Source organism: Rhinatrema bivittatum, chromosome 6 (assembly GCF_901001135.1).
Source record: "Rhinatrema bivittatum chromosome 6, aRhiBiv1.1, whole genome shotgun sequence".
Lineage (NCBI taxonomy): Eukaryota > Metazoa > Chordata > Amphibia > Gymnophiona > Rhinatrematidae > Rhinatrema > Rhinatrema bivittatum.
Window position 1 is genome coordinate 323,238,253 of NC_042620.1, and position 139,489 is coordinate 323,377,741.

The 139,489-nt window shown below is 44.2% G+C and overlaps 2 protein-coding genes across 5 annotated transcripts; one reads left to right on the forward strand and one right to left on the reverse strand.

Moving 5' to 3' along the window:
• Positions 1–30,870: 30,870 nt before the first annotated feature.
• On the reverse strand, positions 30,871–56,323 carry FAM199X (family with sequence similarity 199, X-linked). Of its 2 annotated transcripts, none has more exons than XM_029607585.1 (6): positions 55,853–56,323; positions 50,859–51,078; positions 41,009–41,158; positions 39,217–39,378; positions 36,893–37,147; positions 30,871–33,433 (listed from the first exon to the last, which is right to left on the reverse strand). In XM_029607585.1, the coding sequence occupies exons 1-6, from the start codon at positions 56,017–56,019 to the stop codon at positions 33,260–33,262; spliced, it is 1,128 nt and encodes a 375-aa protein (XP_029463445.1). In that variant the 5' UTR covers positions 56,020–56,323; the 3' UTR covers positions 30,871–33,259. The 2 variants fall into 2 exon arrangements, with proteins under 2 accessions (XP_029463445.1, XP_029463446.1); XM_029607586.1 differs by lacking the exon at positions 55,853–56,323 and adding an exon at positions 54,970–55,112.
• Positions 56,324–56,524: 201 nt separating this feature from the next.
• On the forward strand, positions 56,525–115,861 carry COMMD5 (COMM domain containing 5). Of its 3 annotated transcripts, none has more exons than XM_029607588.1 (7): positions 56,525–56,915; positions 61,016–61,176; positions 69,970–69,998; positions 91,067–91,117; positions 92,447–92,542; positions 101,962–102,105; positions 115,590–115,861. In XM_029607588.1, exons 1-6 carry the CDS (start codon positions 56,783–56,785, stop codon positions 102,062–102,064), a joined length of 573 nt encoding a protein of 190 aa, XP_029463448.1. In that variant the 5' UTR covers positions 56,525–56,782; the 3' UTR covers positions 102,065–102,105; positions 115,590–115,861. The 3 variants fall into 3 exon arrangements, with proteins under 3 accessions (XP_029463448.1, XP_029463449.1, XP_029463447.1); XM_029607587.1 differs by having other exon boundaries at positions 56,538–56,915; positions 102,030–102,105; XM_029607589.1 differs by lacking the exon at positions 92,447–92,542 and having other exon boundaries at positions 56,531–56,915; positions 102,030–102,105.
• The last annotated feature ends 23,628 nt before the right edge of the window (positions 115,862–139,489 follow it).

The window sequence follows — 139,489 nt, forward strand, 5'->3', positions numbered from 1 at the left end:
CATTTCTTGACTAGCTTTTGAGAGATAATATTCCCTTCCTCAGGTCAGAATAGAATGAGTGAAAGACGACTACCAGAAAATTATATAAAATATAAGACCAGACTCCATACAGGAAGCTAAACTAAAAACCTAAGGGGCATTCTGTGCTAGCATATTTGCAGCATTTTGATTTGCTTCCTTTAAAAGATGAACAAATGATTTTGTTTATAACAACTCCATTTTGTAGGGGGTGTTTTTCACTTCTTTGTTCACCATCGTCCCTTATTTTCCCCACCCCCAACTCTCTTTTCCAGGTTATTACAGCGACAAGATCCAATCAAGTTAATATGCAATGAATGTTTGATCTGGAGGAGAAAATATTTAAGCCTTAAAACTGGGATGTATTCAGAAAAAGATGGCACTAATTTGAATAAATCAAGTTAAAATTACAGTTTAGACTGCATACTGTCCTTTAAAGGGACAAAAAAAAAAAGAAAGTTTTACATTTAGACAAAGCAAACAGAAATGGTCCCTGTTCATCTGCCCTTCATCTCTTCACACGAAATAAAGTTGACATTGGCGCTGAAGGAAAAGAGATTGGTATTTAACTACTTGAAGAAATTCACATTGCCACAGTGTCTTCTAAATTGCTGTAATTACGTGCGCCAGATGAGTTGCTATTAACAACTGTAAGAACTTGGAATGCCGGTCTGAACTGCAGCCGAGGGAGGGTAAGGTGAAGGAGGAAGAGGGTGAATGGTCATTATACTCAGTACTTGATGGCTTGAAATAGCAATAAAGAAGAATGATTGCCGTCTCAGAAAAGGAACTTTATTTTGTTACAAGGAATGAATTGTCCATTGCAAGGATGGCATTAGGAGACTTTACCTGGAGTATTTCTCTGTGTACGACTTATTTGTGTAACATTAGTAGACATATTTTGCCCTGTACAGATGCTCATATACAAGAGAAAATTGGTCTTGTTGGAGACTGCAGTCTTTGCTATACAAAAGGTCCTCTCTCTGTATGGGATATGTTGGTCCAGTCAAAGCTACGAGTCCAGTTATATTATATTAAAGTTCATGCAAGTGGTGCATTTTATGGCACAAGGGACATTGCCTCATAATGTTTGGGTGAGCGAGCACAATGCTAAGCTGCTCTGAGGTTTCTGTCTATGGCAGATTATTGTATTTGATAAAATCTCGAATTATGATAGGCGAGTCGGCTGTAATCCTGCTCATGTCCAGGTCGCAACCCGCCTAGGGAAAGTCCTCTTTGCCATGAATGCACCCCTAAACTATCCTGGTTCTGACTTTTGATGATGTGGAGGTTAAATAATAATAATATTCCACGCTCCCAAAACACCAACAAAGCTTGCAGAGCCTCATGGGAGTTTAACCTTCTCTCTCATGGCATTTCTGAAATCTGGGACAGAAGTTACAAATTTAATGACCTAGTCATCATCAAGGTCTGCAAAATTGCTTGTGTCCCTCTCTGTATGCCAAGCTCCAAAACTGACTATCCGGTCAAAGAGGGTGAGCCCCTCCTAAAATCACATTCACATCACGGAAGCAGCTTCACATTTCCGTCACATTGTCCTAATGCTAAAGAATGCCTCCTGATTAGCTTCCCATCTCCATAGTCCCAGATCCCTGTGCCCCAACCATCAAATTATATATCTGTTAGATACTTTTTGAACTGCTTTACCAGTCCATTTCAGCTTGTATGTATTTTTATGTACAAGTATCCTAAAACCAGAGGATCTGATTACAAAAATCGAAATAATAAAATAACTAAACAGGAAAAATTGTAATACCTTTCGTTCAAGAATTTTCCAGTTTAGCTGCTTTCTTCAGATTTTTTTGCCCTCTGATTTTTGGATCAGCCAAACTGAAGGAGCCCAAAAACGTTCTGGCTCCAGCTCTGACTTTCTAGGCCACTGAGCTGCTCTGGTTTTCAGGGTAACCAAACCATGCAAATTAATCTGATCCTTAGAACCAGTGTATGAAAAACGCTTCTCATCCATATTCATTGTGGATATCTTGAAAGCCAGACCTGTTCCTTAAGAAATAACAAATGAAGAATCGGATTAGACGTGGATTATTTTTATTGGGCACTCAAAGGTCATAATTCACTAACTTGTTTTTGGCCCTCTAGAAGGTGAATTGATTAAAAAAAAAATCTAAATTAAGGGAAGTATTTGAACAATAGGAACCCTTTGACATATTTCACCATAATAGGAGGTTCCTAGGCCTGAATGGATGACGTCATTGGAGATTCTGAAGTACTAGAAACATTTTGATTGGTAGTAGTTAAGGACAAGTGTTTCTTTCCAGGTATTTAATACACTGGTGTTCTTAAGCTCTCAGAAGGATGATATTGCTGATGGAAATGAGGAACAGTTCTTCCCGTTTCTGAGTGCTTTGTCCCTGCTGCCGTTTCTCATGACTTCAGCTCTTCGGATGCCGATGACAGCCCTCACACTGAAGTGGATTTGAGGGGAAATATAAAAGTTTCATTACTGTTCTCTTTCAATTGCATCATCTTTTACACCGCAAAACATTGAAAATTACACAACTTTGGACTATAGATTGATGACTAAAACGTTCTAAGAAGCAGCAGTGTTTTACACTACACACACACATACACACACACACACACACACACACCAAATGCACTTATTTCTGCTCCAGGTTCAAGCAGGTCCAGGCTAGAGGACCACTACAGTTCCACAGCTCCCATTACTCCCTTTGTGTCTAATTTTACAGAAGCATGGAAGATGTCAATAGAAAAGACCACTCTTTCACCATCTGAGGAAAAAATCAGAAGACTAGCTGAACAAATCCTCATCTTTCGGTCTGGCAAAGTGAGCCAGTTTCAAATTGTGATCTGGATTTGTTTTCCGATGCTGTGGGAGTAATTGGTTTTGGGGTCTATTGTCAGGGATCTTGATGCGCCGCTGCCTGGCCTGTGGAATAGGTTTTGGCTGGATCCATTAAGAATACTACATTTCTGGAACTATTTCCTATTGTGGTTGCCTTGGTTATTTGGAGTGACAGATTACAGAATAAAAAGGTAATATTCTGGTGTAATATTCTGGTGTGATAATTTGGGAGTAGTGCAGGTCATAAATAAGTTATCAGCTAAGTGTGGGTTGGTGGCTGATTTATTAAGGGAATTTGTTTTCTGTTGCTTGCAGTTTAATGTCGCAGCTTCTGTGAGGCATGTTCTGAGCGTTGATAACAGAATCGCTGATTATCTCATTCAAAATGGGATCTATTTCGAAAGCTGGCACCGGATATAGATCCAACATGAGCGGTGATTCCCAATTGCTTTTGGTGGTATGGAATCCCGAGGCATGGAAGTTGTTGAGGGCATCTGTGGTGGCATCAACGTGGACCTCATACAGCAGTTTTTGTTTGTTCATAGTTGGTCTTGGGGGCTGGTATTGGAAGAATTGATATTGGATTACATTACTGATGCTAAAGGAAGGGAGGTTGTCTAGGTCTTCGGTGGCAGCCATATTTCGGGTTTGTCATTTTTTTATTAAGGCTCATGGTTGGGGTAATCTGGCTGATAGTTGTATTGTCAAGCGTTTGATGGCCAGCTAGTTGAGGCGTATGGTTCCTGTGGTTGATGGTAGATTGCTCAACACTCACAATCTGTTTACTGCAAATGTGGGAGTTTTTGCCAAAGCTTTGTTTTTTGTTTTATGAGACTTGTTTGTTTAGGGCTGCTTTTGTTTTGGCATTTTTGGGGCATTTAGGGTTGTTGAATTGGTTGACCAGATGGGGAATTGTGAAGATCACTCAGGTTTAAGGGCTGAACATGTGTTTTTGGAAGGGAACAAAGTGCATCTGAAAATCCATCATTGCAAGAGTGATCAGACTGGGAAGAGTTCTTGGCTTGTCTTGTCGGTAGTGGTAGGGTTGCTGACCTGTCCAACTGGCAATGTTCAAACACACTTGGAATTGCATCCAGTGTGTGTGTGTTGGGGGGGGGGGTGAGAGTGCGTTGGTTTAGACGCCACAGGATGAGCTAGAATTAGCAGTTGTCGTCTATCTAATCTTTATTAATCAAGTGGGCATCTCCTGCTGTGCTGCCGATTCATCTTGGGGGGAATGATTTGGGCACCTGGTCATCGCCAATTATTGGATGCAGTCAGGAAAGACTTATCTATCCTGATATCATAGATGCCTGCCACGGTAATGTGTTAGATATCATTCCAAGGCCGGTGTGTATGGATCAGAGGATTTGGGGTCACAGTCAGGCAAAAGTGAATCGTATTCAAGGTGATCAGCCTGCTTGGTCCTGGGATGTTTGTAAGGAGTTGTATGGTAAGGACAGAGTGCATCTCTCCAAGGTGGAGCATGATTTCTTTAATAATGATATTCAAGAGGCCTTGGAATGTGCTCTGCATTTGGAAATCTAGGCTGTATCTTTATTTGGTGGGGGGGGGGGGGGCTTGGTAGGTTCACCTACCTCGCCCCTGTGGTAGAATTACTCGAGCCATTGTGGTGCTGGGGGTATTGTTGAAGGATCCACTAGGTGGCTGGATTCTATGACACTGAGAACTTCCAGTAATTGCGTGTGATTGGGTTCAGTCACATGGTGGGGACTCCTTGCTGGACTGTGGTGGGGGTGCCAATGAGCGGCAGTTGGCTGCTGGTGTTTACAGGCCGGGCGTCCTGGGGGAGGCTATGTCTTGCTGGAGTGAGGCAGATGTACACTGAGGTTGAGGCACAGGTGAATTATTGTTTTATTAATAAGGCTGTGGCCTTTGATATTTACAATCGGTTATTTGGTATGTTCATTTCATTTGATGTATTTTGTGAAAGGGGCCAGAGTGAGGGAGGCCTAGAGTCCTGGTTGCCCATATTATACACATTCATTTTGACATATCATCAACTGAAACACAGAAATATCTGGTGTCCAATGTAACAACAGGGATATCTCAATATACACAGTAAGGGGTAGATTTTCAGAGCCCTGCTCGCCTAAATCCGCCCAAAACCGGGCGGATTTAGGCGAGCAGGGACCTGCGCGCCGGGAAGCCTATTTTACATAGGCCTCCCGGCGCGCGCAGAGCCCCGGGACTCGCGTAAGTCCCGGGGTTCTCGGAGGGGGGCGTGTCGGGGGCGTGTCGGGGGGGGGGCGGGCCCGGTCGTCGCGGCGTTCCGGGGGCGTGTCGGCAGCGTTTTGGGGGCGGGTACGGGGGCGTGGCTACGGCCCGGGGGCGTGGCCGCGCCCTCCGTACCCGCCCCCAGGTCGCGGCCCGGCGCGCAGCAGGCCCGCTGGCGCGCGGGGATTTACGTCTCCCTCCGGGAGGCGTAAATCCCCCGACAAAGGTAAGGGGGGGGTGTAGACAGGGCCGGGTGGGTGGGTGAGGTAGGGGAAGGGAGGGTAAGGTGAGGGGAGGGCAAAGGAAAGTTCCCTCCGAGGCCGCTCCGATTTCGGAGCAGCCTTGGAGGGAACGGGGGGAGGCAGCGCGGCTCGGCGCGCGCAGGCTATACAAAATCGATAGCCTTGCGCGCGCCGATCCAGGATTTTAGTGGATACGCGCGGCTCCGCGCGTATCTACTAAAATCCAGCGTACTTTTGCTTGAGTCTGATGCGCAAGCAAAAGTAGGCTGATCACGCTTCTTTTAAAATCTACCCCTAAATATCTGCTCTCTCGCATATCTGTATTAGCATACATACCCTGACAACAACCTAGAGCACTGCATAATACTAGGATGCACAGGCATTTACCTAGCACACAAGTTATTGCACATATTTTTTATTTATTTTTATTTATTTATTTGTGTTTTTCTATACCGGCATTCACGGGAGTACGTATCATGTCGGTTTACATAAAACAAGGGGTGATCAATACATTATAACATACATAACTAAAACATAAGAGTATACATTACAGGAGTATAAACAAGTGCACGGAAGAGAAAGTTACAATAAAACAGGGGTTATTCTAACTGGGATTAGAGTTAAAGGAAAGATAAACAAGTTTAACAAGAAGAAAAACATTGTAGTGATTGGTTTGTAGTGTCTGATTCAGTTTAGAAGAGAATGTTCAATTAAATAATTGTTCTTTTAAATAAATATTTTATTTGATAGAAAATGTTCAGTATTGCTGTATTTGATTTTGCTGCAATTGATGGAAGTGAATCCTTAAGGGTCTGGAAATGCTTTCATGAACAGCCATGTTTTCAGTCTCTTTCTGAAGGTTAGGAGACATGGTTCCTGTCTTAATTCTAAGGGGATTGAGTTCCATAGTGGGGGACCTGCTGTGGAGAAGGCCCGATCTCTCAATGTTATATGTTGGGTGGTATTGTTGTGTGGTACCTGTAGATATTCTCTATAAGCTTCTCTGATGGGTCTGTTGGAGGAGTGTTTTTTGAGAGCTATTTGTAGATGGAGTGGAGCCAGTCCATGGATATTCTTGTAGATTGTGGTGAGGGACTTATGAATTATTCTATAATGGATTGGTAACCAGTGAAGGTCTTTGAGGACAGTGTAATGTGATCTCTTCTCCTTTTGTTTGTTAGTATTCTTGCTGCCGTGTTCTGTATCAATTGGAGAGGTTTAGTATGTGCTGATGGGAGGCCTAGAAGAATCGAGTTGCAGTAATCAATTTTCGCAAATATTATTGCTTGGAGCACTGTTCTATAGTCATGGAAGTGAAATAGGGGTTTTATTCTTTTTAATACGTGCAGTTTGTGGAAGCAGTCTTTGGTTGTTTGGTTGATAAATGATTTTAAATTTAACCGGTTGTCTATGGAAACTCCTAAATCTCTTACTTTTGAGGTTTGCAAGTTGGCTGGAGGGTTTGAAGTGATTTTGCAATTGTCTGGAGAGATTAGAATGAATTCGCTTTTTGATTGGTTTAGAATTAAATTTAAGCTGGATAAGAGATCGTTGATTTCATGAGAACAATTTTCCCAAAGTTCTAGAGCTTTAGTGATGGATTCTTTAATGGGGATCACAATCTGGACATCGTCGGCAAATATGAAGTGTTTAAGGTTCAATTTGTTTAGCAATTGGCAAAGCGGGAGAAGGTATAAGTTGAAAAGTGTCGGTGAGAAGGAGGAACCCTGAGGAACTCCTTGCGAAGATGGGTATCTGGGGGATTCTTTGTTGTGAATTTTAACCTTGAAACCTCTGTTTTCTAAGAATGTCTTGAACCATGTTAGTGCTGATCCTGCAATACCGATGTTCGCCAGTTGTTTTAGTAATATGGCGTGGTTGACAGTATCGAACGCTGCAGATAGGTCCAATAAAATCAGCAGGAAGGCCTGTCCTTTGTCTAGGCCCAATATAATGTAGTCAGTCAGTGAAATGAGAAGGGATTCGGTGCTTGATGCCTTTCTGAAACCCTTCTTCATCCCTTCTTCATCCCCCCCCCCCCCCCAAAAAACAAACCAAACACACACACATATATATACAATACTGGTGAGAAATGTGTTGGCTAGATTTTCTGGGGTCGGACATAAAATCCATACATTACAGCAGAGATCCTCTCTGACTGTGTCTGGTCATAATCCTTGGGATGTATTTCCCCTTAATAGGTGTGAGTAAATGAGTCCTATAACATTTGAGCCTGTGTAGTGCTGTGAGGGAAGTGTAAAGTCTTGTAAGCAATGCTTCATTCTTAATATATGAATGTGGATGATTATGAGAATCCCCTCCCATCCTGGTTACTAGTCCCATTGCTGTTGAAGGCTGAGGATAGCACTGTTTTGTGAAGATGACGACCTTTCCTTCCCTAATCCTTTACTTTTCCTGTGATAGGCTGATCTCTATAACACAGCTCTGAGCTAGCTGGGCACTGTCCCATAGGCTGAGTGGAGTTGAAAGGTAGGCTTCAGAGTTCTATACATTCCCTTCAGAAAGTCTTATAAGTAATTCTTCATTCTGAAGAGATTGTTCTTTCTTTCTGTGCAATGCTGGCTAGGCCAAGTGTAAAAATGGGATAAGACATCGTATTAACCCTTTATTTTAGTTTTGCATACATGATTCTCACAAGGAATGACGGTGTATAAAACACTCAAATAAACATGAGTCTTCCCTAAATCCTGTATTGCTTCTATAACGACTGTATTTTTTCTAAGAGAAATAATAGATTTCCATTTTTCTCTTTCACCACTGAATCCTATGCCACAGCGGCATATTTAAATGAGGCTGCAATGGTTGAAGCAAAGGCAAGCATTCTTGACTTCTTGTCCTGTGTTCCAGCTGGCATCACCGGACGCGCATGCACACTGAGCTCTCCTTGTTGCTGACATTAGGAGAGTGACTACATATCTCAGGAAAAGGCTAATGAGGATTATGCATACTATAATTAGTGATAATATATTACTTAAAATGGGTGCTAACCTGCAAATCCACTACCATTCCCAAAATATACAGAGCCTCTGAGCCATGTTTTTTTTAAATTTATAACATAACTGTAAGAGGTTATCATCCCACATCAGAAGTATTCTTTGTCTAGAAGACTGATGCTTAGCTCTTACACTCCCACACTGTGGAATTCATCCCCTATCCATTTGAAAATTGCTTAGAAAGGTTGATAATGCTGTATAAAATTTTTTCAAATATGTAAATATCCATCTAAATGAATCTCTTTTCCATAAGGAGATATAAAATCATATCAAGCGATTTGTTGCAAGCAGCAGCCACTAAAGTATTTTTTTGATCTTGCATCGCCTAACCAAGGCTGTGGACACTGACATGATTAGAATAAACCTAGGAAAATATTTTTATAATGTCATTTAATAATTTGCAATTTTTTTGTGCAAAGCACACATCACAATTCCATTATCAAAAAAGGCACTTTATAAACTCAGATGAATTCAATGAAATGCAGGGATAAACATGGTAGAGAGAGATAGAGCTAAGGAAGACTACCCTAAATATCTCAATAGATGGCAATTAAATCCCCAGAAATGAGTGGACTATTAAATAACTCCTTATCTGACCCAGGTCTTATTTTGAGTGGGTTGAATGGTTGCTGATTCCAAAGTAAAGCATAAAAAAAAAGTAGGCAGATTTTCCCTATGTCTCCTCGCTTTGAGGAAAATCCTGGCACAACACCACAGAATAACATTAGTCCCAGGATTAACATTGCCAGCATAAGAAAAATAAACTAAAAAAAAGCACCAAGCTCTGGGGTAGCCAAGTCTGGTACCCCCTGCACCCAAGAACCGCAGCTCTGGAAACCTCTGGCCCAGGTCCCCTCAGTCAGAAAACCCCTGCCTGAGCCTCTCTGCCCCAGAACCTGCATGGCTTAGAGATGAGTAGTTGGAGGAAACTGCTGGTTCTCTGGTGCCCAGGAAGGTGGTCTCTGGTTCAGGGATCCCAAGCCAGAACAGAGAGCCTCCAATTTTGTAGAATAAAAGCAGTAACTTTTTATCTTTACTCTAATTTTTAGTCAACCGTCTGATGTAAACAGACATGCTAAGCTTAAGGCATCTTTTAATTCCCATTATAGTGCACTTTTTATCTTAGCGTGTGATTTTAAAACTCCACCAGCTGCAGCTAATAAAAACAAGCTAATGCATGAGTAAAGAAAATGCATGCTAAACTTTAGTGTGCATTTTTTTACTCACAATTTTATATCAGGTTCTTTATTTACTGATAAAACAATGTCAAAGAAAAACATATCTTCACCTCCATTTGCAAATCTCTGTTCATACTTATTCTAAGAAACTTTTTTTTGTTTACTGTCCTTTAGCAAAAAGTATCACAAATCCAGGGTTTTGTAACAGTACTGTTTAGGAATATCTCAGTCCCACAATGCCATTGGCAACAAAGCAATCCTCTGAATGAACGCAAGATAAATGGCGTTAATGCCACTAAGCAAACATGACATTTTTGTTGTACTGTGATCACAGATGAGTCATCAAGTAAGATGATTAATCACAAATCAATGTTACCAGGCTCATTTAGAGACTCTTCTCTCCTGGCATAACAGTTAGAAGCTCTAAATTTATAAGCTAATGGGTTTATTCTAGCTGCATCAGTCTTGTTATTGGACTTAAGCATCAGAATATGCAGGAAATTTGAGTGCAATTAGGCTAAAGTGATGACCCCTTTATATGCATTTTGGCACTTTTTTTATCTGCTAGTGTATTGAACAAATATAGAAGTGAATTCATGCATTACAGAGAAATTATAGCTAATGCAATGCCAAGAAAAACAGCAGACGTATTCCAGAATTTTAATACATATGTCAATAAGATGTTAAGAGACAGCGGTTACACTCATTTTATCGGTCGGTAAATGGGCTCACACTAAGATGTTTGTCTCCTGCTTCTTTAGTTCGATGATAAACATTGGGAACTTCAAACAATTTTTATGATCTAAATCATTCTGAAAGGAAGTGCCTGGATTTGCAAAGTGCAGATGGCGTGCACATTATTTACTGCTATTGCATAAATTAACTGAAATTATTTTATGCTTGACGCATCTTGTGAAAGCATAAACACAAGATTAAGGTAACGTCTGTCTGTCTGTATGACTGCAACAGATAGGCTGCAGTGGGATGGGGAATCAGATTTTCTTCGGTCAGATATTTGTGGAATTCTTGCGTTGACAGAAACCTTAGGAGGGAGATACGTTTGTTGGACCAACCTAAAAAGGCACATACACAATCCCAACTTCAGCTGTTATGTGCTAGTGTCTTTTTATGTGCCTTCAGTAAAAGGTATCCTATTAGATTAAGGTTGGAGAGAACAGGAGAGATTTGTAACCAACATAAAAACATAAGAAGCTGGAATACTGGGTCAGACCGAGAGTCCATCAAGCCCAGCAATCTGTTTCCAGCAGTAGCCAATCCAGCTCACAAGTACCTGGCAAGTACCCAAACCTTAAATAGATCCCATGCTATTAATGCCAGCAACAAGCAGTGGCTATTCCTTAAGTCAACTTGATTAATAGCAGTTTATGGACTTATCCAGGAACTTGTCCAAACCTTTTTTAAACCCAGCTAAGCTAACCGCCTTAACCACATTCTTTGGCAATGAATTCCAGAGTTTAATTGTGCATTGAGTGAAAAAGAATTTTCTCTGATTTGTTTTAAATGTGCTTCATGAAGTACCCTGAAAGAATAAACAACTGGTTCATATTTACCTTTTCTAGACCTCTCTTGATTTTGTAGACCTCCATCATATCCCCAATGTCTCTTTTCCAAGCTCAATAGCCTTAACCTCTTTAGCCTTTCATTATAGGGGAACTGATCCATCCCCTTTATCATTTTGGTCACCCTTCTCTGTACCTTCTCCCATGCATCTAATATTTGTTTTGAGATATGGTGACCAGAATTGAACACAGTACTCAAGGTGCAGGCCCACCCTACAGAGGCATTATGACATTCTCTGGTTTATTCACCATTCCCTTCCTAATAATTCCTAACATTCTGTTTGCTTTTTTGACCACCACAGCACACTGAACCAACAATTTCAATGTAATAACTATGTTGCCCAGAACTCTTTTTGGGTGGTAACTCCAAACGTTGTGTAACTACAGCATGGATTATTTTTGCCTATATACATCACCTTGCACTTGTCCACATTAAGCCATTTGGATGCTCAATCTTCTAGTCTCACAAGGTCCTCCTGCAATTTATCACTATCTGCTTGTGGTTTAACTACACTAAATAATTTTGTGTCATTTTCAAATTTGATCACCTCACTTGTCATTCCCCTTTCCAGATCATTTATAAATATATTAAAAAGCCTCAGTCCAAGTACAGAGCGCTGAGGCAGGTTTACCCTTCTCCACTGAGAAAACGAACCATGTAATGCTACTGTTTCCTATCTTTTAACCAGTTTGCAATTCACAAAAGTATATTGTCTCCTATCCCATGACTTTTTAATTTTCTTAGAAGCATCTGATGAGGGACTTTGTCACACACCTTCTGAAAATCCAAATACACTACCTGTACTGGCTGACCTTTATCCACATTTATTATCCCTTCAAAAAAATGTAGCAAATTTGAGAAGCAAGACTTCCCTCAGGAAAATCCATGCTGACTGTGTTCCATTAAACCATATGTTCTGTAATTTAGTTCTTTATAATTGTTTCCATGATTTTTCCTGACACTGAAGTTAGGATCATCAGTCAGTTTCATGGATCACCTCTGGAGCCCTTTTTATATATCAGGGTTACATTGGCCACCCTTCAGTCTTCAGGTACAATGAATGATTTTAATGATAGGTTACAAATTACTAGTAATAGATCTGAAATTTAATTTTTTTTAGTTCTTTTAGAACCCTATGGTGTATACCATCCGCTCCAGGTGATTTACTACTCTTCACTTTATCAATCTGGCTTACTGCATCTTCTAGGTTCCCATGATTTGGTTCAGTTCATCTGATTCATCACTCTTGAAAACCATCTCCAGAATGGTGGCTCCCCAACATCTTCATTTGTAAACACTGAAGCAAAGAATTAATTTAGTCTTTCAATGATGGCCTTATTTTCCTTAAGTTCTCCTTTAACCCTTCATTATCTAACAGTCCAACCAGCTCCCTGCTTCACATATATTTAAAAAAGGTTTTATTATGAGTTTTTGCCTCTACAGCCAGCTTCTTTTCAAATTCTCTCTTAGCCTCTCTTATCAGTGCTTTTTCCTATTTTCTTCAAATGGATCCTTCTTCCAAATTTTGAAAGAAGTTTTTTTGGCTAAAATAGCCTCTTTCACTTTGCTTTTTATCCAAGCTGACAGTCATTTGGTCTTCCTTCCATATTTCTTAATGCGTGGAATATATCTAGACTGTGCTTCTAAGATTGTTAAAAAATACTATGTCCATACCTGTTATACAAGCTTAACCTTTGTAGCTACACCTTTCATTTTTTTCTCTCATTCTCATTTTATCAAAGACTCCCTTTGGAAAGTTTAGTGCTAGAAATGTAGATTTAATGACTTGTAGAGGGACAAAAGTAATTCACATTTGATCATGTTACCTCTCTCACCAAATCTTGCATTTCACTGAGAATTTAAGCTAAAATAACTCCCTCTCTTGTTGGTTGCTGAACCAATTGCTCCATGAAGCAGTCATTTATTCCATCCAGGAAATTTACCTCTCTAGCATGTCCTAATGTTACATTTATCCAATCAAGATTGGGGTAATTGAAATCTTACATTATTAACCAATTTGACAATGCAGTAGATTTTCTTATTTCTCTTAGCATTTCATTGCTAAGATGGCCAGATGGACAGAAGTATACTCCTATCACTATATTCTTCCCCAACACACATGGGATTTCTACCCATAAAGATTCTACTTTGCATTTAGTCTCCTGCAGGATTTTTATCCTGTTGGACTCTATGACATCCCTAACATAAAGCGCCATCCTGCCAAGTTAATCCACCCTATCATTGTGGTATAATTTGTACCCTAGCACTGTCCTATTGGCTATCCTCCTTCCACTATGTCTCTGACTTATGTCTGTCTCATCCTTTATTATTATACACTCTAACTCTCCCATCTTACTTCTTAGACTTCTGGCATTTGCATATAGACATTTAAAAGTGTTTTTAACAATTTAACAACCTGCTTTTCAGTTGACAGGCATAATTTGGAATCTTTTAACTCAGATGGTTCTTTATGTATAGGCACATGGACTACTTTGCTTTTATTGGAACCTCTCTGTTGGGATACCCTAACTCTCCTGTTTCATTAGTATCCTTAGAAGATATCGCCTTCCAAACTATGCGCTGCTGAGTGGCTGGCTGTTTTCACCCATGTTCTAGTTTAAAAGCTGTTCTATCACCTTTTTAAAGGTTAGCACCAGCAGCCTGGTTCCACTCTGGTTAAAGTAGAGCCTGTCTTTTTGGAAAAGATTACCCTTTCCCCAAAAGGTTGATCAGTTCCTTACAAAATTGAATCCTTCTTCCCTGCACCATCATCTCATCTATGCATTGACACTCTAGAATTCTGCCTGCTTCTGAGGACCTGCTACAGTGGATGTTCTGCATTTCAGCTTTTTACCCAAGAGCCTAAATTTGGCTTCCAGAATCTCCCTCCTATACTCACTTTACCAGACCGGTGATACAGGATGTGGGAAAAGCTCTAGAGATAAATCTAAAATTTCATTGTGCATGCAAACCACAGGCAGCTTCCTAGAGCAGCTAAATCAAACATTGAAAATAAATTGGCCAAGCTTATCCATGAGAGTTCTTTGAAATGGCCTGATGCTCTTCCCTTAGCCCTTAGAGAAATATGCCAAATCATAAACATGACTTACGCCACATGAAGTCTTCAAGGGACAACCCATGCCAAAACTATCTGTTGACATATACTTTGCTCAAGATGAACTGATTCTACATTTTGTCTCCCAGCTGCATTAACAGGTAGGAAGACATTCAACCTAGAGATTTTGTTTACTTAAAGATATTTTAGCAAAAGAACTGTGTGCAGCCTAGGTGGAAAGGTCCTTATCAAGTACATTCAGCTTTATTTATTTATTTAAAAACTCTTCTATACCATCGTTAAGTTGGAGAACCATCACAACGGTTTACATATAGGCACGATAACAACTATGAGTGGTATAGATTACAACTTGAGTATGTGCCGACATAGTTCGGTAACAATATAGTGCAATAAGCTAAAAGTTTAAGTGAGCTAATCAATTTGGTATGACAGTTTCTCAACGGTATAAAATTAACATTACTATGAGTTTGTTTGGTGCGTCCAACTTAATCAATTGTTTTTCTCCTTCACTTTGTCTTTATCAAAGGCTTGTTTATAGAGCCAGGTTTTCAGGTTAGATTTGAAGATTTTCAGATTTCTCTGGAGCCTTAATTCGAGAGGCATGGTGTTCCAAATTACGGGGCCAGCCAGTGATAGTGCTTTTTCCCTAACTTGAGTGAGCCGTGCTGTTTTGACTGAGGGGACAGTTAGTAGGGCCTTATTTGCAGATCTTAGGTTTCTGTGAGGGACGTGTACGGACAGAGCTGTGTTAAGCCAGTCGGCTTTTCCTCATGTATTAGCTTATGGATTATACATAGAACTTTGTATTACAATTGCCAAGACAATCACTGGGTGCACACCAGCCATGGCAAAAAAGGCCTATGAATCAGAACCAGTGATTCTCATTGACGGAAATGAGGCACACCCAGACCCTACATAGCAGAAGAATCCGGAGCATCTAGTCCTCACTAGTTCCCTGACAGAGCCAGGTGTCCCCTGGAGTTAGGATGTGGTGATTCATATTACTGTGCCTGGTTCTATTACCCCTGATTCTCCTGCCTTTGGAAAGCCCTGGTCAGAGTGTGGTCTTGTCTAACTAACCCAATCTATCAGGTGGGGCCTTAATCTCACCCACTGCTAGATTTGTACCCAACTTTTTATGACATCTCATCTTTCCTTCCCTAATCCATGGGGAACTTTCTATAAGCGACCTGCTGGACTGCAACATCCAAAACCTGTTCCTCTTGAACCAATCATCGTGGCTGAAATTTTAAAGACTGTTGAATGGTGCTTCATCCCATTATATGCTACTCACTCTCCTTCAATTTTGTCAAACTTCTTTGGTAACTATCCATTCTGTCTTTACACTGTCTATGGTTACCTAAATGGAGGCTATATACTCTTTGATGGATAGATTAAGAATCCTACCTTTCATAAATTTTACTTGCCCAGAAAGAACTATCCCAATTATCTGTTTATGCCCAATACAACCATGACTTACGAGAACTGTACCATACCAGTTAACATACGCTTCAGCCCCTTTGTTCTGAGCAAGGACCCTTGGATCGAAGGAGAGTGAATCTACCCTTGAGGAGGAACCCCCCTAATCCCTACCTTCGGCAGACGAGGCTGGAGAGAAGCAGAGACCCTGCTGGAACTTCACCAGTACCAACCCCCATTCCCCTTAGGTTGAGCCCTCGGGTATCGTGGCCAGCTGCACTTAAGCGGGGTCTCTGTGGTTGATGTCCAGGCACAGATCAAAGCAAGCAGTGATAATTGTGGTCAGTCCAAGTGAAGGTCAAGACAGGTGTCAGTATGAAGAGCAGGATGAATCAGAAACTCAGGCAACCATCAGTACCTCAGAAACTACAGGAGACTTAGGAACCACAAGAAAACCAGGAACCACAGCAATCTCAGGAACAAAAGAAAACTCAGGATGCCCAGCAGTACAAGAAAAGCCAGGCATTGGGAAAAAGTCATTGCCAAGGCACTAGTAAAGTGCAGGGACTATCCTTATATAGACCCTGCACTGTGATGTCAAAGAATAGGGCTGCAAGGATAGAAGTTACTGGCCCTTTAAATTTGAAGTAAACAAAGCGCACGCCTAAAGAGCTATGATGACAGCGGTGTTGAGAAACCCCAGCGAAGACAGCAGAGCCCCGACTGCACGAACTCCTCCGTCCGCGCAGCGACCCGACCCTGGACGTGAAGCCCAACAGCAGAGCTCCGACTGCATGCACTGCTCCTGCGTGCACAGCAACGGCTGCGCCGCAGTCAGGCCCAGGCCCCAGATGCAACATCGAAGCCGAGGTAAGCGGAGTCAGACGTCGAGCAGTGCGTCCACCCCGCACAACACCTTTTCATCCTTTTTAGATCTCTGGGCCCGAATGAGTCATCCATCAATTTCTTTCAAACCTAGGGCCTCATTTTCTAAAGTATCGCAGGCCTACGATACTTTAGGTAATGAGGGGCGGGCCTGCGCTAGCTGGCAGCAATCGCACCATCGCGGTGTGATCGCTGCCGGTTTCTTACCCAATAACGCCACCATAGAAGGTGTAGCTATTGGGTGCGAACTCGGACGCGAAAAGGGCCTTACCTTTTCGTCATCCGTGGCATCTTCGCGGAGTTGGCCCCGGTGACGCCCCGACTCCTCCTCTTCTGGGGCCGACTCCACCCCCATTTTGGTATCGCACGCGATAAGGGACTTTTCGCATGCGAAACGTCCCTTATCGCGTGCGAGCCACTTGGAAAATAAGGCCCCAAGAGAGAAAGGGCGAATCGGATATGGAGCAAAAGTGATGTATCCTAGAGTACAAAAAGGTTGGACAACTCAATGGCAATATCCTGGTGTCTTCTATGTGACTGGAAATATAGCCTATAAAAACAATGTATGCTAATATGACCTCACACTTCACTTTTTGTTATGTCCTTCCCAGAATCACTGTTCATCCTGTTGAGAAACACCAAACTTAACTCCTTGCCTTCCTGATATTCCTGAAGTACAATGGTTGCAATGGCACCATTCACAGACATTTAGGTTTCTTGTCAACTAGAATGCATCAAAAGGAACGAGTTGTTGGGTCTAGAGCAGTGGTTCTCAACCCTGTCCTGGGGACCCCCCCAGCCAGTCGGGTTTTCATGATATCCACAATGAATATGCATGAGAGAAAATTTGCATACACTGCCTCCATAACATGCAAATTTTCTCTCATGCATATTCATTTTGGATATCATGAAAACCCGACTGGCTGGGGGGGTCCCCAGGACAGGGTTGAGAACCACTGGTCTAGAGGGAATCTATGATTAAGATCCCAATTGTATTGAAATACTGAGGCTGACAAAGTCAGGACTACGCAGTTAGAAATAAAGCTTTAAGTTCCTCTTTCTTCTATATAATTAAATAATGCAGAAACTGCTAAAGGCTGGACATATGGTTTTATTAATTTTATATACCATCATATCGGATGAGCCTTCACAATGGTTTACAATCGTGTTCAGCAAGAAAATACATTGGATACAATAAATAGTGATAACAGCTAAAAAAAAAAAAACTACAAAAGAGAAAGATAGTCCTTAATATAGCTGTTAATGATATGATAGAGGGTTATGAAACAAACACATAGAAATATGTAACCAGTTATAACCAGTAGTGGTTTGCTGCTTAAAAGACCATTAGGATTGCATAAGGTTAGCTGCACCTGTGATTAATTAATTAATATTAATAAGCAAAGTACCACAATTCCGCTTTCCCTTACTCTATCAGCACAATAATGCAGTTCCTCTTTTTCTAGAGAAATATAAAAAAAATTAATAAGAGTACCGGAGATGACATTTTGTTGGACAATTCTCAATGCCTTGCCTTGTATGTAAGCAAGCAGAAGTAAGAAAGTATACTTAAGTTTGAATTGTAAGTGGGAAGTCAAGCTGTGCTACCTTTTTCTTGGCAGCGAGCCTCTGTGTGCACACATCTTGAATAAAGGGAAGTGATTTGACCATTATGAGATGGACTGTCTGATTTGAATCTTTTCACAGTCTTATCAGGGGAAACAGGGACCTCACATCGTAACTCGATTACGTCACTTCCTATGTCGTTGGTGCTCACATATACAACAGCCAGCTCCTCTCCAGCACAGTCTAAAATATAACTCCTAGAATGCCACAGTAACGTGCAGGAAATTTCAAATCAAGAATACTGACAATTCTATATAATTTCAACTTAACGAGCCCCTATCGTTTCAACTTTGGATTTTCTCAGATTTTATTTCTTGTTTTCGGTTTTAAAATATTTTCTCACACATACATATTCTTGAAATAGAAGGTGTCTGCTTCTGAACATTATCTCATAGCCCCTGTTCTTAGAAATATCAATATCCATATTCAAAGCAATTTGGTTGGCAATTGCAAAAATTAAAATCATCAGAAAAGGAAAGTGAGACCTTGGCTTTTTTCCAGTAGAGTAACCTGGGGTGATTGTTGTTTTAAGTATCTTGTAGATTAAGGATGCGCTAAGGAGGCTTGGTAGGTGTTATCAGCAATGGGAAGGATTATTACTTCCATAGCCAAACTGCTCTGTGCTTTAGTGGTTGGCTGATCTGGATTGTATTGATTCAACCTTTGTGAACAGAGTATCTTTATGAATGTTTTCACATTTTTTTCTCTATTGTTTATTTTCCTTGTAATTGCTGATGTGGTTTTGTGCATTTGTTGGCCCTTTTGTTTATTGATTTGAAATTCCTCTCAAAATAGTGAGTGCTAATTTAGCTCCTGCTACACATTTATCCAGTTGCCATATACCCTAAAGACCCAATTTTAAAAGGGCTGTGCACGTAAATTTCAGGGGTTACGCGCTTAAGTGCCGGGCCTGCTGAAAGGAGTGGCCCTGGGGGCATGGTCTGGGTGCCGCAGAGCAGGGGGTGAGTCGGGACAGTGACAGTAGCTGCTGTCCCGGGGAAGCATGCGCCAGCAGCCAGCTGGCATGCGGAAGATACCGCTCCTCTGGAGCAGAAGTAAGTATTAAATTAGGAGCTAGGTAGGGTTAGGCTAGGGGTGGACTGGAAGGGAACTGGGGAAGACCTACTTGCGTCGCTGCATGTACTTTATAAAATCCCCACCCCCCACCCCCATGAGTCACAGTCCACCCACACATACATGCACATAGAACCGTGAGCAAATGGATGGGCACGGCTTTCAAAATCCAGCCTTTAGGACATGAATTCTACATCATGTTTGCTTAGAATTAACTTTTTTTTTTTTTTGCCAACCTAAGAGCCATCCCGAAGGAACCTCGTGCTGCACAGACAAAACAGCTGCTTGCATTCTGAAGATACAGACAGCAGCACCCTCTCTTATTCTCCAAGTTTGGATAAAAAGAGAAAGCAGAAGATTTAGCGAGTTTATTCATCTTTATTCCTTCCAGTTAATTGTTGACAAGTCAGAGTGCCTCATTTCTACTTGCATGCTCAAGGAGGAGTATACAATGCAAGAACCTATACAATTCCTACTTCACAGCACTAAAGTGAGAAATCTGAATAATGAAAAAAAAAAAAAAGTCTGAACTTTATCTGTCCAAACTACAACGCTGCATGGTGAAAAGAGGCCCTCTAGCGGTAGAAGGTAAAATAGCAGTAGATAGACAGTACACAAGAACTGTCAAAAAGCAGAGCATTACCCCGCCCTGCTCCAGCCTCAAAAAAGCAGAGTTAAAAAAAAAACTTGCATATTTTTGGCAGATCTATTAGCATGACCAAAAACATTATATAAATCGGTCAAGAGTCAAGGCCCACGCCACAAAACTGACCATTCCTGAGCTCCAATGAGAAAAAGCATTATTTATTTATTTTATTTAATATCTATTTCTATACCGGACTTCACGAATGGAATTCACATCAGGCCGGTTTACATGGAACTTAGTGGATTAACAAGTGTAACCAAACAAGAAGGCTGAAACAAACAAAGTTACAAGGGCATTGAACTTGGGGGCTAAAGTAGCCAGGAAGAAAGGTAGAGCAGAATTAGCAACAAATAAATAATATAAAACGGGTTATGAGATTAGTAATTATCTCATTCCTTGGGCTGAGTCCGAAGTGTCATTTTGACTAGGGGAAGGCTTAGAGGAAAAGCCACGTCTTCAGTTTTCTTCGAAAGGTATGAAGGCAAGGTTCCAGTCTTAGGTCAGTCGGAAGTCTGTTCCATAGGACAGGGCCTGCTGTGGAGAAGGAAAGTTCTTTGGTGGTTTTTTTTTTTTTTTTGCAAGCCATGGCAAAAAGAGACTGGGCAGACAAAGAACAGTCCTATGTGGAGAACCAAATCAGAATAGATGTACTTTTTCCCTGCTGGAAACCCAGATAACCACACCTACACACTTCTGAGCAGAATATTTAAAATGCCCACACCTCATGTGATGCTCAATTCCCACTTTTCTGAGATTTTTATTGATCTTTCGCAGCAAAGTGGTCTCATATGGTTAGCAACGAACAGCGATTAAAATGCACGTCCCAGCTGACAGCGTGGATCTTGTACAACTGCGCGATTGATTGCATTAAAAGCGAGCAGTCACAATTTTGATTTAGAGATTTACGGACCTTCTTAGTTTATCTGCTATTAGCCTTGCTGGTTTTGTATTTTTTTTTTTATTCGCAGCAAATGCACCTTTGACATCAGATCTTCTTTTCCCTGCAGATTACCATCTTTGTGTTCCTGTGGGATAAAAGTGCTGTCCTGTGGCTATGGGGAGTTCATGCATATCTGTGTTTTGGCTCCACTAGGCAGCCTCCTGCAGCACAAGGGGACCAGGGCCTGCGTGATGGAGGGTCAGTGTTGTGAACTAGTCAACGCTAGGCAAGCAGCACGGGACTTATTCAGTTGTAGCAGCTAAGGGTAGCTGCCAAGTAATATCTGCAAGTGGTATCTATCGTTGCTGGAGTGGCCTCAGCTCAAAACTGTAGTAGGTTATACTGTTTAACCTATCACTATTTAATCTCTATGCAATGGAAAACTTTATCTCAGGATCCCTTTTCTGTAGACATAGGTTGACATGGTGTTGGACATATGCACAATGTCACTGTATTAGGTTAGCTAGCACTGAATTATTTTGAGCTACTAGGGCTTCCATGCTGCTCTGTATGTGTATTTGCTGCTTCCTGTTTTTGTGTGAGTTGAGCTGTTGGGTGTTTACAGTTAATTTTTACCTGGTTAATAAAAGCAGTTCTGTTTTACTGCTCTTCCAATGAGAAATATTCCTGGTTTTTCTTTAGAAAGCAAAGTCCACTGTACTAAAATTCTAACAAAAAATGGGTTGAGATCCAGGCAATGCAAAAGAAGATAAAGAGAAAGCCAAAATAGATAAAGATATCCCAAAACCAAAGCAGAATGAGATAAGCTCCCAAAATACGAGGGAAAAAAATGGCAATGAGAAAGCCAGGTTAGCAAGCTGCAGCGAGAAATCCATAGAAATGATTTTTGGGGGGCATTACAGAGATAATTTATTAAACAGCAACCTATATAAAAAAAAGATATTCTATGACCAAACTAAAAGTCGAACTAAGATGTCTTAAAATGCTAAAAATCATATTTAAACGCTTAATTCCAGCAATTATCAAACCTGGAGATTTAATAAGATACTTCTAAAAACTAGGACTTTGGACAGTCCTAGAATCTAATTCATTTAATATAAAAATTACACAGGAAATAAAAATTGCTGAAAGAAAAAAAAAAAAAAGATCAGGATACTATGAACACAACTATCCAGACATTAAGCACTTCACAAGCAAGTCATGCTATTAACCAGACAATGGCAAAAGGCATCTGGAAATGTTTAGAACAAGCAAATATAGGATGTAGCCTTGAAAAACCTGAACCATAAAACAAATACTGTCAAGTGTGAATAAGAAGTCTGCTATTACATACATGTGACATGTGGAATCATTAGTTCAACAACTCTGAACCTTAGTACAGCAATGCTGAAACCGGTCTTCATCCCATCCAACTGGGTTTTTAGGATATCCCTAATGAATATGCATGAGAAATATTTGATGCATAAGAGGTAATGCATGCAAATAAATTCCCTGCATATTTATTAGAGAGATCCTGAAAATCTGACTGACTGGGGGGGGGGGGCCCAAGGATTGGTTTGAGCACCTCTGCCTTAGCAGATACAACAGAGGTGGCAGAAGTTGCATCAAAAGCAAATCGAAGTCTCCCTCGCCCAAACAATGGAGCAGCCCCAGAAGTTTTGATATGTGCACCACGTCACAGCTGATGTAAGGAAAAGTTCATCATGCCACCAGACAAAAAGGATTCTCCAGATACTGAATCAACATAGAATACAGACAGTCTGGAAAAATGTCACAGAAAATAAAATGTTAAAATTTGGATATTTTGTAAGGGATTACTATTGTACACACAAAGGAAATAAAAACCCTCAAAATTCAAAAGGGACTAAATATTTTTCAAGCAATGAAAGATGAAAAATAAAAATTAGAGCAAAAATAACCAGTCATCTAATGAGACCACCATTGGATCCATCAAGAAGCAATATGCATTCTATGTCAAAACAAGCCACATAGATCAAGAGACAAATGACAACAAAAAAGCATTTTCAGTAGATTCTGGCCTCAAGTCATTTAACGGGACAGCGTGAATTACTCAATAACTGAACAGCAGTAGAAGACCGAGCTGTAACAGCAGATGGCACGTCCAAGGAAGAATAGGAAATATTCAAGACATAAAAAGACAGCTGCAGGAATACTTGCTGAGTTCTGAAGAAGTTAACTGAAATTATAAGGAAAAAAATAAAAAAAATAATGGAGAAATTACTTACCTGATAATTTCGTTTTCCTTAGTGTAGACAGATGGACTCAGGCCCAATGTGTATTGTGTGCTTCTGCTAGCAGATGGGAGACTGAGTCAGATTTCAAGCTGACGTCATTCTGGGTACATATACCCCTGCACTGATCTCACTTCCTCAGTATCCTCCTCGAAAAGCCATTGTGGATATATATTTTGCATAACTTGGTTATACTTATTAACTTGATTAAATGATTCAACTGAGTTCAAAAAATGGAGGCCGCCAGTGCACTCAACTAAGTCAATGCCGACACCAGACTAACTGTTGGTGTCGAAGTAAGGGTAGGCAACGGCTTATCCGTATTTGTTTGGTCTCAAGGTTCGTTTTCCCAGGTCCTCTTTCTCTGGGGGCAGCCGTGTGCGGGATGCTGAGTCCATCTGTCTACACTAAGGAAAACGAAATTATCAGCGTGTAGCCAGATGGACTCAGGACCAATAGGATGTACAAAAGCTACTCCCTCACAGGGCGGGAGGCTGCCCCTGGACCACTTAGTACTGCGCTTGCGAAGGCTGCACCTTCTCGGCCCTGAACATCCAGGCGGTAAAACCTGGAGATGGTGTGTATGGAGGACCACATTGCTGCCTGACAGATCTCGGTGGGCGATAGCACTTTGGTCTCTGCCCTAGATACTGCTTGGGCCCTAGTAGAATGTGCCTTAACCTGCAGTGGTAAGGGCTTCCCTGCCTCTGTGTAGGCTGCCTTGATTACTTCCTTGATCCAGCGGGCTATGGTTGCCTGCGAGGCCACTTCTTGTTTCTTCCCACTGTTAAGGACGAACAAGCGATCCGTTTTGTGCATCGGTTCCGATCTTTCCAAGTATCGCACTAGGATTCTACCGACATTAGGTGGCGAAGAAGGTGTGAGTCTTTATAGTCGTTATGCTCATCGGGAGATGGCTTGGTTCAGGTGAAAATCAGAAACCACTTTCAGTAGGAAGGAGGGAATGGTGCGCAGCTGTATGGTTCCAGGAGAGAACCTAAGGAAGGGTTCCCGGCAGGATAGTGCCAGTAGTTCGGAGATACGTCGAGCTGAACATATTACCACCAGGAATACAGTCTTCAATGTTAAGAGGCATAGTGACAGACTGCGTGTTGGTCTGAAGGAAGCCCCCGCTAAGAGGTCTAATACCAGATTGAGGTTCCAAAGAGGCACCGGCCACTTTAGGGGTGGCTGAAGTTGCTTGACCCCTTTTTGGAAACAGGTCAAAACCAGATGAGCTACTAGATGGCTACCATTCACTTCGGCTCTGAAGCAGGAAAGGGCGGCTACTTGGACCTTGAGTGAGTTGAGAGACAGCCCTTTCATCATACCGCCCTGTAGGAACTCCAGGATCATGGGAATTTTGGCTGTCCACAGGTGAGACCTGCGGACTTCGCACCAGGCTTCGAATATTCTCCAGATCCTTATGAATGCCAGGGATGTGGAGAACTTGCAAGATCGGAGCAGCGTGTCAATCATAGGTTTCGAATAACCGCGCTCCTTCAGGCGAGACTCCTCAAGGGCCAGACCGAAAGAGATAATGGAGATGGATCTTCGTGAAGAATTGGGCCCTGCTGGAGAACGTTCCTGTGTGGAGGTAGGCACAGAGGACTCCCGGCAAGGAATCTTTGCATGTCTGCGTACCATGGGCATCTTGGCCAATCCAGGGCCACTAGTAGAACTAGTCCCCTGTGGTGTTCTACCTTGCGGATGGCCCTTGCAGCAGTGGCCATGGGGGGGGGGGGGGGAAGGTGTACAGTAAGACTTCCTCTGGCCAAGTTTGGACGAGGGCATCAATCCCTTGGGAGTGTGGCTCTCATCTGCGGCTGAAGAACCTGGGACTTGGGCCCTGAGGTAGGTGGCCCAAAGATCCACGGCTGGTAGGTCCCCGCGTTTCACTATCAACTGGAAGGCTGTGGTTGACAGCGTCCATTCCCCTAGGTCCAGGCTCTCTCTGCTGAGAAAATCTGCTGAGACCTTGTCTTTTCCTGCGATGTGTGAGGCCGAGATCCCTTGTAGGTTTATCTCTGCCCATGCCCTGAGAGGATCTATCTCCAGAGACACCTGCTGGTTCCTGGTTCCTCCCTGGCGGTTGATGTCAGCCACAGTTGTGGCGTCTGACATTACTCAAGTCGCTTTGTCTCGGAGTCTGTGGCTGAACCTCAGACAAGCTAGTCTGACTGCTCAAGCTTACAGGCAGTTTATGTTCCATCCCACCTCTTCCTTGCTCCATTGTCCCTAGGCCGTCAGTTCCTGACAGTGGGCTCCCCACCATCGCAGGTTCACATCTGTGGTGAGAAAGATCCAGTTCGGTGGGGATAGGTTTACTCCTCTGCTTTGGTGGGCTTCCTGTAGCCTCTATTGAAGCTGAGAACATACCTCTGATGGAAGTTGGAGGTGAATTGAGTAGTCCTGGGATAGTGGGTTCCATCGTGAGAGCAAGGATCGCTGGAGGGGTCGCATGTGGGCCCTTGCCCATGGAACGATTCCCAGGGTTGATACCATGAGGCCTAGGGCTTGAAGATAGTCCCATACTCTGGGGTGCGCATTGGTCATTAAACAGTATTTGTTCCAGAGTTGTTTGCTCCTCTCGAGAGAAGAAAGCAGGAACGTGCCCACCAGTGCACAGCAGGAAGCAATCTGCAGTGTCATTGCTGTTCGAAGGCCTGCTTAAGTATGGATTGCAATCTTCTGTCCTGAGTGCCCCTTTTATGCAGCCCCTCCCTCTACAGGAATAGTTGTTTGCTTTGAGACAGCGTAGACCATGGCGTCCACTTTTGGAAAGCACAAGCGTTCCTTGGCCGCTGGTTCAAGGGTATAAGGTTTCCAAGGCCCGATTTCCCTTAAAGCTGGCATCACACTCCAGGTCAACCAGTTCCTGGATGGCTTCCATCATTGGGAAGTAGCATTGGGCTTTACGGACATCAGGATGGGGTTATTTGGTTCCACCATAGGGTCCGTGCCTGGAATACCCAGAGTCTTCAGAGTCTGGGAAACAAGGGCTGGTAATTCATCCTTGTGGAAGAAACGAAGCATGGTTTGGTTTGGTTTCAGGCCTGGAGGGATTTCTTCTTCTTCCAGAGAGCATCATCTGAGGTGCCCGGGAAATTCTTAGTTAGGCGAGGCATTCGAGTAAGGCCGGATTTTGTGCTTCTGGCAGGGATTGAGCCTGTGTTGCAGCCGGGGCTGATAGAACCTGTACAAAGGCTTGCAAGCCCTTGGAAAAATTCTGACCAGGGTCCTTGTTAATCCCAGGGGGAGTCAGAGTAGGGGCCCTTGAGGTGCCCTCCTGTGGAGGAGTCCTCTCGGAGTTGCATAGGTCCAGGGAGCTATCTAATGTAGTAGCTCCAGACCCGGCTTTGGTCCCCCCTGGGCTTCTTCAAGAGGCTGACACAGGCAGGCCTCTAGTTCAGGCTGCACAGCTCTTATGTGGCAGGCTGTGCAAAGAAAGTGCCTTCTGGCCTTCTTAGACACCAGTGCAATTTAATCTATATCTAGGTGCACAAGTTTCACTGCATGCGAGAATTTGTGCACAGCTGTAGTTATGCACAGGGAGTGTGCGCACGGCTAACTTGTGCCCATGGTCCAGTTGTGCGTGCGGCTCAATTGTGCGTACCGCTGTGCGTGCAGCTATGCTAGTGACGCTATGGGATGCGCACAAGTTATGCGCATCGGCCGCCGGAATGTCCTGCGCGTACCGCCAGGAAGGGAAGATGGTGCAGACGACCGCTGCATGCAAGATGGCGCCCCCCCCCTAAGGGTCTCCACGTGCGAGGACTCTTGCACCGGATCGGGGCCTAGCCTAACCGAGGTTGCTCAACCCGATCGGTGCTCCTTTTCAACTCGCTGGAAGCAGAGTCGGTACGGCAATCCGAGCTCTGGAGACCAGAGACCTGAATTTAAAGTTTTCTTCTTACCTGGTCTCAGCGCTTACCACATGTGCATTGGTCTCCAGCTGCGGGGGGAGAGGGTTTTACCTTCACTGCCGTGCTTGGATGTGCACCCACTGCCTTTCAGCCACTCTCGGGGCTAAGTCCACACCGTGACCCAGGCTCACCTCTGAGGGATATTGGAAATCACCTCAGGAATTCTCGACTGGGGGATTGACCCTTAGGTTTCGCAGCAGGAGAGCGGGGCTCGATCTTCTTAAAGGTAAATTTGTTTCTTCTTTGCTGTAAATGTTAACACTATTCTAGTATGTGGTATAGTGTCCGCATCTGCTAGGAGACGGAGCGATACTGAGGAAGTGATGTCAGTGCAGGGGTATATGTACCCAGGATGACGTCAGCTTGAAATCTGACTCAGTCTCCCATCTGCTAGCAGAAGAGCACAATACCCATTGGTCCTGAGTCCATCTGTCTACACGCTAGGAAACTGAAATTATAATCCAGAGACTGAATCCAAGCTATGCCGATAGGCCCAAAACCTTCAGCCAAGTGTAAACAATATATGTCACTATGACATATTCGTCTTAGTCCCTAAGAATGTTTTAAACTCGGGATTGTTCATACATAGTCCACAAACATAGTTGCTGTGGTTATGAATGTACATCATATATTTGCCACTTTGTAGCAGACTCAAGACACAATATGAAGGAATAACTATATCTTGGTTCATGGGAAGCTTGGTGAAAGCTAAGCAGCTGAAAACAGCTAAATTAGGCTTTGTAGTCATCATTTTAGCAGATAAAAAAAATGCACTTAGATGAGGAGATTTGAGAATGGAGGAAAAGAAAAACTTGTAGCAAGAGCAGCGTTCGTCTTTCTTTGCTAAATGTTTGGGGCCTGACAGCATAATTTAGCCTGGATTCCATACTTGCTTGCTTTCTTTTTGTGTGAGTTGGAGTTGCTGGCTGCTCACAGCTCCGTTTTGTCTTATTAATAAAAGCAGTGCTGTTTTACTACTCTTGCAAAAAGGAAAGCTCCCTCACTTGTTTATTTGCTTTCTATGGCATTCTCCTATCTAAACAAACTCCGTTGTGCCACAAATCTCTTACACAACTCGCCAAAGGAGCACCAAAATACACTGGACAGATAGCTGGACAGCACTGTCTCCAGTTCTGGTGTACAAGATCTTAATTCACTGCTTATTACAATATTACTATGAGAGCCAGACGACAAACTGTCCTAGGGTGAACCAGGCAAAGTTAAAGAGATGCTCATGGAAGTAAGGAAGCCCAGGATCTGTATACGTGCTGCTACTGTTTAGGCTCAGACACATCACTGTCACACTTTCATCATCAAAAGTAGGCAAGATCGTGTCTTCCAAACTCTTGTGACGTGCCAGGATTCTAAACAGAAGTGTAGGAACCCGGAGTCTAGCATTAGCAATGCTTTCTGATGAGCACTGCGGTGCAAACAGTGCCTCGATGGGATACAACCCGGCAGCGGTAGAGAAGGCAGAGATGTTGCTGTGAGCATGCTGCTATGAGACTCCGTTCAAAGTCACTGCAGGGGCGGAAATCCATCTAGTAAGGAAAAGCAAACCCTGCTGTTTGCCACTTCCCTATGATAAGAGGCAAAATGTGTGCACTCTTCCACCTCTGAAACTTGTGATGGTGCCATGAAACACATTTTCAAGCTGCTGGAGGGAAGAATATTTATAGCAATTTCTCTCCCTTCCCACCCCAAACACAAGGAAGCAGGATTTCAGAACCCAAATCGGAATGTGTTGTTCGAAGTTTTCAAGCTGGAAACGAGGCACTACACGTTTAAATCCTTGCTGCTCAGCTAGTTCTTCCTGAATGGGACTTGGAAATACAGTGGGGCTCAGATGTCACCTTGCACATCCCTTGTGATAGGACTGTCGTTGGGGGATCACAGCCGTATCTGGGAAATTTTAGACAGACATAGCAAATTCCTTGGCTATTTTTTTAAAGGAAAATTCTCTAAAAATGGAGCAGATACTTACCACCACCTGATAGGGGTTGAAAGGGCAATGCGAATAAAATGCTAAATATCTAAACACAGATGGGTAGTCACTCTTCTTCAAATGGAGATGAAGCAGACTCCAGAAGAAAAGAAATCTTGTATATAATGTGATCGTCATCATATTCCCCCTATAGGGTTCACACGCAATGACTCAGACATTAGAGATGCTCAAGCGACCCAGAGAAGTGCCACAAGTAATTTAAACTTCAATGTATTTATTGAATTACCACTGTATTTATACTTATTTCATACAAGATCTCTTAAATAGCTTCAACGAGTGTTCATAATTAAAGCATTTTTCTTCCAAAAAAAAAAAATGTACTACTAATAATCTCTAGCAGTTCAGAGAAGTATAACGCAGAAAACGCAGGCTTACAAACACTCTGTGTATTGAATGTGGACCCCAGAAAAGTCCCTGCTTAGTACTTTACTCTTCAGTACTACTGCTCAATATTAATCTTCCCACCACGTCTGTATCTACTGTAAAATATTAACAGCCTTACAGTAGGAAACCTTTCCACATAGAAAAGTACAATTAAATAATGTACATATATACAGAGCATACACACAGAGGCCAGCCTGTCATTTTTTTGTTTCCTTACATACAAACCCTTCTGGTACAGCAGCTTTGCTAATTGTCTGCTTGCCTTAAAACAGGTCAGCATTCTTGCTAAGCCTTTCGTAATATGTTCACAAACGTATTTTTTTCTATCACACCTACTGAATGCTGCTTTGTGCACTCCCAGGCATGAAGAACTCAAGCAGACCTCCAATTCCAGAAAAACAGGGAGGCAGTGCATATAAATGTGCATCTCATGCTTCTTTCTCTGTGGCGATCCCAGCAAAGAAGCTGGGAGAGTCTCCAAGGCCCAAGTTTGAGAGCCACCAACCTAGAACTAGTAAGTTGATGGCACCAATGCTGCTGCCACGCTGCCGTCAGCCGGGATTCTGACCATGAGTGCAGCTTTGGGGTATTCATCCCACAGGTCTGCCCGCACCGAAGCTCCAATAAGCATGGATTTCAATGTACTGCAAAAATAGTGAAAAAGGTGACCGGTTTTGCACCGAATCATACGGGAAAAAGCTTTACGTTTTTTGCATCAAAGAGTTGTACTGCCAAGCAGAAAAACAAATTGCTAAGTGGCATTTCCATCTCTCCTCCCTAATTCCTCCTCCTCGCCCACAAAAATAAAGCAGAGGAGAAGGTTAAAATGTCCAAGCTTGCAGAAATGAACCAAGATAACCACCGTACAGTGTGGAGATATATGAACGTCGCATGAAGAGAAATACTTTAAGCAGGTGCCAGCTCAGCTGCAGCCATATCAATGCAGTTCCAACCAAATCAAGGGGGCATTTTTCCCACCGAGCAGAACACTGCAGAGCTCTCCGTGTGTCTCCCAAAGGATTTTAAACCTGGGGAGGAGAGGGAGATCCTACAGTACTGTTAAGTGGCTTGTACAGATGACAATAACGCTAAACAAGTCCAGTCAGACAGGAAACCTGACAAAGCATAGAAGAGGTAGAAGAAACGTTCCCTAATGGGTAACCTAAGATACAGTATTAGTATCCATTGATTTGAGTTGCTTTACTGAAGACTTGTAGTTTCTCCACTGCCTTTCCTCACAGGGGGGCTGCAAAAGCAGGACATGATGAGACAAGCCACCTGCACAGAGCACTGCACACGCCAGGGAGCAGAGGCCACAAACTGCTCTGGGAGCAGTAGAGTCTAAGGGTGAAAACAAGAGTGGGATCTAAGGATGATCTCAAGGTGGCCAAACATGTGGACAAGGCAATGGCAAATGTCAGACATAATCCAGATTGAAAAAGGGAGAAAACAAAAACATGATAATGCCTCTGGACAGGTCTGGTGAGACCTCACTTGGGATACTGTGTACATTTCTGGAGACTGCACCTTCAAAAGGATATAAACAGGATGGAGTCGGTCCAGAGGGCGGCTACTAAAATGGTCAGTGGTCTCCACTGTGAAGGCTATTGGGAAAGATAAACATATAAACTCTAGAGGAAAGGTGAGATATGATAGACATTTAAATACCTAGCAGTACCCATGCAAGGGAGGTGGGGCTCTTCCAACGAAAAGGAGGCTCTGGAACGAGGGGTCATGCGATGAGGATAAAAGGGGGTAGACTGAGGAGTAATCTCTCTCTTTACAGAAAGGGTGGTGGATGCCTGGAATAGCCTTCCAGTGAATGTGGTAGAGAGAAAAACGGTATCTGAATTCACGACAGCATGGGACAAGCACAGGGGATCTCCAAGAGAGCGGTAGGGATTGTAGAGCTGAACAGATTGGATGGGCTTTATGGTCTTTTTCTGTAGTTACATTTCTCTATTTTCAGGATGCGTGCAATATATCTTCAGATATATTTACACACATTTAGCCCAAGAATAGTGCTAATTTGTAGGTTATAGGTTTGGAAGAGACTCCAGAGACTTAGATTTTGTTACAGGGGAAAGCAGGCCAGCATTAAGATGTTTTAACCTAAATCAGGGCTGATCTAAAAATAACATTCTATTGTGGTTTATAGTTTGGTATATTAGAAGTTTGTTCTTTAATTGTTACACTAGAGGGCAATGCTATCCATATGGTACAGACTACTGCACAGGAAATACATTCCTTAAACAGAACCAAACTGGCACCATCAATAAAATATCATTCAATAAAGAAACCTAAATACTAGTGGAACAACTCAAAAGCAGATAATAATGCAGTTCTGCATTATTGCATCAGGTCTAGGCGGGCTAGATGGGCTTTGCAGTCCTTATCTGGTTCTGTGGCCACCTCCAAACCCTAACTTGGCCAAACATTAAGGCAGTCATAAGCTACATGTGCACGCAAGTTTCTGTATGATTTACAAAGTTGGTTACCACCACTGGAGACCCAATGTATTTCCCACCAAAGCAGCTGCAAGAAAGCATAGATGAGGGCCTTAAAAAAAAAAAAAAAAGGTGATATAGGGAGTTTCAAAATTGCAAAAAAACAAAAAAAAAACCAGAGTTGAAGAAATAGATTTCACCAATAAAGCACAAAGGGGTGTTATACTGTGCAACATGGGGATGGCAAGGATAGGCACTCAAACTAGCCCTGTAAGCTGACAAAAGCGTCAAGGCCATCGCCCCCTCACTTGAAAGAGTTTCCTGCCCGTGTCTATCAATGTTTCTGCTGGACTTGTCTTGCCAGTCCCACTGTTTCAGGGAGACTTTGAAATCATTCAGAACTGCCAAAGCCAGCTTGAAGCGGGCCTGGGTGAATACTTTCATTGCTGGATTTAGTTAAAGAGGCACTTTAGCCTAGCTGACTTGGACTAGCGAGACCATAAAGCTGCTCCCTGGTGCACAGCTCTAGGTCTAGACGTATGCACTCACAAAGAAAATCACTTTCAAAAGTAAAACCTATTTTCTCCTAAATCTGGGCTTTGGTAGGTGATAAAAATATTCTTCTGTCCTCACCGACTAGGCCCTGCCTATCAGGGGGCCTTGCCCTCCCGCTAAGGCCTCCAGGTAGGCAGAGTAGCAGGTTACCCGGCAACCACAGGTGTGACATCAGAAAGAAAGCCTCAAGATTTAATAGGAACTAATTTTACTTGTATTTCATCAATTCAATTTATATATGTCCGAGAATCTTCTCTGTCCCCAAGGTCTGTGTTTCAATCTAGCTACTCCATCTAAGATGGAAGGGTCTCTTTAAAGCATAGCCAAAAAAAAGGAACAGCAGAACGTACTACGTTACTGCTACTGCTCCCAGTCCAGCAAGAGATGTTCTGGGAAAGGCCAGGCGCTCCAACTAGCCTTGCAAGCGCTGACAGAAGTACCAAGACCTTTGCCCCTCACTTCTGTTTGACAACTAGAAAACATTTCCTGCCCATATGTATTCCTTTTCAAATTACGGATAAACAGTTTTGATTTTTCCTTATACAGTTACAATGATGATTTTTCTCTGTCAATAAAGAAATGAAAAATAATACAAACAGACCTGTCCATGGATCAGGTCACAGTGCAAGAAAGTGCAATCCAGGTTGACTATGGAAGGGGTTGTGCTCTGGGAGGAGGATCGTGGTGATCAACCAGTAGTGCTAAGGGCGTGTACTGGAGGAGGAGGTGCCCCCTTCCATCCCGAGCCTGGTGAAGGCCTTTTGAGCTGCCTGGACACACTTGTCAGAGAAGGGGAAGCAGCCGCAGAGAGACTGCTGACGGCACAGAAACGGGAGGAAAAAATTAAAGAAAAACCCCCATCAAATGGAACAAGATGGCGTGCAGGTCTTCAACGAGCATCCTAACCAAAACTAAAGCTTAGCAAGAACACTGCTGAATTCACCCTGTCACATCAACACGTCCACATCAGCCCCTTCAGGGTCCTCCTCCGTCACTTTCAAGGACAGCACTTCCTCATTCAGGAACAAGCCGCTCAGTCTCTCCTTGCGTGCCTGTCTCTGCTCCTTCAGCTGTCTCTTCCGCAAGGCTTTCTGCTGTAGCTTCCGCTGCTTGGAACGCTTCTGTCATAGTGGAGACAAATAATGGCACAAATTAATTCTAGCACGTATCCCGCACCACTCCCGATGCGCCGGGGATAAGCTACCATCGATGCAGCACACCCCATCCTCTGCCTTCTGAAATTATATGCTGTTAAAGCTAAACGTTTAGATTTAGGGACAGCCATAAGACACCCCCCACCCGCAGAGTCCTTCCACAAAGGGCAAAGAATTTTCTCCTAGCTGCTGATCTCCTCAGAGTTTGCAACTGCCAATTTTAAACAGAGTTGGGGAAAAATAAAGCACAGGACATCAAGACTGCTTTTTGAGGCCTAGAAAAAGCAAGTATCAGTGGCTAATCATTTATCTGCCCCTCACACAGAGTGTTAGAATGGCAGAATGAAACATCACCAGATGTAACTTAAGCATTTACAGTTGTAATCATAAATGTACATACCCCTGGGCAGAATCTGTAATGGAGAAATTACTTACCTGATAATTTTGTTTTCCTTAGTGTAGACAGATGGACTCAGGACCAATGGGTATTGTGCTCTTCTGCTAGCAGATGGGAGACGGAGTCAGATTTCAAATCTGACTTCTTCCTGGGTACATATACACCTGCACTGGCCTCACTTCCTCAATATTGTCTTCGAAAAACCAATGTGGTTATATCGTTTGCTTAAGTAACTTGCTTAAACTTGATTAAAACTTGACTGGTTCAACTGATTTCCCAACTGGAGATCGCCAGTGAACTCAACCGATTAACGCCAACACCGGATAACTGTGGGTGTCTTGAACTAGGGGAAGGCCGTGGCTTACCCGTATTTGTTTAGTGTCGAGGTTTGCCATCCAAGTTTCTCCCTTTTCCGGGGCAGCCGTGGGCGGGATGCTGAGTCCATCTGTCTACACTAAGGAAAAAAAAATTATCAGGTAATTTCTCCATTTCCTAGCGTGCAGCCAGATGGACTCAGGGCAAATGGGATGTCAAAAGCTACTCCCGAACAGGGTGGGAGGCTGCCGGTGGCCCACTTAGTACTGCCCTTGCGAGAGCTGTGTCCTCCCTGGCCTGAACATCTAGGCAGTAGAACCTGGAGAAGGTATGTATGGAGGACCATGTCGCCGCCCAACAGATCTCTGCTGGCGACAGCAGCTTGGTTTCCACCCAGGAGACTGCCTGGGCTCTCGTAGAATGAGCGTTAACCTGTAGAGGTAAGGACTTTCCTGCCTCTATGTAGGCTGCCTTGATTACTTATTTGATCCAGCGGGCTATGGTTGCCCGCGATGCCACTTCCCCTTGTTTCTTCCCGCTGTGAAGAACTAACAGATGATCTGTTTTGCGCACAGGTTCTGATCTTTCTAGGTATCGGACCAGAAGTCTGAAGACATTCAAATGGCGAAGAAGGCATGAGTCTTCAGAGTCCTTATGATCATCTGGAGATGGTAGCGAGATGGTTTGGTTCATGTGAAACTGGGAAACCACTTTTCGTAAGGAGGGGACAGTGCGCAGTTGTATGGTTCCAGATGTGAACCTAAGGAACGGTTCCCGACAGGATAGTGCCTGAAGTTCGGAGAAGCGATGAGCTGAACATATTGCCACCAAGAACGCAGTCTTTAAAGTTAAGAGGTGTAGTGACAGACCGCATGTTGGTCTTAAGGAGATCCCAGCTAGGAAGTCTAGTACTAGATTGAGGTTCCATAGAGGCACCGGCCACTTTAGGGGTGGTCGGAGTTGTTTAACCCCTTTCAGAAAGCGGGATACATCTGGATGAGTTGATAGTCTGATACCATCCACTTCGGCTCTGAAGCAGGTTAGTGCGGCAACTTGGACTTTGAGGGAGTTGAGTGACAACCCCTTCTTCATCCCATCCTGCAGGAATTCCAGGAGCATGGGAATTTTGGCTGTCCCGCAGTCCTCACACCAGGCTTTGAATACTCTCCAGATCCGTATATAAAAGACAGGGATGTGGAGAACTTGCGTGCACGGAGCAGGGTGTCAATCACGACCTTCGAGTAACCGCGCTTCTTCAGGCTAGTCCTCTCAAGGACCAGACCGTAAGCGAGAATCGAGACGGATCTTCGTGGAGGATCGGGCCCTGCTGGAGAAGGTCCCTGTGTGAAGGTAGGCACAGAGGGTTCCCCGCAAGTAGTCTTCGCATGTCTGCGTACCATGGTCATCTTGGCCAGCCCGGGGAGACTAGTAGAACTAGCTCAATTGCGTGTGCCATGTGCAAAAGTTGTGCGCACGTTTCAGTTTGTGCGTGTCGCTGTGTACGCAGCTATGCGTGCGAGAATATTGGCCACCCAGCCTGCCCCGTGCCTACCGCCGGTCGAGGAGGGAGTATGGCACCAACGACCCCGCTCGCAACATGGCGCCCCCCCCCCAAGGGTCTCGTGTGTGGACCCTTGCACCGGATCGGGGCTAAGCCCAAGTCAAGCTGCTCAACCCAATTGGTGTCCCTTTAACCCTCACCAGAAGAAACGATCGGTATGGCAAACCGAGCTCTGGAGACCGGAGACCTCAGTTACAATATTTTTACCTTACCTGGTTTCGGCGCTTACCGGTTGCGTGCCAGGCGGTCTCCAGCTGCGGGGGGAGAGGGCAATACCTTCACCGCCACGCTCGATTCTGCATCCGCAACCTATCAGCCACCCTGGGGGCTAAGTCCATGCCGGGAACCGGCTGCCGGACCCAGGCTCACCTCCGAGGGATCTCGGAAATCACCTCAGGAATTCGACTGGGGGAGGGACCCTTAGGTTTCTTCTTTGCTGTAAATGTTAACACTATTCTTGTGTGTGGTGTAGTGTCCGCATCTGCTTAGGAGACGGAGCGATACTGAGGAAGTGATGTCAGTGCAGGAGTATATGTACCCAGGATGACGTCAGCTTGAAATCTGAGTCGTCTCCCATCTGCTAGCAGAAGAGCACATAACCCATTGGTCCCAAGTCCATCTGGCTACACGCTAGGAAAGATGTGGACACCTATCCTTCATTGCCATCTCAACCTGTGTGTATCCACTTGAGTGTATATTATCAGCCCAAACATTCAAGGGAATGCAAAGTCTTGAACAGGACCATTTTATTATTTCCCTTATTGCTATGGTTTGTTTAATGATTGCGCTATTCTGTGATGCACAAGTTTAATTTGAAAAACATTAAAAATAAGAGACGTGTTTTGTCTGATCACTCATGATTTCTTAAAATGCTACACATCTTACAAATTCTGCCAGGGGTATGTAAACTTATAAGAACAACTGTTTTATTAATCTAAGCTAGCAAGCTTCTCGCTCCTGTTTTAAGGAGGAACATGCAGCGGAGCCACAGAACAGGATGAAAATCCATGCCATAAAAAAGAACAAATACTATATACGTGTAACATGCATAGATGCATGCAATGCCTACCACTCAACAGGATTCTGATCAGCAGAAGTAAAACACTCATCTAACGTGCTCCCCACAGATCAGGGAGTGGGCGGGTGCGTTTACCTTTGAATCCCGGATCCTCTCCGCGGCACTGGCAGACAGGTTGCTGTCGCTGTGGGCTCGGCTCATGTTGGCGCTGGAGTTGGAGGCAGAGTTGCCAGCGCTGGAGCCGTTGCTGCTGCTCGCCGTGCTGACCATGCTGGCGCTGCTGCTGGCGCCACTCACTCCACTGGCGCTCGCACAGCTGTGGCCGCTTCTTTTCCAGCTGTCACGAGTGGGCCGTGAACGCGGACCGTGCTCCCTGATGTAATTTCTCACCTGAGGATTGGGGGGGGGGGGGGGGCAGGGAAATACAAAAAAAAAAATAAAAAATCACAAGATAAAACAAACAGCGGCAGCTTCACTGCAAAGCATGTTGCGCCAAGTCCTTGGCAGAGAAAAAAAATCTGCCGGGTGCTCTGCAAACAGTTTTATGGGAAGGAATGGCAATGTTTTAACCATCTGTTTTACTGCTTGGGTAGTTGCTCAGTTACAATGACACATCCCCCCCCCCCAAAAAAAAAAAAAACTAAACTAAAATTCTACAATAAAAATTTAGAAAATTACCAAATTTTTGACACAAACTGGAATTAGTCCCTTTTGTGCACTATAAACCTCTTCATAACCACCTCACCACTCACTACGGCAGTCTTACTGTACAGCAAGGCTTTCATAAAAAAGTGTCAATCGCAGGATGCACGCCCACAGTTTGTGCAACTAGTCCTCTAAAGAGACAGTTCATGTTACAAATGCTAAAATTCTCTCCTCCCTATCCTCCTCGCTCCCTCTGCCCAGAACCTCCTCACATGCACAGAGGATCCCACTGTTAAACAGGTAAGGATTCTGCACATGACACACGGTACATCTTGAAGAGGTACTGCCGTTCCGTACTACCACTGAATTCCATGTGCAGCTGGCTTTGACTTTACAAATGAGAGGGGGGCGGGGGGAAGTGGGTAAAACATTAGCTGGGGAAAAAATGACAGCATTACCAAAATACTAGAGAGCTAGAAAAGTCACAAGCCTGTAATAAACACAAACAGGAAAGCAGGCATTATCTTACAAAGGGCCTGATAATACTGAATGATTTTTCCTATTTTCAAGTCTATGGGAAAAGCGCTTAGAACATCTATAATATTCATCTGTAATATTAAGCAATGTTGGCTGGAACCATGCAGACATAACATATACTCGGTGTTTAGTTTTCAGGTGTTATACTGCTAGAGGCAGCCTAAAAATTTCAATGTACCATTTTCAAGAAAATCCAGTTAATTTGGAATTGGATACTGGGAACTTAAGGAGAGATTGTCTTCTTTTGCCATTAAAGAAAAATGCCGTACTATTCATTTTGCTCAATTTCAAGCAGGCGGCCACTAGAGGGGGCTCTAGAGGTTACAGAAACCAGAAAGGAAATAATGTCATTCTTGGGCAAAGGTTACTGGGAGGTGTAGTTCAAGGGAGTCTGATTTGGTAAACCAGATGAAAGTAATTAGGGAAACTGGGGAACAGAGAAAAAAAAAACCCAGACATGGCAGAGAAGCAGAAAGGCTAATACAGATGTCATCAGAAAGCCAGAGTCTGCACAAAAGCAAGAGCCTACACACTGGTTGGGGAATCTCCATTTTATGTCCATGGCAGCTAGCTGCAGGGGGTTTAAATGCTCAGGCTCTAGGCAAAGAGGTTGTTTTTATTTTTGCCGATTGGAGCTATGCTAGCTTGTATTTAAAGCCTCACATGTCTGACTGGAATGCCTTGGTGACTTAAGCCACTGAACTGGATTGTGATCTGTTAACAATGGACCACAGAGGGGAAATAAAACCATGCCTGTGTGTCACACCTCATATCGAGGAAAGAGAAAAAATTAAATCCCCACCCCCAAAGAGCTTAATGAGGACAGCACTACCTCACAGCCCCATATACAGAAAAAAAGGCCACTTAAAACGCCATAAGGTATAAAGTCCGAACCCAGAGCTGGCTGCAAAGCCAAGATGGAGGCTGTAGGGAATGCGTGGTCCTCGGGTAGCAGGAGAAGAGCGCGGAAATCAGCAGACAATGTTGGAAATGCTGATTTTACACTCAGACACAGAAAGTGCTGTGTGGGAGCAGCTTTGTGCCACTCATCCCTTCTGAGGCCCACTGAGTGCTCTGCACTTCCAAGCTCATTGCTGAGAGAGTGGCATTGGGGCGGTTTGAGGGAGCAGAAGTGAATGTAACTGCTCACTACATTCAGGAGTACCTTGGCTCCCATTATAGAGAAAAATACAAAAAGACACGCACATACACAGAGCAAAGCCATAAAATCTTTTTATCTCCAGAAAAAAAAAAAAAAGTGCCACTTTTTAACCCACCTGTTTTAATTTTTCATCTGTCAGACAATTCAGTTCAATGATGAACTCGCTGTCTGTAGGAGAGATCTGAGCGGTGGGATCGATGATTTTAATGATGTCAAGCTGCTCGCGGAGACCCATCTCTGTACTGACTTTCCGACTCAGGTATTCGATATATTCAACCTAAAATGTGAAAAGGCAATGCATTACAAACCCACTCCCCGTGGATGAGCCATCAAGGGTCAGAGCAGACACTCTGTGCCAAAATGTGAGGCAGGCCAGGCTCGGAAACTTTTACATTAGAAAATAGATGCTACTTTCCACAGGAACAGTCTAAGTTCATTGTGGTCCGAAAGGAAATTGCTCCTTTTTATTTGATTTACATTTTAATAGAGCAGTGGTTCCCAACCCTGTCCTGGGGACCCCCCCCCAAGCAAGTTGGGTTTTCAGGATATCCACAATAAATATGCATGGGAGAAAATGTGCATGCACTGCCTCCATAACATGCAAATTTCCTCTCATGCATATTCATGAAAATCCGACTGGCTGGGAACCACTGTAATAGAGAGTTATGTACGAGGAAAGCAGGGGCACTCCCATTGGGAGTGCCCCTGCTGTCTTGGTCCCCACTGGGACCAAGAATCTCTGACTCTTGGTCCCCACTGGGGACCAAGAGTCAGAGATTCTTTAATTGGAGCCCTAGCACTGTCACATAAGAACATAAGAAATGGCCATGCTGGGTCAGACCAAGAGTCCATCAAGCCCAGCATCCTGTTTCCAACAGAGGCCAAACCAGGCCACAAGAATCTGGCAAGTACCCAAACACCAAGAAGATCCCATGCTACTGATGCAATTAATAGCAGAGGCCATTCCCTAAGGCAACTTGATTAATAGCCATTAATGGACTTCTCCTCCAAGAACTTATCCAAACCTTTTTTGAACCCAGCTACACTAACTGCACTAACCACATTCTCTGGCAACAAATTCCAGAGCTTTATTGTGCGTTGAGTGAAAAAGAATTTTCTTCGATTAGTCTTAAATGTGCTACTTTCTAACTTCATGGAGTGCCCCCTAGTCCTTCTATTATCCGAAAGAGTAAATAACCGATTCACATCTACTCGTTCAAGACCTCAAATGATTTGAAAGACCTCTATCATATCCCCCCTCAGCCGTCACCACTAACTCCTAACTCTGACCTTGCACAAGGTTACATTAAGCCTCTGTGCCTTAGTTTGCTCAGCTACTACTGGCACCAATAGCAATAAATGTTTCCCCTTCATTCCCATTTCCCCACCCCCTTCAATTAGAAGCTGTCATGAGGCATCTAAGCACAGACGGGGATTGGAATAAGACCCACTTCAGGTTTGGGTGCTGCGACTGCCTGGCGTCTGTCTGAAAGAAAAGCTTTAAAGAATAACAAACAGGGAGGGCATTGACAAGAGCAAATCATAATTTTAAGCTCAGATGGCAGGTTTATCCTGAGCTAAGGAATTCTATACTTTCTGTTTAGAAGTCCCAGGCTAACAGGGACTCCCTACCAGGCAAATGCACAAAATGATTGACAGAAGAGTCCCAGCCATTCCCATGTACTGTTCCCTCTAAGCTGTGCGTGTAGTACACACATGAAATCCCCCTGTTATTTGCATTATACTGGCACATAGTGCACAAATTTGAACACGGCTTCTAAAAGGTTACACAAAAGAAAATTGTTGCACACGTAGCCTTTCAAAAATTAGAGGGAATGATGTCCGTAATCCCCTTGCCTCCCTATCTCCAATGAATTTCACAAAACTGAGTGCAAAGCCCCCATTACCTGTTCATCATTGGTCATCGCGCTCCATGGGAGCTCATCCAGGTTTCTGTGCTTGCTTTTCTTTTTTGACAGCAGAGAAGGGGAGCTGGGAATGCTGGGGATGACATCGGAAAGCACATCGCTGCTGCTGGCAATATCGCTGCTGGGCAACTAGTCCAGGTACAGGGGAAAAAGAAGAAAATAAAAAGAGATACATGGGTGAAACCAAATCAGCAACATTAACAGCAGTCTACGAGAACCTGACCTGCGTTACACAGAACGAATCCGACCTTCAAGCTGGTATCGGCTATCACAAGCCACAGGCTTTATCCGGCACTAACTTGTCCATTGGTTCCGCTCACAAACACACAAAGCAGACTCATGTGCTGCTTGTGGTAGTGCAACCTGGCAAGCTGAAATGCTGCTTTGCTTTTGTCCTCTAAATAGGCAATCAGTGGAATGTAGGGCCTAGCGGTGAGTGCACAGAGCCACGTATTCCCTGGGCCATCAGGCGTCCACTGCTGCTCCTGGGCAGAGATGTGAACTTTCCCAAGCTTTGATTTACCCATGAAAAAAAATGTTACACTTCTAAAAATTGTTTAACAAAATTCATTAGTACAATGAGTCGATGCCAATGTAATATTAAGCAAGTTCAGTAAGTTCAAGCTTTGAATTTGTTTCAGTACAACATTTAAAAACATAAGAACACAAGAAATTGCCATGCTGGGTCAGATCAGGGGGTCCATCAAGCCCAGCATCGCGTTTCCAACAGCACATTAAACTCCATTATTGAGTCCTGCCCCTCCTATCTCCTCCCCCCAATATTTCAGTTTAAATACTGGTTTGGAAGTTTTTACAGTAAAGACAACGCATTCAACACCTGGAAAAGAAAGGCTTTGAACCCTAGCAGTGCTAGCGAGAAGCACCCCCTAGCAGCCAACCAGTGATAATAGTACTAGTGTGCACACCAAGGATCTCACTACAAAGACAGAGCAGGAAAGAGTTAAGACACAGACACAAATAAAAGAGAAAAGAATACATAGACAGGCCCTTCTTTGTGGGATGCATTACCCTTAGAGCTTAGGGATACTGTTGACTACAAGTGCTTTAGGAAAATGTTGAAAGCTCACTACATTCAGTTGGCTTTTCCCTGAATTAATGTGCTGTTTTAACTTGCTGATGATGTTGTAATATGTTTTATTTAGCCATTATGACAATTGTATTTATATTATTGTTTACGTCTTGCTGTAAACTGTCTAGCATGGTTTCTCTGTTATAGGTGGAATACAAAAACAAATAAAACATATATAGATCAAATACCATGTTAAATCAGATCGCAAATCTATTTAGGGAATCAAAACAATTCGCCAGCAACATTTTCTGAAAACAAATTTTATGCAAATAAGGAAAAAAATTGCAATGGAAAACATCTCAGTTCCTGAACCAGGAGCACCCCGTCTGCATGAACCTTTCCTGTGCTGGCCAGAGGAGCTGCAGCTTCAGCCAAAACTGGTGTCAAGAGGAGAAGGCACACTTGTGGTTACTCCGAGACGCTCAGAGGAGCCATTTCTGGGAAACTGGCAACTAAGTGCTCAGAAGCAGATGCTCAAAAACTCTCTAGAGTGATTATAGCAGTGTGCCTCCGAAATTAGGCTCAGCTCCCCCACAAAAAAAGCATTACAGAACCCAAACGGTCACCAAAGCTGAGCAGGAATGAACTTTTAACTGGAGGGAGGGCTTCCAATGATCGGACAGACAGTCATGAGACATTTTGTGCCAATGTCTAACTACAGAAGTCTGGGGGAAGAGCTTAACGCAGCGCCTCTGGCTAGCAAACCCAACTCTAGTGTCATTCATACATCACATAGGAAAATAAGTCTAGTATGAAGTGGTTTTTTTAAGTAATGGAGAAATTACTTACCTGAATTTCGTTTTCCTTAGTGTAGACAGATGGACTCAGGACCAATGTGTATAGTGTACTCCTGATAGCAGTTGGGAGACGGAGTCAGATTTCAAGCTGACGTCAGCCTACATATACCTGTGCAGGCAGCTCTGCTCTTCAGTATTCTCCTCGAAAAGCAATTGTGGAAATATGTGTGTTTTAATAACTTGATTAACTTAATTAACTAGGACTGGTTCAACTAATTTCAAATTGGAGATTGCCAGTGCACTCAACCGAAAAAACGCCGACACCCAGTAACTATGGGTATCTTGAACTAGGGGTAATACCTGGTTTATCCGTGCTTATCTTGCTCTCGGGGATTGTCCCCCCAAGGTTTTCCCGATTGTGGGGCAGCCGTGGGCTGGATGCAGAGTCCATCTGTCTACACTAAGGAAAACGAAATTATCAGGTAATTAATTTTCCATTTCCTAGTGTGTAGCAGATGGACTCAGGACCAATGGGATGTACAAAAGCTACTCCCGAACCGGGTGGGAGGCTGCCCATGGCCCACTTAGTTCTGCCCTTGCAAATGATGTGTCCTCCCGGGCCTGGACATCCAGGCGGTAGAACCTGGAGGAGGTATGTATGGAGGACCACGTCACCGTCCGACAGATATCGGCAGGTGACAGCATCTTGGTTTCTGCCCAGGACACTGCCTGGGCCTTGTAGAATGGGCCTTGATTTGTAGAGGCAGAAGCTTCCCTGCCTCTACGTAGGCCACCTTGATTACTTCTTTGATCCAGCAGGCTATGGTTCCCCACGAGGCTGCTTCCCCTTGTTTCTGCCTGCTGCAGACGAATAGGTGGTCCGTCTTTCGTACGGATTCCAATCTTTCCAGGTATCGGACTAGGAGTCTGCCGACGTTTAGGTGGCGAAGACAGCGTGAGTCTTCCAAGTCCTTATGTTCGTCTGGAGATGGTAGAGATATGGTTTGGTTTAGATGAAATTGAGAAACCACCTTCGAAAGAAAGGAGGGAACTGTGCATAGTTGTATGGATCCCGGTGTGAACCTGAGGAACAGTTCTTGACAGGATAGGGCTTGAAGCTCAGAGATGCGATGGGCTGAACATATTGCCACTAGGAATGCAGTCTTCAAGGTCAGTAGCCGTAGTGACAGACCACGAGTAGGTCTGAAGGAAGCTCCCGCTAGGAAGTCTAGTACCAGATTGAGGTTCCATAGGGGCACCGGCCACTTTAAGGTTGGTCAGATTTGTTTGACCCCTCTCAGGAAGTGGGAAACATCTGGATGGTTTGGTAGACTGATGCCATCCACTTTGGCTCTGAAGCAGGCCAGCGCAGCCACGTGAACCTTGAGGGACAACCCCTTCTTCAAGCCATCCTGCAGAAATTCCAGAATCATGGGGGAATTTGACCGACCATGGAAGGATCTTGCGGTCCTCACACCAGGCTTCGAATAGTCTCCATATTCGTATGTAAGCTAGATACATGGGGAACTTGCGTGCTCGGAGCAAGGTGTCAATCACTGCCCAAGAGTATCCGCTCTTCTTCAGGCGAGTCCTCTCAATGGCCAGACCATAAGAGAGAAACGAGTTGGGTCTTCGTGGAGGATCGGTCCTTGCCAGAGAAGGACCCTGTGTGGAGGTAGGCACAGAGGGTTCCCCGCAAGGAGTCTTCGCATGTCTGCGTACCATGGCCTTCTTGGCCAGTCCGGTGCCACTAGAAGTACTAGCCCCTTGTGTTCTATCTTGCGGATGATCCTGCCCAGTAGTGGCCATAGAGGAAAAGCATACAGCAGGACTTCTTGTGGCCAGGTCTGGATGAGGGCGTTGATTCCCCGGGATTGCGGTTCTCGTCTACGGCTGAAGAAAGTGGGAACTTGGGTGTTGGATCGGTTTGCCAGAAGATCCATGGCTGGGGTTCCCCAGCGGTTTACTATCAACTGGAAGGCTATGGTTGACAGCATCCATTCACTGGGTCTAGGCTCTCTCTGCTGAGGTAGTCCGCAGTGACGTTGTCTTTTCCCGCAATGTGGGTGGCTGAGATCCCTTCCAGGTTTGCTTCCGCCCCCACACCATAAGGGGATCTATTTCCAGGGACACCTGTTGGCTTCTGGTTTCTCCCTGGCGGTTGATGTAGGCAAATGTTGTGGCGTTGTCCGACATGACTCAGAGATTCACCCCGGAGTCTTTGACTGAATTGCAGTCGGGCAATGACAGCTCGAGCTTCCAGTCAGTTTATGTTCCATCCCAACTCTTTCTTGTCCCATTGCTCCTGGGCCATCAGTTCCTGGCAGTGGGCTCCCCATTCTCGCATCCGTGGTGAGCAAGATCCAGGTCAGTGGGGATAGTCTTACTCCCTTGCTCAGATGGTCTTCCTGTAGCCACCATTGGAGCTGAATCCGAACCTCTGCCAGTAGCTGGAGGCGAACGGAGTCGTTCTGGGACATCGGGTTCCATCGTGACAGTAAGGAATGTTGTAGTGGGCACATGTGGGCCCTTGCCCATGGGACGACTTCTTAGGTTGATGTCATGAGATTGAGAATTTGGAGGTAGTCCCATACCTTGGGGCGAGCATAGTTCAACAGTTTTCGCAATTGGTCCATCAGTTTCCTTCTCCCTGTAGGGGGAAGAACAACCCTGTCTTGTTTGGTGTCGAACCAGACTCCCAGGTACTCTAGCAATTGGGAGGGCTGCAGGCAGCTCTTGGCTGTATTCATGACCCACCCGAGATTCTGCAATAGATTATTGACTCTGGTGGTCGCCTGGTAACTTTCCTCTGGAGATTTTGCCCTGATCAGCCAATCATCCAGATACCTTCTTTCCTCAGTGTCGCCGCCACTACCACCAAAATTTTGGTGAACGTCCGAGAAGCAGTAGCTAGTCTGAAGGGAAGCACCCGGAACTGCTAATGATGGTCCAGTATCGTGAAGCGTAGGAAGCGCTGATGGTCGTGGTGGACTGGGATGTGGAGATAGGCTTCGGATAGATCCAGTGAAGTCAGGAATTCTCCCGATTGTACTGCCCTTATGACTGAGCGTAGGGTTTCCATGCGGAAGTGCGGTACCCTCAGGTACCGATTGATGGTCTTGAGGTCCAGGATGGGGCAGAATGTTCCCTCCTTCTTGGGGACGATAAAATAGATGGAATAGTGACCAGTATTTTGTTGGTGCATGGGCACCGAGGTTATCGCCTTTAGGCTGAGTAGTTTTGTCAGTGTGGTTTCCACTGCCGTCCTCTTGGAGAGGGAGTGGCACGGTGATCTCACAAATTTGTCTGGAGGGATGCTGTGGAAGTCCAGATAGTACCCCTCTCGAATGATGGTTAGGACCCACTTGTCCGTTATCTCGGCCCATCTTTGGTAGAAGAGGGTAAGTCTGCCCCCTATTGCTTCTTCCTGTGGATGGGTCTGTTGATTCTCATTGTGGGGTGCGGCCGGGGCCTGTACCTGCTCCCCTCTTGTTGTGTCTGTTCCAAAAGGACTGGGCCCTGGCTGCGGGGTGAGGTGCTTGGTATGTGTTTTTGAACAGTCTAAAACGCTGGGCTCCTCTGCCCTTGGTTTTTCGGGGAGAGGAGCGCTGGGTTCTTTTGTTCCTGTCCTCCGGTAACCGGGGTACTGGAGATTCGCCCCATTTGTTGGCTAACTTCTCCAGTTCGCTTCTGAACAGGAGGGATCCTTTAAAAGGCACTCTCGTGAGTTTCATCTTGGAGATCATGTCGGCTGACCAATTTCGGAGCCATAGTTGCCTTCTGGCTGCCACTATGGATGAGACGCACCTGCTGAGGTGACACCAAATCAAAGGTCGTATCCGTGAGGAAAGATATCGCCAGTTCTAATGTCTTGGCGGAAGTGGTTGTGTCCTTGAAGAGGAGCAAGCAGGCACATGTCACAACGGCGCAGCAGGAGGCAATCTGCAGGGTCATTGCTGCGACATCAAATGACTGTTTAAGGATGGATTCCTAACATCTGTCCTGGGCATCCTTGAGTGCCGCTCCTCCTTCGACTGGGATGGTAGTGCGCTTTGAGATAGCACAGACCATGGCGTCCACCTTTGGGAACCCTAGGAGTTCTTTGGCCATGGGTTCCAGGGGGTATAGGGCTTCTAGGGCCCATCCTCCTTTGAAGCTGGCCTCCGGGGCATTCCATTCCAGGTCAATCAGTTATTGTACGGCCTGCAGCATGAGGCCTGATGGAGACAGACCAAAACTGGGTTCGTCTTTGGCTCCGCTGTGGTACTTGCACCAGGAATGGCCAGCGTCTTCAGGCTCAGAGACATGAGATCTGGTAACTTGCCTTTGGAGAAGAACCGGATCATGGTTTGGTATGGTTCCATCCCTGGAGGAATTTCCCCTTCCTCCAGGGAGTCAGGCTCTTCCATCGAGGTGTCCGTGTCCCCTAGCGGGAGGCTTCTGCCTGGCTGGGATACGTCTCAGGGGATCAGAGAGGGGCTTGGAAGGTCTTGCACTTCTGGTGGAACTGTGGCTGTGTCGCAGGCGGTACTGATTGTGCCTGGACAAAGGTTTGCAGTCCTTTGAAGAATTCCACCCAGGAAAAGGTTCCTGGGTCCATATTGAATCCAGTGGAGTTCCCAGAGGTGCCCACCTGAGAAGGGGCCGAGCCGGAGATACAGAGGTCCGGGGTACTAACATTGCTGGAGCCGGATTTCTCTACTGGCTGAGAGGGGCCTTGAATCGGTTCCCCCTGTGCCTCTTCACACTGCAGGCATAGGGCAGAGGCCACTTCGGGTTGCGCAGCTTTCAGGTGGCAGGCTGGGCAGAGGGCTTGTCCCTTGGCTTTCTTGGCCGGCAGTGCCATGATTTGTGCGCGTGGAGTGGCTCAAAATTCGTCTGTGCGCGTAGGTGCGCGTGCCGGGAGACTTAGTTGTGCGCTCCGGGTGCGCCGACGATGTGCGCACAGGCCTGTGTGCGCGCCGCTGTGCGCACAAGTCATTTGTGCACCCGGCTTGCTGCTGTGCACACGGCTCAGTTGTGCAGACAATACGGCGACCAAGGGGGGGGAAATGGCGACAATGACCACGCGGGCAAGATGGCGACCCCCCCCCCGGAGAGTCTCCACGTGTGCGGACCCTCGCACCGGATCGGGGTCTAGCCCGGACGGGGCTCCTCAACCTGATTAAACAGACGCCAGAAGGACGATCTGTGCAGCTAACCGAGCCTCAGAGACTTTAAGAAAGTTTTCTACTTTACCTTGTCTCGGCACTTCCCGGTCTCTGGCTGCAGGGGGGGGGGGGGGGGGGGGGGAAAAGAGGGAAAATACCTTCACCACTGTGCTCGGTATCGCACCTGCTGCCTTTCAGCCACTCTGGGGGCTAAGTCCATGCTGGGAACTGGCTACCGGACAGAGGCTTACCTCTGAGGGATCTCGGAAATCACCTCAGGAATTCTCGACGGGGGGGAGCAGAAGCGGGGATCGTCTTGTAGAGGTAAGTTTTCTTTCTTCTTTGGTTTGGATTTTCTAACACTGTGCAGGTGTGTGTAGAGTCCCTAACTGCTTAGGAGACGGAGAAATACTGAAGAGCTGAGCTTCCTGCACGGGTATATGTAGGCTGACGTCAGCTTGAAATTGACTCCGTCTCGCAACTGCTATCAGGAGTACACTATACCCATTAGTCCTGAGTCCATCTGCTACATGCTAGGAAATTTAGGACTTGCGTGCCCCTAAAATATTATTTTCCCAGCAGCACTGCAACCCATCACTGAGGGGCTGGCAGGAGACCTGTGCTTCACAGCTGCTCTTTGAAGGCTCTCACCAGGGGCTAGAGGGCAGCTAGGAGCTGAACAACTGAAGGAACTACACTCACCCTTCCAAAAAGAGAAAAAAAACAGTACACAAAAAATTAACTGTTTAAAAATGAGTTGATCTTTTTGATAGTGGAGACCATGAATGTTAACTGTCAAAGAGCAGCCTGGAAGCTTGTTAATAAAACATCACTGAAACAGTTTTAATTAAGTCAAAATAAAATCTGTAGGTCCTATGACTCCCAGGCCGCGTCTGTAAATCCAACAGCTCTCCCCGGAACGAACCCTGCTTCATGTGCCCAGAGTTTAATGTGGCTTCTGAATGGTATCCCTTGGCACACCCTTTGCTGCAGTAATAGATACTTACACAACCTTGGTACACGGTGCTTTAGATGTTCCTGGCTAGAATCCCTGGACCCACTAAACAGGTTTTGGTGCTCAAAGGAAGTGTGCCAGTCTCTTGCTTTCCGCACACTTGTGATGGCAAACAGCACAGTGCCTGCTCAAAATGGCTCTACGTGTGATGGATGGAGCTGGCAGGAGCTCACATGCCCACATAGGCTGGCCTGCCAGTTCCAAACGCAATCTTTGAGATGCGAGCAGTTTTATGTAACCAGCATAACAGCAAGAGATTACAACCAAGCAAGAATGGACAGACGACTTAGGTTCCTCCTATCCATAAGTCAGAGTTAGCAGGAAGATGCAAACACCACATGGCAACAGATCCTGGCAAGAGTTCAAGAGCAAAGCTCCAGCCCCCACCCGTTTCACAGTCCATTTTGTGGAAATGCTGCTTCTCTACCCTGAAAAACAGTCTACATCACTCTAGCACGCCCCCCCCCCCACCGGGTATGCTCACAAGAAGTACCAAGTCAGGAGCTGAGGAAACAGGAAAAATCGAGTATTTGTTAGGCTAACTGCTTCTGCTCTACAGTTAATACTGTAGAAAAATAAATTAGAAACTGTAGAGAACAAGGGCAAAGCATGGAGAACCACCAATGCTCAAGAAACGAGCTGTGCGCTCATTTTGATAAGAACAAAATACCGAATTTTTCGCTCCATAAGACGCACTTTTTTCCCCCCAAAAGTGGGGGGGAAATGTCTGTGCGTCTTACTGAGCGAATATTAAATAAAAAAAAAACAAAACTACAACCAATGTTTTTTTGTCCCCATTCCCCATCCCAACCCTTTAAATTTAATTAACTACAACCCCCCACCTTCCTGACACCCCCCCCCCCCAAGACTTGCCAAAAGTCCCTGGTGGTCCAGTGGGGGTCCGGAGCGATCTCCTGCACTTGGGCCGTCGGCTGCCAGTATTCAATGCTCCTACCATGTGACAGGGGCCGACCAATGGCACCGGTAGCCCCTGTGACATAGTAAGGGCAAAGGCTATCAGCGCCATTTTGAATACTGGCAGCCGTCGGCCCAAATGCAGGAGATTGCTCCGGACCCCCGCTGGACCACCAGGGATGGGGAATGGGGATAAAAAAAAAAACCAAAACATTTTATGCCCTACCCTAATTTGCTCCATAAGACGCACAGACACCCGGGAACAGAGCTGGTTTAACATACCTTTTTTTTTTTTTTTTTATTTTCCCGCTCTGAATCCTAGGTGCGTCTTATGTAGCGAAAAATACTGTACCTGATCTTAAACACAAGGATGCACTAATAAAACTGAGCAAGGAGGAAACATGAAAGGCCCAAGCGGCCAGGAATAGTGCATAGTTCATTCCCCTTGTCCCCCATCCCCCTCTCAACGGCCGGCCATTATTTATTTATTTACTGATTTTTTTTTTATATACCGGGGCACGTAAGTAACATAAGTAACATCACCTCGGTTTACATTCAAACATTAATTCAGCATAGTGCTTTACAATATAACATTATAACTGAAAGAGTACAAAACCATGTATAACTTTGTATAAAGAAAATAAATATCAAAATTACGATTAGCACAACCCCATACACACACACACACACTCTCAGTGTCTCCTTGCACAAGTTTCTGCTGCCCGACTGCTGAAGACATGGTCCGTTGTGCCTCTGTGCGTGCCAGATTTGTGACATCACTGCCAGCATTGGCCACAGGGGTGTTTTGTGTTAGAGCCCCTCCACCCCCCAGCTTACTGCAAGTCTGCCCTACTTCTGGACAGCAAGCAGCCCACAAGCCACTGATCAAATCTCACCCAGCGGAATGCAGAGTGTGGCTTACCTGCCATTCAAATTCACTGTCTGACCAATCCCAATAAGTACTGATAGAGGAAGATACATCACTGCAGACGCTGCCCTCCGGAAACAGGTCAAAAGACGTGAATTCCTGGTCATCCAGCAGAGAGAAACAGTCGTCCTGATCCCCGACCGAAACGGAGGAAAAGAGCTCTTCGCTGCACTCCGAGCTGGCTACGCTGGTGCCGCATGATGTCAGATTCCACCTGCAAGGGTCACCCAAACAGGCAGAGAGGGTTAACGGAGAATATTGGGTACTGTGGTGCCAGTGTACCCTGCATTACAAATCAACTGAAAAGGCATCAAAACCTGGCAAATGTTGAGAAAAATCAGTTTAATAAACAGTAACTCCTCCTCGAGTATGCAACATACAGGGGGACATTGGAAAATAAAACAATTCAGGTTTAATAAACAGCTTTTAGGAATCATCTTTCTTTTCACTCAAATGTATAATTACCTTGGAATATTTATTATCCAGTAATATGAAATAGAAAATATTAAGATTACAGTACCATACTGTTTTATTTATTTTTCCAGTTTCCTCCCCCCCCCCCCCCCCCCCCCCCCCCCCGGCATCTGGTACAAACTGCTGGAGCTGGTGCAGCAGTCTGGAGCCAGAGCCAAGGATCTCCCCAGAGCCGGCAAACCCAGAGTCTTTCCCTCATTGACAGTCTCTCATCTTTGTTTGTAATAATAAACACTGGTGTGGACATTGTTAAAAAATACCATCCTAGAAGCACAGACCAGATGTATTCCATGCATTAAGAAAGGTGGAAGGAAGGCAAAACGATTACCAGCATGGTTAAAAGGGGAGGTGAAAGAAGCTATTTTAGCCAAAAGATCTTCATTCAAAAATTGGAAAGAAGAAAATAGGAAAAAGCATAAGCATTGGCAAGTTAAATGTAAGACATTGATAAGACAGGCTAAGAGAGAATTTGAAAAAAAAGTTGTCCATAGAGACAAAAACTCACAATAAAAACTTTTTAAAATATATTGGAGCAGAAAGCCTGCAAGAGAGTTGGCTGGACCATTAGATGACTAAGGGGTCAAAGGGGCACTTAGGGAAGATAAGGCCATCGTGGAAAGATTAAATGATGTTTTTGCTTCGGTGTTTATTGAAGAGGATACTGGAGAGATACCCGTTCCAGAGAAGGTGTTCATGGGTGATGATTCTGATCAGCTGAACCAAATTACAATGAAGATGTGGTAGGCCAGATTGAAGAGTATTAAATCACCTGGACCGGATGGTATACACCCCAGGGTTCTGAAAGTACTAAAAAATGAAATTTCAGAACTATTAGTAAAAATCTGTAACCTATCAATAAAATCATCCAATGTACCTGAAGATTGGAAGATGGCCAATATAATCCCTATATTTAAAAAGGGTTCCAGGGGTGATCCAGGAAACTATGGACTGGTGAGCCTGACTTCAGTGCTGGGAAAAATCATGGAAACTGATATAAAGAATAAAAATCACAAAACATTTACAGAGACATGGTTTGATGGGACACAACCAGCATGTATTTACCCAAGGGAAGTCTTGCCTCACAAATCTAAATTTTTTTGAAGGGGTGAATAAACATGTGGACAAAGGTGAACCGGTAGATGTTTATATTTGGATTTCCAGAAGTCATTCAACAAAGTCCCGCATGAGATGCTTCTAAGAAAACTTAAAAGTAATGGGATAGGAGTTGATGTCCTTTTGTGGCTTGCAAGCTGGTTAAAAGACAGGAAACAAAGTAAGATTAAATGGTCAGTTTTCACACTGGAAAAAGGTAAACAGTGGGGTGCCTCAGGGATCTGTACTTGGATCGGTGCTTTTTAATATATTTATAAATGATCCGGAAAGGGGTATGACGAGTGAAGTGATCAAATTTGCGGACGACACAAAATTATGCAGAGTAGTTAAATCTCAAGTGGTTTGGGATGAATTGCTGGAGGACTTTGTGAGACTGGAAGATTGGGCTTCCAAATGGCAGATGAAGTTTAACGTGGACAAGTTTCAAACAAAACCTCAAAACATGGTTGTTTGAACAGGCATACTATCAATGAACATGGACTAACATTACATTAAATTATCCTTTATTGGTTTTTTCTTCTAACTGGTTCTCTCCGATTTTCCCTCTGTTCCCCATTCCCCTTCCTTTACCATGTTTAACTTGAACTTGACTCCAGAAGTTGCCTCTTACGGACTAATAGCCTAAACTACGATTGTGTTTAATTACTTTTACCGAAACACACATTATTGAATATAGTTACAATAATTATATATATTTGGTCGTTGAAACATCATTTACTTATAGCATTAAGCTGTTATTTGTTTTATTATTCTTGAAAATGTAATAGGTAAAGCCTGTTGCTTATTCCTATCTATTTATTATTGTTAACTTATTTTTTGTACTTATTGTTTAACACTTTTATGTAAAGCCTGTTGCTAATATTAATGTTTAATGTAAACCGAGGTGATGTATATCTATACGTACCGCGGTATATAAGAATCTCTAAATAAATAAATAAGGTGATGTATATAGGGAAAAATAGCCCTTGCTGTAGTTACACAATGTTAAGTTCTATCTTAGGAGTTACCACCCAGGAAAGAGATCTAGGAATCATAGTGGATAATACAATGAAATTGTCGGCCCAGTGGGCTGTGGCGATCAAAAAAGCAAACAGAATGTTAGGAATTATTAGGAAGGGAATGGAAAATAAAACTGAGCATGTCATCATGCCTCTGTATCGCTCCATGGTGAGACCGCACCTTGACTATTGTGTGCAATTCTGGTTACCACATCTCAAAAGGATATAGCTGCACTGGAGAAAGTGCAGAGAAGAGCAACTAAAATGATAAGGGGCATGGAACAGCTGCCCTGTGAGGAAAGGCTAAAAACGTTAGGGCTGTTCAGTTTGGAGAAGAGACGACTGAGGGGGGATATGATAGAAGTCTACAAAATCATGAAAGGACTTGAACAAGTTAATGTAAATCGGTTATTTACTCTCTCAGATAATAGAAGGACCAGGGGCACTCCCTGAAGCTATCAAGTAGCTTTTTTAAAACAAATCAAAGAAAATTATTTTTCACTCAGCGCATAGTTAAACTCTGGAATTCATTGCAAGGAGATGTGGATTCAGCAGTTATTGTTACTGAGTTTAAAAAAGGTTTGGATAAGTTCCTAGAGGTTAAATCCATAAACTGCTATGACAGTAATTAATAAGCAATAGTTGCTTGTGATCTATCTAATGTTTGGGTTCTTGCTAGGTACATGTCATGGATTGGCCACTGTTGGAAACAGGATACTGAGCTTGATGGACCCTTGGTCTGACCCAGTATATCATTTCTTATGTTCTTATGAGAAATTCCTATGAAAAATAAAATAAAAACTGAAAAAAAAAGGTACTTATAGGCAAGGCTAGAAATATCTTTGGAAACGTGGCATCAGAGAAGCAGTCTGATAGGCCCAACAAAATTTTATAAAAACAGCCTTCCAAGCAAGGAAGTAAAAACCACATGCCAGACTAGAATGTGTGGATAGGCAGCTTAAGCTTTTCAAGTTCACCATAAAGATTTAGATGCCCTTTAAATCCAGGCATTTAGAGTTGAAAACCTGTTGAAACCTGTAGGAGGTAGCAAAACCTTAATGGAAAAAAATCAAGTGAATGCCATGTTTGCCACAAAACACCCTTTCTCCTGGAGGCCCTGTGGCTTTCCACGTCAATTCTTCTGCAGGAAGTACTCACCAACTACACTTAGCCCACTATGCGGAATTGCTTTGTTTTCTGTATGTGAATCAAACAAAAAAAAAAAAAAAAAAGTCGAGTAGTTGCGGGTGCCTCCCATAGACCCAGCCACAATATCCAAACATCCTTCAGCTCCACTTAAAAAAACAGAAGCAAAGAACCCAGGCTGTCCATTTCTGGGTGGCCAGAGACTAAACCTCATCTTACGAAGGTGAATCCTAATGAGGGCAGAGCAAAATAAAACAAAATGTGGTATCCCGGCAAAAGTGAAGACTCAACTAACTTACACACACATTCACAACAAAAGATAAAGCCAGATATATCCAATTAATCACACTAGTGGTAAGACAAAACTGGCTGACCTGGCACAAGTTTCAAACTTGTCAGTAGTAAGGTCAATCATCTAAGACCTCATCTACATGGCTTGTTAGACCCATTCCATGAGGAAATGCTTAGTAAATCCGAGCCTTATTTTAAGACAAGTCACTGGCCGCTTACAACCATTCCGTGCCCGCACGCAGGGGGAGGTAAGGGAAAACACTCCTAAATAGCATAGAACCCTTAAGGGTGAGGCTCTGTGCTAATGAGGGAATCTGAATTTCAATAGGGCGCTCGCCTCTTTAGGGTGAGGCTGAGGGAGGAGGGAGAAAGTCAAGGCGTAACAAGATTGCAGCTGTTTACGGGGGAGGTGGCTGGAACCAGAAAGTATTTCATAAGAAGCACTACCTCCCAGACTAAACCTTATTAAACGTTCCATGCTGAATCTCAGAAGTCTATGGGTCGCATAGGTTTGCTGCCTGTGTTAAAATCTACTGGGGCGCAGGAGGGTCATTCCCATTCTCTCTAGCCCATGCATCATGCAATATCCCCCAGTATAAAATCCAGAAGTAGAATGACAAATGGGCGAGATCCGCATCAAAATAGCAAAAAAAAAACCAAAACATTTTTCTGTCATTTCGAGAGTCAAATGAACACAAAGTGCTGCTGGGGATAAGTTCATAGTTATGCATTTACTCAACTTTTGAAAATCGATCAAATCTGAGTGGACTGCAGGCGCTGCTGTCTTCGTGGCTTTTTGTCCTCGCCATATGGTTTAACCCCCGCCCCCCCAAGTGGAAATCAGTACCACCGGCCCTCACTCATTTCCACACTACTCCCCAATAATCTTGTCTCGACCAGACACTAAGCTCCACGGGGCAGGGGCCGTCCCCTGCGTGCATCCGTACAGCGCTGCGTACGCCCTACCTGTTGGTGTGAAATCGGTGCAAGGGGTCAGTCCGATGGCAAGACGAGAGCTGGCAGCCGAAGTCACTGCCATCTAGGTAGCCTTCCTCACTGCTTCCGCCCCGCTGGGAAAGCAACGGGAAAGGATCCTCCGGGGCCAGAAACTTCTCATACAGGCCTTCGGCCATGCTGCGTCTGATCAGCACACGCAGCGAGAGCGGTGAGAGATCCGGGAGCACGTACAGACCCCGGCCGCTGCCCTTCCGGCTCACAGCCAGACGGGGACGGAGCAGCGCCCCCAGCGGTCTGGAGAGAGTGCCTAGCCTTGATTCCACCCCAATCTTATGGATGAAGACGAGACAGCTGCTATTCAACAGCGCTCCCTACTTTAAAAACAGTATTTACGGGGTTTAAAACTATTCGCATAAATGTAAAGAATGGATTATGCTTTGCTTGCTTGGCAATTAGGCAAAACTGTTTTTCTACTCCCACCGCATAGGCACAGAATTTCTCCGAGCAGCAGGGGGCGCTCCGCCCATCGCCACGTGCGGACGTTCTGTTTCTGACGCCCGGCCAAGTCTCGTATTGTCCATATACGAGGAAACGTAGGAATCACGTGATTAGAGTCCGTGTGGGTCACGTGGCCACGTCTGCTGCTGCTTCTTTTTTTTTTATTAATGGGGACGCCATGATCCGCAAACTCTTATGGTCACGTGGTAGAGGGACGCGCCGTGCGCTTGTGGGTCAAGGAAATCACACAAGGCACACAGGTCGGGGTCGCCGCGACGGAGGTGGTCACGTGACCGGGGCGGCACATTCTGAGAGCTTACGTGACTGTTGCCTGTGCGGGGCGTTCCATTCTGGTTGGTCCTTTTGGTCACGTGGGTGTGTCTCTTCGTTTGTCTCAGGCTCTGGAAGGCTAGCCGTGAGGCTGTCCTCGTTAGATGTGACATGGCCTCAACGGCGAAAAGCCCGACGGGTGACAGACCCAGTTTTCTGGGCACAAGGGTGCCTCCGACGGTGGAAACTATGGCGCAGTATCTACGGGAGCTGGATAAAGACACGTTCAGGAAGGTGCTGAAGGGTGAGAGAACAGCACAAACACTACTGAGACCTCCTCACGGACCGGCTCCCTCTTCGTCACGCTATGGTTGCTTAAACGAGTCACTCACTTTCCCAGGATACAAAGCTGTAGCCCCCTTCTGGACTGACCCTATTCTGTTTATATCCTCCTGAAGGTGCGGTCTCCAGAACTGTACACAGTATGTCAAGTGAGGTCTCGCTAGGGACCTACCAGGGGCAATATCACCTTTTATTTGCTGACATTCTTCCTATGCAGCCAAGCAGCTTTCTGGCTTTTGTCATTGCGTTATCCACCTATTTGGCCATCTTTAGATCATTGGATACAATCATCCCTAGATCCTGCTCTTCTTCAATGCTTAGAATTTCACCTCCAATACTGTACCTCTCCTTTGTGGTTTTGCATCCTAAATGCATTTCTCTGCATTTTTTAGTATTAGATGTAGAAAGGGCAGGACTGATCCTGAGAAGGTTCTCAGTATTGATGTCCCATTTCTTTCGGGGATGATACTACTAGGCAGGCTTGGAGTGTGGCTAGGCCCTTGAAAGCCACAACCAGGCTTTTGAATATAGTTCAGTAGGATATTGAGAGCCAGTGAAGGATTTATAAGCGTGGCGTGAACTACTCAAAGTTACAGACATTTCAATAGTACTAACTTTTTTGGGAGCCCTATTTATTTATGGAGGGAATCACAGTAGTCCAGGCAGGAGCTTACGACAGGCCTGACAGTATTGTAAAGGTGGGACCATCAAAGAAGGGGTGTCATTGGAAGAAGGCAATTTTGGTATACATAGATTTTGGGCTTCAAGAGTGAGTTGAGAGTCCAATGTGAAGCTGAGGGTATGAACTTGGTGGCTGAAAGGTAAAGTTGTTCCTTGAGTGGATGTGGATTTGGTCACTTTTTTCCAATCCATATTACCTGCACTAGTTAGCCTTGTTGATGATTGATTTATTTCACTGATTTATTTCACTGTATCTCTCTACCAGTCAAATCATGTAAACCGTTGTGATGGTGAAACCGAATGACGGTATATAAATGATTTACATGTCTACCTAGGTCATGGATAATCTGCCCTCCTGGTACAGTTGTATTTTTGACACCATAGACCACAAATCCCCTCATCATCCGCCTAATGGACTTGTGGCTTGCAGGCTCGGCATTAGCTTGCTTTAAAATCCTTCCTTCAGAGCTGTACTTGGACCATCTCCCTGGGACAAGCATCCTCTCTTCCTTACCTGGTTCAATGTGGAGTACCATCCTAGCTCCATATACAATATAAGGCTCTCTCTCTCGTCCATAAGGCCTTATACAATCCTGAAATGAATTGGTTTAATGAATCCTTCCGACTCCACCAATCTAATAAGCCCACTAGACACCCTCATCTCGCCACCATGCCTACCCCCTCTCCCAAACTCTACAAACTAACCTCCACGAGAGCCCAGGCGCTATCGATCGCCGGGCCAACTCTCTGGAACACAATGCCAGTCGAACTACGGCAAGAAGAATGCCTAAAAACTTTCAAGCGGAAGCTTAAGACCTGGCTTTTCACTAAAGCATGCACCTAACTTCCCCTATCTCTCTCCACCGTGCTACCCACCCCCCCCCCCCCCCCCTCACTTCATATTCTGCCCAAATTTTATATTTTATGTTATCTCCCATTATTGTACATATTGTACATACTTGCAAATCTTGTTTATAATAATTTAACGCTATACTCTCCTTTATATCTCCCCCCCCTCAATTACTCTCTTGTTAATATGTTATATTTGTTCGATGTTATATTTGTTCGATGTAAAGCGCCACCCCAGGCGTCTGTTTGCGTTACACTGTGAACCGATGTGATATCATTGATGAATGTCGGTATATAAAAACTTTAAATAAATAAATAAATAATCAGCATCTACAAGGCCCCACTCAGTAAACTAATCAGAAACTTCCAGATTCTTTACTACTGTTATACAGATGGCATCCGGCTACTGTGCCCTCTAGGTGCTGACCCAGATCATGTATGCATCATCCTCAAAATTTCATACTGGCTACATTATAATAAAGAAAAACTACCCCCCCCCCTGCAAACAGTTTCTCTACTATGATGGGATCTGAAACTGTGCTGAAAAGAATAGAAGTAGTATGTGGCTTATGGTCTGTTAATTGTAGTAGTACTGCTTATAAGATTGTAATGAATATTTGTGATTGTGCCAGTTTGAGTATGAGTTTGTGTGTCTCCCTAATAACTTGGAAATGACTGGATTGGGGAGGTTCTTAAGGGGACATCAGACGTATGGTGTTTTTAAACTTGGTGCATGATTTGATAAATGTGTATATAAAGGTGGGGGGGGGAGCAAAACTGGCAATTTTGAACAAGAAATGAGTGTGCTTCTCCCCATCCCCCTTTATGAATTTGAAATGGGTGGACCTAGCTGCACCAGACTTTGTTGACCTAGGTCTTCCAGGGGGAACTTGACTTTTCCAGTGTGGGAAGTTGCTGAGTGCTTTGAAGGGACACAGGAGGGTGACAAACTGCTTAACTTTGCTACAAGAAATGTTATGGGCTGGGAGGGTTGAACGAAGGCCATCTAGAAGGTTACACATTCTACTGATTTTTTTTTCCTGTATTCAGTGTATATCACTCACTTGACCTTGTCTCTCTGCACCTTTGTAAGTTGTTCTACAGCATTCAGTCAATTGTGAACAAGCATTTCACAGTTAAGATGTTGCTAATAGCGTCTTACACAATGTTATTGTTTTTAGAAATCAAAAAAATTCAGTGTATTGGAAGCAGTCTCATGCTTTTGTAAACACATTAATAATCATATTCTGGATAGACATTCAGAGCTCATGTTTGAATTCAGTTACTTCAATCTTTTTCCATTTTTGATCTCCCCTTTTTACTTTCTAACTTTGATCCCCTCCCCCAGATGATATAGTAGGACCCTTGCAGCATACCATAACAAGGCATTAATAAGAAACATGACCCAAACTTCAGTGCACATTTTCTTTACTCATGGTAAAAATTGACTGAACTTCTGATGCAGTCAACTAATGGTATGCTAATGCATCAGAGTTAAAACCTGAAAATGTGTGCCCAATGATGTGCGTAGCATGCATAAAACATGATTTCTGTGTATAAATCCCCTGCTCCAGGTGTAGCCCTAAAACCACACCACTTCTGACTGGAGTTCAATTTCCAGTCTTAAGAAAACATGCGTTAAGCCTATGCCTTCTGCACTGAGGAGTAATAGCTAAATACTTTGATTAATATGGAGGAGCATTAATTTGTGTGCACATTTTTGGGGCGCTAAACTCCTTGTTAAGTTGTTAACACAGATATGTGTTAATATGCGCACAGCTGAGCACACCTTATTATATTAGCCTATTGGAGAGCTGGAGGGGACTCAACTCTAAAGTGTACCCTTGGTGCCACAGTTGGCTGGCAGGGGAGCAGCAGCCACCTGTCCTACTTCCATTCCAGAGCCTGATGATGTCATTTCTGTGGCTTGCTTGAGCCATGGGGTTCTCCCCATTTATTTTTCCCTTTCAAGGTCTTCTAGAAGTGAACAAAAAGCCCTAAATGTATTAATATTTGACCTGTGAAGAAATGTTCTCTTCATAAAGGTGCCAGTGTGTTCATTTCTCTTGGGCCAGTCTCTCCAAATGGATTAGTGTTGTGTATGAACCTTACTTGTAAACCAGGATAAGTTAGGTACAATCTCAGTCTCTCAGATTTACTGCTGGTGTTCACCTCTGTACCTGTGTTGTGCCAAAGAGAGCTTCCTTCTGAAATTCAGAAGGTATGACAGGCAACATAGCAAAGTGGAAATGGAAGTTCTTTTTAATCAGGCCAGCAGAGGCCAATATAATTGGGGTGATTTCTGCATCTTTCTGCCACGTTTTCTAGGTCTTTGCATCTCTTGCTATTTGACGATCTCTCTCTCCATACGTAGAACACAGTAGTCACTTGGTACTGACATGCAGCAATGCCATTCCTGTATTTTTCTTCTTTGCCACTGTTTGGCTTTCTAGCATTGACTGTTTTGTCATTTGAAATAGAACTGTGCCATGCGATCACAACTTCATTTTCTACAATTTGTCTGTGTCACAGCTGTGGTGAGTGCACTTGAAGGAAAGGACTGCAGAGAATCTGTGAAGATGATCTCCGAGACTTCAGCGCTGTCTGAGGAACAGCTCAGTTTCATTATATCTGGCATGTATACACTTCTTCGGGAGGCATTGCGGCTTCCCACGTCAGCTCTTAAGCAGGAGGTAAGCGCTCAATGATTGTCTGCATATGTGCTAGAAACATCTGGTGCACATAGTTGCTTCTTACTTACAGGGTAGATATAAATTCTGTCCAACTTCTGGACAAGGTAGAAAGCTGAAGCTTTGCACACACATAGTCCAAGTGGTGAAAACCAAAATGTTTGATTTTATTTGGGGGAGGGGAGGATGGGCCCTCAAAAATTCCAGATGAAATTGTCTGGCGAGAGGTTCTAAAGAATGGGGACTGTGAATCTGAAATCAGATTTTCAATTTTTTTGTAAACTAAGGGTAGTTAAATGAGGGTCGTTGAGGAAAGGAAGTCGTGTGATGATATGAAGAGAGCAGTTGCGTGGCTCTAGAAGCTCTCACCAATCCTCTGTGATTATTCTCTTTTAAAGTGGGTAAATGTAGAAAAACTCTTTAAAATATCTAGAAATGTGGGCAAGCATAAGAACATAAGAAATTGCTATGCTGGGTCAGACCAAGGGTCCATCAAGCCCAGCATCCTGTTTCCAACAGAGGCCAAACCCCAGGCCACAAGAACCTGGCAATTACCCAACACCAGAAGAACCCATGCTACTGATGCAATTAATAGCAGTGGCTAATCCCTAAATAAACTTGATTAATAGCAGTTAATGGACTTCTCCAAGAACTTATCCAAACCTTTTTTGAACCCAGCTACACTAACTGCACTAACCACATTCTCTAACAAATTCCAGAGCTTAATTGTGCATTGAGTGAAAAAGAATTTTCTCCGATTAGCCTTAAATGTGCTACTTGCTAACTTCATGGAATGCCCCCTAGTCCTTCTATTATCCGAAAGTGTAAATAACCAATTCACATCTACTCGTTCAAGACCTCTCATGATCATAAAGACCTCTATCATATCCCCCCTCAGCCGTCTCTTCTCCAAGCTGAACAGCCCTAACCTCTTCAGCCTTTCCTCATAGGGGAGCTATTCCATCCCATCATTTTGGTTGCCCTTCTCTCGCAACTATATCTTTTTTGAGATGCGGTGACCAGAATTGTACACAGTATTCAAGGTGCTGTCTCACCGTGGAGCAATACAGAGGCGTTATGACATTTTCCGTTTTATTAACCATTCCCTTCCTAATAATTCCTAACATTTTGTTTGCTTTTTTGACTGCTGCAGCACACTGAGCCGATGATTTTTAAAGTATTATCCACTATGATGCCTAATATGGAACCTAACATCATGTAACTACAGCAAGGGTTATTTTTCCCTATGTAAACTTTCCCTATGCACTTGTCCACATTAAATTTCATCTGCCATTTGGATGCCCAGTCCTCCAGTAATGTATCACAATCCGCTTGTGATTTAACTACTCTGAATAATTTTGTATTGTCCGCAAATTTGATAACCTCACTCATATTCCTTTCCAGATCATTTATATATATATTGAAAAGCACCTGTCCAAGTACAGATCCCTGAGGCACGCCACTGTTTACCCTTTTCCACTGGGAAAATTGACCATTTAATCCTACTCTCTGTTTCCTGTCTTTTAACCAGTTTGTAATCCACGAAAGAACATCGCCTCCTATCCCATGACTTTTTAGTTTTCTTAGAAGCCTCTCATGAGGGACTTTGTCAAATGCCTTCTGAAAATCCAAATACACTACATCTACCGGTTCACCTTTATCCACATGTTTATTAACCCCTTCAAAAAATGAAGCAGATTTGTTAGGCAAGACTTCCTTTGGGTAAATCCATGTTGACTGTGTTCCATTAAACCATGTCTTCCTATATGCTCTACGATTTTGATCTTGAGAATAGTTTCCACTATTTTTCCCAGCACTGAAGTCACGCTCACTGGTCTATAGTTACCCAGATCACCCCTGGAGCCCTTTTTAAATATTGGGGTTACATTGGCAACCCTCCAGTCTTCAGGTACAATGGATGATTTTAATGATAGGTTACAAATTTTAACTAATAGATCAGATATTTCATTTTTTAGTTCCTTTAGTACCCTTGGATGCATACCATCCGGTGCAGGTGATTTGCTACTCTTTAGTTTGTCAATCTAGCCTACTACATCTTCCCAGTTCACAGTGATTTGATTCAGTTCGTCTGACACATCACCCTTGAAAACCATTTCCAGAACTGGTATCTCCCCAACATCCTCATTAGTAAACACGGAAGCAAATAATTCATTTAATCTTTCTGCAATGGCCTTATCTTCCCTAAGAGCCCCTTTAACCCCTCGGTCATCTAATGGTCCAACCGATTCCCTCACAGGTTTCTTGCTTCGGATATATTTTAAAAAGTTTTGATTATGAGTTTTTGCCTCTATGGCCAACTTCATTTCAAATTCTTTCTTCGCCTGTCTTATCAATGTTTTACAGTTAACTTGACAATGCTTATTTATTTATTTATTTTATTTTAGTTTTTTCTATTCCGGCATTCGTGAGAGTATCACATCATGCCGGTTTACAATAAACAAGGGTGTGATGAAAGGTATAGTGAACGAAGTAAATAACAGGTGCTGAACAGTTACAGTTACAATAAAACAGGGATAAGTACAACTTGGAGCAGAGAAGTGATAGGAAAATTAACATAATATATTAACCAACTTTGATGAGGTACATTTACAAAGATTTGACGAGGTACATTAACAAGAGATTATGGTATTTGCTAGGTATTGTCCATCTGAACTTATTGTAGATTTTTTGCTTATGTTTCATCCTATTTTCTTCAGATGAATCCTTCCAATTTTTGAAGGATTTTTTTTGGCTAAAATAGCCTCTTTCACCTCACCTTTTAAACATGATGGTAATTGTTTTTCTTTCCTTCCACTTTTCTTAATGCATGAAATATATCTGGACTGTGCCTCTAGGATTGTATTTTTAAACAATGTCCATGCCTGTTGAACACTTTTAACCTTTGCAGCTGCACCTTTCAGTTGTTTTCTAACTATTTTCCTCATTTTATCAAAGTTTCCCTTTTGAAAGTTTAGTGTTAGAGCTGTAGATTTACTTATTGTCCCCCTTCCAGTTATTAGTTTAAATTTGATCATGTTATGATCACGATTGCCAAGTGGCCCCACCACCGTTACCTCTCTCACCAAATCCTGTGTTCCACTAAGAATTAAATCTAAAATAGCTCCCTCTCTTGTTGGTTCCTGAACCAATTGCTCCATGAAGCAGTCATTTATTACATCCAGGAACTTTGTCTCTAGCAAGTCCTGATGTTACATTTACCCAGTCAGTATTGGGGTAATCAAAATCTCCCATTATTATTGCACTGCCAAATTGGTTTGCTTCCCTGATTTCTCTTAACATTTCATCATCAGTCTGACCATTTTGTCCAGGTGGACGGTAGTATACTCCTATCACTATACTCTTACCCAACACACATGGGATTTCTCCTGGACATAAAGTGCCACACCCCCACCAAGTTGATCCTCTCTATCATTGTGATATAATTTGTACCCTGATATAGCACTGTCCTAATGGTTATCCTCCTTCCACAAGTCTCTGTGATGCCAATTTTGTCAATCTCATCATTTACTGCTATACACTCTAACTCCCCCATCTTACTTCTTAGACTTCTGGTATTGACATACAGACATTTTAAAGTGTGTTTTTTGTTTGTATTAACAACCTGCTTTTCAGTTGTTGGAGATAATTCGGAAATCATTAGCTTCGGTGATTTTTTACATATAGGCACATGGATTGTGTTTGCTTTTAATGGAACCTCTCTGTTGGGATGCCCTAAATCTCCTGTTTCGTTAGTATCCTTCAAGGATACATTTCTCCGAACCATGCACTGCTGAGTGACTGTCTGCTTTCCCCCTTATTCTAGTTTAAAAGCTGCTCTATCTCCTTTTTGAAAGTTAGTGCCAGCAGCTTGGTTTCCACTCTGGTTAAGGTGGAGCCCATCCTTTTGGAAAAGTCTCCCCCCTTCCCCAAAAGTTTCCCAGTTCCTTACAAAACTGAATCCCTCTTCCCTGCACCATCGTCTCATCCACGCATTGAAACTCTGGAGCTCTGCCTGCCTCTGGGGACCTGCACATGGAACAGGAAGCATTTCAGAGAATGCCACCCTGGAGGTTCTGGATTTCAGCTTTTTACCTAAAATCTCTTTATGAGTGATTGAAATGGACAAGCTGAGGAAACAAGCTGCTGGCAAGCCAGGCCCATTTAGATGAACTGCTTTATGATGAAGACAATTGCGGTGAGAGTCCTCTCACTGCAGACACGATTTGCAAATTTGTGGGCAAGTTGGCTGACGAGATCTCTGCCAGCTTGGACTCGAGGAGCAGGCCAGAACACTGGACACTGATGAAATTCGTGTTGGTCAAGTGGAAGACATCTCAACGGTCAGTGGTCAGAAAGTGAAACTCTAGAAAGGGGAAAAATGTTCCTGGAATAAAGGGCAGAGTGGATGGTGTCTTTTTGCCATCCACTGCTGTTACTGACCCTCCAGAAGATTTGGAAAACTGAAACTTCTGTAATAATTTGAGAGTTGACTGGAGTCTGTGAAAGAACAGAGGGATAGGAGAGCACAGCTTTTTGTTCAACAAGCATTCTAGATCTACCTGCTAAGAATAGAGCAATTAACCTGGACTATGCTCCTAGGGCCTTAGTTCAGATGCCGGCAGGAGGGCCAACCACGAGAAGTGGTGTTCACAAATTTCAAGATAAGGTACAGAATCCTGAAAGCTGCACAAATCTCAGGGAATTTCATTACATCCTACCTATAACACTTCTGTTTTCCAAAGGTTATGGACCAGATTAATGTGAGTCATCCAAGTCTCTATTTTTAGTAATACAATCTGTTTTTCTACATAGTGCTTGCTAGGAATATGCAAAGAGATTTGGAGAATTCCCTTTTGTACAGGAAGTAAATATTTTCAGACTTTCCTCTGCAACAGGGAAGCAGAGGAGACCAACATGGGAACTGAGTGTCTCCAGCATGATTTTGTGTTGGGTAACATCACTGTTTCCTGTGGTATTTCTTCACAGACAATCCAATCAAAGTAACTGATTTGGAAAGCTCATTGCCTGATTTTAAATGATACAGGCGGCTCCTTTCTGATGGATTAGTTCAATGCGTTTGTGGCTAGCTTTCAAGAAGCACAGGGGGGTTTTGTGTGTGGTGTTTTCTTTACTCCCGGAAACTTGGATCAAATAGCGTAGTAGCCACATTAGTCCACTTGAATGTGTGGAAATAAAGGTCAACAAAAAAAAAGTGATATTCCAATTAAAAAAACCAAAAACAACAATCTCCATACGTTTCTTGAGTAGGATTCAGGAGTTCCACTCCCTTCATCAGGAGAAAATGAAACGAACAGGTCAAGGCAAAAGATGTTCCTTGAATGTGTGCTTGATAGATGCGGGTTCTTTTTTCCTTGACCTGATAAAGAGTGTGCGACGGATCTCCACTTGTAAAGACAAACATCATGTTTGTCTTTACAAGTGGAGATCCGTTTTTGCGAACGCTTCAAGACGGAGCAGTATAAGAGATCACACAGCTCTCTATATGATCACCCTACATTCTTAGTTCATATATAACTAATGAATTCAAGAAGATTGTTGTAAGCCCCTGAGGCAGCCGTTTGAAATGGCGAAACTCGGCCAGAGTCGGGCTACCCTTGTGTCTCCACTTCAATAAAGGATTGATTTTAGACTACAGGCATCTATTCTTTATTTCATCCTCCCGTAAACAAAGACATGTGATTGGCTTCCTCTTTTCAACAGCTGACTTCAAGCAGTGCCAGCCTCAGTCAGTGCAGTTGGCTGGGTGCTCTGGACCTGTGGCCCGCACCAGGACTGTGGGGCAGGTAGTGAGCCGTGCGGGTCAGACAGCAAGCCTGCGGGGGAAAGCTGTCTGCTCAAGATGCAGCAGCTGAGCTAGGGAAGAGGGGACGTGCAGGTGGGAAGGCAGTCTCAGCCCGTTTTTTTTTTTTTTCAAGCCTTTTCAGCATCTTTTTACTATATTTAACAGCAAAATCCATAGGCACATATTGGATACGTGATATGACACACAAATGGACTGAAGTAGCACAGGTTTGAGACTTACGAGCAGTGTCACTGTCTGTAGTTATTGTCCATTCATTCACCTTTCTCATATACTCATAATTCAATTATCACAGCAAAATATGAAAATCTCTGTAAAGTGAGAGTGCATCTTATGTTCACTCATCTCCTCTCATGCTTGGACCAGGAAGGGCAGCTTGGGAAATGTAATATCAATGGGGAAAGACGTTTTTAGGAGAATGTGATTGTCCGGGGATGGGAGGGAGTTCAGTTATGGCCATCTGTGCAGGTTGAAGATTATTTCCAGTTTGTGACCATAATTGCCTTTTTTCGTTTAATATTAGCTTCTAGGACAGGAGAGATTGAGGCAGGCCGCAGCTGAAAGAGAGTCCTTCCAGGGATCACTTCAGCACTCTCTCCTGCGCCCGCTTCTATATTGGGGAGGGCTTGACTGCGGTTGACTAGCGCACATCTGGGATGGAGAGAGTTAATGCAGCTGCCTTCACGCTCTGGGGCGAATTTTAAAAGCCTTGCTCGCTCTAAAAGGCCCATAAACACAAGCAAATACGTATTTTAAAAGCTGCAAATTACCAGGTAGATTTTAAAACTCCTGCGCGCATAAATCCCGGACCTTACATGCACCGGGCGAATTTTCAAAAGGGCCTGGCCACGCGCATAAACCCTGGTACGCGAATAAGTGCCGGGGCCTGAAAAAGGGGCGGGGCTGCAGGTGGCCGGTACAGCAGCCATTTGCCATTGTGCTGGGGAAGCACGCATGCAAGTTGCTTCTGCTCCAGTGGAGCAGTAAGCAACAAAACAAAACAAAAAAAAAAATAGACGAAAGGGTTTGGGGGTGGGGAGGGAGTCTGGGTTGGGAGGGTAGGGACGTTCCCTCACAGTCCGCTCCTTAATTGGAGCGGACTGGGAGGCAACTCGAGGATGCCCGATTGCGTCACCGCGCGTAATCTTATAAAATCAGCGCATCCATGTGTGCGCATGCACCTTTTAAAATGTAACCCCATGTGCATATATATGTGTGTGCGTGAGTTTAAAAAAAAAAAGGTTAGGGCATGTCAGAAGTATTCGGGTCAGGGCCAAGAGTTGCATGGTTAAATCTGTATTTTAAATTTGGTGGCCTGTTAGCCACATATATTTACTCTTGTTCTTGATGAGGTCTAAGTCTGCATAAATCTCTGTTTAGGCCTAGAATGAATGGGTGAGGGGTCTGGGTCACCTGTGGGGCATGCAGGCTGAAGAACCAGAGGCATCTGGATCTTCAGCTTGAGATGAACTAATCTGGTAAAACTGGGATTGATCTTCAAGTAAGCATGTTTTAAAATCTGCTTCGCTGTGCACGTTAAAGCCGACAAAGTTCTAAGAAAGATACGCAAAGTTCGTTTGCTCGAGAAACTGCTTAAAATTAGGAGCACTCATACCCATGGTATGCGTATGTTAAATCGCACGCTTGCACCTGTGCCTGACTTAAAATTTCAGCGTACGTCTGCTCGCATGCCATATGCGTGTGTATGGGCACCCACACGCTCGTTTTAAAGTTACCATTCCTATGTTTAAATGGTTTAACAGTTTTAACTGTTAAACCATTTAAACATTTAACCATTTAAACTGGCTGAACTTCAAGGCGTACATTAACAAAACAACCAAAGACTGCTTCTACAAACTCCAGGTACTAAAAAGGATAAGACCTCTTTTCCATGCTCAAGATTTCAGAACGATCATCCAAGCAGTCATTTTTTCGAAATTAGACTATTGCAACTCACTATTGCTAGGTCTCCCTTCATCCTACTCCAAACCGCTTCAGATGGTACAAAATTCAGCAGCCCGACTATTAACAGGCGCCAGGAAAAGAGACCACATATCTCCCATCCTGAAAGAGCTCCATTGGTTACCAGTACACTTCCGAATCATGTACAAAGCCATATCTATCATATACAAAACCATACATCAACTCACCACCCTTGATCTGCAAATCCCTCTCCAAATTTACAACTCATTAAAACCCACTAGAGACGCTTATAGAGGTTCCCTCCAAGTACCCCCCGCGAAAACTACCAGACATGTTTTGCTGAGAGATCGGGCCACCTCCACAGCTGGCCCGCTCCTATGGAACTCCATTCCTTCTGATCTCAGACAGGAGCCCTGCCTCCTAACTTTTAGAAAAAGACTTAAGACTTGGATGTTCAAGCAAGCCTTCCCGGACACAATCTAATGTCTTCACCATCTCCTTCTCAAAGCAAGCAGCCCTCAACCATCCTTTTGTACATAGTATTTAAGATGTATATTGTTTAATCGTTACTAATTTATCTCTCTTCCTTCTCCCAGTCTTGCTTCCCTTGTTAAATGTAACTGCACCTTCGGGCACCCCTGTTCCAGTTTGATGTATTTACTGCACTCCTGTTTTATGTAAACCAGCAAGATATGTTTTCATGATTGCCGGTATATAAAAACCTTAAATATATAAATAAAAAAATAATTATAGTAGTTTAAATGGCTAACATTTGGAGCAATATTGATATGCTCACTTTCGGAGTGTGCTGGTACGAGCACTGCTGCCATCATATTTGGAAGCAGTGCATGTGGACACAGTTGAGCTGTTTAAGTGCAGGGCGGGGTCTCCATCTAATGCCGTTATTTAGATTACTAGATAGCTGGCCACTGGGCTACTCTAATTTTTTTATTTTTTTTATAATTTGTTTATGTGCAGCTTATTAGCAAGTAAAATGTCCAGAGAACTACTTCTCAAATAGTAATTGCATGTTTTGGTTTTGTTCACTTTAGGTTTTTAAGGAAGATCTGAAGGATCTCAGGTAACAGCATATTTCTGCCTTTACTCTTCTTACTGCTGCACAAATTGACATTCACAGTATCTCCATCTAGTATCTCCAAGACTCGCATTCAGACTATTGTCTTTTAACCAGGGGCGAGGCTCTTCTGGGCTATTTACTGCCTTATACTTCCTAAGTTGTTTTTTTTTTTTTTATATATTTTATTTTAGACCCATTGTCGCATAAAACCAAAAGCAGAAAAGAAAAATATGTATCTGTCCTCAAAATGCGTTGGATTAGGGGGAAATAATATTACAGTGGGGAAAATAGTATTATTTTTGGCCTTACAAGGAAGATTTGCGCGCTCTCAACTCCAGACATCTTGTGTTTTTCTTAATAATGTATTAACCATTCAAATCTACTCTCTGGTTTCAAAAAAGTGAGGGGAGAACCAGAACTCTGCTGGTGCTTGGAACATTGCAACAGGAAGTAAACTGAGCAGACTAGATGGATCTTATATCCTTATCTGATGTCATAGTCTTAAGTTAGGGGTGTGCAAACGGGGTGGGGGGACGCAAATGTCATACCGTGGGGAAAGGTGCATGTGGCCGCTGGTGGACCCGATCCCACCAGCAGCTGTAAAACAGAGAGAGAGGCCGTGTAGCCGCCAGTGAACCTCATCCCATCGTGAGCAGAGCAGAGGGATACCATGTCAGGGGCAGGCCTTCGGAATTAGAGCTTGCAAGAGTAGCACTTTCTCTATGCTGTTCTCGCGATGCATGAGATCAGCATGGAGGAAGTGCTAGTCCCGCCAACTTTATGTATCGCGAGCCTGCGCAGATGAGGAGGCAGCAGAATGGGCTTCAGTGTCAGAATCAGCGACAAGCAATCGGCTCGTCCCCAACATCAATGCGGGGGTGGTGACGCTGGCAGCAGGAATGAGAGAGGCTCCAAGGCTGCTGGCAAAACAGAGAGGGGGCCTGCCTTCAGTGTGTGTAGGAATGGATGGGTGCCTGCTTGGGGAGGGGGGGGCTGTGTGTGTGAGAGAGAATGGGTGCCTGCTTGGGGAGGGGGGGCTGTGTGTGTGAGAGAGAATGGGTGCCTGCTTGGGGAGGGGGGGGCTGTGTGTGTGTGAGAGAGAATGGGTGCCTGCTTGGGGAGGGGGGGGGGCTGCCTGTGTGTGTGAGAGAGAATGGGTGCCTGCTTGGGGAGGGGGGGGCTGCCTGTGTGTGTGAGAGAGAATGGGTGCCTGCCTGGGGAGGGGGGGCTGCCTGTGTGTGAGAGAGAGTGGGTGCCTGCCTGGGGAGGGGGGGGCTTGTGTGTGAGAGAGAGAATGGGTGCCTGCCTGGGGAGGGGGGGGGGCTTGTGTGTGTGTGTGAGAGAGAGAATGGGTGCCTGCCTGGGGAGGGGGGGGCTTGTGTGTGTGTGTGTGTGTGAGAGAGAGAGAATGGGTGCCTGCTTGGGGAGGGGGGGGCTGTGTGTGTGTGAGAGAGAGAATGGGTGCCTGCTTGGGGAGGGGGGGCTGTGTGTGTGAGAGAGAATGGGTGCCTGCCTGGGGAGGGGGGGCTTGTGTGTGAGAGAGAGAATGGGTGCCTGCCTGGGGTCTGTGTGGGTGACAGCCTGTTTGTGAATGAGGTAATCTTGGGGAGTAAGAGCTTAGGTGTGCATGGGGGGGGGGGGGTATCCTGTGTATGAGTGTGTGTGGGTATGTGTGAGAGCATGTATGTATATGTTTGAGAGAATGAACATGCAAGTATGTGTGTGAGTGAAAGGATAAAGTTTGGGTGTCCCCCTAGCCCCCTAATCTTTGCCAATCTCAGGGTGACTGGAAATTAAGTTCCCAGGTATGGACAGCAGGGGTGTTTTTTTATCCTCATTACTTTTAATTATTGGGTGTTATTTGATATGTGTATTGTTTGGAAATATTTTATTGGTGCTTGGGAAATTAATAAAAAATTGTATATCCCTTTAATAGATGTTCTATTTGTCAGTAGTTTTGAAATATTTTTTATTAGTATGATTCTACTGTTACAATTGATGCTTTATTTCTTGATTTTATTATTTTATGAGGAATGGTGGTTCTGTCATTGTTACACTGTAGACAGTCTGGCTTCTTGGAGTTTCCATTTCAGATTTTTGTCTGCTTATTGCTGGTTCTAATTTGTGATCCTTTAGTCTATATTTGGTGAGGGTCTGTCTCTGCTCTGTGCGTGTGACCATGATGAGACATTCTGCTAGCGTGTAGTGTCTGTGTATGGATCCATAGCAATCGGATTTGTTTCGTTTCCCCAGCAGGTGGTGTATTGGTATTCTGGGACCAGTGTATTATTGGCAGTATTGCTTTTTCATAGGTAGGATTCTTGTTGAGTTGTACTGTTAAGTTATGATAAGTTTGCAGTATAGATTCTGAGTGTCTCTTTTATAGTGTATCTGGCAGTGGAAGGAGTTTGTGCTGCTGTTTAATGTGAGGTGCCTGAATGGATGTGGTGTGGTATCTGCCTCTTTGTGTTTGTGTGCTTTTGCACTTTTAACTAGCATTGTTCCACTTTTTCTCTTTTCAAATATTTGTACTTATGGGAACAAAGTAGCAAATTGTTTTTCTGCCATTTAACTCTATTAAATAAGTAGATATGTATGTGTATATATGTGATATATACACCAGTCTCTTATGAGAACCACTTTATACACAAAGATTTCTATAATATAAAAAAACACACTTACAAACCCGATGTATCTAATGGAAGTTTAGAAACATCTAACATTTCATTAAGATATGCAATCTGAACTATAAAACAATTTTTTATATAATAATATATATTTTTTATATAACACAGCTTTTTTATATAACACAGCTTAAAGATTTTAAACATAAGCTAACAAAAATTATAATCAAGGAGCAGCTCACCTTGGTAAAACGATTATTACAGACAAATGTATCTGGAACTCTCGCGGTATCTGAAGAAACCTATTCCCAGAGGTCTTTTAAATTTAAAAAAATGACCTCAAAGAAAATTGGAATGAATCATCAATAGAGTAAAAAATGTAAAAGTTAATTAACCAAAGTACTTACAAGCTAATTAGTAAGCTAACTATGTTAAAAGAAAGCTTCCTACTCGGTGATTGTATTTAACCCAAAAGGATGCAGCGTTTGCCATTTATAAATGTACTCTTGCTCACGATGTTGAAGGTTAAGTGAGATATTAATTCCTCTGCCAAAATGAAGTTGTTGGATCACAAAAAGTTTTAGTTGCTCAAGATTGATTAAGCTCTAGCCAGCATTTAACAAGCAGAGATTCCGATTTTTTTTAGTTCTTTTACAGCTTTTATGTTGTATAATGTGAGTTTTTTGATAGGTAGTTTGGTTTGATCAATATAGAGTTTAGAACAAGGACATATTTATTTATTTAGTGATTTTTTTATATACCGCGGCACGTTAAAAACATCACCTCTGTTTACAATAAACAATAATTCAGCAACAGGCTTTACAGAGAAATTGAAATAACATAGACATGATATATATCAAAGATATAATGGCATAGATCACTTGAGCTGTGCTGCAAGTATAATGCGCTTTTAATTTAAATTGAATATTCAGAAATGGACATTGAAACATTAATTTACAATACATTTATACGTACCACACAATGTCCACATCTATACTGTCCTGCATTAACACTATTATGTAAATGATTAGGATAAGTTGAAACTAATTAATTAAATTCACAAATTTAGGTCCTCTAATACGAGCAAATAGTGGTGTAGCTTGTAACGAAGTGTGAAGTTGTAAAATATGCCAGTTATCTAAAACAATTTTTTTTAATCTGGGAGGATCTATTCGAATAAGGAATAACACAAACAGGACGTTGTGAAGTACGGCACGATTGTTTCTGTAAAAGTAATTCCCGATTGGAATATGGACCTCTTATATGCTTTGGAACAGTGCTTGAGTTTGAGTCTTTCTGAATAGATTCACACTCCAGACCCTCACCTGAAGTTTACAGTACTCCATAATTCTTACCAGGTTTAGTTTTTAGATTTACTGGTTAAGAAAGAAAACAGGTTGGAAACAACAATCTTTACAAGTACAGATAGAAATACTTCACTACAATAGTTTAGTTTTCATCCACAAAACTTGCGTACTAATAATACCAGTGGGCCAATTTTTGAGATAGCATCGATTTATCCAGTACCACTTGAGTATATCAAACAAGCTGCCGCAATGTCTGACAAGTTCTTAAACCGAAATTACTCCCACCAAATTGATTAAGAAAGCGTTGTGTGTGTGTGTGTGTATTCCGAACGAGATGGTAGCAATTAAAAGCAAATTTTATTATTTGAAACAAGTAAAATAAAAGAATGCCTTGATAATGTTAAATATAGCACATCAAACAACCAAACACGTGTCCTTGTGTGCATGCTTAGGTTTGACAATCTGATTACAAAGGTCTCCCTGCCTGTATCCAGCTTTTGTACAGATACTAAATCACTGTTATAGCATGTGATGATAATTCACATACCAAGACCATATGGCGTTACACTGAATTATAATGTGGATGAGCTCAAAACATACATATAAACATTGCAAAGGTTTATATATCAAAAGGACATAAGTTTGTTGTAAATACCAACTCACAAAAAGCATTGCTCAAAACGTGCCCCTTACATGACTGCATATTACCTGGTCTCTCTCTCGCTCTCTCTCCCCCCTACATGATGTAACCCAACTTTGGTGGGTGGGGGCCCAACAAATTGTATGGATGGAAAGGGAGGGGAGGGGGCAAGGCTCAAAACGTTTGCTCACCTCTGGTCCAAGTAACTAAGAAAAATGTTCTTGATGAACTGAAAAAATCATGACAATGATGAAGCTTGGTCTAGTGTTCAGAAGATGATCTTATGCTGCTGGCTATAAAGATGTAAAACTACTGAACAGGACTGTGTCTGCTCATTTAACAAGGCTCCTGTTGCTTCATTGAATCAGCGAGAAGGGGTGCAGATCTGGCAGTGAGGGGATGTGACTAATCCCAGCGCCAGGTCCTTTATACACTGGCTGTTTACTGTTAGCTTCCATTGCCAAGGGGTACAAAGCTTGCTCAGTGCAGACGATGTTCCTCAGGCTCTGAGTCATCCCTGCAGTTACACTAATGAGAGTGAGGGAAAAACAGCCTGCTCACATGACATTTGCTAGGAGAAAACAGCTGAATGGGAGTTTTGAAATTTCATAAGAATATTATTTGGGGGGGGGGGGTGCCCCGTGATTCAGGCCATAGCGCTGTGGTTCAGGGATCAGGGGTCCAGTCTCACATTTACTGGGGTGAGTTTGGCCTGGGCACACTGTGGAGGTGCTAAGGGAGGGAAGGGAGACGGTTTCTCTCGTTATAGACTCAGCTAAAGGGTGGTGCTGAGTGCACCTCAGAAGGGACTGCCTCACGGCTCTCAGGCTTGAACCATACAGTGGGGGGAGCATTTTTGGATGGTGGTGGTAATTATGTTTAGCATGTCCCTTTTTTTTTAACTTTTATTTACAAGTTTCAAAATTTTACAAAGAACAAAACTTTATGCAGAAACTTCAGAGGGTTAAGAAAAAGAAACACCATTCAGAAAATATAATACAAGAAAACATTTTCCCCTTTAAATATAGACCTTCCAGGAATAAAGAGGCAAATTAAACAAAATACCTTACCAGGAAAAGACCATAGCATGAAATCCAAACTCTACATATTAAAAGGATAGTCAAATCTTAAAATGTTGGGGATATAGATAGGGCAGTCATCTTCCCATCCAGAAAAGATCTCTGCTGTTCAGGTACAAAGAAAATATAACATTCACTTCTCAATTTAATAACAGCTTTGCAAGGACATCTGAGTAAAAATGAGGCACTGAGAGCCTGTACTTCTTGGGGCAAAGCCAAAAATTCTCTACGTCTTTCCTGGGTTACCCTAGCCAGATCAGGATAAGTTAGCATGACCATTTAATATGCATTATTTTCAGCAATTGAGTAAGTGGGGCAGGAGGGTCTCTGATTTAGCACTGTGTCCTTTCATGGAGTCGGGTGTATATTATGGAGCTGTTCTGGAGACCTTACAGCCGGTTGGGATTTCACAGTATCCCTAATGGATATGCAGGAGATGAATATGCATGCATTGGAGACAGTATAATTTTGTAGGTTCTTCTCCTGTGTAAACAAACACACAAACTGCCTTCTCCTGCCAGAATGAATTTCTTTGCTATGCGGTGACACTTTTAAACTGAGCTGGTCACTCAGTGGGAGAGTGTCAGAGTCCAATACCCACCACACCCCAGATCTCGACTGGTGAAACGGTGTCTTCAGTCTTCTGTGGTGTAATGCTGCCTGCATTTTTTCACAACTTCTGCTTTCAGTTGATTCAATCAAAAGAAAGTTGGCAATTTAAGTTATTCTTAGTAATTTCTGATTGACTTCTCGGAAGGCATTTTGTTTTTCCGTGTCCTGCTCAAAATAATCAAAAGCCTTCAAATAAAGTAAGAAAAATATATTGTCATCCACATGCTGCCAGGGGAAATCGGACTTTATTTTGATAGTTTTATATTCCAAAATAAACATTTAAGGGTAGAATTTAAAAAATTGCGCGATTGCGTACTTTTGCTTGCGCACCAGGCGCAAACAAAAGTACGCTGGATTTTATAAGATACGCGCGTATCTTATAAAATCCGGGGTCGGCGCACGCAAGGGGGTGCACATTTGTGCAACCTGCGCGCGCCGAGCCCAGCACGCACTGCCTGTTCCCTCCGAGGCCGCTCCGATTTCGGAGCGGCCTCAGAGGGAACTTTCCTTCGCCCTCCCCCCACCTTCCCCTCCCTTACCTTTATTCCACGATTTACGCCTGCAAAAAGCAGACGTAAATCTGCGCGCATCGGCCGGCTGCCCCGCTCCGTGTTCCGGTCCCGGGGGCTGGTCTGAAGGCTGCGGCCACGCCCGCGTCGCCGCCCCCAAAACACCGCATCACACCCCCGAAACGCGGCGTCATTCAGCCACGCCCCCTCCCGCCCCTTTAAAAAAAACCCCGGACTTACGCGCGTCCCGGGACTCTGCGCGCACTGGTGGCCTATGCAAAATAGGCGGCCGGTGCGCAAGGGCCCTGCGCGCGTAAATCCGCCTGGATTTACGCGCGCAGGGCATTTAAAATCCGCCCCTTAGAGCAGTAATATAATGAAGTGCTTGCTGGTCATCTCGGGTGTGAACATTCCCACATTCCTAGTAGGTATTTAAAATAATAAAATCGCAGTATTTTGAGCTAGCACAGTCATTGATGCAAATTAGGTTGAATTCATGATAGGAGCTGAAACAGGAAACAGTCTATATGGTTGTGAAACTGCAATACTTGACAAGATAATTATCAGCCTCCCAGTGCTAAACTTGGGTCCTCCTTAAGATGATCCAGTTCTGATACTTTTTCTCTTTTCCCAGTACAGATTAGTACTTTTTGTCCTCTGGCATGCATTGGGCTGGTTGTAAGAAAAACCAGGACTGGCTCGTCTTAACCACCGGACCTCACAAATTCTGGTTGGCAACCAAATAGATACTGTAAGAGGTGTGCCCTTGTGACAGTGAGCCCATTCCCAGCAGGGATCTAAAGAACAGAAAGAAGCCCGCCTGTGAAAATTCAAAAAAAGAGAGCGTAAGCCATTGTAGATTCTACACAGGGTATGTCAAAGCAAAGAAAAATGAAGAATGCCTGTGATTTAAAAATCTCCCTCAAGGATGCACAGCGAGAGAAAATAAAATCTTGCCGAGTACCTTAACATGGTGACTTAATTGTACACCATCCAGAACATATCTCAGCAAGGTGACCATTACTACTAAAGAAAGGAAAAAGGGAAAAATCCATACTGGCTGTGAGCTGCCCAGCACTAGGATTCGTGGTGGTGGTGGTAATAATGCGGGACTTTCAGGTAAAGATAGTCCCCTCATTCGGGCATAGACCAAGGTGACCCTGTTCATTGCACCCAGTGTAGCAGGAGACAGACCACAGGAACTAATGAAAAGATTAAGAAGATATTATATAATCCCATGGAGCCCAGAAGATAACAAGGAGATATACTTGAGTTTTTATGCTCCAAACCCTACATTTAAATCAAGGGTTTGCAAATAGAACACCCCAAAAACTGGAAGAAAAAGGCAAACTATCAAAGGAGAAGCTGAAAAAAGCCATGATATAAATTGAAATTTCTAATTGGAAAAATCAGAGCAAAGTACTACTAAGTGATAACATCTTTAAACAATTGAGGGCTGATGCAGAAAGAGAAAGTGGAGGTTTGGAGAAGAGCTCTGAAATAGAGGAGCCAGAAACACCAGAGCAATTGGAGGAGGTAATAGGTTAACCATCAGTGAATGAGAATGGTGTAACCCAGAAGAGCGAGAGCAATGTAAGATAAGCCAGGAAACAGAGTGACGAGGAAAGGCAGCTGAGATATCAGAATATGGGAGGAGTTGGTGGTTGAGCTCCTGGCTTATGTGGAGATGGATATGCACACTCGAGTCCAGAAGAGAGAGAGATTTCCTAAGTTAAACCAGACATCCAAGAGATCACGTGATGCTGTGAAGGGAGCAAGACGCGTATCTGACTTGCTCTCTCTGGGCCTAGCCGCCATCCACCCCCAACCCGCCGTTTGCTGACATATCTGGGGCTGCTCTGCGCACCTTTGTGAGGCATCAGGTGTGAGGTTTCCATCTGGGGGTCACAGAAGCAGGCATGATGAGCTGGCTCCAGAAAAGAGAAAAAGCACCAGTATCCAAGATGGCTGATGGACCGGCTGAAGAGGCAGCTACGCTGGCTCCCTCAGAGGTGCTGATTGCTGTGGTAACAGGGGCTGTGGAAAAAGCCATAGATGTCAAACTCGATGGTAAGTTTGATGAAATTGTCAAGCTTAGAAAAAACGTTTCCAGCGTGTTTGACTCGGCAGCCTGGTGTTTAACAGGTGGAACAGCTTGTCTGATTTAGAGGATGGATCCCCCGGCCATGAGGCTGGTGCTGCTAAGATGGTGGAGCACTTAGAGCTTATGGAAAATAAGCTTGAGGACTTGGAGAATAACTTGCAAGTCTTGGGCCTCCTGGAAACGGTACTCGACGTGGAATTGCATGAATTTCTGGAGAAATGGCTGCCAAGCACGCTTCAGTTGCCTAAATCATTGGGGCCCTTGCGGATAGAACGTTCCCATCGAATAGGTCCTTGCCAAGACAAGAATGACAGACCTCGTGTGGTAATTGTCTGCTTCCTTGACTTCACACAGAAGGCTGCAGTCCTGCAGGCGGTCCGACGGAGTACACAGCCCAGCATGGGGGAGTGGAAGATACTAATTTTCCGGGATTACTTTGTCAAGCTTTGATCATGTTGCATGGGATTATCTTTTCTTTGTTTTGGAGCAGTTTGGGTTTCGTGGAGCATGGTTATGTGTCGTCCACCTACTTTACTCCGTGCCAAGTGCACAAATTTTAATTGATTGCTCTTTCACATCAGAGTTTCCATTACATTGCGGTATGCGACATGTATGCCCACAGTCCCCTCTTTTATGTATCTTATCATTGGAACCATTGTTGGAGGCTATCTGGTATCCTGCTTGGTGCTACTACATTCAAGGTGGCAGCTTTTGCAGATGATTTGCTTGTACATTTTAGTAATCCCATGGACTCCCTGACCGCATTGATGGAGGAATTTGCCCTCTTTGGCTCCTTATTGGGATTTAAACTAAATGTGAGCAAATCTGAAGCGATGGCCTCCCCAGCGCACTTTCAGTTGGATTGGGAAAAGCAATTTCTCCTCAGGTAGGACGGGGACTCTTTTTGGTATTTGGGGGTACATATATTTATTTATTTAGGTGTTTATATACCGAGGGTTCCAAAAGATCACAATGGTTTACACATCAATAATCATATCTTTGTTCAGTTTTTACAATCTGGGTTAGCATTCATATATTGGGCCAACAATACATCAGTAACTGGATTCAAGGTCATATTCATTCGTTTCATAGGTCAACATAACATTGGTACAAGTTTTAATTCTCCTTACATTATGCTTTATATAGCTCTTTACTATATTAATTGCTCATTATACTAATATCATCTCTGGTCCTGACAGTGAATTTATTGGTGTTTTATGTTAAGCCGTGAGCATTTCTAAAGGGCCATGTTTTCATTTCATTTTTTTTTCTGTTGCACCTGTTAATGTTGTTATTTTCCCTTTCTGCACACCTTGTTTATTGTAAACCGGCATGATGCGATCCCATCGCGAATGCCGGTATAGAAAAAACTCAAATAAATAAATACATTTCATGTTTGAAACTTTATTTCTGTTATCAGATGTAGAACTCCCTTCCAGAGACATTACAATTTAGGGCCTGCTATTGAAAACATTTGGTCTGTTATTTGTGTTAGGTGTGTGTTTCCGTGTTGTGGGTACCATTAGTAGTAGAGATGTGTTTCGTACTGGCAATCGTTTCTGGTTTCGTTTTCGTAGAACAGCAAGAAATTTCATTTCCCGCAGTTCTGAACAGTTTTTTTTTGGGGGGGGGGGGGGTTTTCGGCTGTCCCGATCCAAAAAAAAATACCCCGATCCTTCAGATTTAATTATTTACAAATCCCCCCCCCCCCCAAAAAAAAAAAAAAACTTGCCTAAAGTCCCTGGTGATCCAGTGGGGGTCCCAGGAGCGAACTCCTGATCTCAAGCCGTTGGCTGTCAGTAAACAATGGTGCCGGTGGCCCTTGGCCCTTTGCCCTTACCATGTGACAGGGACTATCGGTGCGATTAGCCGGCCCCTGTCACATGGTAGGAGCAATAGACGGCTGGCGCCATCTTAAAAAATGGCGCGGACCGTCCATTGCTCCTACCATGTGACAGGGGCCAGCCAATGGCACCGATTTGCCCTTACCATGTGACAGGCTAAGGGCCATCGGCGCCATTTTGATTAGTGGCAGCCGATGGCCCGAGAGGGGGACATCACTCCCGGGACCCCTGCTGTACCACCAGGGACCTTAGGCAAGTTTTGGGGGGGTTGGGAGGGTGGGGGATTGTAAATAATTAGATCTGAAGGGTTGGGGGTTTCTGTGTGCCCTTTCTTCCCCCCCCCTCCTCAAAACGATGATAAAACCACACACAATTTCATGGGTTTTCCTATCATTTTCAGGGACCCCGATACATGATGAATTATGAAATATCGTATGATATTTTAATTTGTCATAAAAACGATGCACATCCCTAATTAGCAGCCCTTTATTTTGCAGTCGTGCTCTCTTTGGCGTGTATGGTTGAAGTGTCACTCCTAATAAGCTTGGCTTCAGGGCCAGTGCAAGGGGATTAGGCACCCTAGGCGAACCTTCTGCCATGCGCCTCCACACCCCCCTCCCGGTCACGCCACCCCACGGTCTCGGCCGCAAGCAGGTTGGGCGCTGCTCCTAGCCCGCCAAATCATCACTCCTCTTTGCTGCCACTTGCAGCCCCATATGGCTTGCGCTCAGTGGCGTACCAAGGGTCTGGCACCCGGGGGCCAATGTATTTGTGTGTTCCCCCCCCCCCCCCCCAATGTATTTGTGTGTTCCCCCCCCCCCAATCCTTCTTGTACTATTGCTTAAGGCCACAGAAAATTCACAAATTTCACAAAGATTTAAATACAAGATTCTAGCCATTCTGCACAACGAAATTTACAAAGACAACAATTCTTCCCTAGATAATATGATTGCAATTCACAAATCGCCCCGTTCTACAAGGACTACTGACAAATTGCAATTAATCATTCCCCCCTTATCATCTGCAAAACTAACCATTACTAGAAACAGAGCCTTCTCCATAGCAGGTCCTAAAGAATGGAACTCTATTCCACTTTACCTAAGTTCTATCAGAGACCCCAAATCATTCAAAAAAGAACTCAAAACATGGTTGTTTAGACAATCATTCACAGACTAATCTGTATATCCTTTGTCTCTAATTGTTATCTCATACCGTCCTTACTAAGAATCATCTAAAATGATTTGTAAATTGTTTCCTGCTAATATGTTATACTCTGCCTCTGCTGAGATGTTAACTATCCACTTAGTTGTACTTGCGTTATAACTTGTTCTATGTATGATGTTGTTTTCGTTCTCTGTAAACCGGAGTGAAGGCACTCAGCTGTACTTCGGTATAAAAAAGACTCTAAATAAATAAAATAAATAAATAAATAAAATCAGTGGCATCTCTAGACAGAAGAATTTGGGGGGTGAGCCAAAATGACATTTCCTCATCACACACACCTCCATAGCATGGCCCCCTGCTTTAAAATTGGCTATAAAAAAGTCTTAAAGACCAAAGGGTCTTCTGCGTAATTTTTAGAAAGCTGGCCAGTTTCACACTATAAAATTATTTGATAGCTTTATTCAACTAATTCTATATGGCTATGAGAATGAAGTCTGGACTATATAGGAAGGGACAGAATGTCAATATAAATCCTGCACCTCCATTTCTGTAACATACTGTACATCCATAGAAATTCACCCAACAATGGAGCTTGGGTGTTTCCCTTACAGCTCATCAAACAGAAAAATATTTTCAAATTCTTGTATCACTTCACAGTAATAGTAACACAAACACCTTCCACTGCCAGGCACATTGTGAACTAACAGAAAACCCTGTAAAAATGACACTCAAAATCTATACAGCAAGCCTATCGCAACATAAAAGTAATATCACCAAGTGAAAAAGCAGCACTGTAAATATTACACTGGGTCCCAGAATACCAATGCACCAAATCTTCCGAGGAAACAAAACAACCCCGATTGCTATAGATCCCTACACAGAACACTCTATGCTAGCAGAATCTCTCATCATGGTCACACACACAGAGCAGAGACAGACCCTCACCAAATACAGAATAAAGGATCACAAATTAGACAAACTGAAATGGAAACCCCAAGAAGCCAGGTTCTGAGTGTAACAATGGAAAAACAGAACCCCACCATTCCTCATAAAACAAATAAAATCAAGAAACATAAAGCATCAATTATAATAGTAAAACCATTCTAATAAAAGAATATTTAAAACTACTGATAAATAGAATAATTTCTATTATTTAAAATCGAATACATTTTTTTAAAATTTCCCAAACACCAATAATATATTTCAAAAGAGCATAGATAACAAATAACACCCAGTAATTAAAACCAAGGATTTTAAAAAGCCCTTGCTGTCCATACCTGGGAACTCTTGATTTCCAGTCACTCTGAAATTGTCGAGGATTAGGTTAGGGGAGGGCACAAACTTTATCCTCTCACACATACATGTTCATTCTTTCTCACACATACACTGTCACATACACACACATACATGCTCTTATACCCACCATAACCTCCCTCTCTCTCACAGACATTGTCACACTTTCAGGCTCTAAGACCCTCTTCCCCCCCCCCCCCCCCCCCCAAACTCTTACTCCCCTGAATTCTCTCATACACACTCATGCTCTCACTCTCACTGGCTCCCTCACATACACATAAACACACACACATCCACACCCAGGCAGCTCCCAGTTATTCTCTCTCTCTCACTCACACACACACACACGCACCAGTTCCCATTCATTCTAACACCGCTCTCTCCCCACACCCCAGGCATGCACACATTCATTCTCACACACATACACACACCCCGACCCCCAGGCAGGCGCACCAGTTCAGTTCATTCTCACACACACATACACCACACACAGGCAGACCCCAGGAAGACACTCATTCGTTCTCATACACAGATACAGCCTCAGGCAGTCACCCATACATATACACCCCCAGGCAGAGTCCCATTCATACACATGCACACACTGAAGGCAGACCCCCCCCCCTCTCTTTTGCCAGCAACCTCAGAGCCTCTCTCATTCCTCTGCTACTGCTGTCACTGCTGCCATGTGGATATTTGGGGAGGTGCTGAATGCAGCTGCTGGCACTGAAGCCCATTCTGCTGCCGCCTCTGTGCAGGCCCCGCGGTATTAAATATTTGCGGGCTTCCACTTCCTCCATGCCAATCTCATACATTGCGAGATCGGCATAGAGTGAGTGCTACTCTTGCACATTCCCAAAGATAACATATGCCAATCACTAAAAAGTAATTTTTTTTTTCTACCTTTGCTGTCTGATCTTAGTTTTCTAATCGGCTGGTCACAGGCTTTTTTTTTTCCCCATCTTCCCTTTCTTGTTTTTTTGCCAGTTCCTTTTACAGGGTCTTTTTTTTTTCTATTGTTTCTCTCCATCTGTCTTCTTCCCTTAAACACACAATCAGGTTCTCATTCTCACACACTGTCTATCTCACACACATATATACACACACACAGGCTCTTGCACTCTCGTGCAGTCTCGCGCATCCACAGCTCACTCACATGCTCTCATACACACATACACTCTCACATGCTTCTCTCATACATACATACACAGTCTCTCTCATGCACATGCCCTCACTCTCACACACAGGTTCTCACTCCCACATGCTGTCTTGTTCAAGCACAGGCTCTCACTGTCACATGCTGTCCCTTTCAGAGGCTCTCACATTCTGTCTCTCCAAACATTCAGGTCCTCTCTCCCGCACACAGTCTCTCAACTCACTCTCATACACACACACACTCTACAGGCCCTCAGCCTCTCTCTCACCTCTGTGCGGGTTGCCGCAAGATGGGCTCTGCGGTGGCCCTGATCTTCTCTGGTCGCCTGCGACATGGAATCCGCAGTGGCCCTGCTACTGGCTTTCCTCCTCTTCTCGGGCCACTACGACGATAGCTCCCGGACCGCTCCTGGACCCCCGCTGGACCACCAGGGACTTTTGGCAGGTCTTGGGGGTGTCAGGAGGGTGGGGGGGTTTTGTTAGATTTTTAGTTTTGTTTTTTTTTATATTCGCTCCATAAGACGCACATACATTTTCCCCCCCACTTTTGGGGGAAAAAAGTGCGTCTTATGGAGCGAAAAATACGGTAATTTTCAATCTCTTGTAGTATTCCTTGCTGATCTTTTCTCTCGTAACTTATGCTGGATTACTGCACCTTCCTCTATTCCTATATATTTATATACACCTTCCTGCTCAAGTTCTTTTATGTTACAGACTTCAGTCAAAGAGATTACTTCATTTTTCTTAGTTTTTCTTTAAGGATGTCCACGTTAGCACAGTTGCCCAGGCCTTATGTCATCTCAGCAGCTTTCCACTATGCTGAGTAACAATCACAGGAGCTGTAAATCTTCAAATTATCTACAAACACTAGGTGCGATGTTATCTGTGGATCATTAATATCTCTAGGATTAAGACTAAATCTGTAGACTAAGGAGTTAAAAAGAACATTCAGTAAATTCAGTGCTGCACCAAATAAGAGTGCTGACACAGAATCTCCCTGAAACATTCCTTGCTGGCTCTTGATGGCAGGAATAACATATTGTCCATCTTTATAATTATTCTGACACATTTGAAGAACTTGATCAATTTAGGGCTCACGCTGTATATTTAAAAGAAATTTATTATCCAAGAGTGTGGGATTTTATAGAAAACTTTTATAGTCAATCCATGCTATACTGAGGCTTCCTTTTTTCTTACAACTGGCTGGCCATGATGGCTTTTTTGAGCATCTGCTGGTCTTTGTTTCCATGTGCTCCTTTTTTGTTGTGTCATTAGGATTAACATCTATGTAAAGTGATCTACAGCCTATCTACATTTGTTGCAGTGAAAAGCTTTTAGATAGTCCCGATATTATTTGGTAATTTTTGTGGAGGTTACTCGGGCCTCTCTTTGGAAAGAGAAGTGTTCTTCTTATTAGCCATTGTGGTGTTAGTTCTGGATATCTGATCAAATGATTTCTACAGTTTGCCAGGTCTTCATGAAGGAAGGTTGAAATGTTTGATCCAAAAGTTGAATCAATGTAACCCAAAGGTGCAGCTGAAAAACGGAATACTTCAAATTTTCAATATTCAGCTGGAGAAGAGCTCATAAGTGGATCTATCTAGCAACCGTCATAAATGGCCTCAAAGAATGTGTGGCTTATTAATAAAGCCTATAGTACTTAAGGCTTAGTATAATCATAGGTTGCAGATAGATTTGTTTATGCACCTACCGGTGCGATAAGGCTGGAGCACAATCACTGTATGCTTAAAGTCACTAGTGAGTGCACTTATCTTAAATTGCCACGTAGAGAGAATTGGCTTGCACGGTCCTGAAGAACTTCAGGACCGTGCAAGTACTATAGGCTTTATTAATAAGCCACACATTCTTTGAGGCCATTTATGACGGTTGCTAGATAGATCCACTTATGAGCTCTTCTCCAGCTGAATATTGAAAATTTGATCCAAAAGTTGGGCAGTCCATCAAAGCCAGGGCTCTTCTAGTCTGGGGTTCTTCTTAAACTCAGGCCATTCCACAGTTTTGAGGTTTGCCTTTCCATTTCCTTCTGGCTGCTGAGTCGCCATTCTCTTCTCTTTTATGTTCATATACATTTCTCCTGAAGGGTTCTGCTTCAGCATTGGTTGGTTGGTGTTTTAATAGTACTAATGCTCTTCCTCAATTTCCTGTAGAACTGTCTAAATGTTTTATTTTGACTCTTATTTTGGTTTTCATTACAGCTTTTTAATTCTGTGCTTAATTTCAATATATTATTGGACTACATGAATTTAGAGGGTAATTTTACCCACAAACTGTAACACACACACACACACACACACACACCCCTGATTGTGTGGCTTCACATGCATGCTTTCCAAAATCAAAATGTATGTGGCTAGAAATACATGGGGAAACTGTTTTCCACATGTAGCTGCCAGGGCTATTTATAAAAAGCCACTTACATGCATAAACCAAGTGCCTTTGATATTTACCCGCTTAAGGTCTTCTGTTAGAACAGCATGTTTTGAATTTTTCTCATTTTTAGCATCTTGACCCTTTTGGAGGTACTTGTCTACTAGCAATACCTTTGAATGCAGTGATTTTCTCTCTGTTTTTTCTAAGGATGAGGTGCTACCTGTCTTTTTCTTCTGGCCCCATTATCCTTATTGGCAGGACTTTCATGGTAATGATTTTTTTTTTTTTTTAAACTCTAATAAATTTTTCGGCAAACAAAAAGTTGATATACTAACAATGGTCATAACAAGCAATGGCACGCAAAGAACTTACATGTACATTAAATCAAAACTCATAGGTTCACATGAGTCAAAAGGTAACCTTTCAAAAATAATGAATCAAATTGGTCCCATTTTATACAGGTGCTGGCAGAGGATGTCCATAGTGTTGTTGATTTATGGCCCAAATATTATGTTTAAAGGACTGCTCTATCAAATCATATCTGAGTCTCTCACCATTAACTGACGCTCAGACTTTACCTTAACATGGTAATCAATAACTTTACCTTATCATGGTAATCAATAACTTCACAAATTCCATAACTTTGTAAACACCATTAAATGGCAAATTTGTTCTCTCTGTTAAACTCCTATCGCCTTTTCACTGCTCCAAGTTGTGTAATTCCCTGTTTTATTGTAACTGCAACCTTTCTTTCAGCACCTGTTAATGTTCTTATTATATCTTCCTTTTCACCCCTTGTTAATTGTAAACCTGCATGATGCGATTCCCATCGCGAATGCCGGTATAGAAAAACTCAAAATAAATAAATAAATTAGACACATCATGTACTTGTGCCCTCCAGTGGTCCATATTTGGGCTAAACTTCCAAAAGGTTGCAATTGTGAACCTAGCAGCCCGGAGTAATTGGGCCACTCATTTATGGTGGGGGGGGGGGGGGGGTTTTGTTTTTTTTTAAGTATTAATGAACCAGTCCATCTCTCCAAGAGACTAGCAAGGGCTCAACATGCATAGGGATGGCAAGTATGCCAGATACCTCCTGGTGACCTGTACCACATGCGTTTTGTAAGTACCCCTGTGTTCACTGCTAGCAAATCTTGGACTCAACTTCTTCCTTTATGCAGACATTCAATTCTATATCCCTTTTGACAAAACATTGGAAACCCTGTCAGTCATCATGAAGACAATACATCAAAAACATTTTCAACTGAAACTAACACTTAACCCAAAAAAAACAAAACATATCAATACAAAACAAAAAAACAACTCCATGCTTACCAGGGAATCTGTAAGAACCAGTGTATGATGAAATTTAACATCCTAAGAACTGAAAGTGGTATGCGCCTTATAGAAATAGATTATACCTGTATAGCTGCTGTAATAGGTCTCCAGGCACACCTAACAACATCACCAGACCCAAGTTCTCAAAAAGTGCTGAAGTATAAACAACCGAAATCAGTCTCAATCCTTAAATGTGGACAAGCATTCCAGCAAGTAGAAGGAATGTGTGAGAATCTACCAGCACACATGGGGGTGGAAAAAGGCAACAGGATTTGCAAAACAAAAAAAAAACCTCTCTAAGGAAATGTACCAGAAAGCAAGGGAAAAACAATTGGCAAAAGTATAAATACAGTGGAAATAGTTACTTCTGCAAACACATACAGATCAAAACGTGACACAGGAAATGGCTAAGGAAAGGAGAACTTAAACCCACATGATTGATGACTGCAGAATGGGACAGAGGGCTACAGACAAGGTGGTTTACAGCTTGCATGAAATAAAACTGTAAAACTGTTCATTCTCTTCATTTCTCCTTTATCCCTTTAATTATACTCTGTTTTGTCTCCCATTTCTCTGCACCTCCTTATTATATACCCCCTTCCCCTGTCCTTAAACCCTACCTTTTTCCCTTTAGCAACCCTTTTTATACCCCTTTTATTTACCCCTCCGCTATCCTTTAATCCTTACTTTTCCCTATAGCAACCCTGCTAGTCTATATATAGTTGCCTTTGTGAACATATAATTTGTAATGTCATATATAGTGTCTCCTGTATGTACTAGTTAAAGATAATGTATATTATTGTATATAATACTTTTTATTATTGTATATAATACTTTTTGGAGTGTATAATTTATATAAGGTTATACACAGTCCCTTATTGAGTGTATAATTTGCAATGCTACTACTTATGTTCTTCTGTTGTTTGCCATCAGGTACTGTTCCTTTTCTCCTCTTCCTGTTTTTCCCTCTATTCTCTCGCCCCTTCTCTTCCTATCTGCTCCCTCTCCCCCCACCATGGTTTTTTGTAATTTCTTCCTTCGTTACATTGTAAACTGGCATGACATACTCACGAATGTCGATTTTATAAAAGCTAATAAATAAGTGGGAAGAGTTGCATATCTCATCGCGTGTAGTGGCATGCTGATGACGGAAGGCACAACAGTGTCACACCTGTTCCACTGGAAACCATGTACCAGAAAACCACTGGGACCCCGACCGTGATAGATGAGTGAAAAAGTGATCACCTGCGACATTCCCATTCCAAATTTATAAAAAGCTCAGTGGCAGAAACCCGGTTACTATGGTAAAGGAAAAAAAATACCATTGCTAATAGAAGTATCAGTGCCAAATAACTACTCTGTGCAACTTATGGAGAGAGAAGATCCTTAGGAGTCAATAAATGCAATCATAAGCCAAGAAAGATCCGGAAAGAGTCCCAATTGTTTGCCACAGGCCTGATTAAAAAGAACGATCACCTGTACATAATACACCCTTTGAATTCCAGAAGGAAGCTGTCTGACAGAGTGTATTAAAAGCATTAGCAGGGAGGTTACAAGTAAGGTTAACTCCTGTCATGATAGGCACAAAGCGAACCCATTTGGAGACACTGCCCCAAAAGAAAAATACTTACGTGGTACTTCCTCTGCATTGATTACATTTTGTATTCCCATGGGTGGATTGGCAGTCATTCTCTCTATATTGCCTATGCCAGATAGGTGGTGGTCTCTGCATTGAATGAATAACTGCTTAAGAAAATTAAGTCGTTGTGCATATATCCGCATATCTGCATAAATAATTAGCTGCTTGCAGTTACTTCATTGATGGGCTTGAAGCACTCCAGCTAAAGTCTGTGCCACCTAAACAGGTGTCTGGTTAAAGTAGCATTTTTAACATGATGGATGGAGAGATGTAGGGTGCTAATGGGCAGAGTTTGCACCTTCCCAGGACAAAATAACTTCAAAATGAAGGGGCTAGTGTATTAAAGAGGTTTTTCCCATTTTGTGCCTGGGGAAAAATAATTTATGCATCTGGTCCTAAATTACATTCTGTGCATGCTGTGCCTCTAGCCGTTGGACCTATGCACTGCTAGGGCCTGTTCTCAGAGCACATGGTTGTCTGATAATCCCATCGGAGGAGCAGAGAGCCAGCAAAATAGGAACAAAAATCACAAACCACAAAGAAAAGATCTTGAAACATTTTTGTGGGGTGAGAGGAGTTGGAAGGGTTTTTGCTGTATTAATATATGAAACATTAAATGATGGTAGATAAAGACAAAAATGGACCATCCAGTCTTTTGGGCAAAAGTGCACAGGGCTAACCCGGGAGGGGGAGATTCAGTATCTTAGCACTTGACCCTAGCTGACTGTGTGTGGCATTGGCAGTGGCTTATATGCCTCCTCCACAAGAGAAAGCATGGCCCACTATGGCTGTGCTGCTCTTTCAGCTACAGCACCGTCAGCATCCCTGGTGTAGCCTTGGTGTCTACTGAGGTTGAATTATCTACTGTGGTAACCACAAGAGTCAAAGCATTGCTTTCTTCTGCCAGGTCATTGTACCCAAAACTAACCTCATGGAATCCTCCGCAAAGAGATTTTCTTACATGCGGTATTCTCTCCTTGTGAGTCTTCTAGGGAAGATGTGTCTTGGTAGCTTCGCCTACGCACTGATTCCATTAAAACTCTATTGGAAATGCAGGAACCCAGACACAAGTAGTAATTATTGGTCGTCTTTGAAACCACTGTCTGCTGTTGTATTTTTCATTTGTTCAGAGAAAGATAGATACATTCAGCTGCTACTTGATAGCTGTTAAAAATAAATGGTGCATCCCTTACAACTATTTGAGTTAAATAAGCTGTAAATAGAACTACTGTTTCTGCATGCGTGTAATGACTTCTTTCTGTAACTCACTTGATAAATTAATCATTGCTCTTGTGTTTCTAAATAGTTACCAGAAATATATATTTTTATGACTCTTTTTTTTTTTTTTTTTTTTTTTTTTTTTTTTTTTTTTTAGGATCCCAGAAGATTTTATCGTAGACTTTGTCAGCCTTGTATTTGGTAACAGGTCAGTGTAATATTATTGTGTAGTTGGCTTGTGTGCTCAATTAGGATGCTCAAACTTAACGTGCATGACCTGTGAGCAGTCAGTTTGGCTTGGTTCTCCTGTCATCACCAGATGGAGACAGGAAGCTGACCCAGGATGTTAAACACCAAGGTGGGGCATAGCTGGGATTGACAGCTGCCCAGCCATACATAATTTTGAACTATAACATAGCAGCCTTCTTAAAAATCAGTTCAAATTGTAAATTTATTTTATCTTTACATTTTTACCCTACCTTTTTGGCCCAAAAGAGTTACTCAGAGTGGCTTGCAAAGTTCATAAATAATCCATAAGTACAAGTCATAAACATTTATATGCACAAAATATAGTTATTGTTTTGCAACACTTAACTGCACAATAAAAACTTCTGTAAGGTCTTTAGACCGCTGTGTTTCTTCTAAAGGGCAATTCAACCCTTCTAGAACAGGAATTTCAAGCTGAATCCTCTCTTTCAGCTGCATTTTGGTCTGTGCTTAAACTTGTCTCTTGTTTGATGCTGTTCCTTCTTCATGTATGACATCTGACCCTCCTGCTGTGACCAACGAGAGAAACGGCTCTCACTCACAGCTGAAATGGTCCCAGAGAACCACAGAATGGCAAAGTAGAATGAATATGCAAGGGAAAAATCTTTTATGCATTTAATGGGCAATATTTAATATTTACAGGGGCTTGCAAGCAAATTTTCAAAGAGAAATTCCTCCATGGAGTTTCTCTTTGAAAATTCTGAGCCCAGTGGTGCTGATTACTTTCTCACCCACAGATTTCGCTGGTGCAAAGTCCATGCTGTAAAGCACGTGTACGGGTTTTCAAAATGAAATCGTCTTTCTTCCTAAGTCCGTGTGGGTAAAAGTTACTTGAAGCCATGAAGAAGCCACATGTTTAACACTGAGAAACCAGAGCAGAACACATTCACAGCAAAGAGAGTTTTTGGAGTACAGTCTCAATGTGCTCGAGGTCTTCTCATTAGTCACCTCAAGATCCAAGAATTTCTAAGTATTTGTCCCTGAATTTCAGTTTTTATTTCACATGGGTATATACATAAGAGTCCCATCAAAGGTGAAAATGAAGAAGCCTGTTCTTTAGCACAAAAAAATCTTAAAGAAGGAGAAACCCACATCTCATACAATAGTGAATGGAAAAGGATGGATCTGGAATCCAGAATAAATTTTGTTTGTCAGCACGGTGTTCTTCCAGTATTTAAATACTCTGATGAGAAGCCTAGTCCTGGAGCTCTCGCGTTCTCCATCTCACCCGTTTGTGTGTATTCTCTTCTTTCCCGGTGATGCTGGAAAGGCGGCCAGTTTTCGAGGCTGTTGCTCAGAAGCAAGAAACTCGACTGCCGCGCCTTGAAGATTTCCGCTGGAGAGTAGACGTGGCTATTTCTACCAGGTAAAATGCAATGGGGTTCCAAACCCTTCACAGGTTACCATGCAAGATTCTAGTAGAAAGCCTTTTATTTTTTTCATGTGCATTGCTGGGTGCTGCATCGCGCCAAAGAGCCTTCCCACAGGCATTCTCTTTGTACCTTGCATTTGCTTTCAACCCTAGGTTAGAGTGCTGTTTGCACCAGTTGCTCACAAAATTGCCTTGCAGCACTGTCAATAGGGAAGACCAGTATTTGCCTTTTCATACTGATTGGATATCTTGTGTGCAAACATCAGAAAGCTCCAGTTGCAGTGACAGCTGGATGCACAGTATTGCAGACAAACTAATAGCGCATATTGCCTCATGGACTGAAAGAATCCTGCAGACATAAAAAGGCAACTTCTGGGATCCCTTCCAGGCTTGCAGCTGAAAAATGATCTGTTGTAAGAACACGTTCAAAGATCCTTTTCAAGAAATATCGCTAGCCAGTCCTGAGGTCCATGCAGGTTTGAAGCCCATACTATGGGGCAGTGGGGGGGGGGGGAGGGAGTTCGTTATTTTGCTTTATGAAATTTTTGTACAGTCATCCTAAGAACAGCTTGAAACAAGTAAATGAAGCATGCATGCACAGAAAATCAAAAACATGAAAACTTAACCAACATGCACTTCCTGTACAGACCCAAAGGAATTAAGGAGCCAGTTTATATGGATAAATACCCAAGAAAAATAGGAGGAAATAAGCAAAACAGCTAACTTGCCAGCACAAAATTTATATGAGTGCACTTGTCCTGCAGCAATAAGCTAAGTTTCCTCACCGATTGCCTAGCCCAGTGAAAATTCAAGATGTCAGAAAATTCTTAGCTGATTGAGCTCATAAACAATAAACCTACTTCCACCATATTTAATCAGATACTGGTGTCAAAGAAAAAAATTCAGTGCCAAGGGTCAAAATTTTTTGGTGCATCCCATTCCTGAAAGTGGACGCTATGATCTGTGCCGTCTCAAAACGAACAACGATTCCTGTTGAAGGAGGGGCTGCAAATAACTCCAGAACCTATTCCAGTGAGACTATGGAACTTGTAGCAGCCTTCCTCACAGACGCAATCTCAGACCTGGTGCGCACCTCAGCCAGGGGCGTTGCCTCGGTAGTGGCAGCCAGAAGACAATTTTGGCTACGGAATTGGTCTGCGAACGCGACATCTAAAGCAAATCTCTCAAGAATGCCTTTTAAAGGATCTCTCTTGTTCGGAAGCGAATTGGAGAAGTTAGCCAACAAATGGGGCGAATCCCCAGTACCTCCACTACCAGAAGATAGGAATAAAAGATCTCAGCGTCCCTCCCCCAGAAGAACCAAGGGCAGAGGATTGCAGCACTTTAGACCCTACAGGAACTTGCAGTTCCAGGCACCTCGTCCCTCTGGAAGGTCCCAGCCCTTTCAGAACAGACAGACCAAGAGGGGGAGCAGGTCTGGGGGTAGACTCCAGCAGTGCTCCACAATGAGAATGGGCCGACCCACCCACAGGAAGAGGATATAGGGGGTCGACTTGCCTTCTACCAAAGATGGGTCGAGATAATGTTGGACAAATAGATTCTAAACTTTATTTGAGAAGGTTACTCTCTGGACTTCCACAGCATCCCTCGAGACAAATTTATGATGTCACCCTGCCACTCCAAGAGACTGGCAGTAGAAACCAGTCTAACAAGACTACTCAGTCTGAAGGCAATAACTCCCATTCCCACGCCCCAACAAAATACAGGGCGCTATTCTATTTATTTTATCGTTCCCAAAAAGGAAGAATCATATTGGCCCATCTTGGACCTCAAGAATGTCAACTGTCATCTGCGGGTTCTACATTTCTGCATGGAAACTCTTTGCTCCGTAATAATGGCAGTACAACCGGGAGAGTTTCTAACTACCCTGGACCTTTCCGAAGCCTAACTACACATCCCAGTCCATCTGGATACTGGGTCACCATTACCAGTTCCGAGCGCTGCCCTTCGGCCTAGCAACCGCCCCCAGAATTTTCACCAAAATCATGGTGGTCGTGGTGGCAACACTAAGGAAGGAAGGAAATGGAGAGATACAGTAACCTCAGCTCTTACTGCAGGGGTATATCTAGTGATGTCAGCTTTGAAATCTGACTCAGTTTCCCATCTGCTAGCAGAAGAGCACAATACCCATTGCTTCTGAGTCCATCTGTCTACACTAAGGAAAACGAAATTATCAGATAAGTAATTTCTCCAATAGTCCATCCACACTAAAATATAGCCAGCTATTTTATAGTTAGACGGCTAGCTTCTTCCGGCAAATTTTAGGACAGCCATCCAACTAATTCTGAATATTGGAGTTAGCGGTTAATTTAGCCAGCTAACTCAACTTCTCCCAGTACACCCCCAGAATACGCTTAACTTATCAGGCTAAATTCTGGCTGCTTAACTTATTAGTCAGCCAGCATTTGTCTGGATGTATGCCCAAATATTCATCTAGCCAGCTAACTGCTTTAGAATATGGACCTCTAGTTTCCCTTACAGAAATATGGGTATACCCAGATCTTATGACCCATGAACAACTTATCTCTGTTTCTAAAGAATAACTTTAATATCCTGTCCTTCAGGGTAGAGATCAGCTTTCTGCCTTGCCTTGAGGTTTCCTTGTGAGATCCCTCCAATATCAGTAAAATTTAGGCTTTCCATAGATAGTTTTCTCTCTCCTTGTCTTGAGCCCCAACATACTTCTTCGCGCGTAGATAGTAAATCCTGGTGATTAAGAGGAAAGATTTCTGTTGGTGCATTAAGGATTTCTAGAAGATGCTGCTTCATCATCATCTCTTTAGATGAAATATCGGATGATTTAGGGAAATTTAAAAATCCAAAATTTGTGCACCATACTTGTTTTCCAGATTTCTCTTTCTTCGTGTGCATGGTCAAAAGGTCAAATTCTTAACCAGCATAGCTTTGGACAATTGTGGGGCCTCCACTCTCTTTTCCAATTTAGCCAATTTCAAGGCTTGTTGCACGAGTTCCAGTCAAGTCCTGGACTTCATTAGAAAAATGGATTTGCATACAGAATTGGTCACAGTCAATTCTAAAGTGGTAATAGCAGGCCAGATAGTGTGCATAGTCACCACTGCAGGTTTATTCTACAGACTTCCCCATTCAGAAAAGACCTGCAGAATTACCAAGCCTTGTGGTGTGACATCTCCCCGTACAATCCCAAACACGAGTGCAGATTATATCATTCATGACTGTGAAGTCTCCCCAATTCCAGCAGAGGAGTTTCCACTTACTCCAATCAGGGGGGTATGGGTATGGCAGTGTATCAGGTTAGTCCAGACAAAGGATCTGAGGATTCAGAGGAAGTGGTACCACCAGTAACTGTTTCTCCCGATGCTGCTGCAGATACTAGCCCGAATGTGGTGGAGCCGGATGAAGGGTTGGGCCAAGTCCCTGTCACTGAAGGGGACAACCCAAAAGTGGGGGGGGTCTTTTTCGCAAAGAGATATCTGATACCCCATGATACCCCTGATACCCCATGACCTAGAGGAGTTGAGAGATCGAGGTTCTCCAAGAGGAGTCTGATCAGAAGCGGTGGATCCAGTCGTGGATGGCTTAAGAGGTCCAGTGAAAGTCTTTCCCTTTCACAAATCTGTGAAGAAGCTAGTGGTCAGGGAGTGGGATACTCCAGAGACAGGCCTGTAGGTTGGCCGGGCGATGGCAAAATTGTACATGTTGCCTGAAGACACGCTTGAGCTTTTGGCGCTTCCAAAGGTGAATGCGTCGGTATCAGCGGTCGCCAAGAAGACCACCATTTGCTGAACCACCAGTGACTGGTTCAGTGGCACTGAAAGATATTTAGGACAGAAAATTGGAAATTCATCTCAAAGATACATGCTGCCGTTTGCAGTAGCTTTATGCAGAGGGCTAGCCTGCACTGGGTTCAGCAGTTGCAGGCTACGAGGCCAGTCTCAGTGTCTTGAGGCTAAGCAGGCAGATTGTTTGTAGGCGGCAATGGCTTATGTGGCTGATGCCTTGTATGACCTCATCAAAACGTCTTTGAGGATTATGATGTCAGCAGCCTCGGCCAAGCATCTCCTTTGGTCAGCGGTTGTTTGATCCAATTCATGTTTGGGAGCTTTGCCTTTTAAGAGAGAGCTGCTAATTGGAGAGGATTTGGAAGAGCTTGTCAAGCATTGTGGTGAGACCAAGGGGCATAGGTTGCCAGAAGATAAGCCAAAAGGAGGCAGGGGTTCCTTTGTGGAGTGTTCCCAATTCCGACCAAATAGGAGGTTTTGGCAGAATAGGCCTGTGGTAGGAACCCAGAGACAAGGGGTTGAAAGGTAACAATTCTGGGGCCAGTCCTTTTGAGGGGACAGAAAACCAAACTGGGATAGCCTTAACCAGGGATCTGGTGGAGCTAAGTCCTCCCAATGAAGCAAGGACTTAGCTTATCAGAGGAGGTCTGACTCTGGTTTCCGAGGAGTGGGCCAAAAGCACTATGGACCGGTGGGTCCTAATTGTGATAAGAGATGGTTACACATTAGAATTCTCTCAGCCAATACGAGACTTGTTCAGGATCTCCACTTGCACCCATTCAACAATAGGAAGGTGGTCCAAGAAACCACAAATCGTTTGCAGAGGCTGGGAGCCATAGTTCCAGTGCCTATGGGGGAGCGAAGAACAGGAAGGTATTCCATGTATTTCGTGATGCCAAAAAAGGAAGAGTCCTTCTGTCCGATTTTGAATTTAAAGAAAGTAAATGTGGCTGTCAAGGTTCCTCGTTTTCACATGGAAACCCTGTGCTCCATCATCACAGCAGTGCGGAAAGGAGAATTTCTGGCTTCGCTAGATTTGACCAAGGCATACCTACACATAGCAATCCCACAGGGTCACCAGTGATTCTTGAGATTTGTGATCCTTGAAAGGCGTTTTCAGTTTTGTGCCCTTCCTTTCAGATTGGCAATGGCTTCGCATACCTTCATCAAGGTGTTGGTGGTTGAGGCAGCAGTGCTCAAGAAGAAGGGCTTACTGGTTGACCCGTATCTGAACAACTAGCTTGTCAGGTGAAGGTGGAAGTCCTCTGCAGATAGGCTGTGTCTCAGGTCCTGCAACAGTTGAGATCACTAGACTGGGTGGTGAATCTGGCGAAAAGTCATCTCACCCCATTTCAAGAACATAAGAATTGCCATACTGGGTCAGACCAAGGGTCCATCAAGCCCAGTATCCTGTTTCCAACAGTGGTCAATCCAAATCACAAGTACCTGGCAAGTACCCAAACATTAAATAAGTCTCAGGCTATTATTGCTTATTAATTAATAGCAGTTTATGGATTTTTCCTCTAGGAAATCCAAACCTTTTTTTAAACCCAATTGCAGAAAGAATTTTCTTTGATTTGTTTTAAATGAGCAACTTGCTAACTTCATGGAGGACCAGGGGGCACTCCATAAAGTTAGCAAGTAGCACATTTTAAGACTAATCGGAGAAAATTCTTTTTCACTCAATGCACAATTAAGCTCTGGAATTTGTTGCCAGAGGATGTGTTTAAGGCAGTTAGTGTAGCTGGGTTCAAAAAAGGTTTGGAGAAGTTTTTGGAGAAGTCCATTAACTGCTATTAATCAAGTTTACTTAGGGAATAGCCACTGCTATTAATTGCATCAGTAGCATGCGATCTTCTTAGTGTTTGGGTACTTGCCAGGTTCTTGTGGCCTGGTTTGGCCTCTGTTGGAAACAGGATGCTAGCCTTGATGGATCCTTGGTCTGACCCAGCATGGCAATTTCTTATATTCTTAAATCGTGCTCTCCACTGAGAATTAGATCTAAAATTGCTCCCTCTCTTGTTGGTTCCTAAACCAATTGCTCCATAAAACTCTTTTATTCCACCCAGGAACTTTATCTCTCTAGCATGTCCTGATGTTACATTTACCCATCAATGTTGGGGTAATTGAAATCTCCCATTATTACTGCACTACCACTTTGGTTAGCTTCCCTAATTTCTCTTAGCATTTCACTGTCTGTCTCACCATCTTGGTCAGGTGGACTATAGTATATTTCCATCACTATACTCTTTCCCACATCGCAAGGGACTTCTACCCATAAAGATTTGATTGTGCATTTAGTCTCATTCAGGATCTTTATCCTGTTGGACTCTGCCATTCCGGACATAAATTGCCAGCCCCATTTGCTTCTCTCTGTCATTATGATATAGTTTGTGCCTTGGTATAGCACTATCCTATTGGTTATCCTCTTTCCACCATGTTTCTGAGATGCCAATTAAGTCTTTCATCCTTCACTGCTATAACACTAACTTCTGTCTAGCTATTCAATGCAGACACACAAACACACTAAATAATGTAACTCAATAGTTTTATTTCTCCCCAATAGTTTGCTTTAAAAGTTTCCCCAAACAGTACTTAATGATTCTTTTCAGCCACCAGCAAGGTGATCCTCTCCTTTCAGTGCTCTCACTGGCAATTGTTTTGGATTTCTTGGGAGCCCGCTTCGATTCCAGGATTTGCAGGCTGTTGTGTGCTATGGTGTCCAAGGTCTGGGACTACCTTCGGATTCTAGTCTCTTTGGCATCGACTTTGGAGCTAGTTCCTTGGGCCTTTGCATATGTGCAGCCTCTGCAGAAGTCTCTTCTCTCCCGATGGGATCCATTGTCAGAGCAGTTTCATCTTTCGCTGCCTCTCAAGGGGGCCGTCAGATCCAGTCTTTTCATGGCTTGGTCGGGCCCATCTGAGTCACGGGGTAGACTTGGATGCCCATGACTGAGTTGTAGTTACCACCGATGCCAGTCTTATCAGTTGGGGTGCGGGGTGGTCCAAGGACGAGGCATCCTTGTCTCTCAATCCGTTAGAAATGAGAGCGGTTCACTTTGCGTTGCTTGCCTTTCTGCCTCTGTTGCGTGCTGGCCCAGTGCGCATCATGTGGGACAGTGCGACTACCGTGGTTTACATCAATTGACAAGGGAGAATCAAGAGTCTGGTGGGGGCCCAGGAGTTGTTTCACTGGGCAGAATGGCATCTGGCGTTGCTAGTGGCATCCCACATAGTTGGAGTGGACAACATTCAGGCAGGTTTTCTCAGTCAGCTGCAGCTGGACCCTGGAGAGTTGGGAACTGTCACAGGAGGCAAAGGGTCTTCTCCATCGCAGGTGAGGCATTCCCTGCCCTGACGATGGCGTCTCGGTGGAATGCCAAGGTGCCTCACTTCTACAGTCGCAGACAGGAGCACAGGGAGAGGGAGTCAATGCCCTAGTTCTGCCTTGGGCCCCTAGGGATTGTTCTTTACGTGTTCACCCCATGGCCACTGGTGGGAAGGTGCTACTACAGATAGAAAATCATCTGGGAGAGGTAATCCTGGTGGATTAACGGGATGTGATCACCACAAGATCTTTCTCTTGCTTAACGCCTCTTCCTCTTCCCGTTACCCCCATGTCATGTTCTGCTTTTTTGGCCTTCTCTGCCCTAGAAGCCTGACTCTGAGCTTGATTGTGTTATTGGATGTGGTGATTTATGGTCTTTCTTTGAACTTATGTTCCTTGAATTCCACTCAAGCTCTTGTTCAGATTAGAAAGGAAGGAAGCCTGGATAATTTCAGTGCTATGTGATCAGCAGGTATGGGAAGCCCTTTTTGAATTGGAGCTCCATATTGTATATTTTTGGACAGGAATCTTTAAGAGCTGCTGCTTAACTGTCACTGAAGTGCCATGGATTTAAAAACTCACTAGTAATGTACATACAAATAAAAAAAAAAAAACTCACTAGTAATGAATCCGCTTCGGCGGTAGCTCCCAGATTCGAATAAGGACTCATGAAGTCCCCACCACCACTACAGTCTTCCAGATCATTTCAAGGGGCCCGTTACAACTGTTAATATGTGGAAATTCAGTAGTGCTGTATACTTTGTGGGGTTTTTTGTCCTCACCCCTTTCCCCCCAAACATGTGGGATTCTATCCTTCCGGAGGTGTCTGACCCTTCCACACAGCACTATGTTTTGTATTTATCTTTGCCCTTGTAATCTGCTTTTACTGGCTTACACCAACCTCCCTGTTTGAGGGGGGAACATTGCAGGCCTTGTTACCTTCTTGCTGTGGAGATCAGGCAGCCCGAGCTAGGATGCCTGTTGTCAGTGGCTTATGCTAGGTGGAACGGCACAGGGTGACGCGCTGTCTGTTTTTACCCCCTTGCTCTCCCACCATTGAATAGGCCATCCTCATACTCCTGAGCAGCAGCATGCTAAGATCTGCCCGTGAATCGGATTCACAGTATGCTAGAGGGCCCTGGTGTTAGTGCGTTCTCAGCTTGCTAGCACAGAGCCCTAGTAGCCGTATTGGTCCTGGAGTAAGAGGAGGCTTTCTAAGTGGTGGCCTGCAAAATGATATTGTAGGACATGGAGCTTGTGAGCCATCCCTGGCCTTCTCTTCAGACTATTATGATTGGAAGAAGCTGGGGAAGGAGAGGCAGGGGATAGGGGTTTGTTTGTTTTTTTTATCACAAAATCTATCTGTCTATAGCTTTTCAAATGCATTTTCTAAAGGCAAAACCTCTAGAAAAAACTTTAAAACCTGGCTCTTTAAACAAGCTTATCAAAAAGAGAAGGGAGAATAGAACCCAGGGAAGTGCAAGGTACAAACAATGGAACACCCACACACACAACCGAAATCAATATGTGGGTAGTTTTTATTTTTAGGTTTTTTTTAATTTTTTGGATCATCACCAAAGGATAAAGTTACAATTATAAAGCCAATCTCGTATCCAAAACTGATACAGTGAGATCCGGACATGACTTATCATACTTACCAATTAATATTGTTTACAAACTGTTACCGAACCATTATGGCACCTGTGTAAATTGATATATTTTAGCATCATTATTTTATGTGCCTTACTGTAAACCGTTGTGACGGTACCCATCTTAACAACGGTATAGAAAAAAGTTAAATAAATTAATAATTCATTCAGTGCCATAAATCTGCAATGCTATTATCTCCTACACTATTGGTACAAAGAAATGTGAAGAAAGACCTGGTCGCCCAGTGGCACTGCTGCACACTGCCGAGTGGTTGGACCCAGGTTGGACTCCCAGCTTAGGTCTTCCTCTCCCCCGGTCAGCTGGGACTGAGGATGCTACAGGATTGGGTTCACAGGGAGTCTTGGTCATTGCAATTTAGTGCCCATGATCACATGGCTGCAGAAGGAGCCCTAGTGAATGGTTCCTAGCTGAGGGTTGTCACTACAATAACTCCACTAAAGTAAGTTGGGAAGGGATAGAAAATAGAGATGAAAAAATCCCTGTATACTGCAAATGAAGGCTTATGGCTGCCAGAAGAGCTCAGCCCTTATTCCATCTGAGCTGGAGCAAGAAGAAACTGCTATATCAGGGGGGGAAAAAAAAAGTGGTGGCAGTACAGCCTGGCATTAGATTTTTTTATTATTTTTTTTTAGGTTATTCAGTTATATTCTGCTCTTCCTACTTCTGGTGTTTCTAATACACAGAATGTTCTTGATTCCAGCCTTCTGGCCCGTGCACTGCAGCCTTCCATTTTAATGCAGCTGAAGCTTTCTGACGGGACTGCTCACCGCTTCGAAGTAAGTCTGGTTTCTTAGCATCCAGATAGATGAATCCAGAACCAGTGGGTTATGCCCCTCTTCCAGCAGATGGAGACTGAGCAAGCTGATGTCACAGCATATACATCCCTGTAGTGACATCAGTCTGCCAGTATTCTCCATCTCCAGCAGATGGTGAATGTGCATCTCCCTACTGGGGATTGCTTCAGATTTTAGAAGGAGAATTTGAAAAGGAAAATTAATTGCCCCGCTCTCCTGCAGTGTTACCAAATGTTTCCTCCCCCCAGTTGAGAATTCATGAGGTGATTTCTGTGGTCCCTCAGATGTATGCCTTGATCCGGTAGCTGTTTTTTTTGTTTTTGGTTTGTTTTTTTTAGCTAGCGTGGACTTAGCTGATTGTACAGCTTAAAGGCAGTGGGTGCAGGAGGCTGAGTGTGGTGGTGACGGCATATGCTCTCCGTCTCTCCCCCCCCCCCCCCCCCCCCCCCCCCCCCCGCAGCCGGAGACCATCTCTGTGTGCTCAGCCGGGAAGGGCTGAGCTCACTTAAGTGTTATTTTAAAAAACAAAAAAATAAACGGACGGACAGAGTAGGGGGGTTAGTTTAGGACTTCCTCTGGTCTCCGTGCTTGGCGCGCTGTCCCGATGTGCATTCCCGCTCGTGGGGGTTAGGGAGACTGGGCAGCCTGGCAGGTTGAGCGGCCCCGTCGGGCTGGGCCCCTGTATTAGGCTTCTTTTGTGCATGGTAGGCAACGGTGGTGTTTTTACACACTTCTTTACTGCACGGTCGGCTGCCCTCTACAGGATCGTCGGCGTGCACAAGTGCATCCTGCTGTGCGTCTGATTTGTGTGCTCTGCCCATGTGCGCACTTTCTCGCATATCTGTTCTGCACCAAGGTTTGGGGCGGTGACGGTGCCCTTAACGTTTTGGCGCACAAACTTCGAATGCTTAAACTTTGCATAAATTTTGTTTCAGAAGGCTTCGGCTGGATGCACATCTTCAGTTGCCTGTTAAACGTACTGACAGATTAATGGTGCCAGTGGCTAAGAAACCTAAGCGCATTTCTCTCTGTGCTGCCTGTCACATTAGGGAATCTCTGCCTGAAGGGCCCTCTTACTTGTGCCAGCGCTGCTTAGAGGCTCAGGGAGAATTATCTTCCTCTGATTTTACTAAGCCTGGGTCTTCTCAGCTGGATGATGACCGGGTTAAGGATATGTCAGAAGGGATGCCTGACCTTGGAACTCACTTGACTGGTTCCTCAGCAGGGGATGCCAGCTCAGTAAAGGCTACACAAGTGCCTCCTAGTCTTGGCATGGATCCTTCTGCCTTTTCTTGGGTAGAATTTTTTCAAGGATTGCAGTCCTTCCTTCAGGCGCAGTCCAAGCCTGTCAGTTCAGATCCTCAGGCGGTGGCCTTTCCCTCTTCTGGTACATTTAAGCGCCAAGGTACACCTCGAGCTGCAGGTGTACCTGATAGGTATCCAGATGTCACTGATGAGGCAGATCCTGACTCCCTGGAGAATGGGGAAATCCTCCTAGGGCTGGAACCATATAGAGCTATGATGAGGTTCTTTCATAGAGATGAATTACCGGCTCTGATTTCCCAGACATTGAAGATGCTGGAAGTCCCTCAGGCAGATTCCATGTCTGAGCCAAAGGGAAATCCCATCTTGGTTTCTTTGCGTAAAGCCTCTTGTTTTTTTCCTGGTTATGGAAGCCATTCAAGAACTAATTGATCTTAAATGGGATGCCCCGGAGGCAAATTTTAAAGGGGATAGGACCTTGGAAGGCCTGTACCCCCTGGATCCAGTGGTGAAGGAGCATCTGCCTTTTCAAAAGTGGATGCACTTGTCTTTGCCATATCTAAATGGACGACTATCCTCGTGGAGGGAGGAGAATCCTTGAAGGATGTGCATGATAGGAGGATTGAAGTTATGGAACCCGCCGCTGCCTTTTTAGCATATGCGGGCTGCAATTTAGTCTGCACCTCGGTCAGAAGAGTGACCTCGATAATAGCGGCCAAGCATCCGTTATGGCTGAGAAAGTGAGCGGCTGATGCAACCTCCAAAGCTACAAAATTGCCTTTTAAAAGATCTCTCTTGTTTGGGAGTGAGTTGGAGAAGCTAGCCAGTAAGTGGGGCTAATCCGCAGTTCCTCGATTTGCTGGAGCATAAGAAGCAGTCACCACACCCCTTTGCTGTGAGGAGTTGTTTCAGGGGTTCCAGATGTTTTCGTCCCTACAAACGGGTGACCTTTCAGAGGACTCTGCCTTTTAGCAGGTCTCAGTCCTTTTGTCCCAGACATCCCAAGCAGGGAGCAAGCTCGGGTAGTAGAATCTCCCGAACCTCCCAATGAAAGTTTGCTGACCCACCCCCCAGGAACAGGAGATAGGGAGGCACCTTTCTCTCTTTTATCAGAGGTGGGTCGAGATTACATCGAATCAGTGGGTCCTGGAGGTAATATGTGAAGGATATGCACTGGAGTCTTGCAGTGTTCATTGGGACGTGTTCATGGTGTCTCCCTGTCGCTCTCTACAGAAGAAGCAGGCATTCAGTAGTATGCTGTCAAGGCTCCTCAGTCTGAGGGCTGTGGTTCCAGTGCTCATGTATCAAAATACGGTCGATATTCCATTTTTTGTTGTGCCAAAGGAGGACGACTCCTTTTGTCCCATCCTGGATCTCAAAGGGATCAACCGTCATTTGCAAGTGACTCGCATGGAGACAATGCACTTAGTGATAATAGCCATTCAGTCAGGGGAATTTCTGACCTCCACGTTCCTATCCAATTAGAGGACAACGTTTTCTGCGTTTTTCGGTTCTGGGGTGCCATTAACAGTTTCAGGCACTGTCTTTTGGTCTAGCCATCACTCCCAGAACGTTTCCAAGTTTATGGTGATAATGGCGGCAGAACTGAGAGAGGACGGGATCCTTGTACACCCATATTTAGACGACTGGTTGATTTGGGCCAAGTCTCTGGAAGAGTGTCATCTGGTGACCCCCAAGGTGACTTCCTTGTTGCAGGAGTTTGGTTGGGTGGTGAACCTAGCCAAAAGCAGTCTTCAACATTTCAGTCATTGGAGTAGCTGGGTGTACATTTCGATACAAAGCAGGGCAGATTTTCTTCCGGAAGCTCGTATTCAAAAGTTGATGGCGCAGGTGCATCTCTTGGTGAGTTCTATATTCCAGACAGCCTGGTCCTCTCTATAGGTGCTCGCATTGATGACAGCAACCCTGGAAGTGGTACCGTGGGTGAATGCGCATATGCATCCACGTCAGCATTCCCTGCTGTCTCGATGGAACCCACAGTCTCTGGACTATTTGATTCGGCTCCACCTGCTGATGGAAGTCTATCACCTCTAGTGGTGGCTGCAAGTGGATCATCTGAGAAAGGGAGTCTCCCTAACATCTCTGGATTGATTGGTACTCACAACAGATGCAAGCCTCCAAGGTTGGGGAGCTCTCTGTCAGGAACTAATGGCGCAAGGGCACTGGAATACAGAGGAGTCTCTCTGGAACATCAATCAGCTGGAAACCTGGGCAGTCCGGTTGACGTGCTTACAGTTCAGCTGCAGGGTTGAGCGGTCCAAATGTAGGGCAACGCAACAATGGTGGCTTATATCAGTTGGCAGGGAGGAAACAAGAGGCAGGAAGTATCGCAAGTGATAGATCAACTTATTGATTGGGCAGAAGTGCATCTTCAGGAAATCTCAGCCTCGCACATTGCAGGAAAAGATAATGTAAGAGCAGATTTTCTCAGCAGGGATAGTCTGGACCCAGGAGAATGAGTATTGTTGGATGAGGCATACCAGCTAATAGTGGATCTCTGGGGTCTTCCATGCTGGCGACTTCTCACAATGCGAAGGTTCCTCAATTCTTCAGTCGCAGGAGAGATCTGAAGTCCTTAGGGATCGATGCTCTCGTGTAGGTCTGGCTGGAAGGCAAGCTGCTGTTTGTCTTTCCCCCGTGGCCCCTATTGGGAAGAATGGTTCGAACGATCAAAGGCCACAGTGGGGTGGTGCTTCTGGTGGCCCCGAATTGCCCAGTAGACCATGATATGCAGATTTGTGAAGACTCCTTGTGGAAACCCCCCTTTGTTTTCTACCGTACAGGAACCTGTTGCAGCAAGGGCCTGTCATTCATGAAAATCAGACTGTTTGTCTTTTGGTATGGCCCTTGAGATGGCTCGCTTGTTGAAGCGTGGATATTCTTCTGCGGTGATTGCCATCTTGCTATGAGTACGAAAGTTCTCCATTTCCTTAGCCTATGTGCAGGTTTGGTGAGTGTTTCAGGCTTGGTATGAAGATCGAGGAGTGCTTCCTTGTTCAGTTGGGATCCCGCTCATTTAGGAATTTTTGCAGGATGGGTTGAAAAAAGGGTTGGCCCTTAATTTCTTGAAGGTACAGGTAGTGACTCTTGCTTGTTTCAGGGGCCAGGTGAATGGTGGATCCTTATTGTCTCATCCTGATGTGGCCTGTTTCCTGAGGGGAGTGAAACATCTTCGTCCTCCCTTGCGGTTACCAGTTCCTTTGTGGAATTTTAATCTGGTGTTGGATTTCTTAGTGGGCCCTAAGTTTTGACCACTGTGGTGTTTCTGGTGGCAATTTGTTCTGTGCGTCGAATTTCCGAGTTGCAGGCCTTGTCTTGTCAAGAGCCATTCCTTTAGGTGACTCCAGGGTTAATACAGATGTGTACTGTTCCTTCCTTCTTGCTTAAATTAATCTCAGATTTTCACTTGAATCAGTCCATTTCCTTACCTTCTTTGGATAAGGAAAGAGATTACAGAGGAATACCGCCTGTTGCATCCCTTGGATGTCAAGAGATATGTCATCTGTTATTGAGAGGAGACGAATCGCTACGAGAAACGCGCGATTGACATAGATATACATTTGATCTTATTTGGACCACCATCTGAATACTGCTCTGTGACCAACAAGCCCCTGAGGCAGCCACCATTGGTGGCGAAACTCGGCCAGAGTCGGGCATGTTTATAAGAATTTTACATCTCCTTGATTAAACGTTGAAAAGGACTATCTTGTGGCATCCATTTCTTTGTTTTTTTCCTCTACAAAGAGATATGTCGTGACATATCTGGAGGTTTCTAAAACTTTCCGAAAGGAGGTTCACCTGTTCATCCTTCATGGTGGAAGAAAACAGGGTGACCCAGCTTCGCGAGCTACAATAGCTCGCTGGATTAAGGAGTTGGTCATGGCCGCGTATGTGGATGCTGAAAAGCCGTTGCCCACTCAGGGCTCATTCCACTAGGCCTCAGGCAGTGTCATGGGCAGAGGTTAGATTGTTGTCTCCCGTCAACATTTACTGAGCTGCGACGTGGTCCTCCTTACCTCCTTACACACCTGCATATCCAGATGATGATACTTGGAAAAAGGTATCCTCATCTGGATGTGCAGATCTGGGAGGACACAGCCTTTGCACATGCGGTTTTGAATGGACCGCGGGCAGCCTCCCGCCCTGTTCAGGAGTAGCTTGGATACATCTGTCTGGATGCTAAGAAATGAGAAATTACTACCTTATAATTTCCTTTTCTTTAGAACAGACATATGAATTCAGCTTATCACACTTGGCTGCCGAATCATTGGGCTATGGCCTTCCTGCATGGCTAAGAATTTCCAGGGATTACTGGTAAGGGTTAATATTCAGTCCCTAGACTAGGGTTAATATATGCTTGTCTAAGCTCAGTGTTTCTTGTTTGGGTACAGAATTGGTTGTCTGTTTTTTAATCAAGTTTTTTGCTAGTCTGTCCACAGTTGCTTTTGCAGAGAATTCTGGCAGGCTGAGGTCCATTGCAGGAGTATATATAGTGGGACGTCAGTTTGCTCAGTCTCCATCTGCTGGTGGAGGTATATAATCCATTGGTTCTGGATTCATCTGCCTATCCTAAAGAAAAGGAAATTATCAGGTAAGTAGTAATTTCTCATTATCCTAAATAATAAACATGTGGTGTACATAATGTGAATCTTTCTAAAAGGTTGCACAGCTTAAAGGCCCAACAAAGAAAAGATATTGTGGTATATCAGCTTTCAAAGTCTTGCAGTGCCTTCTACAGAAGAAGGTTTTACTGTAAGCTCTTTGGTGAAGGGAATACACTTACTGATTCTCTGGTACCACTTGTGTTGCTCATTTACTGTATCTCTGTGCTGCTGTATCTGTTCACCTTGCACTATTGCTTGCATAATCTGTGCTGTGCACAGAGATCACATTGCATTGGATATTAGATCCCTGAGATCAGCCATTCCAAAATTTGTGATGTGTGCTCTTGCAGGCAGGCAATCCATGCTTCTTGTGTGTGGTTTGTTTTTGTTTTTGTTTTTTTGTTTGTGTTTTTTTTGTTTTTTTGCAATTCCACCCTGAATGGAAATTCAATTGGCAGTTTGTATTGTTTTGGGGAATTTGAAAAAGTAACATCCCCAGTTCCAGTAAAGTTTTTAGCAAAACAAGCATGTGAAATAAAATAAAAGAAATCGTGACCCTTTCCCATTTCTCTTGAAGAAATCATATTTGACCAGCAAGTATTGAAAATTTTAAGGATGGCTGCAACCTCCATGCCCCTATCGCTGCGGGGATACTGTCACCACCCAGTGTGGCTTAGTGCCATTGCCAACTAAAATATTACCCTCAATCACTGTTAGCGGTGTCTGTCACTACTGTTCCAAAGAATGGTGGAAAACATCTGGATGACTCATTAGATGTCAAAGCCTCCTCCCCCACCATCACACCCTGGCTTTCTCTTCTCTAATCTTTTTTCTGGTTCTCCCACCCAAGTTGTGCCCTTAGACCTTTCTGCTGTCTCCACTCTTCCCTTGGACAGAGTTACAGCCCCAGGACTGGAGCAGTGTCACCTCCGTATTATATTCGCATCATTTCTGGTTGGTCAGTAGGGGCTACCACTACAGCAGAAGCCATTCCTTCTTCCCTGAGCCTGAGTGTTCCGCCACCGCAGCATTTCCAGGTCTATCTAGCCTGTCTGAGATATCTTAACTAGATCCTTTTTTTTATTTTTCATTGTTGTACTTTTCCTGTTAGTTCTTCCTGCTTCTCTGACTCCAGCTCAGCACAGAGATCTCTAACACCAGCCAGGGCCAACCTTAGGAAGTGTCTTGCAGGCTAACTGTCCCAGGCTCTCTGCTTCAAGAGGCCCCTGCACATCCTGGCCTGCCCTGCCTACCCCACAAGCAATGAGATATTTATGGGCTAATGCTGTTTCACACCTTTCATTAAACCTGTGATTGGTTGGCAGGCAATGAATGAGCATCTCATACTCTGCCACTGTGGGTTATTAACTTTCACCATTATCATCCCCTCACTTGCACCCATCTGCAGTCCTCAGTCTGACCTTCCCCTCCTCTCCCCTGGTTCTCAAATTCGACGCCACTCCTCTTCTACCCCCTACTTTTCTTCCCCTATCCTCAATCTGACTCTTCCATCCCTTGGTCTTCATGTTTAACACCACTTATCTTATCTCCCATCACCTACTTCCTCTGGACATCAATATCAACTTTTGCCACAATTCACAATTGCCATTGCCCTGGATCCAGCTTCAGCTGCCATGCACTGCACTGAAACACTGGCCCAAACAGAGCATATGCAGGAGCTTGAAATTCAATAAGAATATTCTTTCTTGGAGGCAGGGATGTCATTCTTGAGAGATGGCTGCCTAAAAACAACAGCTCTGTGTGGCACAGCTGCAAAATAACGATGGCAACCCTGAGCAATGCTACAAGTAAAGGCAGCAGCAGCAGGGAATCTCATTCCAGAATGACAACCACCCAAAAAAAACTGAGGTTCTGCAAACGTTTTCTTACGTAATGTCCATGGAAGGGCAGAACAACAGATTGGGGCCTAGCGCAATGGCTGGGATAGAGCACATGCACACTGAAAGTGGTGTGGTGGAGCACAATGAACAAGATAGCCTTACTCGTTCAGATTTCATGGCTTAGTTTTCCGAAATAAAAGATATTGCTGCTGTGAAAACGGAGATACAGCAATGGTGGATGAGCTGTGTAGAGAAGATGAAGAGCTGGGACAAAGAGTAACTAATAATGACCAAAGAACAGAGGAACATACTGGCGGAGTTTCAGAAAGATGTGCCAAAGATGAGCAAGGAGCAGAGTGAGTTACTAGACAAAGTTGAAGGTCTAGAGACGTTTCCTCTTTCGGACCTGATCTGCATTCGTGGAGTGCCTAAGAGAGAGGAGTTTGCTGAATGTACTATAATTCTAATGCCTGAAAAAGGTACAGATGGCATGGAAGTGAAAATTGATCGAGAGCATCGGGCATTGGAGAGACTGTTGTGCAATAAACCTAGAGATTTAGTGGCATGCCTTCATCATTTTCAATTTAAAGATATGGTGATGCAAACAGCAAGAACAATGGGAACAATCATATGGAAGGGGAATTCCATTCAGCTGTTCAATGATGTGTCTATTTCACTTCAGTGGCGTAAGGGGCTGAAACCTTTAATAGAGTCCCTAAGAGCTGAAAACATATGCTTTAAAGACTCATTTACGATCAGTGGAGCAACTTCTGCAGTGCATACAGACAGTAAAGCAGTGCCTATTTTGCAAATGGCAGAAATGTCTCAGAGTATGGCTGTAGAAAGGCCACTATCACATTGCACCGCTCTCATCTCTAACTAACAGATTTGATAGACCATGAAGCCTCTTTCTGTAACCACTAGCATTGACTGATCCTGACACACTGTTCCCTAGCCAGGAAGGCTGACATCGGGGGGTGAGTATGACCCAGTCTGGAACCTCCAATTCCACACCATGCTCCATCATGCAAGACTCTCTGCCTTCCCTCCTTGAGTTGAAGGGGAAGATGAAACTCTTCCAATAACTGATTCCAGCAGGCAAGCCCTCTGAAGACGCCGCATATGCGCAAACACCCAATGCACTAGCTCCAGTGTTGATGCCATAGATCCTAAGACCTGCAAATAATCCCAGACCTTGGGCATCAAAAGCCCTAAGAGGTGTTGAATCTGACACTGAAACTTTAGCAACTGTCTTCTGTGAGAAACACTCTTCCCTCCAATGTGTCGAACCAAGCTCCAAGATACTTCAGTGTCTGAGAGAGAACAAGATAGCTCTTCACCAGATTCACCACCTGGCCCAAAGATTTCAACCGTATCAGTACCTTCTGTACCAACTGCTGAAAGAGGTCCTCAGATTTCGCATGAATAAGTCAGTCATCCAAATATGGATGCACCATAGAAACATAGAAATGATGGCAGAAAAGGACAAAATGGTCCATCCTGTCTGCCCACCAAGTTTATGGTAGAATCTGCTGTACTGTGCAGGTTACCCCTATGCTTATCCATGTTTATCAGTTTCCCAGACTGTAAAAGTCAGGGCCCTCGTTGGTTGATGTCTGAGTCTAAATCTCCATTACCCCTTGCCGTTGAAACAGAGAGCAATGTTGAAGTTGCATCAAAAGTATCCGGCTTATTGGTTAAGGGTAGTAACAGCCACATCAGCAAGTTACCCCCATGCACCTTCCCGTCATAAGGCCAGCACCACCACCATCACCTTGGTGAACATATGCAGAGCCATTCCCAAACTGAAGGGAAGAGCCTGAAATTGAAAATGTTCCCCTAGGATCACAAACCTCAGTAACCGCTGATGGCTCCAGCTTGATGGCTATATGCCTCTGTCAAGTCGAGCAATGCCAAGAACTCCCCTTTGTGTACCGCTGCTGTAACTGACCTCAAAGTCTCCATGTGGAAACGAGGAGCCTTGAGAGCTGCATTTACCTTCTTTAAATACAAAGTCAGCTGAAAAGTCTCCTCCTTTTTTGGCATTACGAAATAGATGGATTGCCTTCCTGATCTTTGCTCCTCTCTAACTGGCACTATAGCCCCAGATGCCACAAGCGGCCCACTGTCCCATGAATAACTACTCGGCGAGAAGAGCACCAGGGGAACCAATGTGTCACACATCAGACAAGCAAATTCTAACATATAGCCGTCTCTTACACACTTAAGACCCACTGGTCCATAGTAATTTTGGCCCACTTCTCATAAGAGCACCAAGTGCTCTCTAACAGCCAGAACTGAAGAGTGGACCATCCTCGCTTCATTGCTAGGACTTCACACCTTCTGCTCTTGTACCAGGGTTGCCTCTGGATGGCTTTCGAACACTCCGAAAGAACTGGCCCCAGGATTCAGGTCTGGCTGCAGTTTGCCTCCAAGGGCCCAAAGAACCTTTGATTTGGCAAAATCTCTTAATGTCTTAAAACTGTGCCTGAGCAGGAATAAATAATCTACCCCTTGGCATGTCTTTTGGTAACTTATGCACTTTGGACTCTCCCAGATGCTTCATTATTTGCTCCAAGTCCTCTCCAAACAAGAGCTTGCCCTTAAATGGAAAAGCCCCCTGTTGAGATTTGTACCAAACATCTACCAATCAAGTTTGTAACCAGAATAATCTTCTGGCTAACAGACATATCATGATCCTGAATCCTGATCAGGTCATACAAGCATCCACTCTGTACGCAACAGCCGCTTCTAAATGCTCAGCCTGCTGCGCTGCTGGCCCTGATACAGCCTGTGTCTCTTGTAACTGCTGGACCCAAAGCAGGCAAGCCTTCTGTATAAAACTGCTGCAAACTGAAGCCCTTATGCCTGGGGCCAAGACCTCAAAAATCCTCTTGAGGTGAACCTCCAATTTGCAATCTTGCACATCTCTTAAATCGGCAGACCCCGCTACTGGAATGGTGGTCGTCTTGGTGACCAACACCGAAGCATCAAATTTAGGGAGCACTAAATGCTCCAATGTCTCCTCTGACAACGGATAAAGCTTCACCATAGCTTTGCCAACCCTTAAGCTGGACTCTGGAGTGACCCACTCCTGAATTACCAACTTCTTCATCGATTTACAAAATGTAAAAGCTTTCACTGGACTGCACAAACCATCCATCATAGGATCCGGACCTTCTAGATCAGACTCTTCATGTGAAACCTTGATTCCCAGCTCCTGAAGCTCATGCAAAATGAAAGGCCAGAACTCCTCTCTGCGAAAAAGGTACACCACCTTGGGATCATCCCCTTTGGCCATTGGAACCTCCTCTGGGTCCCTGGCTGAGTTTGCACATCCGGCATCTGTCCTGCTCCCAGGGACTCCCCTACCGCAATATCAGGATCCTCTGTATCCCCTCTGATACTTCACGCATATCCAGCATAGCTTTCTGCTTCAACGGCAGGGGAGAAGAAAAACTGATACTTCACGCATATCCAGCATAGCTCTGTGCTTCAACGGCAGGGGAGAAGAAAAACAACCAATAAGGGCTGAATAACATAGTCTGGGTAAAACAAATAAGCATGGGTGTAGCTTGCTTATTGCGGCGGTTACTACCCCTACTACCCCTAACTAATCAAGCTTGATATTTCACTTGGATGCAGCTCCATCACTGCTCTCTACATCAATGGTGGGGGTGGAAGGGTAATAGAACCAAAGAGCTAAGAGAAACAGATAAGTATGAGAGAAAAAAATGTGTGAAGCTTGCTGGGCAGACTGGATGGGCCGTTTGGTCTTCTTCTGCCGTCATTTCTATGTTTCTATCCCCGTCAGTACTATCTACTTGATGAGAGAGACTCAAAACATGCCAAATGCTTTCTGTTGGTTTGCACATCTCTCTTCACTGGCCGGGAATCAACCATGGACCATGACCGAAACCTAGAGTGAGCCCCTGCTGCTCTTCTAGCTAAATATGCCTTTTTCATAAGTAAAACAAAATCAGCAGAAAAAGCCTGGGATTCATTTGAATCCCGATCCGGGGTAAATCCTCCAAATCAGAGCCTCCCTGATCCAGGGAAAACTCCTCTTTATCAGAGCCTCCTCCGGTCCTCCCCAGTGCCGATGACAGCCATGGTAGGAATCTCCTTGCCTCTCCCATCGACTCCAATGGCCTTGCCAGAGAATATGGCCATTGTTTCTGTGCTGACAGGGGAAACCTCCATGAGAGGCCTGGACACTTGCGAGACACGAGCCAACGTAGAATCAGCAGAAGGCACTCACAAAGTGCCTTCCCCACCTAATATACAGATGTAATACAAGCCTGCCCTATTAAGGACACGACCCCCCCACAAGTGTGGCATGCCTTACCGCATGCCATCGTCAGGTGGTTTGGGGCCGTGTGCTGCCACATACACCACCGCACTTACAGGGAGGAAAGCCAGTCAACAGTCCTGCACCCCCGATCCCTGCAAAGCATGGCTGCTGCCAAAAGTAAACATGAAGCACCAAATGCTTTTCTCTTTACCTTTCTTTCTTTCGTTTTTTTTCAAAACCAAACTTTAGCGATCCAAGCCAAAGGCAAAAAGGGGATACATCTCTGCTCCTCCAGGCCTGTAGGGCAGAGCTGCCAGCGGGTCCCAGTTCTGCCTTGTGGGGGATGAGGGATCTGGACCACCAGAAGTCCACCCCATGGACTTTAGGATTGAGCTATCAAAAAGGTTCACCAGCCCCCCCTGCTCATCCACCTTGGACCAGGGGGGGTGGCCCTACCAGGACCTCCCAATCCCCTGGGAGGATCCAGAAGTCGTCTTGTCTTCCTATTTTGTTTTCTTTTTTTTACTCCAGACTGCAGGTTTTACACCTCTACCATCTGCTGGAGAGAGAGAAATCTCAAGGGACTGCAGGTGATGCACTAGGTTATGTAGCAGTGTAGCAGGAGCCAATATTTATTACATTCCTAAGTTTAAAAAGCTCTGAATAAGATTGAGAGGGGGGGGATGGACACTTTGCTTCCAGATTTATCTTTGATTTATCTGCCATTTTAGAGGCTTTGTGGAATGACATCCCAAACAGAGCTGCTCTTTTGTGCTGAGCAAGACAAGCACTTGGTACTTCAGAAATATTTTAGGAATAAGAATTTTCTTTCTTGTGGTCAGAAAACTCACTTGTTTCCAGATGTTTCTTGTATTTCATAGTCTTAGAGGAAACAGTTCCTTCAGTTAAGACTGTGTTGGCACTAAGGGCCACATTTTTCCTTAAGTTTTCCCTGTAAATATGTTTACTTACCTGAAGAATAAGTTCATGTTATCTGATCCTTCGCTTTTAGATAAGAGTGAGGGGGAATTGAATTGAAAGCCTTATTGTAACCGCCAGTATATATAGTAGTGTGATTGGTTTAAATATTATATTAAATTAGATCTCTTTTTTTTTCCTTTTTCCTCTGCTCCTCCACCTAAAATTTTGAGGACTTGTTTGTAATTTGTTCTATTTTTTTATTTTTATTTTTATTTTTATTTCATTATATTTGCTGGCATATTCATGATTGCTTGGTGTTATTTCATTTCTTGTAAATTACTTGTATGCCAAATAAAAATGACACACCTGACTGTGTTGGGATAAGTAGGGCGCAGATGATTTAGTGAATTGTAACTTATAAATCAAGTAGTGTTTGTTGTTTTTATTTCGTTTTCTCTTTTTCATTTGTCTTGGGCAAATAGCAGAGAAATTCCTCCTCCTCCTCCGCTTTTCTCGTTCCAGGTGCCGGTTACAAAGTTTCATGAATTAAGATACAACGTGGCCCTGATACTGAAAGAAATGAACGACCTGGAAAAGAAAAGCATTCTTAAAATCCAGGACTGATCGGCGGCTCCGGAAATTGATCACTGGCCATGAAGACGTCTTCCTGAGTAACCGTTTGCATAAACGTCCCTTGTTACCGCTTCATGCAGGTTATGTCAGAAGGAGGTCTAGTAGCCTGTTATGCTGTAAATATATTTTTTTCAATTAAAGTATTCCAAAAATAAGTTGTCTGATTTGTCCAAGAAATATATTTGTGGCAGTGGCAAATTTCTTTGCAGAGGATTCATTCAAAAGAAGACTCCCTGTTGACAAACAGGTTTTAACAAAGGAGGAAAGTGTGATTCACCTTCCCTGATCGTATTTTATACAGTAGAATCATTTTAAAGTAACCTATAAAAAGGTCATAGATTAGCACAACCTATTTTTCCTTAGGCAAGATTGTGTTGGGCATCAGAATCCGGTCACCATATTAAAAAATAAATAAATAATTAACCAAGAAACTTTTTATTTGCTTTATCTCCAGTAAATCTAAATAGATTTGTGATTTAAATGCCCTGCTTGGTGAAGGTTTTATGATGTTAAAACAAGACCCATGATAATGGCCAAATGATGGACCTGGCAGAAAAATTCCTAATAAGACTTCATGAAGATGAAAACTTAAAGAAATTGAATGACTTGAGTCTTGTCTGGACTCTCTACTCCACCCTGCCACTTCTGTGTGTACAGGAAATCTTAGCAGTATGACAAGTATGACACCTTGTTTTGGGTCTTTATTAATCTTATGCGGTGTGTTGTGTGGTCTGGTGCTTAATGCCGAGGATTAGAGCTGTAAACTCCTGTGAGGGCCTGCTTTGGTATAACTTTGTCTAACCTTGGGTGGATCCTCTGATACTAATGAGCTGTGGGCCAGCACTTGTAGCAGCTAAGAAGAGAGGAAGCCTCTAAAGCATCTCTTATATTTGGGGGGAAGGGGGGGGGGGTGAGTGAGTGAATAGGAGTCACTGGTTAGCAAAGAGGTATTGGAGGGGGGGGGGTGCTTTCCTGTGCTCTTGGACCATAGGGGGGGAGGGGTGCTGTAGCCCCAGAGCACAGCGCAGAAAGGTGGACACAGGGATCCCCCTGGGAAAGCCCTATTAATGAGTGGGCCAGTGGGTTAGTACATAGATGCAATACTTCCACATCTTGTGAAATACAGTATTTTGTGACTTGGAAACTAAACAGAAGTCTGTCAGACTAGTCCAGTGATAAAGCTCTCATTTTTGACTGTGAGACAAAGTTACAAAATTGACACAGGAAAACAAAGCATCTATAGTCATTTATTTATTTGAAGAGTTTTATATACTGTCATTCGGAAACGTTAAAATAACGCCATCATAGTCATAATCCAAAACCATACACCAATGCATATCCTGTTGTACATGAGAAAATGCAACAAAGAAGACTGATACAAATCCCTACATACTAGTAAAATACCTTGCCTCACTCACACATACAGTTCCAGCCTTCACTAATTACAGAATAAAAGACCACAAATTACAAATGTGGAGACAAAGACTGGAATGGAAACCTCAAAAAGCCTTTCTGCATGCAGTGCAGAATGGAGAGCTAGAAACAGCAAAGTACAAAGAAAGAAGAAATACAGATTCCCAAAACTGACACCCTATGGCTCTTGCACCCCGGCACTTCCCTTCCATGCCTCCATCATCCTTCACTTCTCCCAATTACTCCCTTTCAGTCATCCGCTCACACACATCCATGCCGGGCATTCCTGACCCCCTCCTCACATCTTCTTCCTTGTGCTCTCTCTCTCCCCTGCTTGACTCTCCCTACCCCCTGTTTCTCTTCCCTTCCTGCTCAGCAGCCTCCACACTACCTCTCCCTTCCACTTCTGTCTACCCAGAATTTCCAACCTCCTTTTCCCTACCCTCCATAAAGTGAAGAGATCATCAGCACATCCCTCCCAGACTCAGCAGGGGAAGATAAATTTTGTGTCCCATAAGGGCCCAGAACAGCAGGAGCTGGCAATGTCTCGCTCGGATCTGGGTGACAGAGGAAACAGCCTCCCACTGGGCTGGAAAGGAGAAGAGGTGGTGAGAGTAGCCTCCCATCAGGCCCAAGATAAGAGAAGTCAACCAACTCCCACCCAGGCTGATAAGGAGACGGCTGACCCTGACACACTTCCCAGGAACGTGTGACACACCAGTGTGTCCTGACACACCTGTTGAGAACCACTGGCCTGCATCATTCCCAACCAAATCTGTTGACATGCAACATTATAAAATTGAAAATGTAATGTCAGACCTCCCAGTTTTTTAGATCTCATAAGTGTGGAATAAGTAATTTTAGGTGTTTTACCATGCCATCTAAAATGTGTAACCAATGAACTCAGATGGGCAACATATTTTGCTTTTAATCAGATAGAGAGTGTCTGAAGTTGATATAACAACTTGGGTAAGAGGGGCATTTTAAATAATGCACACCGGCCAAGCAAGGAAATGGGTAGATCCACACCCACAGCTGTTCCTCAGTAGATTGGATTAGCTTTGTAATATTAAAGTCATACAGCCTGGATAAATCTCAAGGTATGCACACACCCAAGTATCTATCTGATTTTTATATTCCGCTTTTCAGTGCTTCAAAGTGGATTACATTCAGGTACTGTAGTTATTTCTCTATCCCCAGAGGGCTTACACTCTAAGCTTGTCCCTGAGGCAATGGAGGGTAAACTGACTTGACACAAGGTCCTAAGGAGCAGCAGGGGGCTTTCAACCCTGGTCTCCCTGGTTCAAAGCCTGCTGTCCTATCCACTAGGCTGCTCCACCCAAAGTGGCCCAGTGACCAAGCTAATGGGAATACACCCTGCCATTTATATTTTTTTTTTTATAGAATTAAGATGGGCATGACATGATTTAGCAGAATTGATTTTTAAACCCACAAATGTGCCAGATTGTTTAATTAAATCTAGACACTTGTCAAGAGAACAGATGGGATTTTGAAGGAATAGCAGCATATCATCAGCAAACAAACACACTTTGAATGCATATATAGCGTTGCTCTCTGCTTCAACGGCAGGGGGAAATGTGGAAAACAGGATTTACATTCAGATAACGTCCAACAAGGTAATGATCTGTGCAGTCTGGGTAACTTGCTTGATGCGGCGGTTACTACCCTTAACCATTAAGCCTTATGCTCACCTTTGATGCAACTCCAACATTACTCTCTGCATCAATGGCAGGGGATGGCAGGAAACTTGAATCAAATAGTTACCAACAAGGGCCCTGAAATTGGTGGTTGGTAAAACAGATACGTATTGGAAAATATGTGTGGGAGCTTGCTGGGCAGACTGGATGGGCTGATTGTTTTTTTTTTCTGCTGTCATTTCTATGTTTCTATGTTATGTTCTCTTGCTCCCAAAACAAAACCCTGTAATTCTGGAGTCATTTGTATTTTGTGAACAAGAGGTTCCGGTGTAAGGAAAGTAATGGCGATAGGGGGCATCCTTGACGTGTACCACCATTTAACAGGAACGACACAGACAACTCCCCGTTGATCAGTATACACGCTTTAGGCAAATTCTACAATGGATGTATCCACTGTACAAAAGAATCTGGAATTCCATATTGCTGCAAAAGCCAGAACATCTAGGTCCATTGAAGGTTGTCAAAGGCTTTTTCATCGTCTAAGCTAATGTTGAGACCTTGTGGATTGCATGACTTCCCAATTTCCAATAATTTGCAAACATTAGTTACCCCATGTCTATCTTTAGCAAATCCTATCTGAACATCTGCTACTATGACTGACACTATGGGATTAAGATGCTTAGCCAAAATAGAGGCCAAGATTTTATATTGGCCTATATGAGCCTGGTGCAGTTAAATCCTTTCCAGGTTTTGGAAATAGTACTGTTTGGGCATGATTCATATCGGATGGGAAGCTACCAGCCTGCAAATATCCATTATACATTTGAAATAGTTGGTCAGCAATCTCATCTTGTAATTTTTTGTAAAATTCAACCCCATATCAATCAGATCCTGGTACTTAGGCTAATGGTAATGTATTATTAGTAAAAGGAATTTCAGAAATGGGGATGGGTTTGCCTAACATTTGTTCTTGCAGTTTGGAAAAATGTGGTCAAACTAAAATTATTGACAAATTGGTCTCTTTCCTCTTCCCCTACCAGGATTTCCCGAGTAAAGGGTCTGGTAGTAGTCTAGCATAATTTCAGTGACCCCTTTAGTAGAAGTCTGAAGATTTCCTGCCTTATCTATCAGAGATGTTATATGGTGTTTGGGTTTAATATTTTTAACAGTACATGCTAATAGTTTGTCTGCTTTATTCCCTTGTCTAAACTGAACACACTTGAAATGCATTATACATTGCATCTCTCTTTGATATAATAATTGATTCAAGGATTTCCTAGCCACATTAATTTGTTGCATAATATATGCCTGTAATGTCAGGATGTGTTGTTTCTTCAGAGACTTTAATTTTTCATGTAGGCACAATATCTCTCTGTCTTTTAGTTTGTTTTTATGTGCTGTATATGCTATAATCTGCTTACGAAGCACTGCTTTCCCTGTGTTCAAAAAAATCTCTTTTGACATTATACTGGTGGTATTAAATTCCAAAAAGATAAATTTAATATGGGTGAAATTACATGTGACTCTCAGACACTACATAAATCACAGATGAAATAAATGTCTATATTTATTTTCCAAAATATAACATCAATAATACACAGATACCTAACCTCTGTGTACACCACACATCACATTCATTCCGTATTCATGCCTTAAAAACATACCATCAGCACAAAAAATAAAACATTTGTCTTATACATCATGTCATCAAGAACAGGAATCAGATAGATACAAAAAGCATGAACAATGCAAAACTACCACAAATTAATTATCACATTGTGGAGATTAAGAGTTACCTAACTCTTCACATACTCCTTTGTCTCCTATAATGTGTAAATACACACCAGGTTGTCTAAAATATAATGCTAATACTACTCAATGGTCAAAATGTCACCATAATCTCTAACGAGAACAGAAATGCATGTCCCCATTCACTGATGCTCCAATATATATCCTTAAATGTGCTGGATATGGGCCACCATGTTCCACTCACAATTCCCACTAATGATTAAATGTCTTCCACAGATGATTAGATTTCTTCCTCATATAAATTTTGTAAACTAATACCCGACAAGGGACCCTCGTTTCGCCATCACGACTTCATCAGGGGAAATATAAATTCTGGTGACCATTTCACAACCAATTCTTTCAACGACACAGGTAAACACTCACTGGTAAATGACTGCTTCATCCAAAAATATCCTTCAAATATGACGGCAATGGAGTGCCTAACTTCAAACCTTATAACCTTCCATATTAAAAAAAAAAAAAAAAAAAAAAAAAGCTCACCAGACTCCTCTCCTATCTGGACATCCTCTGTTCTCTGAAATTTACACCAAAGTTTAAGCACCTCCACGCCTTAAACCATGGTGGGATGTTCGGGCGTGGATGATGTAAGCCAACACATTATAGGAGACAAAGGAGACTATGTGAAGAGTTAGATAACTTTATGTTTCTGACAAGAAATAAGGGACATATTCATTTATATGGTCTATTTAGATAGTATAGGATTGTTATGTTATGCCCTGCATGTACCATCTTTTTTGGTTCATATTATAATAGACGTGCAAGGATATGGTCTACACGATAATAGATTTGAAAAAATGTGGTCAGCTTTCACTATTGATGTAAAAACAGTAACACTGTAAATAGTAAATTAATCTCCACAATGTGATAATTAATTTGTGGTATTTTTGCATTGTTTATGCTTTTTGTATCTATCCGATTCCTGTTCTTGATGACATGATGTATAAGACAAATGTTTTATTTTTTTGTGGTGATGGTATGTTTTTAAGGCATGAATGTGGAATGAATGTGATGTGTGCTGTACACAGAGGTTAGGTATCTGTGTATTATTGTTATATTTTGGAAAATAAACATAGACTCTCATTTATTTCATCTGTAATTATAAATTCCACACATTCTTTGTTACCTCGCGGCGTCCTCGGGCAGGGAGGGTCGTCACCACCGATCATCAGCGACTGCCGGCGGCAGCGTGGGCCGACGCGACTCGCGCGCAAGCTCCACCCACCAGCCGACGTCAGACGCCCTCCCGGAGATCAACACGTTTGCGCGTGAAAAACTACTATTTAAAGAGCTGAGCCCAGCACAGCATTGCCTCAGCTACAGGCTTGCTGTGCTGGTGCTCAGTGGTGTTTGCTACTTCTTGCCTGCCTGTTTGGACTCGGATTGAACCTTGGACCTGCCTGCCTCCTGCCTGCCTTCTGACTTGGAGTGCTTACTGGACTTGTCTGTCTGCTGCCTGCCCTCGACTCGGACTGGAGACCGAACCTGTCTGTCTGCTGCCTGCCATTTGACTGGGATTGGAACAGGACCTCGCTTTCGCTGTACTGCTGTGACGCAGTACTGGTCGACTGTCCTTGCTGCAGAACCCAGGAACGACTGTGGCTAGGTAAGACTGGGGGTTATTCTTGGATCCACTATCTACAAATCGTAACAGATAGCTGAGGCCATGGACCCTGTAGACCTCTCAGCCTTGCAAGCCATTCCTGGTATGGTGACCCGTATTCAACAACAACAAGGAGTTTTAGATCAAGTCACCGGAGTGCTGGAGAGATTAGCCGCTCAGATGGACGCTCTATCAATGGCAGCTTCTGTAAATCCAACTCCCTCAGTATCTCCTCCGCTTCCAATACGACTACAGCCCCCACCACGCTTCAATGGGAATCCTCAGTCGTGTCGGGGATTCTTGAATCAATGCCGTATGCATTTTTCACTTCAAGCTGCTTCATTTCCCACAGACCGAACCAAGGTTATGTTCATTCGCTCTCTTCTGGAGGGATCTGCTCTGGCGTGGGCGTCACCATTTTGGGTGCGAGAAGACCCCTTGATGGACAACCTGGAACAATTTTTGAAAGAATTTCGTTTAATATTCGATGAGCCTGGTCGCACCACGTCAGCAGCTTCCGACTTATTGCAAATCAAGCAAAGAGACCGATCCGTCAGAGAGTATGCGGTTCAGTTTAGAATGCTTGCAGCTGAATTGAGATGGGGAAACGACAGCCTGACTGCCATTTTCAGGCAGGGACTCTCCGAAGTCATTAAAGATGAGTTAGCAGGCCGTGAGACTCCAGATTCCTTGGAAGAACTAATACGGTTGGCAATCCGAATTGATCTTAGAATTCGGGAAAGAACCCGAGAACGGACCCTTTCTAGACTATCTTATCGACTAGCACCAACTTTCCAGGGATCATTCGTCACCCCAAGAACAACTGAAACTCAGACAGCCAGTGAGGAACCGATGCAGATCTATCGCTGTCATTTAACTCTTGAAGAGCGTCGGCGGAGAAGAGTGAATAATCTTTGTCTGTATTGTGCGGGTTCTGGACACTTCATTAACAAATGTCCAAATAAATCGGGAAACTCCCGGACCTAGACTTGGTAGGAGAGGCCTCCCTGGGTCACATCTTACCCTCTCCACAAATCTTAATCCCAGTTTCCATTTCTCTCCACAACGACACTATTCATCTACAGGCCTTTTTGGATTCAGGGGCAGCCGGCAACTTCATTGAGGAACAGATCATTCAACAGTATCAAATTCCTACAGAACCATTGGCCGTTCCTCTCACCGTCTCTTCAGTCTCTGGACAACCTCTGGCGAACAAAATTTTTCAAATTTCCAAACCTGTCAAATTAACTACTGGAATACTACATCAGGAAATTATCCAATTGTATGTACTTCCGGCCTCAGTCAATCAAGTGATTTTGGGCCTACCTTGATTGAGACAACATCAACCCCAAATCGATTGGGGAACTTCTCAGTTGGCTTCTTGGAGTAAAACCTGTTACCAAAATTGTATACAACCGATTCGTCCACCCAGCCCCATGATAGCATGTTCACTAGCCGTTCCATCTGCACTACCACAGATTTATGCTGAATTCAGTGACGTGTTCAGTAAACAGCAAGCAGAAGTTTTACCTCCTCATCGCAATTATGACTGTGGAATAGAATTGATGCCGGATAAAATTCCTCCCAGAGGCAGGGTTTACGCTTTGTCAGAACCAAAATCCGAAGCTATGAAACAATATATCCAGGAGAACCTGGATAAGGGATTTATCAGACCTTCATCATCACCAGCAGGCGCCGGATTTTTTTTTGTTCAAAAGAAAGACGGGTCGTTACGACCCTGTATTGATTATAGAGGACTTAATAGTATTACAAGAAAGAATCGATATTCCATTCCACTTATCACAGAACTTTTTGATCGACTAAAGGGAGCACAAATTTTCACTAAACTTGATCTTCGAGGAGCTTACAAATCTAATCAGAATACGTGAAGGGGATGAGTGGAAAACTGCCTTTAACACACTAGATGGACACTACGAGTATTTGGTTATGCCCTTTGGACTATGTAATGCCCCGGCGGTTTTCCAAACCATGATTAATGACATTTTCAGAGACCTTCTTTACTCTCATGTTATTGTATATCTTGATGACATTTTAATTTTCTCCAAAACTGAACATCAGCATCAACTTCATGTTAAACAAGTACTTCAACGTCTTCGGGAAAATAAACTCTATGCGAAACTGGAGAAATGCCTTTTTCATCAACAACAGTTACCCTTTCTGGGATATATAGTGTCTCAAGACGGTCTCAGCATGGACCCTGACAAACTTAAGGCCTCAACCACTGGGGCTGAAGGCTTTACAGCGATTTTTGGGCTTCTCCAATTATTATCGCCAATTTATTCCTGGATACTCCACACTAGTTGCACCTCTCACTACTTTAACTAAGAAGGGAGCTACAAATCGTACTTGGCCTCCTGAGGCTATTCAAGCCTTCCAACGCTTAAGAGGGATTTGTGAAAGACCCCTGTTTACAACGCCCTGATTCAGATAAGCCGTTTATTCTGGAAGTTGACGGGTCCGCACTAGGAGTTGGGGCAATCCTTTTGCAATCTTTTGACTCAGGGAAATTAGGCACATGTGCCTTTTTTTCAAAAAAGTTCTCTCCGGCTGAAAAAAACTATACCATCGGGGACCGGGAACTGTTAGCTATTAAATTGGCACTTGAAGAATGGCGTCATCTGTTGGAGGGGGCTAAATTCCCCATCGACATTTATACTGACCATAAGAACCTGGCCTATCTGCCCATGCTCAGCGTCTGAATCCACGGCAGGCCCGTTGGGCACTCTTCTTCAACAGATTTAATTTTAAATTGCATTTCTGCCCTTCAGAAAGAAATGTACACGCTGATGCGTTATCCAGGAGTTTCTCCCTGATGACAATCCTGAGCCACTTCGGCATATCATCGATCCAGCCCGCATAATCGTAGCAACCACTCTGACTGTTCCAGCAGGGAAGACTGTAGTACCCAAACGCTTATGCCTTAAAGTACTACAATGGGCCCATGATTCCCTTTTTTCTGGACACCCTGGCACACTCACTACTAAGAACCTGGTTTCTCGCCACTATTGGTGGCCACGATGGGCAACTGACGTTAAAAAATATGTGGAATCATGCCCACATGTGCAGTCCAGAAGACCTCTAGACAGAGACCCACGGGTCTATTGCAACCTCTTCCGGTTCCTAAACAGCCCTGGACTCATATAGCAATGGACTTTATCACTGATCTCCCTCTTTCGGAGGGTAACTCCGTAATTTGGGTTTATAATTGATCGATTTTCCAAAATGGCACATTTTATTCCCTTGCCCGGATTACCCTCTGCACCAGAGTTGGGGCGGCTGTTTGTACAGCATATCTTCCGAATTCATGGGTTGCCAGCTAGTATCGTTTCCGACAGAGGAGTTCAGTTCACGGCACGTTTTTGGAGGGATTTCTGCAAAAAATTCAGGATAGATCTAAATTTCTCTTCTGCATATCATCCTCAGTCCTAATGGGTTAACGGAACGGAAGAATCAAACACTCACGACATTTTTACGCTGTTACGTTAACCAACGCCAAGATGATTGGGCCTCCTTATTGCCTTGGGCTGAGTTTTGCCATAATAATCATGTTCATCACGCTTCTACATCATCACCTTTCTTTCTGGTCTTTGGAAGACATCCAAGAATCCCTCTTCCTCTTACTGCCCCCTCGTCTTGCCCAGCAGTGGAGCAAGTAGTCCATTCCATGACTACCTTGTGAGAACAAACGCAGGACCTTTTACGAAAAGCTTCTATCCAGATGAAAAGACAAGCAGATAAAAAGAGGAGATTGGAAATTCCGCCTAAACCGGGGGACTTGGTGTGGTTGAGCACCCGTAATCTCAAATTGCGTATTCCCTCTCTGAAATTTGCGCCTCTGTTTATTGGGCCCTTCCCCGTTGACAAACAGATCAATGAGGTGTCTTTTAAACTTCGACTACCATCTACATTGCGCATTCATGATGTTTCATATTTCATTATTGAAACCAGTAATATTATCTTGGCCTTCTAGAAGGAAGAAATTGAAGAACCCATCTGTTCTACCAGATAATAACCAATATGAAGTGAAAGAAATCCTGGATGTCCGACGGGTAAGGGGAGTTCTACAATATTTACTTTCATGGAAAAATTATGGTCCGGAGGAGAACTCCTGGGAACTGGCCCATAATATAAATGCCCCTCGTTTTATTACGAGATTTCCATAGACGCTTTCCACTCAAACCTCATCCCAGGACCAGGGGAGAGAGCCTTTGTGGGGGAGGTACTGTTACCTCGTGGCATTCTCGGGCAGGGAGGGTCATCACCACCAATCATCAGCGACTGCCGGTGGCAGCGCGGGCCGACGCAATTCGCACGCAAGCTCCGCCCACCAGCCAACGTCAGACACCATCCCGGAGATCAACACGTTTGCGCGCGAAAAACTACTATTTAAAGAGCTGAGCACAGCATTGCCTCAGCTACAGGCTTGCTGTGCTGGTGCTCAGTGGTGTTTGCTACTTCTTGCCTGCCTGTTTGGACTCGGATTGGACCTTGGACCTGCCTACCTGCTGCCTGCCTTCTGACTTGGAGTGCTTATTGGACTTGTCTGTCTGCTGCCTGCCCTCGACTTGGACTGGAGACCGAACCTGTCTGTCTGCTGCCTGCCTTTTGACTGGGATTGGAACAGGACCTCGCTTTCGCTGTACTGCTGTGATGCAGTACTGGTCGACTGTCCTTGCTGCAGAACCCAGGAACGACCTTGGCTAGGTAAGACTGGGGGTTATTCTTGGATCCACTATCTACAAATCATAACATTCTTTCCATTTACTTTTTAAAAATTCCCCCAATTCTCTGTCATACAGTGCGGGATCGAAATGCCATTGAAAAGGTGAAGGTATGGAGGAACAGACAGAAATTTTAATATGATAGGAGTGTGATCAGATACCATAAATGTGTCACTAGATGCTGAGCATTGGGAAATAGAGATGAGGAAACTAAGAAATAATTTGTGAATATGAAATATGCACTTTAGAATAATAAGTGAAATCCAGTTCTGTGGGGTGCAATATATGCCATGCATCAAATAATTGCAATTCTTAAAAAATGTGTGCCTTCAGTTGTTCTCTGTGGGCATTTAGTACAGACCGGTTTTGTATCTAAGTCAGAGTAAATGGGCAAGTTAAAATCCTCACCCACAATCAATTGGTAGTGTAGAAACTGTCCAAGTTCTACAACCAGTTTTGAGAAGAAAGTTTGAGTAAACATGTTTGGAGCATAAACATTACATAAAATCAATTTGAAATTAGATATAGAGCCAATAAGAATTAGAAAATGCCCTTCTTTATCTACCATTTTCCTTTCCAACAAAAAGGACAATTTTTATGTATCTGGATAGCAACACCACGCTGCCTACTAGTATAGGATGCAGAGTGGCATTGTCCCACCCAAGTCCAGCTTAAGTTTCTTATGCTACTGCTTGTTTAAGTGTGTTACCTGTAGGAAAGCTATATGGGATTTAGCCTTCTTAAAGAGGTTCAAACTCTTATCTTTTTATTGGTGAATGAATTCCATCTACATGGAGAGAGACAATCGTCAAATCAGCTATCAAAGAGGATATAATTTCCTAGCGTGTAGCCAGATGGACGCAGGGCCAATGGGTATTGTGCTCTTCTGCTAGAAGATGGGAGACAGAATCAGATTTCAAAGCTGATGTCACTCTAGATATTAGAGATGTGAATCGGAACCGGAATCAGTTCGGATTCCGGTTCCGATTCACATGTGGGTTTTTTCCCATCGGGCCCGATCGTAGTTTTGTTTATCGGCTGCGCCCCAGCTGATAAACAAAAAACCCACCCCGACCCTTTAAAAGTAACCCCTTAGCTTCCCCCCCCCCCCCCAAAAAAAAACCCTTTTTACAGGTACCTGGTGGTCCAGTGGGGGTCCTGGGAGTGGTCTCCCGCGATCTTCTGCGCGGGCCATCCTCCGGCTCGCGGGCCGTCGGCTGCCACTAATCAAAATGGCGCCGATGGCCCTTTGCCCTTACCATGTGACAGGATATCCGTACCATTGGCCGGATCCTGTCGCATGGTAGGAGTACTGGATGGCCGGTGCCATCTTGTGCTCCTACCATGTGACAGGGACTGACCAATGGCACCGATAGCCCCTGTGACATAGCAAGGGCAAAGGCTATCGGCATCATTTTGAATACTGGCAGCCGACGGTCCGAGTGCAGGAGATCACTCCCGGACCCCCGCTGGACTTTTGGCAAGTCTTGTGGGGGTCAGGAGAGTCCCCCAAGACTTGCCAAAAGCCCCTGGTGGTCCAGCGGGGGTCCGGGAGCGATCTCCTGCACTCGGGCCATCGGCTGCCAGTAATCAAAATGGCGCCGATAGCCTTTGCCCTTACTATGTCACAGGGGCTATCGGTGCCATTGGTCAGCCCCTGTCACATGGTAGGAGCACAAGATGGCGCCGGCCATCCAGTGCTCCTACCATGTGACAGGATCCGGCCAATGGCACGGATACCCTGTCACATAGTAAGGGCAAAAGGCCATCGGCGCCATTTTGATTAGTGGCAGCCGACGGCCCGAGAGCCGGAGGACGGCCCGGAGCGGGAGATAGCTCCCGGGACCCCTACTGGACCACCAGGTACCTGTAAAAAGGTTTTGGGGGGGTCGGGAGGGTGGGGGAAGCTAAGGGGTTACTTTTAAAGGGTCGGGGTGGGTTTAGGGGTTATTTTTGTGTGCCGTTTTTCCCGCCCTCCCCCAAAACGATAAGGGAACCCCCACAATCAATATCGTGGGATTTTCCTATCGTTTTGGGGGAGCCCCTGATTTCTGACGATTTTGAAAATATCGACGATATTTTCAATCGTCCGAAGCCCGATTCACATCCCTACTAGATATACCCCTGCAGTAACCTCAGCTCTTCAGTATCTCTCCGTCTCCTAGCAGATGCGGACACTATACCACACACTAGAATAGTGTTAAGAATTACAGCAAAGAAGAAACAAAATTTACTTAAGGAGGATCGAGCCCCGCTCTCCTGCAGTGATACCTTAAGGGTCCCTCCCCAGTCGAGAATTCCTGAGGGTGATCTCAGATATCCCTCAGAGGTGTGCCTTGGTCCGGTAGCCGGTTCCATGGCATGGACATGGTGTGGCTGAAAGGCAGCGGGTGCAGAAACGAGCTCAGCAGTAAAGGTAATTCCCTCTCCCCCCGCAGCTGGAGACCGTCCAACACACGATCGGTAAGCGCCGAGGCCAGGTAAGAAAAAATCTTTAAATTCAGGTTTCCGGTCTCCAGAGCTCAGATTGCTACTCTGAATCCATCTCTGGCGAGGTTAGAAGGGAGCACCGATCAGGTTGAGCAGCCTTGGTTGGGCTAGGCCCTGATCCGGTGCAAGGGTCCACACATGTGGAGACCCATGGGGGTCGCCATCTTCCCTTCTCGATCGGCAGTACGTGCGAGGCAGGACGGATGGCCGAAGCACCTAACTTGCGCGCGTCCAATACAGAAGCGCGCATAGCTGCACGCAGAGCCGCGCTTACAACTGCACGCATGTAAACACATAGAGACAATGGCACCAGCACCCAAGAAGGCCAGAAGGCACTCTCTTTCCACAGCCTGCCACATAAGAGCTGCACAGCCTGAATTGGAGTCCTGCCTGTGTCAACATTGCGAAGAAGCCCAGGGGGAACCAAAGCCTGGCCCCTTACTGTCGGAAGATGGTTCCAGAACTACTGACAATAGCTCCCCGGACCTATGCATCTCCGAGATGGCTTCCCCACAGGAGGGCACCTCTGGGGCCCCTACTCCAACTCCCCCTGGGGTTAACATGGATCCAGGGACCTTCTGGTTGGAATTTTTCCAAGGGCTGCAAGCCTTCGTTCAGGCGCAATCAGCTTCAGCTGCACCCCAGGCTCAACCCTGCTGGAAGCACAAGATCCGCCTGGCTCGGATGCCTCAAGACATGCCTCGCCTAACCAAAACTTCCCTAACAGGGACCCAGACACTTCAGATGATGAGTGACTCCCTGGAAGAAGGAGAAATCCCTCCAGGAATGGAACCAAACCGAACCATGCTTCGCTTCTTCCACAAGGATGAATTACCAGCCCTTGTTTCCCAGACTCTGAAGACGCTGGGTATTCCTGGCATGGACCCTAAGGTGGAACCAAAGAAGAACCCCATCTTGGTGTCCCTTCGTAAGGCCTCATTCTACTTTTCAATGATGGAAGCCATCCAGGAACTGATTGCCCTGGAATGGGATGCCCCGGAGGCCAGCTTCAAAGGGGGTCGGGCCTTGGAAGCCCTATACCCTCTAGAATCAGCGACCAAGGAATGCCTGTGTTTCCCGAAAGTGGACGCTATGGTCTGCAGTCTCAAAGCGAACAACGATTCCCGTTGAGGGAGGGGCTGCACTGAAGGACACTCAGGACAGACGATTGGAATCTATCATTAAGCAGGCCTTCAACGCAACAGCAATGACACTGCAGATTGCTTCCTGCTGCGCACTGGTTGCACATTCCTGCTTGCTCCTCTTGAGAGAGGCAAATAACTCCGGAATGTATTCCGGTGAGATGATGGAACCCGCAGCAGCCTTCCTCACGGGTGCAAGCTCAGACCTGATGCGCACCTCAGCCAGGGGCATTGCCTCGGTAGTGGCAGCCAGAAGACAACTATGGCTACGGAATTGGTCTGCGGGCATGACATCTAAAGCAAATCTCACAAGAATGCCTTTTAAAGGATCTCTTTTGTTCGGAAGCGAATTGGAGAAGCTAGCCAGCAAATGGGGCGAATCCACAGTGTCTCGGCTACCGGAAGATAGAAGTAAAAGATCTCAGCGTCCCTCCCCAAGAAGAACCAAGGGCAGAGGATTGCAACGCTTTAGACCCTACAGGACCTTGCAGTTACAGGCACCTTGTCCCTCTGGAAGGTCCCAGCCCTTTCGGAACAGACAGACCAAGAGGAGAGCAGGCCCGGGGGCAGGCTCCAGCCATGCTCCACAATGAGAATGGGCCGACCCATCCACAGGAAGAGGATATAGGGGGTCGACTTGCCCTCTTCTACCAAAGATGGGTTGAGATAACATCAGACAAATGGGTTCTAAACATCATTCGAGAAGGTTACTCTCTGGAGTTCCGCAGCATTCCTCGAGACAAATTTATGATGTCACTCTGCCACTCCCACTCCAAGAGACTGGCAGTAGAAACCACTCTAATAAGACTACTCGGTCTGAAGGCAATAACTCTGGTTCCCACACCCCAACAAAATACAGGACGCTATTCCATCTATTTTATCGTTCCCAAGAAGGAAGGATCATTCTGGCCTATCTTTCATCTCAAGAACGTCAACCGTCATCTGCAGATTCTACACCTCGGCATGGAAACTCTTCGCTCCATAATAATGGCAGGACAACTGGGAGAGTTTCTAACCTCCCTGGACCTTTCCGAAGCCAGCCTTCACATTCCAGTCCATCAGAATCATCAGCGCTTCCTGCGCTTTGCAATACTGAGCACTACGCTTCAGCCTAGAAACCGCTCCCAGAACCTTCACCAAAATCATGGAGGTCATGGCAGCAACACTGAGGAAGGGATCTTGGTACAACCTTACCTGGACTATTGACTAATCAGGGCAAAGTCTTCAGAAGAGAGCCGGCAGGTGATCAGCAGAGTCAAAAGCCTACTGTAGGAACTCAGTTGGGTCGTGAACACGGGCAAGAGCAGTTTGCAGCCCTCTCAATCGCTAGAGTACCTGAGGGCCCGTTTCAACACCAAACAGAGCAAAGTCTTCCTCCCTCCTCTGAGGAGAAGGAAACTGATGGAACAATTACAACAATTGATGACCAATGCACACCCAAGGTATGGGACTATCTTCAAGTCCTCAGCCTCATGGCATCAACCTTGGAGGTCGTCTCTTGGGCAAGGGCCCATATGCGACCGCTCCAGCGCTCCTTACTCCCACGAAGGAACTCACTGTCCCAGGACTACTCAATTCACCTCCAACTACCAGCAGAGGTACGTTCTCAGCTCCAGTGGTGCTTACAGGAAGACCACCTAAGCAGAGGAGTAAGCCTATCCCCACCGAACTGGATCTTGCTCACCATGGATGCGAGCCTGCGAGGGTGGGGAGCCCACTGTAAGGAACTGACGGCCCAGGGTCAATGGAACAAGGAAGAGGTGGAATGGAACATAAATCGCCTGGAAGCCCGAGCAGACAGATTAGCATGCCTGTGATTCAGCCACAGACTCCGAGGCAAAGCAATTCAAGTGATGTCTGACAATGCGACAATGGTTGCTTACATCAACCGCCAGGGAGGAACCAAGAGCCAGCAGGTATCTCTGGAGATAGAACCTCTCATGGCATGGGTGGAGATAAACCTACAAGGGATCTCTGCCTTCGATATCGCAGAAAAAGACAACGTCTTAGCAGACTTCTTCAGCAGAAAGAGCCTGGACCCAGGGGAATGGATGCTGTTGACCACAGCCTTTCAACTGATAGTAAATTGCTGGGGCCTCCCAGCCATGGATCTACTGGTCACCTTTCTCAGTGCCCAAGTCCCTGAGTTCTTCAGCCACAGATGAGAGCCACAATCCCAAGGAATCGACGCTCTCATCCAGACTTGGCCAGAGGAAGACCTACTGTACACCTATCCCCCACCCCATGGCCACTACTGGGCAGGGTCATCTGCAAGATAGAACATCACAGGGGACTAGTTCTGCTAGTGGCCCCGGATTGGCCAAGACAACCATGGTACGCAGACATGCAAAGACTCCTTGTGGGGAACCCTCTGTGCCTACCTCCTCACAGGGACCTTCTCCGGCAGGACCCGATTCTCCATGAAGATCTGTCTCGATTCTCTTTTTAGTCTCTTGAGAGGACTCGCCTGAAGAAGCGCGGTTACTCAAAGGCCATGATTGAAACCCTGCTCCGAGCCTGCAAGTTCTCCACATCCCTGTCATACATACTGATCTAGAGAGTATTTGAAGCCTGGTGTGAGGACTGTGGGATTCTCCCGCAGACAGCTAAGATTCCCATGATTCTGGAGTTCCTACAGGGACGGTATGAAGAAGGGGTTGTCACTCAACTCCCTCAAGGTCCAAGTAGCCGCACTGGCCTGCTTGAAAGATGAAGTAGATGGTATCCGGCTATCAACCCATCTGGATTTGTCCCGCTTCCTGAAAGGGGTTAAAGAACTCCAACCACCCCTATGGAATCTCAATCTAGTATTAGACTTCCTAGCTGGGGCTTCCTTCAGACCAACACGCAGTCTGCCTCTACGCCTCTTAACATTGAAGACTGCAATCCTGGTGGCAATATGTTCAGCTCGTCGCATCTCCAAACTACAGGCACGATCCTATCGGGAACTGTTCCTTAGGTTCACACCAGGAACCATACAACTGCGCACTGTCCCATCCTTCCTACCAAAAGTGGTTTCTGAGTTTCACTTGAACCAAACCATCTCACTATCATCTCCGGATGAACATAAGGACTCTGAAGACTCGCGCCTTCTTCGCCATCTAAATGTCGGCAGATTCCTAGTGCGATACCTGGAAAGATCAGAACCGGTGCGCAAAACGGACCACTTGTTTGTTCTTCACAGTGGGAAGAAACAAGGAGAAGCGGCCTCGTGGGCGACCATACCCTGCTGGATCAAAGAAGTAATCAAGGCAGCCTACACAGAGGAGGGAAAGCCCTTACTTCTACAGGTTAAGGCTCATTCTCTGAGGGCCCAGGCAGTCTCTTGGGCAGAAACCAAGCTGCTGTCGGCCGCTGAGATCTGTCGGGCGGTGACGTGGTCTTCCATACACACCTTCTCCAGGTTCTACCGCCTAGATGTTCAGGCCCGAGAAGATGCAGCCTTCGCAAGGGCAGTATTAAGTGGGCCACAGACAGCCTCCCACCCTGTCCGGGAGTAGCTTTTGTACATCACATTGGTGGTGAGTCCATCTGGCTACACACTAGGAAATGGAGAAATTACTTACCTGATAATTTTGTTTTCCTTAGTGTACACAGATGGACTCATCATCCCGCCCACGGCTGCCCCCAGAAAAGGAGAACCTCGGATAGCAAACCTCGAGACTAAGCAAATATGGGTAAGCCGCGGCCTACCCCTAGTTCAAGACACCCACAGTTTGTCCAGTGTCGGCGTTAATTGGTTGAGTGCACTGGCGGTCTCCAGTTTGGAAATTAGTTGAACCAGTTCAAGTTTTACTTTTTTTTTTTTAATTATTTATTTATGCACTTTACAATAATCATAAGAAAAGAAAAAAAAGGTATTTCCGATATTACATGTCATTACATCCTTTACTAGACATAATTATAACTAAGGAACATACACTATTAAGAAAGTAACCTGGTTATACTGTATTCTCCTTCAAAACATTAATTAAGGTAGGTATATAAGATTCCACTTTAACTAGAACATAATACCAGATACATGGAAAAAGCAAAAAGGAAATACCCAATTCTTATACTAAACTTCCTGAGCTGAGCTATTCTCAGTTCTATGGTTATCCAAGAAAAATCTCAATTGAGATGGTTTAAAAAAAAGGTACCGTGTATTATTCAGAAAAAGCAGACATTTACAGGGCTATCTGACTGAAAACTTAGCTCCCAACTGTCGGGCTTCCTGACCCATATCTAAAAATTTCTTTCTTCGAATTTGGGTAACCCGAGTAAGATCTGGGAATACCCAGATCTTTTGACCTAGGTACATTTTACTCCTATTTCGAAAAAAGGAATTCAATACTAAATCTCTATCTGTTGATAGTACAAATGTTACCAAGAGCATCTCTCTATAATCAATTTGTTCTTCCATTGTGGTTTCTAAAAATGCAGTTAGGTCTAGTTCTGCCCCCATTGAAGGTCTTGCCACCATTTCTTGTTCTTTCTTTGTTGATGATACAAAATATATATCAGAGATTAATGGTAATGATTCCTTTCAGAATTGGAAAACTTCAATAAGGTACTTATTAAACTGTTCACATGGAGAGATCAGTTTTACTTTAGGACATTTAGTACCCGTAAATTAAGGTATCTAACAGAGTTAAGAACATGCCATACTGGGTCAGACCAAGGGTCCATCAAGCCCAGCATCTGTCTCCAACTGTGGCCAATCCAGGCCATAAGAATCTGGCAAGTACCCAAAAACTAGGCCTATTCCATGTTACCGTTGCTAGTAATAGCAGTGGCTATTTTCTAAGTCAACTCAATTAATAGCAGGTAATGGACATCATGTAACAGCATTATTATTACTTGCTTGATCTTTAAAAGATTATAAAACACAATTGCATGCAAAATGTGTAGGTGAAGAATGTAAAAATTGCCTTACTGGGTCAGACCAATGGTCCATCAAGCACAGCATCACTTCCTGACAGTGGCTAATTGGAGGTTGTTGACAAAAAGTTCCTAGCAGATTTGAATGGGGAGGATCTGTTTCTTGTTCACTTCAAGCTCCTGGCAATAAAAGAGGTGGTGTCCCTTATACATACCCAGCTAGATTTCTTATTGCAGGATTAAAGCTGCAGCCTTGCTTTATAATGCTCTTGCCCATCCTGCAGAAGGTGGCATCCTTTTTTTCTAGAAGTAGCTTTGTGTCTTTCCACTCATTAATTTGTAATTGAACTCTACCTTAGGGAATATAGTACGTGACTCGAGAGCCGTGCTCGGCCTCTGTGTACAGCTATAAATCCTACACAGCAGCAGTGCCAAGAACTTATTGGCTCTTACCCTGGGATTAGGCTTTGTGGGAGGTGAGCCAAGAAAGTCCCTTTGAGGTTTCACAGAACCATTTAAGTATGGCGTAACCTTAGCCTATGAAAATAATTTTCAGATCTGGGACTGCTAATATGTTCCATTTCAGGAGGGGGCTCCTATGGTTAGGTCATTGAATTAGTTGTCATAAACTCCTAGAACAAGTTCAGATCTCTTTAAAGTGACCTTAGGTAAGCCCCTATCTATACCTCTGCCTCAGTTTACCCAGATATATTTCTCCAATTAACACTTTGGAAGATTGTAATCTAGACCCCAGAGATGGCTGCATGTGTTAGAAGATAAGAAGTTAGGAATTCAGGGATCCTTGTGTTGAATTGATCAAAGAAGTGAAGACTTAAAGCAAGCTTTTCCACCTTTTATTCATGAATTCTTAAAGAGGCCGATTCAGTATGGTGCGCTCGGCTGAGCACACCGTTTAGCACCCGTTTGGCCATGCATTTTCAACGCACGTCTATTACCTATTATACTGTAAGGGGTAATAGTACCTTGAAAACGCACAGCCAAACTCGCAAAAACTAATAGCGCTCATCACATGCAAATGCATGTTGATGAGCCTATTAGTCGCCCGGGACACTGAAATTAAAATGTGCAGCCAAGTCGCACATTTTACTCTCAGAAATTAACGCCTGCCCAGAGGCAGGGATTTATCATAGACAGCACCCGGAGAGTGTACAGAAAAGCAGAAAAAACTGCTTTTCTGCACACCCTCCGACTTAATATCATAGCAATATCCCAAAAATAAAAAACCCCAAAAATTTCAAACAAAAAAAATCTGTCTGCCAGTCCAAAAACGGACGCTCAATTTTGCCGGCGTCCATTTTCCGAATCCGTGGCTGTCAGCAGGATCAAAAAACGACACCGGTAAAATTAAGCGTCTGTTGTCAGACCCGCTAACAGCCGCCGCTTCCGATAAGGAGGCGCTAGGGATGCGCTATTGTCCCTAGCGCCTCCTTATTAGTGTGGATCCTAATTTAAATAGAGAATCGCGCGCCCAGGCACCGAGCACTCACTCTCCTGCACTTTATATTGAATCAGCCTGAAAGAGAGGTTTCGGTCCCCAAACCTCTCTTTTAAGAATTCATGATTAAAAGGTGGAAAGCTTGATTAAGTCTTCACATCCTTGATCAATTCAACACAAGGATCCATGAATTCCTAGCACTATACTATTTCCGTTTATGGTTATTCACCACTAGCGTATACCGCTCATCATCTCCACTTCCTATTGGCAGAAGATAAAAACTGGGGGACTGACATTTCAATAAAGATTTGGCATTTTGGAATTCTTGAACTTTTCCTGTATAAATTGTTTTTTCTGGTTTGTTTTATATGGACCTTTGCAATTGATTTTGCAACACACCTGTTGACTGTGTTCATATTAGTGTGTTTGCCCATCGTTCCACATTTCATTGTGAGAAGATAAGAAGTACCATCCTGAGACCAAAGGTCCATCGCTGTGGTCAAAAGTACCCAGCAAGTCACAAAGAGTAGGATCCTTTCTTTGTTGTTCCCCCTAGGGATAAGTGGTGGCTTTCCCAAATCTAGCTGGCTAATAAGATAGGACGTATTTTTTTGACTTAGAGCACAATCAAGCTATGGAATCTGTTGCTGGAGGATGTGGTCAAGGCAACTAACATGGTGGGGTTCCAAAGAGAGTTGGATAAGTTCCTGAAGGAAAAATCCATAAACATTAGCCAGGTAGGCTTGGGAAAGCCAGGGCTTATCCCTTGGAGTGAGAAACAAGAAAGAGGTCAACTACTGGGGATCTGATGGGTACTTGTAACTCAGACTGGATACAATCTGAGACAATGCTGGGCTTGATGGACCTTGGTCTGAACCAGCAAGGCACTTCGTATGTTCTTATGTTGGACTTGTCCACATTAAATCTAATCTGCTGTTTAGATGCCCGGTCCTGTAAAGTCCTTGTGCATCTCCTCACAATCCGCATATTGATCTGTGAAGCATGTTGATATTATTTATTTAATGAAAAGTGCTACCTAAATACAAATTAATGAAATGATTATACTCAGGTGGTCCCTTCTCATTGTAGTGCAAGTATAAAGTGTTTCTCAAACACAAGTTAAAGGCTGGGAAGCAATATCACCCCTCCTGCCTTTAACACTGTGGCAGGGTGAAATTCCATCCCAGCAAGCCCATTGTGGCATGGGGGTGTTGTGAGGTAGTGTAGGAGGTTATCATGGGATTTAATTTCAAGCAGGCTGGGGTTCTTTTGATTGGCCCTTGCATTCCCAGGTAGTTTGGGCCCGAAGAGTTGTGTCTGCTTAAGGGACCGTTGGGAGTTGGTTACTGCACTCCTTTACGTAGCAGTCAGCCAGGAGGTTTTTTCTGGAAGTTTTGTTGGTCAGGACCCATCAGGGAGAATTACAATGGTCTGGACATTTGGTGGCAGCTCTGGAGGTATCGGGTCAAGTCGTTCAGCTTGTAGAGGGAGCACAGTTGGTGCGCTTGGAGGCTGGAAAGAGATCCCTTTTTGGTGCTAAGGGGAGGCTGTGATTATGACATCGTCAGAAGTTGAGGAAAGCACCACATCACTTCCTTTGTTGGAGGGTGGCAGACAACCTTTTTTGCATTCTGAGGTGGGTTCGCGTGTATTGGGAAGTTCTTTGGTGCACACGAGTGAAGAGGGAGGTGGGGTGCATGTGGCAGTAGCAGCAGGCAGTATCATGTTATCAATGGAAGCTGCCTTGGAGGGGGTGGAGGAGCGACGATGCACAGGAGGCCCACTTAGCTCTGGATCTTCTTGGGATGTTTCAGTGCAGCGGACAGCGAATTTGTTGGGAGCCAGATGCGGAGCGGTTGTTGCAGGTCCAAAGGGAATGCAATGTCGGGTGGTGCTATGGAGAACAGCAGGAGAGAAGTTTTGGGGGGAGGGGTATCCTGTGCAACAGGGGAATTGGGAGGTAATGGGCCATCTGCTGAGCGGGGAGGCAAGAGAAGGAGTAAGAATAAGTCAGGAAGTAAAGTAGCAGATTGTGGGGCCGACGTACCTCGAGCATCGGGATCAAGAGGCAAGGGAGTGTATGCTGAGCCAATGATGGAGTGAGCTTTGGGGGGAATGGAGATTCCCTCCTGTGGGATTCAGGAGAAGTGTTGGTGCTGGGGGTGCGGGGGCAGGGTTATGCAGTTGGGGGTGGTTATGGGATGAAGGGTTCTGGGATGTTGGGTTAGGGGTGAGATGGAGTTTTGGTGGTGGGGGATGGGGAGGAGGGGCATGGCATGGGCTAGATTGGTGGCCAGGTGAGAGAGAGGACAGTTGGGGAGTATGGGTCCTGTGGGGTCTTGGGAAAGCACAGGTAGAGGTGAGGTTTACTGTCCAGGGTTAACAGATGGTAGTTTTCAGAGGGAATTGCAAGTGGGGGAGCAGGATTGGGTAGGACATAAGAACATAAGAAATTGCCATGCTGGGTCAGACCAAGGGTCCATCAAGCCCAGCATTCTGTTTCCAACAGAGGCCAAACCAGGCCACAAGAACCTGGCAATTACCCAAACACTAAGAAGATCCCATGCTACTGATGCAATTAATAGCAGTGGCTATTCCCTAAGTAAACTTGATTAATAG

Bases quoted from the DNA above. Each gene is read 5' to 3' on its own strand.
- FAM199X (XM_029607585.1), bottom strand. From the start codon at position 56,019: ATGGCCGAAGGCCTGTATGAGAAGTTTCTGGCCCCGGAGGATCCTTTC. The intron at 41,159-50,858 runs GTAAGCCACACT...TACCTGGACTAG, and splicing joins ACAGTGAATTTGAATGGCAG to TTGCCCAGCAGCGATATTGC. The intron at 33,434-36,892 runs GTAAACGCACCC...CCACTATGACAG, and splicing joins AGAGGATCCGGGATTCAAAG to AAGCGTTCCAAGCAGCGGAA.
- COMMD5 (XM_029607587.1), top strand. From the start codon at position 56,783: ATGGCCTCAACGGCGAAAAGCCCGACGGGTGACAGACCCAGTTTTCTG. The intron at 69,999-91,066 runs GTAACAGCATAT...TTTTTTTTTTAG, and splicing joins GAAGATCTGAAGGATCTCAG to GATCCCAGAAGATTTTATCG. The intron at 92,543-102,029 runs GTAAAATGCAAT...TCTTGATTCCAG, and splicing joins GACGTGGCTATTTCTACCAG to CCTTCTGGCCCGTGCACTGC.